The sequence below is a fragment of the Lampetra fluviatilis genome, chromosome 5 (assembly GCF_964198595.1).
Source record: "Lampetra fluviatilis chromosome 5, kcLamFluv1.1, whole genome shotgun sequence".
In the NCBI taxonomy this organism is placed as follows: domain Eukaryota; kingdom Metazoa; phylum Chordata; class Hyperoartia; order Petromyzontiformes; family Petromyzontidae; genus Lampetra; species Lampetra fluviatilis.
This window is the reverse complement of record NC_136279.1, coordinates 5,786,452-5,930,630: the sequence shown is the minus strand read 5'-3', so window position 1 is coordinate 5,930,630 and position 144,179 is coordinate 5,786,452. Positions and strand designations below refer to the sequence as shown.

The 144,179-nt window shown below is 46.6% G+C and overlaps 2 protein-coding genes across 7 annotated transcripts; one reads left to right on the top strand and one right to left on the bottom strand.

Annotated features, from left to right (window-relative positions):
• Positions 1–47,310: 47,310 nt before the first annotated feature.
• Positions 47,311–109,152, bottom strand: C2CD5 (C2 calcium dependent domain containing 5). 6 transcript variants are annotated; one of them, XM_078856546.1, is made up of 29 exons: positions 108,883–109,152; positions 105,163–105,265; positions 103,487–103,573; positions 100,589–100,760; positions 90,911–91,006; positions 90,480–90,635; positions 89,787–90,183; positions 82,625–82,779; positions 80,044–80,132; positions 79,227–79,335; positions 75,302–75,367; positions 68,014–68,128; positions 66,901–67,131; positions 65,908–66,090; positions 64,552–64,738; positions 63,933–64,094; positions 63,612–63,749; positions 63,061–63,124; positions 62,607–62,668; positions 61,839–61,937; positions 61,093–61,182; positions 60,887–60,959; positions 60,093–60,179; positions 59,084–59,128; positions 57,382–57,483; positions 53,296–53,480; positions 52,027–52,173; positions 50,877–51,009; positions 47,311–49,440 (listed from the first exon to the last, which is right to left on the bottom strand). In XM_078856546.1, exons 2-29 carry the CDS (start codon positions 105,250–105,252, stop codon positions 49,361–49,363), a joined length of 3,600 nt encoding a protein of 1,199 aa, XP_078712672.1. In that variant the 5' UTR covers positions 105,253–105,265; positions 108,883–109,152; the 3' UTR covers positions 47,311–49,360. The 6 variants fall into 6 exon arrangements, with proteins under 6 accessions (XP_078712672.1, XP_078712677.1, XP_078712673.1 ...); XM_078856551.1 differs by lacking the exon at positions 57,382–57,483; XM_078856547.1 differs by lacking the exon at positions 59,084–59,128.
• Positions 109,153–111,762: 2,610 nt separating this feature from the next.
• Positions 111,763–140,116, top strand: DDB1 (damage specific DNA binding protein 1). Its single transcript, XM_078856545.1, has 27 exons — positions 111,763–112,165; positions 113,499–113,647; positions 115,213–115,329; positions 115,689–115,910; positions 116,852–116,966; positions 117,311–117,408; positions 118,334–118,492; positions 119,053–119,136; positions 120,307–120,423; positions 121,514–121,616; positions 122,014–122,089; positions 122,471–122,579; positions 123,213–123,391; positions 124,064–124,227; positions 125,564–125,671; positions 126,123–126,330; positions 127,010–127,105; positions 127,274–127,385; positions 127,846–127,969; positions 129,201–129,365; positions 130,164–130,258; positions 130,970–131,140; positions 133,220–133,329; positions 134,063–134,232; positions 135,443–135,545; positions 136,460–136,583; positions 136,862–140,116. The coding sequence occupies exons 1-27, from the start codon at positions 112,105–112,107 to the stop codon at positions 136,943–136,945; spliced, it is 3,423 nt and encodes a 1,140-aa protein (XP_078712671.1). The 5' UTR covers positions 111,763–112,104; the 3' UTR covers positions 136,946–140,116.
• The last annotated feature ends 4,063 nt before the right edge of the window (positions 140,117–144,179 follow it).

Genomic DNA, 144,179 nt, shown 5'->3' with positions numbered 1-144,179 from the left:
ATTGGGGCGATTAGTGGCGCAATGCCATGGACTCAACATTATCGTAGCCTGCGAGTTCAAGTCCTGGCCACGGATACCAACATCAGTGGTGAGTGATGACTAACGCTTTCCCGTTCACAAACTGGCACTCATCAGCGTGGTGCAGTATGGTCCTCATGCCACGTCAATTTTAACCCCGATCACCACATCACACAGAATGTGCCCGATCGGATCTTGGCAGATAAGCGGGGGTTGAGGCCCCAGATTGTGCTTGGATGGGTGACCATCGTGTATAAAACAGGTTGCTAGGGGCTGTTGTGGGGCGATGCGGTGGACAGTGCAGTACAAATCCATTGCTATTCGCCAACGTCTCCGCTTACAGACTCCCACCAACGGCATGGCACAATAAGTCCTTTCTCCTGTAGTGGATTGACAAGGGGCTGTGAATCATTATTCTTAAACACAATCCATATTATATTTCCATGGATTAGGCCACTGCAGCAGTTTTATGCCAACATCCTTGGCATTAACCCTCCACCACTCGACAATGTTGTCACGGATATTATTTATCGCGCGGCCAATGTATCAATGAAATTATGACTAATAAAGCCACCGAAAGCGGTGGCTTGAACAATTTCTGTGACTCGAATACGGCAAGGAGTGTTCCAGTTTGTAGCGGCAACGTTATTCGTGCGCTCAAAATAGACGGAGCTCCGAATAACAACGCCGCCAACGAACGCCGGGACAGGCGTCGCGTCGTCGCGCCGCAAATGTCGACGATGTTGGTTTGCCACTTCGCCTTTCGCACCGATGGCCCCCGTCTCACGCGAAGGGCCGTCAGAGGGCAAGGAACGTGAACTGGACAACGTGCAGGCAGCCTCGGGTTTTTTTTAACACCGCGGGTGCGGAAAGGCACGGGTTAGTTCGAGAGTTTGAATCGTGTCTCGTCGATTCTTCGCCATCACTCGCCTGCCGGATGAAGGGCCCCCGACTGGACACCTGTGAAAAAGAGCTTCATGGCTTATCGGATTCCTCCAGTCTCAATTTTCAACCAAGCCGGCGGCATCTCTCAATCGGGTCGAGCTCCTGCACACGAGCGGATATCATCGCTCCCACCCTCGCGGTCGACGCACTTGCTCCGTCGTTAGTCTCGACCACTCGCTCGTCCACTGGCTCCCGTTGTATTCACACCGTCACGTGCACTGGCCCCTTCCTCGGGATGGGCCAACAGCCCTGCCGCGTTCCCAGCTACAAATTAATTATCCGATTCAACTAGACGTGATCGCACACTCATGCTTGTGAATGTATAACGTGCTGTAGATGTGTTTGGTGTCCACCGTATATTTTTAGTTTTTTTGTGCGAGCAGAGTGCGGTGTGTGTGCATGTTGAACTCATTTTGCACCGCACGTAGCCAGCCGTGCTCATCGGAGGTGCGGGGTAAGTACAACGAACTAACAAACATCACGGCATAACGGGTACCGTGTTGTCCGGTGGTGTTAAATAACGTAGTGATTTTTCCAGTAGTTTTTTTAATTCATGCCAAAAGATAATGTCACTGCCAAGGACACAGTAAGCCACTGTCGTCACCCCTCCGTGATGGATAAAATAAGTATCACATTGTTGAAAGTCAACAGTGGTCATTCCATGGAAATTTGACCACCATCACAGGAATGTGGAATATACACCGCACAATGGAGATGGGTGAAGGTGAGTGTTTGCTTATATCCCTTTGTTAATTCACTGCCGGATGAAGGCCTGCCCATGCCATACGAGTCACGGGAATTGTTTTCCCAATCCTCACAATGCCGGTTCGTGAAGGGGGGCACAGGACCAATACAGAGAGGCATATTGCTCGCCACTGGCGTTCGCGTGGCTGGGAATCGAATGCAGGTCACGGGTTCACGGTGCAGCGCGCTGACCACTCCCGCCACCACTCCCTGAGTTTCCTACACACGAGCTATCGAAATGCGTCCGTGCACACACGTGCGGTCATGCGCATGCTATGCGTACACGTGCGCACCATAGACAGACGCACGTTGGAGCGTTTAGTGGAGGCGTATGACGTACTTTAGCGAGCACCTGTTAAGTTTGGAATGGCACTCGAGGGTATTGGATGGCCAGCACCACCTTCGCCCAACCCCCTTCGTTTCCCACAGCCGTCACGATACTGGCTACACCGCCACCACGACCACCACGACCGCCACGACCGGGGGACATCCCCGGCGCAAAGGTTCACAAATCACCCAGGGACCTCCACGGCCCTGGGGTCGAACCCGTTCGAGGCCGACGAGGTGCGACAAGTTTGACTCGCGGCAGCCGAACGGAGGCCGCCGTGACACGGCCGCCCCCACCAACCCCCGCCACGTGGGTCGGGCACAAACGGCACGGCGCGCAAGAATAGGAATGCCGATTGCGCCATTCCTATTCTTGTGCCAAAGCGGCGGCGGTGTCGCGGTGTTTACCACCCCGACGACACCTTTGTAGATAAACGTCGCACGGGACGAGAGAGCGAGACGCGGACGCTGGCGGGATGTTCCACGTTTCCTAGACGCAGAAAGCCACGGAGGCGAACGTCGATGATGGAGAGGCCGCAGAACATTGGGGATGAAATCTGCGCGTCGTGAGAATGTATCTACGTGACTTTACCGAAAGAACCAACGAATAAGAGTCGTCGTCACGGAAATAAATTGTGCACGCAAACGTTAAATGTACAGATGTGGCTCTGGGATTATATAATCCAGGATGTTGCGGATAATAAGAGCAGCGCAGTATGGCAGGATGAGCGCTCAGTGCATTATCGTACAACGTGGCGTATCTGACCGTCACGCAGCCGCCCTGTCGAATTCAACGCCCGCATCGGGGTCAGTCGTGTATTCGTCTCCAGTTGCCACTGTCATTGCGAACACGAATGTTAAAACCTAAACACGGCATGTGTAATGTGAGAACTCACGTCGTCCTACAAATTTACACCTTTGAATGTTGCATTTATTTGGAAGATACTCTGGGTAAATTAAAAGTGGGATCTTTTTTTTCTCACGCAAATTACGGGGCGCAATCTTGACATGACATGGTGCGCAACTTGCTCACAGCGATCAACGCTCATCGTCATGTGAATACGTAACTCTAGAGAACACGTGCCAAGCACTTATTGAGCGGGTGACTTACGAGGAACGACACCGGCCTGCTGTCTGGGGCCGCTGTCGCGCGCAACGGATGCGCGCGCGAGTCGGAACCGTTGAACGCACTCAACCAAACGACGGGCAACTATTGCAAAAAACACTTGCCAATGCTCACCGGGGCTCGCAAACACTTCACAAATGACCGGCATTCACCCAACTCGCATCCCACCTTATGGACCGTGAGAAATGGCGATGGCTTGTGAGAGGTCTTGGGATAATCATGGCTGATGATGATGATGATAATAGGGGTTTTACCCTTTTTCCTGGCAACAAAACTGAAAAACCCTATTATGATATTTTGGTACTGCCAAAGGAGGTCCAATGATGTAGATGCTCACCCCGAGCCCTCATTACTTTGATAGTGCATTGTCTTTGAGCTGTACGCCTTTTGGCGTCCTCTGGTCGAGCACCAATTGGGTCGAGGCTCAAAAGAAAGCCGTCCCTTGGTGTGGACCAATCAGTTTCAAGGACAATGCATATATTATCATCGTGTGTGTTTTGTTTGCATTTGACTGCAGGTATTGTGGTTAATGCAGATGTGAATCCTCGTAAAAAAGGTTTCAGTTTTGATGCCAGGAAAAAGGGGAAAACCCCTATTATAATATTTTGGTACTGGCAAAGGAGGTCCAATGATGATGATGATGATATTTCACTCGTAGCAATTCGTTCACAAGAGAGTCTCAAGAGTGAATTCGGATTTTCTGGAAGAAAAAAAACCGGTTATAAAACATTCCAGCAATCCATTACAAACAAACCAGAACCCTCACCAGAACTCAAACTTATGAGCCCGCGTCCACGCCGTCGTCCATCATTTTGGCCCCGCCCCCCTCCCCCTCCCGATGCGTTGTACGTAGCACTCCGTGCCGTCTTTGAGCCCCGCCCCCCTCCCTCCCGATACGTTCCATTCATTGGCTACCACATTCTGATGAGCTCCCCCCCCCCTCTCCTCCCCCCCTCAACTTGCTTTTAAGGGATTACATCTTGAATCATTGCCTCACTTGATGCAGCTAATCCGGCTGTGACGGTCCCACCTGATGACGGAGACTTGTGTTGCCTCCGAAACGTCGTGATTTTTTATTTTATTTTATTTGTATTAATTTTGATGTTTTACCTACGTGACTTTACCGAAAAAACCTAAGAATATGAATCCTTGCAGTCACGAAAGCTTCAAATCTAGAATTATGAGCCCAGCCAGTGCACGATGGGGTTAACCCTCGACCTATTTAACTCCGCAGCCACGGATTTAACCCTCGCCGTAGAATCCATCGCATCACCTTCGTGGTGTTTCGCTCGTTGCTCCAACTTCACCGTCCCCTCGGAGATGCTCAGCAATTGTACACCGCTGCACGCGTTGCACGTACGTATGCAGAACTTCTTTCGCACCGTACGTAAACAACCGTGCTAATCGGAGGCGTCGTTTAACACAAAAATTCCGAGAATCATTGGAAGTGCGCATTTTTTTTTTTGGCCCTGAACTTTGACATGACCCTAACCTCCCGGGTTTTGCCAGGGATTATCACAACAGGGGTCAGATGGGGTCACCGTTGTGACTTGACGGCACGTCGCCCACAAGCTCCTGTCGCCGCGCCCGGTGCTCATCCATCTTGAAGTGAACGGTTCAATTCCAGTCGCAATCCACCCCGGGATTTATGTGGAGACGTTAAGAGCATCATGATTATTATGAACTGCTGAAGAGGCGCGAACAGACAAAATATGCTCAACTCATACACAGGGTAAGGCAATCCCTGTGTTCACGTATGTATGCACGTTCGACTTTTTTTTTCCCAACGTGCGTAGCCAACCGTGTTTATCGAAGGTGCGGACCTCTCCATGCCGCGCGTGTTATTTTAAACGCACTTCCCCAATGCTGGCGAGTGCGGGCTCGGAGGCCAATACCTACCGAGAGAATAGAGAAAACAGGATCTCGATTTAAAGCTTTCGTGACTGCAGGGATTCGTCTTCTTTGTTCTTTCGGTAAAGTCACGTAGAAGGGAGATAATAAAATATAATATTAAAATATTTTATTATGTATTATTTTTATTATGTTATTATCTCCCTTCTACGTGACTTTACCGAAAGAACCCAGAAGAAAAAAACAGGATCTATCATTACGGATACTTGTACCACCTTGGTAACGCGACGAACTTAGCGCTTCACGTGCCCGACCACTTTCAACGCCTACCTGCAACCAACGTTTGACGACGCCGGTGCATCGCAGAGATGTAGAGCATCGCCAAGGAATCGGTCCGGGTGGGTGGAGGTGGGGGGAGGTGGGGGAGCGAGGGATCTTCGGAATGGCCGTGCAGTGCGACGCAGCCCCGGACTACGAGGGCCTTACGAAGGGAACGCGGCGTACAAATCACCCACGGCATTATGCGTGACACTCCTCGCCCCACGGTGCATGCCTCTTTGACCCGTGGCTATGTTTGTTCCACGAAACTTGAACGATCCTTTACCCCGTGACTCCGCAACCGGGGAATCCGTGCGGTACTCAAATATCCGGCCATCAGTGGCCAAAAGCACACACAGAGGGTTTCCCCGCGAGCTTTTGCCGTCTGTTAGTGAGACGGGCAATAAGATCAGATCACCCGAGATGCGTGTCCAGTTTCGCTCGGTCTCGGAAGTAGCTAAGCAGAAATCGAGCCCGGTTAAGCGCTTGGATGGGTGGCCACCAATGCATAAACAAGGTGTTGTGATATCGGCTCTTGCGGGGCCACCACGTCAACGGAGGGGCAGGAGCAGCAACATCGATCGTGGCACGCAACTAAAGACTCCAACAATGCAGGCTGCCTGCATTTCACCACCCCCAGCGCTGACCTGCGCGGTGAATCATGGGACATCGAAGAATTCACGTGACCCACGCAAGGCATGGGGCGGCCCTCATCCGGCCAGCGGCGGACTTACGAAAGATCTGTTGTACTTCTTCTTATTGGTTCTTTAGGTAAAGTCACGTAGAAGGCTGCTGCAGCTCCTTACTATTAAAATTCCTTCCCTTTATTACTGCTAACCCTACTTCCTCCCTTTGTTGCTGCTAATCCTACATAATGCGCGGGCATAATATGACTTTGAGACCCGCCCCCCCACCTCCTACGCATTCCACAAGTAGTGACTAATCCCATATCTGCATTTTCAATAAATATGCTAAATTCATCTGTTGATATGCAAATTCATTTGTCAAGGCGCTCTCCTCCTCTAACCCAGCTTAAATATACGCTGCCAAGCTTGGTGGTGTTCGTTCAGACGCTGTCTTTCCAACAGACCTGTTCTTCACATGAGGACGGCTGCTTGCGTTGTGGCCGTAACGTCGTGAGAATTGTATTTTTTAAATGTTTTATTTTTATTATTTTATTATTTCCCTTCCACGTGACTTTACTGAAAGAACCAAGAAGATGAATCCCTGCAGTCACGAAAGCTTGAAATATAGAAATCTGTTGTACTTGTTAATTCGCACGAGGATCTGTGGTGAGGCAGGTGGCAACATGGATGCCGACAAGTCCCGGGATTCGACTCTCGGCTGTGCAAAATGTTCTCCAGCGACAAAATCGCCATCCGACCCGAGCTTAAAATTAGTACCTGCTGCGCCGTGGTAAACATTAACCCTTGAGAGACAAAGGCATTCGGACGTGCTGGGCTTCAGCACCCACACCGCCCCCTGCGCTCACACACGCGGTGGTGTGTGAGTGTGTGTGTTGCACAGGCAACACAAAGACAAAGATCCCCCCCCCCCGTGTAGCCTTCCCGGACTGTTGGGACAAGTGCTGCTCGCGAACACATGTGAAGGGTGGCCAAAACCACGCCCGGCCGCGTTTGTCTCTCTGGTGGCGATGCTTACACACTGCGTACTCATTTGAGGCTGAGTCCATCTTGGGGAGGCCCAGGACCGGTTTAGATAATCGTCACCTGGTGTTGGCCAACGAGCAGGAATCGAACTCGTGTCGCCGGGTTCGTAGCGCAGCGCGCTAACCGCTAGGCTACCACTTGCCAAGCAACACACACGCTCACTCGCACACACGTAAACACACACACACACGCGGGGCTTACATGTCAGGCTCCATTGCTATGTTTGGATGTGAAGGCTGTCTGAGCCACATCCTGGGGAGGGATGCGGGGGTGTACCCATCCCGCTGGCTTCGAGTGACGGGGAAATACCCATGCAGCCTATGTATAGTGCCACGTAGGGGGATACGTTCAATGTATGGGGACGTTATTTGACGGTCACTGCGGAGTGCAGTATGTGGAACTTCTTTCGCACCGTACGCAGCCAACCGTGATAATCGGAGGTGCGAAGTGCAGTAGCGCGAGTGACCAAATCACCCGGAACAAGCCCGATCTCGGACAGATCTCGGAAGCGAAGCTGAGTAGAGGCTGGACAGCGCTTGGATGGGTGACCGCCATGCACAGCAGGTTGCCAGGGGCTGCTGCGAGGCTACGCTGTGACGGGCAGAAGGGAGTGCAGCGAAATGCAATCCCGGCCAGGAATCAAACTCAGGTAGTTGGGCTCGTAGTGCAGTGCGTTGACCACCGTGCCACCGTTCCAATGTGGAGATGAGAAGATAAACGTCATCGAGCTCAAACTAAAACTAATTAAAGCATTTTTTTTTACCAGGGAAGGCCCACTGAGCTATGTAGCTCTTTTTCAGAAGCGACTTGGTTACAAATGATAGCTAAACGAAGTGGCTTGTCATCACGTGGACATTTTTCGCAGCAAAATACTCGCATGTTAATTCTAAATGTGGAGGGAAAAGCTGGTGGACCTGGGGAAAAGTCCACGCAAACACGGGGAGAGAGACACACCGCAAACTCCAAATATACAGGTGTCAGGGATCGAATCCACAACCTCATGTATAGCAGGCGAGGTAGTTAACATCTCCTAGGCACCGTGGCGAGATGTTAATCAAAGAGGTGCCGCAAAACGGGAGGAACGTAGAAGAAGAAAGGGAAACATGAAGCAGTTGACGCAGTGAGAGATGTTGGTGACGAGACCGAGGTCAACATAAACGATAAATGTAGTATACACTTGAATGGCGAGATAGCAGCTCGTGGAATAAAACGAGATAAATGTATTACAATAAATAGATTTGTTTTTTTGCTAAAGAAGCCTCACTCAGGATTGAAGACCGATTTTCAAGAAGGCCATGAATTTTGGAAGATTTGTCCAATTTCGATGGAGTACACGTGCCATGAAGAGGAAACCAAAGTAGCGACAGAAAATCCTGAGAATAAAAAGAAGCGTAAGATTCCAACCTGCTTGCAGTACCGCCTCGTGCAGGCAGCACAACATCGCCCTACGCGTGCACGTCTCGCGTTCATTACGATCGTCGCTGCCCTCTCTGCGTCAATCATCCAGTCACCGTTTCGCGCCGGGTCGCCGGATTACTGGCGAGCTCTAAGCCAACCACAAACCTACGGATACGTAGCGCCGCAGAATGAGAGATTTGACTCGACACGTGTTACCTACTGGGGGGTTGGTGGGCGGGGGATCAGTGGCGCAAGTGAACGGCGAAATGCGCTGTGAACTCATCAACCCGAGTTTGATTCTCGGCCACGGGCTAACACCAGCGGTGATGTTAACCCCCCCCCCCACTTAAATTTACCAACTCGGAGCTGACCATCACAAACAAGGCGTGGGCGGGCCTTCATCCAGCAGTGGATTGACAAATGCTGCAGGGTATTTTATTTTCAATCATTATTAGGAGTCCAAGAGGGAGCGAGACACTGATGAATCCTGGTGCCTACCCGAAGACAAAACACCATGAAAAAAATGCCAATTCTGCAAAATCCGACTGCTTTATCCGTAGTGTAACAGGCAATGATGGAGTGCGTGTTGGGCTTAAGTGTCTCCCCAGAGAGAGAGAGAGAAAAATAAAATAAATCGTGCGCACCATTTGAAATCGTTGCACCATCTGCCAAGGTCTATTCTGGAATACCGGGTGTAGATTTTTTCATTCAAATTGTTTTTTTTTTTACCAGGGACACTTCACCAGTCCCCAGTTCCCCTTTGCCATGCGTCTTTCTAGTTGGAGGGGAATACAAAATTAACTGGAACACATCGCAACAAATAATAAAACGTGTTCGAATCCCACAATTGAGACTGCTTTTCACATCTCCCCACCAGGGCCCAAGGTCGAAGGGGCTCTTACCCAAGAACCAACGACGCCAACGAACCATGCCCACCCAACCCAACCAAAGACAAAGATCCCCCCTAAAGCCTGAATAGACTCTTGGGGCAAGTGCTTTTGGCGAGCACCTTTGAAGGCCGGCACGGCACGCGAGGGTTTGGGTGGCCAGGACCACGCCCAGGCCGCCTTTGTGTCTCCTGTGCCAATGTTTACACGCCACAGCAGGAACTCATTTGGGACTGAGTCAACCTCGGAGAGGCCCAGAATTGAATTCAGATAATCGTCACTGATGTTGGCCATGAGCGAGAATCAAACTCGGGTCACCGGGTTCGAAGCGCAGTGCGCTAACCGCGATACCTCCGCGATCCGGTCCCCACTCAACCTGCGCACCATCGCACACCATCACACAACGCCATCCACCCTGCCTCCCCAAGGGCACCCACCACTATCCCATCGTTTCTTGTACACGCACAGCACTTCTGCCACTCCACTGATGTCAGTCCAGTGCTGTGCGGGTCTGTGGGGCTTATTTGACCGTATCGCACCACACCGGTCAGTGCGGCTTAACGATATAATAGTAAGTCTCGATGGAAAACGTGGGCTCGGTGAAGACGGGGAGCGTGGATGCAGCAGCATAGAAGTACAGAAGAACAATTTTAATTGCTGCCCCGACCTGTGCTGCCTATCGCGTAGCCCGATGGCTGCGGTGGCTCCCCGGGTCACCTCCCATCTCAGAATTTGGAAACGATTTACCAACGCGCATTCATCACTGACAAAAGACGGTCACTGCGTCGCGCGCTCTCAGATGCGCTCCTGCGGCCGTCCGGAACGCTTCTTCCTTCCGATATCAAGAGGCAACTGGAGCTATGCACTTTATAAAAAAAAATCATCAAGATTGAAAGCTCATTTCTTTCGAGCTACTTTTTTTGCGCTCAGTTTATTGTCCTTCCCCCGCACCTCCGATTAGCGCGGTTGGCTTACGTACGACGCGAAAGAAGTTCAACGTACACTGGGCCTGCCTGTTGTAAAAGCGAGGCCAGATGGATATAGGTGGTCAAATGGGAGGGGGGGGGGGGTTGGGGGGCGAGAAGCGGGGGGGGGGGGTTTCAGGGGCATCACCGTATCGCGTTACGTAGCCCAGTATGAACCGACGACGAGCAAGCGGTCGCAACTCAACAGCGAATTATTCATTACGCGCCACGTCATGGAAATGTAACCGACACCCCTCCCTGACAAAGTGAAATATCGGTCTGTGCCTCATCTAGCAGCGCGACAACAATGCCCCATGCGTCTGAGATAACTCGAGTTAACTTCGCTAGCCGCGGCACGACATTAACAAATTGCAATAATTACAATCACTCTTGCTTCTCCAGGAATGCCTCGTTGCCATCGGGTTTAAAGACGATTTTTGGTACGTGCATCTGTACGCCGAACTCCTTTCGCACCCGTACGTAGCCAACCGTGCCTATCGGAGGTGTCGGAGGGGAGAGAACAATGAACTAAAACACTAAAAGCAGTTCTAGAGGAAAGTCATTTTTCTGGATGGTCTTGCTCGTGACGTTCGAATGTTCGGTAAATAATTGCGAGTGTACGTGTGTGTACGTATGAACTGCTTTAGCTCCGTACGTAGCCAACCGTGCCACTCGGAGGTGCTGGAGGGAAAAAAACAACAAACTAAACACAACACGCTTGTTTAAAACAAATGAGTTTTTAAAATTTTATTTTTTAAAGCGCATAGCTCCATTGGCTTCCTAAGTTTCGCATCGCTTGCACATCATTTACTGTGGCGGCTCCAGCCTTGGACCACCAACTCCACCTCCAATGTGCTTTCGTTACAGGCAACAACGTATAAACGCCACTGCCACTTCCCGGCGGATACATTCGGGTTCAATACAACTCAGGGATGATAGCCGGTGGCCGAGACTAACGACAAAGTAGCAGCCAAAGGACGGAAGGAACGTGCCCCCCGAGAGAGAGAGAGGACGGCCACCTTGGAGATGGAACTACGAAATGAGGTCGTGTGCAAGTGGCGGATGGATTGTTGCATTGATGGACTGTGAGAGATGAAGATGACTTTGGTAGGCGTTCATCCAGCAGTGGACAGATCATGGCTCACGATCATGATGATGATGATGATTACACAAATATTGCGTGGTCGGTGTGGCTCAGAGTATTTAATGACCATCATTTCCATGGGAAAAAGGGCCTCACCGAGTTCCAATGATCTTTGACAGGGTGGTGGGGGGACCCTTTATCAACTATATTTGAGCCATTCCGCGACTTACATTGAAGTGCGGGGCACAGGGAGCAAGCTGAGCTGAAGTGCGTGGAACAAACCCATCCACACGAGGGGTTCAATAGATCTCGCGCAGACAGGCGAGAAATCATTAGCTCTCGGTGTAACTGGGCACCTCGCTTTTTTGTCCCCTCGCCCGGTTTGGAGTCTCACTCACGTTACGTCTCCCGTCTCTTGCACGGGTCTGGTCCGCGCAGACACGGGGCACACTTTTTGCCGCGTGTGCGACGTCTGTTCATTTGGAACCGGCGCACGACATGACATTCGCAACCGATGGCTGACTAATCGCCCAGATCGTGCACGAGATCGCTTGACACCTCAAAAGCCCAAATCAGGGGCCTGCACAGTCCTTGAGTGTTTGAACATCTGAACACCTATACTCTGCAGTCACGGAAGCTTCAAATCAAGATCTAAACACCTGTTTTATTACTCTTTTTCGGTAAAGTCACATAGGTAAAAAAGAAAATTAAAATGAATAAAAGTAATAATAGAAATAAAATAAAATAATAAATCACGACGTTTCGGAGGCAACACAAGTATCCGTCATCAGGTGGGACCGTCACAGCTAGATTTACTGTATCAAGTAAAAAAATATATTTTTATTTATTTATTCCCCTCACTTGATACAATAAATCTAGCTGTGACGGTCCCACCTGATGACGGATTTTTATTTTGTTTTATTTCTATTATTACTTTTATTAATTTTTATTTTATTTTTTACCTACGTGACTTTACCGAAAAAAACCTTAGAGTATGAATCCTTGCAGTCACGAAAGCTTCAAATCTACCTGTTTTATTGCCAGAAATGGTAACACATATTCTTATTTTTCATGATTTGGGATACTGGCAAAAAGGTCCCGAAGGCATCATCGCTACGAGTGTTCCGATTCTTGCATCGGCTTTGTGCTGTTCGCCTTTTGGCGTTCTCGGGTCTGACACTGGTGAGGCAAGGCCACAAAGAAGGCTGCTGTCTCTAGCGCAGGCCAAGCAGTTCCAAAGACAACGCATCCATCATTATCAGAGCACGTTTGTTTGCACGTTTGGCCACAGGCCCGTGTGGTTAATATTCGGTAAAGTCACGTAGGTAAAACATTTAAAATAAAATTCATAAAAGTAAAATAAAATAAAAATCACGACATTTCGGAGGCAACACAAGCTTCCATCTTCAGGTGGAACCGTCACAGCACGACAGCTGTATCAAGTAAGAGAAATTCTAAGAAAGCAGTCCTTGTATATATACTGGTTGAGGGTGGGAGGAGCCAAGGCAGGTCCTGAATATTATTATTGTGAGGTTCGGTGCGGCTGAAGCACGCTGTTAGGAAAGAGCCTTTGTTGTGTAAACTAGGTGCAGACTCGATGCCTTGCACAAGGCATCTATTTGGCATCTGAACATCCTAACACCCGCTGTTCCATTGCCAGAAAGGGTAAAACCTATTCTTATTGTTTCATCATAGCAGGGGCTGCAGACTGCCGCAGCCTAATGCTGTGAGCCGCAGAGGGGTGAGTGCAAGCGGGTTCCACGGTAGGCGATGTCCTATGCATCGTCAGCGCCCAGCACTGACCGCCATGGTATCGGAGTCGGGGGGGGGAGGGAAACCCTCATCCAGCAGTGCACTGACAAATGCCCCGTGCAATGTACACGCGCAGGATATGGCCTGGGTCGGTGTCCTAGCTGCACGCAGGGAGAAAGGGAGCGACCTGGGGTTGGGGGGGATATGGAGGGGTTGGTCTTTGGTAAAATACGAAGCTGCCTCACTGGAATGGAATTTTGGCGAGGTCACCCTCCCGCAGAACCCCACGGCGGGGTTGGGGGTGAGCTTGCTTACCACGTACGTTCAGTACTGTACGCACGCCCAATGTCTTACCTAAAGGGCACGAGTGCCGTGCAACGGGCTAATGCACCCGCGCACCCAATTATTGTTTTGTTGCACCCCCCCCCCCCCATTTATCCTTTGAAACGCACGTGGATATGCTGCACCCCCGGGACAGGGTCAGGATAGAGGGCCGAAAGGGGCGTGCGACGAAGCACGGGCGAGGGGGGGCACCCTCAGAACTACACAGAGACACGGGGACACGACGGACGCGGACCAGGGAACGGAATCGCAGCTCGGGAGACGTCGTGTTGGGTAGGAGGCGTTGCTCGAAGTAGCCGAGACCGACGGTGGAGCGGCGGCCTAAAGGGTGGGGGAACGTGCCCCGGGAGTAGAGGAGCGCGCACGTGCGCACGCGTGCTGAACTTCTTTCGCGCACCGTACGCAACCAACCGTTAATCGGAGGCGCGAAGTGCAAGTAGAGATCATGGCATTGCAATTCATTTATCGGAGGACCGCGAGGGATGGCAAAAGCTTCCAATCGACGTACCGGATGTGCATTATCCCACGTACAATGTTAGCGCGATCCGATGCACGTAACGCAACATTGCCCAAATGTATTTATACACAATATCGCGTTACTACGCACGCACGACGAAACGTTGAGCACGGTGTGAAGAATAGCGTCGGCACTGGGGCTGAGACACGGTTGGTTGGGGTGTTGCGTGCGTGTGTGTGCGCGTGTGTGTGTGTGTGCGCGTGTGTGTGTGTGCGTGCGTGTGTGTGTGTGGTCCTGGTTGTACCGCCTAACGGGAGCGGTGGTGCAGCGGTTAGCGCGCTGCGCTACGAACCTGGCGCCCCTACTTCAATTCCAGCTCACGGCCAACATCAGTGACGATTGTCTGAACCGGTCCAGGGGGCTCCCTTAGGTCGACTCAGCCTCAAATGAGTACCTGGGGCGATGTCTAAACACCGTCAGTAGGGAGACAAAGGCGGCCGGGCGTGTTGTTGGCCACGGACCCTCTCATGTGCCGTGCCGGCCTTCATAGGTGCTCGCCCCGACAGTATGAGAAGCGCACAACTGCGATTCTGGTTGTACCGCCGAACCTGTTACACGTGCTGTGGCCGGCCTTAATAGGTGCTCGCTAACAACACCCGCCGAACAGCCGAGGCTACCCATGCCAAAAAGGGTGATGGCGTGTTCGCGTGGCCTTGTGCGAGCCCAGTACCCTGACCTTCAATCTATTTGTAATGTTGTTGGTTTTTTTCGTCCGATGTGCGGAAGCGAAGGGCTTTGGGTTGTTGAGCTCGTGGCGCGGGATTTTAATGCGGATAAAACGGAGCGGGGATATTTTCCAGCGTCGCGGTGAGCGTGCGAACCTCGTTCCCGTTACGCCGGGCGCACTCCCCCTGCATTGATCCTTGCCCCCTGGCCATAGCAACTGACCGGAACGGTGAAGCCCACACTTCAACAAACTGTCGACGCCAGTTCTAACCGCGGTTAGAGACTTAACCCTGAATCTAACCACAATCCCAGTCGAGAGCGCACATTAACCTACTCGACAAATAACGCCGTTCAGAACTCCGACAACGGTATAGTGATAACTTTAACCCCGAAAGCTGGTCCTACACCGTATGTGTAGCTAAGATTGTTTGGGTTCGTGGCATCGTTAGGCCACGAACCGAAACATTGTTCCATTTTAGTCCTGACGATAACCTAATCCCAGGTGGAAAGTGTTAAAAGCAAGACCGAGCCATAACCACAACATTATGCCTAACCACAGCCACGTGGCCATAACCTTACAGTAATGTTTGTACATGCCCTCCTATTTTGTCACCAATATCTGGAATCATATCGAAAGCATTTCCCATGGCAATAGAATTGCTGAACAGCTATCACGGGCGGAACACGTGCACCACGTGACGCCTGTTTTTAGGCTTAAGTTGCCTTGTTTCACGGCACAAGGGATTAGGGAAAATAAGCAGATTTTGTTTCTAAAAAAAGACACTCGGCCATAAAATCACGGCACAGGGACCATGAATGAGTATCCCTAAAACATTGAGATCAGAGAAAAATGCCCCCTTTCTCTGGCTATACACTACCCACCGGTGGATAACTAAAGCAAACAGGGATAGCTTTGCCGTAATCAAGATCGCGCGTAATAATCATAACAATCTCACCGAATTGACGATTTTAAAAAAATGGTTAAAACTGGTACACGGCTGCTGTGTAGAGTAACCCGGTGTGACGAGATGTGGTGGTGAGGGGGTTCAACTTCTGCAAAACTGTGAACTGCCGTGGGTTCGCGTGGCCATAAAAAAATACGATTTTTTTCAAATAACAAAATAAAATAACCCACGACGTTTCGATCGCAACACAAGCGGTCTTGATCAGGCCCTGAGAAAATTACAATGAGAAACGGCTTGGGTGCCTCACTCCCCCGTGTGACCCCCCCCCCCGCCCCCCCCCCCCTCTGCGACACCACCCGGGGTTGACGGCACATCATTGTGACGGACCCTCCCCCAAAGGTGGCCTGGTGTCTGTCTCAGGGGGGGGGGGCTCATAACGCCGCGTCACGTGACCGAGCAAGCGTGCTTGCACAAAAGCAAAGTTGCTCGTCTGATTCGGCTTCTCCATAAAAAAATCATCAGCGCTGCTGCCTGCCACGGAAGGTAAATTGAGTTGTTGTTGCCCTGACTTCCCGATAATTGCTCGTCACATGGAGATGGGGGGGGGGGGTTGGTGGATCGTACAGAGATGGAATCCGCGTAAAACTTACGCGTGCAGCAGTCGGTGATTCGATGTACGACCAACTTCAAAATGACGTGACGATTTTTTTTTACCTATCTTCTAGGTTTATATTTAAAACTTGTCGCACATATCAATAGAACTTTGGACACGTTCAGCCCTTGTCGATGTGCTAATGGATGAAGTATAATAAGAATCATTTATTTAACTATCAAAGAGAGCCATACTGAGTCGTATGACTCTTTCTCAGGAGGGTCCTGTTACATTCGGGTTTTTATTTAAAGACCTTGTCAGCCAATTCACGACGAACGTTCATTATACACGTGGAAGGAAACCAGAGCACCTGGAGAGAGAAAAAACCCTCCCTCTCCCCACGCAGGTTTTGGGGGTTGACCATACTTCACCACACTGGTCCGTGCCCTCTGCTGCTCACCCAGCAGCCCCGCAGCAGCCTATAACACCTGCCACGCATGGTGTTCGCTCGCCCAGGAACTCTCCAGGCTCGAGCCTGCTTGGCATGTGAGGTGTGCTGACGACATCGAGTGCATGCATGCAAGAAGATTTGCTTATAGGCAGGGGGGCAATATCCCACTAAACATGGAATGTTTTGGCCACCGATGGCATGTTTTACTGGGATGTAGAAATCAGTAATACGATGTATAACTTTTTTGGAAAAGCGTTGAAAAAGGCGACCTACCTCCTATGATTTTTCAAATGCACCGAATATATGTGACGATGATTTTTTTTTCTACCTGTTGTGTATTATTTTTCCAGACTCATTGTCAGAATAGTCCCAACCCGTCTGCTCTACAGGGTCAACAGACACGGGAGCATTTTCAAGATGCTTTCTTTACAAATTGTCGTGGTACAGCCGGCACGCTATTGAACAATTATATCAATCGTGTCAGAGAGAGTTTGCTTTACAAACCAAATTTTAAAAAAATGTCTCCGCAAAGTCGGTGTGATTCTTTGTTGAGCAGCCTTGCTTAGATTCCATAAGCGACCGTGTGTGTGTGTGTTTTACAACTGCGCTGGTGATGATTGGATCAATTCGTTTTTTTTGCCGCACTCAAAAGTTGCGCGCTGTGCGGTAGACCTCTGCTGGCTGGGATGAGGATGGTGATGATGGTGATGATAAGGAGAAGCTGCTTCGTACGTGGCGTGGTGGATTGGCGTTAAGAATCCCAGGCGGGTGGGTGTCGAGCGATGGGCGCGTTAAGAAGCAGAGAGGGGAAGTGTTTTTGGCCCGCAAACATCCGCGCCCGTCGGCTTCAAAGTGGACGTCAAAGATGCCCCTGACGTCACTCGCGAGAATGGGCCGTAATTGGAACCATACATGGCATAATCGGCAGATTACACCCTATCTGAATTTAAATTAACGAGGCGCAGTGCTCGATATAAAGCATACATCATGATCATTATGAATGCTAGTATTGTCTGCAGTGTTGCTATTACCTGCAATGGCAAACAGATTCCTCGGCACGGGTTGAAGAATCAATGAATGAAGTTCGTGGGAATATTTACCATTGTCGCAGACGATAGAATCGTGATACGTACCGTATATGTCTGCCTCATCCAGTTTAAGGTCGTAATGATACAAAAGTGTGTACGCCGATTGTCACCTTGCTTGACACGTCCTGTTTTCCTCGCGGCAGCAGCGTAAAGTGCGATATTTAAATGCACACCAATCTCTCTACTTCCAAGAAAAGCAATTTTTGCGAAACTTCTTCAGTCGATAATATTTTTCTTCTCGTATAACCCCCGTGGTTGATGTTGTGAAGTTAGTTTTAAAAGATGTATACGATGTTGTACCACTGTCAATACGGTTTCTGAATTATCTTTTTTATTTGATTAGTTTTTCTGACGTATTTATTTTCAGGGCGCTAAAAATTTCCAACCAAAGCAGGTTACATTACTTGCAGTTATAAAGCTTTATCTAACTTCTATTGAATCAATGCTTGCGCAAAGTATGCACTTCCCGCAAGGCCGTGAGGTCGTTGTTTTGTAAAAAAAAACTTGCATTTTGCCGCAAAGAAACAGATTTAGATATGAAGGAGACGTATTGCCCGCTTATATCTGTTTAGTTATTTATATCCTCCGACAAGAACACCGAATGTTTATTTGATTTTGCCGTGCTGATTCGTCACCTTTCAATGGGCAGCAGCAGGGGGCGGTGATGTCCCTTCAAGGGGGCCTGGTGGCTCCGAATGATTGCTGCCCTCTGGCCGTAGCCACGTGCTTTGAGAGATGACGCTGCTGCGTCCTGGGGTCACAATTCTGGAATTCAGTCAGTGGTTGGCTAAAACCAGTTCGTTATTCGGGCGTAACAAAGGGTGTGTGGCCTTCGGCGAGACCATCAATGACTGCACTAACTCACAATTCGTGTGTTTGTTTTTAATCTTAAATTTTGTGAAGCCCCCAGCTTAGAGCTCGAACTATACTCACGCGACTGTCGAGAAGAGTAGAACCATGTAATACACCTCCTGACATTGTTGTGACCCACTGGAGCATGCGGGTCATGCATTGCCTTAAGGAAAACGTGTGCCTGGGTAGTAGATCAAGGGTCGGGCATTCACTCAGCCTTGTGCTCCCCCCCCCCCCCCCGTAAACATGCCAACGTTGACTCAACGTTGGCATGTGGTTGGAATCATTGCGCTGGCACCACGAAACCGACAGCAGCACTGAACAAATACAAAACAGCACAAAAGTAAAGGTACAGTCCGGCGATGTCTTGCCCATGCCACTGCTGGTGGAGTGACCTCCACTAGAGGGCATTTTGGCCTTCCCACCCACGCTGACCAGACGAGTCGGTAGCGGTGTGAGCACCCACACTCTACCCCACCGCCCGGGGCCAGCAAGATCCACTAACACACTACACATAGCGCGGAGCACATACGGTCCATAACATGTGTGTGCTGCATATACAGGGTGTCCATAGAGGTATCATCCATTATTAAAGAGTTATAATTAGACAGTCACAACAGAAACATGGACATTGACAAAGAACGTGGAACAAAAGCTTAAGAGTGCACAAAGAAGAATGGAGACACACGTGCTTAGAATTGCACTGGGATACAGCAAGTGCGACACATGGGTCTGAGAACATACATCTGTAAAGGTAACACTGCCAGGGTCAGGTGTGCATATTTAAGCCACGTTGTTGAATACAAATTGTCTTCGATAGAAGGTTTTGAATGTGTCTTTCTTTTTTTTTGGGGGGGGGGGTGGGATTGTCGCCTTGAACACTCTGAGACGAAGAGACTTGCACCCCGTCATGAGAATGTGGAATATCCACCGTGCCACCAAATAGGGGGTTTCTTTTCACTACAGCTCTGCTGTGGAAGTGAGAAATCTGAATATCTCAAGTAACCGATCAGCCTCCTGACTATTGGCTCGATTACCCAACAAAGTATCACCTTCTGGACACGCTCGGCTTGGCATTTATGGACGGGGGTTTCCCGCCTTCAGAAAGACCAGGATGTGGCTTGCGGCTGCCATTTTCGCCCGCCATGACACGGTGCGGTCGTTTCTAATTATATCATGGGCTAGAGTTCGGACTCAATCGTCCCCCCCCCCCCCCCGGCGTTGACTCCACAGCCAGGGGCGGCCTCAGCACGATCCGGTGCTGTATCGTATGGCAACCCACGGTTAGCGCCCCTAGTGGTTGACAGCCGCACCTCTCGTAGAAGCTGCTCGTCCTGTGCTGTGACACTGATAATTAATTATCGCCCAGCCCTGCATTCAGGGGGTTCACAAATAGTGCAGTCAAATGAGCCATTAGGTTTTTTTAAATATATATAATTGGATTTGGCCACGTGGTAGTTTTATGCCAATATTCTTGTCGCTCTATTGGTCAGAATTTGACCAATATATTGGCCACATATAAACAAGTTACAAGACTTGTTTTGTTAACGTGAAAATCTAGTCACGTGGTGGTGTTGTTAATTATTATTATTTTGGCATGAAACTGCAACCACGTGGCTTAACCCATAGGACAAATATGGATAATCGTACTGGCTATAAAATACCAAAGTTTAAAGGTGGTTGAGCCTATACTTAAAAATTGCCAAGTCGTTAAGTCCTCGAAAGTGCCAGTATATTTGACTTCGCTTTTGATAGGTATATCGAGTCACAATTCCACATTCTCACGACCAGAAGTAGCATCTCAACAACAGCCGCTGTTGCCTTACCCGCTTCGAGTGGGTACAGCCGTAACGAGTTTTTCTTTTTACACATACACGGTGTCCACAAATGTATCATCCGTCTTGAAATAATTATGAGTCGACGCAAGTTTGAACTGCGTCGTTGAAATGTTGGTGGAAGGCACCCATCATCATACGCGTCAGATCTCCAAAGCTAAGCAGGCTGAGCCTGGATGAGGATTGGATGGGTGACCGCTATGGACAAACGGGTGGTCAGAGAGATGGGGTTGGGGGGGGCTATGCGATGGGGGAGCAGAGAACAGTCCCACTTCTGCCCGTTGTTACTGGTCAGCGCGTGCTGGCGAAGATGTTCCCTATATCTTCACCCAACACGCATTGACCAGCGTGGTGAAGTACGGTGAAACAACCCCCTACGATCCGCACGGATTGGTGAAGGGGTCGTACAGTCGGTTATTCGAGAACGCTGCGTGTTGTTTTCATAACGCGGATTGTATATAACGCGACGAATGTCTTGGGGAACGCCTTTTGGTGAAAACGCGATTGAGTGAACAGAAGTACGTCGCGCGAGTAGTCTGCCTCGGCGTAGCATCGCACAAGGCGGGATGCTGCTGGATACTTCTGGATGCTACCCACGCGCCTCAAGTCTATGTTCAGCCTGCATGCGCATCCCACGTGTTATCGTGGACTGCGTTTTAGCCCTATATTATGTATTTTTTAATAACGCGATTTTTCCATAACGCGGTGTTCTTCAGGAACGCAACCACTACCGCGTTACAGGAGAACAGACTGTGCATGGGCACAACAACGCATGTCCAAACAGGACGCACAGCTGAGCGGATGATATTTGTCTCTGTGTGTGTGTGTGCTCTGAGCTTAGACCGCACACCACGTGACCTCTAAGGCAAACGCGTGCGTGTGTGCACTAAGGGCTGGGCCCGTGACACGCAATGCCCTCTATGAAAGAGACACACACAAAAACGCCACAAAACCCTTCCGTAGCGTCAGGTGCCCCCAATGGCTTTATTGACAACGGCTCTCTCTCTCTCTCTTCTTCCACAATAGTTGTTCCGGTTGAAATTTCCAACAGGAAAATAAATCAATGAACGTGTATTGTGATAGTATTGCTGTTGTTTTGTGTCGTCAACTCGTCAACTTGCCAGCGGCTCGCTCAGCTACTCCGATCCTTAGTTCGCATGCATTTGAGACCGCAGTTTAAGCCAGGGAAACAACTTCCTCGCGATGTCTGCCGCGTCATTATATTTTAATACCACCTATCCAGTCAACAGGTAACGCTGAGCCAACGTTGGCATGTGATTGGAACCGTCGGACCAAAGGTGGTCCAAAGGTTCCGCGTTTACTGGGAAAGTGCACGAGCCCGCTGTAAATAAGATGTCAGAAAACATCGCAAATCACAGTACAGTAAAGTGTGCGCCCCAATAAAAAAAACGTTGAATTGTAACGTAACTAATGCTATTGCAGCACAGTGGATCTGTGCTCTTATCTCTGTAACGTCTCTTGTCCACAGGCCCAGGTCAATCCATGGCTCTTCCGATTATAATAATTTAGATTATTTCGTTGCTATCAATGTTCAAATGATGGGCCACTTTGCAAGCTTTCCATTTGTGACCAGGTCGCTTCTGAAAAATAAGGAAATGCCTCAGTGGACTTTTCCTGGTCGGAAGAGATGTTTTATTTATGTTTGGGTGATTTGTTTACCTTTCTTGTACATTGCAGTACTATCATGTTTGTTTTGTACTGATTGTTGTTGTAACGTTCTTACCCGCCCGACTGGACATCTGTGAAAAAAGAGCTTTATAGCTCATCGGATTCCTCCAGTTTAAATATTCTGATCTGCAGGCCACTTCATATTATGCCGCTATAATTCACGGACAAGGTGGAGCTACTTCGGAAGACCAGAAGCTGATTACAATAAGCACACCGCTTTGGTGCAAGACCAGGTGTGCTTATATGCGAAGTGCGCTTGCACCACAAGTAGCCCTTTGCCTCCCTCCACCACCCCAGCAGTACAACGTGTTGCTTATATTGGAACTGTGCTTATAAATGCCGTGCTTATTTACATATCCTACCGTATCTATATTTTATTATGTAGAGCAGAATAACTGGTGGAGCTGTACTTCCAGCCAGCTTTGGAAGTTCCGTTCAACAGTTAAAAGACTCATAACACTGGTCAACACACTTTTTCTGGCATAAGGTATTCCAACGGTTATAAGGTAAGTTTGGGGTGCTGATTCCAAATCTGGAATCAGTTTTTGTCTATCACATCAGGTTTTTGAGATATCAAATATTGCATTTTCAATAAAAACTGCAGAAGAAAAATATTAAATAAATGTGGATATCTACATAAAATTATATTATAAACACACTATTCTAAAAATACAGCACCATATTTTAACACTAAAGCAGTCACTGACTCGCAACAACTTGCAATCATAAGTGACAGAGTTAATTTCGGGTAAAATCAATGAAAATGGGGTATGCCGATAGCATAAAAATGAGATGTGATAGAGCAAATCTGAGATCAGATTTGGAATCAGCACCCTGAAATTAGTCTAAAACAGCTGCAAAAGTCCAGGCCAAAATTTTTTTTTTTGACCAGTGTAATGAAGGCGGTCATCATCATGGCTATATTTAGTTCTCCAGCAGTCTCAAAAAGTCTAATGAGTTTCTATATCCGCCTCTGCGATGGAGAATAGTTCCATGTTGTTTGGCGCTTTCACGATAAAGGCTCTGACACAGACACCAGCCAGACGAGTTAGAAGAGGACTGACCCCCAGCGGGGGATGATAGTTCACTGATCGTCCTGCCTGCGAGAGGACCCGTGCGGGTTAACAAGTTCAATGAGATGCGCATGCCATGCCAACAGGTTGCCTTAAACACCACAGGGTGGCACGAGGTTTTCTTCATCGTTGACGCCTGTTTTTTTTTTTCAGTGGAAGTCAATAAAAGTATTCATATTCTTAGGTTTTTTCGGTAAAAAAGTAATAAAACTAAAATAATATTTTATTTTACTTTTATTAATTTTAATGTTTTACCTACGTGACTTTACCGAAAAAAACATAAGCATATGAATCCTTGCAGTCACGAAAGCTTCAAACATAGAATCAATAAAAGTATGTCACTGCCACCGTGACGCCCTCAAAATTTCTCCCTCGGCTCATTTCCCGAGCGGCTGTGTGGTACCAATCGGTTTGCAATTTGTGCAGGGATTGAGCTTTCGGGAGATACCCCCAGATCTACAATTGTGGCTATGCGATCGTCCAGACAGGATGCAACGAATGTGTACGCACACGTGAGCATATACTCGACGACCCCGTGTCTGCGAAGGTACGTAGATGAGAACACGCGGTGTTTACAGGTGCCACACGTGCGATTTCCAAGCGAGGGATTATCACCAAACATGGCTCACAACATACAGGCCTTGCATGTGCACTTTCCACGTGGCACGATTGGGACTCATCACAGTGAGGCTTTGGTGAAGCAAAGTTTATAGACAATTTAGTAGCAAACCTCCGATTAAACAGACTTCATTGCGCTTAAGGTGCAATTCATATATTTTTAAAAACACGAAATATTAAGAATACTGTGTGTTGCACGAGGGCAGCTCCGGGCCTAAGGGCTTTCTTTAGATCGGCGATAAATGAAGGTCAAATGCAATCGGTGACCTGGCCATTGAAAAACCCCGTTTTCATCGTGTCCCTCAATTTAATCACAAGCGCTTGGCGGTGTTGAGACTAAATTGCCCCACGCATGCCTAATTTATGCTTAGACTTAAGTGACAGACACACTCACGTATGCATGGTCAAGCAAAGGGCACTCGTGCAATATATAGCCGTTGGCAGATCCGACTTAATGTTTAATTTCATCATTTTTTTTCAGGAGGGAGACGAGTTGAGAAGACACCACTCCGCTTCATCCTCGTGAGCCCCTCCCCACCAACCCTTCTCATGACAGCAAAGCGAGTGAATAATGCATGGAGGAGGGAGATGATGTGGGGTGGGGAGCAGGGGAGTGGAGGGAGGGAGCCGTGGGTGGAGGGGGTCGAGGGGAGTCTCGGTGCATGGCTGCTCAGAAACCCGACAACTCATTGTACTTAGTTCATTAAAGTTCCCCGGCTGTTGACAGGCCGGGGACAGGAGTAAGGGTGGTGGTGCTGAGGGGTGGTAGAGTAAAGACATTGTGTTGCTGCAGTGCAAAAAGAAAAAGCCATTTTTGTCATCGTGGCTCAGTGGATCATTCAACGCCACCAGCAGCAGCAGCATCATCATGGTCACCACCATCACCACCAGCCATGTTCAGTCCACCGCTAGTTGAAGACTTCCCCAAGTCGCCGACGTCCTTCGCAGCCACGCGATGCAACTACCGACCCAGCAGCACCTTGCACGTCAGCTGATCGCATCGCTACACATGGGCAGTGGACGTCGTCTTAGACCAGTGGATCTTGACCTTTGTTGCAGCCCGTGGCACACACCACCTTTGGTTGTTAATCGTTAACAAAATTGAGTAATGTTAATACGTATGTTTGATGAAACAAAGTATTTGTACTTGGGTGCCCGTGTTTATATTCTTGGTCCTTTCGGTAAAGTCACGTAGAAGGGAAATAATTAAAAAAAATTATAAAACATTTCTTTTAAAAATTTCCCTTCTACGTGACTTTACCGAAAGAACCAAAAATATTAATCCCTGCAGTCACGAAAGCTTCAAATCGAAATTTGCCCGTGTTTAATTTGTGTTTTCAGTTAATTACCTTCTAAACAAGAACACTGGCATATCTCGCAACCGTCAGAGAGGGCATCTCGCACTCCCAGGGGGGTGCGTGCACTCCCAGGTTAAGAGGCCACTGTCTTAAAGACAATTTATTTCCCCTTCATTAGCTGCCACTTAAGGAGTTAATCTTTCCCATCGGGCCATCGCCATGGTCATCATACCACCCTTCAAGTGAGATTTCCTGCGCAAAGCCACTCGCTTCTTCTTAAAGTGAAAAAAAAATCAAGTCTTTAACCTGCATGGATCAAAATGCATGTTCATATGTTTTGTTGTTGAAGGAAATTCACTTTTCTGAAATAAATATTCCGTTGGGAAATTAAACATTTATTTGTTTCATTATATAATCACATCGATACATTGTCCGGTTCACTGATATCTAAATCACACTCAAAGAAACCTGCCGTGCTAACGCAATACGTACAATGACCTCCTCGATTAAGTGAGCACAAACACCGAATGAAGATGAGTTAACTGCCAAAAAAACCCTAGAAATACCTCAAACTATCCTGAGATCTCGATAATCACACAGACAGCAGCTATAGAATGCCATCAGGTAGAGGAGGTTACGATCCACGAGTGGGACACGTGTGGCAGATGGAGGAGAGCAGGTTACCCAGACCCGGCATTGCATGGAGTGGCACACAGAGGTTTGCGATCCACGGAGAGAGACCTCAATCCAGGTGATGGATTGCAGTGCAGTATTTACAAACTGTATCTTGATGTCAACTGTGCAACAGTTGATGGATATTGTAGCAGAAAACACGTGATGGCGATCAACTGTGGCCGCACCATCACATGTATCGCGCGCTTTCAGATGCACTTCTGCGGACGTCTGGAACGCCCCATCCTTCAGATATTAGGAAGCCATTGGAGCTATCCACTTATACATGTAGATTGAAAACTCATTTATTCATATCTGCTTTTTGGAGCATGGATGTGGGAGCGTAGAACTACAGTACAACAATGCGTTTTGTTGCACTGCCCTCTGCCGACCCCCACGTGACACAGCCCCTCAGCTGCCTATAGCATCTGTTGATTTATGCATGGGGATCACCTGCCCAAGGCCTATCCAGGCTCGCCCCTGCCAGGCTTCTGAGATCTGCCGAGATCGGGGTGCGCATTCCCGGTGATTTGGTCACAGGCGTGACAAATAAATCACACGCCAAAATACAACACTTCGAATCGGCTCACACACATTGGCCATGCACACAGCCTGACTAATTATTTGTAAACGAAAGATGAATCGGCAAAACTGCGGTGCCCACCAATCCTTAGCTCTCCCCCCCCACCTCTTCGCTTTTGCCATCTCTCCTGCCCCACGTCATCTCCACCGATCACTCTCCCACTCTCCCCACGCGTTTTCATCCCAACTTCTACTGCTGCTGCTGCTACTGCTGCTGCAAGCGTTTGTAGGAAATTGCGTCAAGTGACACACTGACGCGTTGCGCGGTGCAAGGTTAAAGTTTTCATGTCGGTGGGGAAAGACACCTTCTCGTAAAAAAATGCGCTCGGTGAAAAGTAAGCACTTTAAATAAATACAAAGTCTGGAAGGTCAATAGGGCTGACGGACTACAATGTTTTATATATGTACATAAATATATAATTTAGCAAAACAAATGTAAGTTTCATATTCTTGGTTCTTTCGGTAAAGTCACGTAGAAGGGACGGAAGCTTTAAATCAAAATGTAAGTTTGTTTTATTTGAATTCTTAAAAATATGACACAGCACTTAATTTTGTTTATTTTACACAATATGCTTTGGTTTGGCAATATCAATCATCCGCATTGTCTTTAAGAACCTTAGATATCGCTTTGATGTGCTTACACTCGTTGTATATCCGTGTCAGAGAAAAAACACTAAATAACTAGACTAATTCGGCAGCCCTGCAATGATGCATTGATGATGGTAAAAAAACTTCATGAACATCAAGCGGTCATCGTGGCCAATGCCAATGGATGGCATCGCACCTCAACTTTGCTTACATCTGCTCGAGCTGGTTCATTCTTGATAAAAAATAAAAATCATCATTTAACCTGGGCTATAGTATCGATTATAATATATCAAAAACGACGACGACGGCGACAATGATGGAGATGATAAGAACGTTTGATTGATGTCGACCTATCGAACTAAATTAATAATGACCAGAAATTGGAACTTGCTAACCTCTTTCGCCATAATAAGACCAGTGACTGTCTAATGACTGAGCTGCACCCACACAACTGGGGGGGGGGGCGGGGGGGGCATTCTCATATACATTACCTGGCGAGCGGGCAATTAAGGATGGTGGTGGTGCTATCGTTTCTTGGCTTCCATTATTTATAGCCAAGTGAAAGATGCCACTTGTTTTCTAAACGGATTTCAGTCGCAGGGACAGATTCCCTGCACTGTATATACATCTACCGGTTACAGACACTTGACTTCAAGCATCGCCGCTTGAGACCGTGACGCCGGGCAATCGTGCGAGCTGCCCGCGACGGTACCGTGACCTCGAAGTCGCGGAGACGAACGCGCGAGGGATTATTATCTCGGACTCTTGGCCGACGGGGTCGGGGATGGAGACGATGTGACGACTTTTTAGCGAGCTTGATTCGGAGCAGATTGCCGGGATAAGAATTAATACAGTGGCACATTTTTTTTTTAAATTATAAAACAACACACGCAATATATTGTATACAATGTAGTAATATAACATATCTACGTTGTGAAATTATGGCATTTAAGTGACATAAAAAGTCATAAACAATAATAATTACAATTATATCATGAATTATATTTGGGGGGGGGGGGGGGTGGAGTAACTCAAATCGTCGGCACCTTTCCAGATCCAGGATCGAACTCGGAAGAATCGTGGCAACGCAAACGAGCCCAGAGAGATTCCAACGGAGGCCCAGCAGCAGCTGCAGCTGCTGCTGTTGCCGGGAAGATTTCTCTTCTCCCGAAATTCGCCCTCCACCTATCGAATCTTTGCCGTCAAAAAATAAACAACAAACCTCCGCACACTTGCACGCTCGCAACACTGCGACCGCCACCACCGAGACGCCTCTCCACCCCTCCACGCGTTCCATCGACGCTCGCCTCGTGCACAAGATGCACGCGGAACACGGGAGAAAGTCGCGTGCCGGTCAGCACCTTGATCTTCACAATAACCAGCTCCAAGACAATCAGGACACCCAAAAAAAACGACAACCGCCACACTGCAGGCAAAGACAGTTCTCTTTCAGGCCTTTAGAAGACTGCCGTGCGGATGGAGCAGTGAGGATGAATCTTAATTTGGAGCTTTCGTGACTGCAGGAATTATTCTTTGGTTCTTTCGGTAAAGTCACGTATAAAGATAAAATAATAATAAATTAAATAATAGCATACTACTAATTTATTATTTTATCTTTATACGTGACTTTACCGAAAGAACCAAAGAACAGTAAGGATGAGTTCGCGTGCGCGGTGTGGATTGCGGCATCACAGGGCAACGAGGGATGGCTACGGGGTGTGGGAGGTCTTCAACCAGCAGTGGATAGAAAATGGAATTGCGACGGTGATAATTGTGTCACTCAAAAAAAGAGTGGCTGGCTCGCACGCTGATGTCCGACGTTCTGGTTATCTTCTCCATTATGTGGTAATCTCTCAATTCAGCTACACAGGAAACCACTTGCCTGGCCACATTGGCAGAAGGAAAAAGTGATAATAATAGTCACATAATCAGTGACCACGATGGATGCCTGTTGTCCTCACGTGAACTCCAAACTCAAATTTGGGCTTTCCTACCTCCCAATTTTCGACTTGAAGCCATCCTGACCAAAAACAGCTTTGCTATCGACCCTCATCCTCACACTATTATTCAGGAGCTACTCTGCCCATCCTTACATAACAAATCAACTGATAGTTATCAACAAAACTTGTTTTTGTGTTTAGTTTGTTGTCCTTTCCCCGCACCTCCGATTAGAACGGTTGGCTACGACGGGTCTGAAAGAAGTTCAACATACAAATAGACAACACCTATAGGGATCGAACGTTACCCCTCGGAAGAAGACATACAACACATGGTTCTGCTTTCTTAAGCATTATCCAGCAGATGAAAAGAGAGAAGAATGACCTTCATGCAGCTCTGTTGAGGGAGAACCATAACCAATTCTTCATGGATAGTATCTTAACGAACAGCGCACGGGATACATTCGATTTGTATCCAACATCAGTCCCAGATGTCCTCCCGACACATCGCAAACGCACAAACACGCATTCTGGGATTGTCCAGACATTCAACTTTTCTACCAAAACCTGCTATTTGAACCATACACAAGGCTCCAAACTGATTCCTAACCCTGCTGTTTCTTTATTCGGACTCATAACCCCCTGAACAACCCAAACATGCACATTTTAAAACATGTCAAATATTTCATGCAGCAGCCAAGAAAGCTGTCATCCAATCGGCTGTCCAAGCAGGCCGCCTTGGCGCATCGCCGCGCTAAACTTAGAGTGAAGGATTTTCTTGGTTCTTTCGGTAGTCACGTAGAATGGAAATAATAAAATAATAAAAATAAAACATAATAAAATAATTCTCACGACGTTTCGGCCACAACGCAAGCAGCCGTCCTCAGGTGAAGAACAGGTGTGTCATTCAGACGCTGTCTTTCTGACAGACCTGTTCTTCACCTGAGGACGGCTGCTTGCGTTGTGGCCGAAACGTCGTGAGAATTATTTTATTATGTTTTATTTTTATTATTTTATTATTTCCATTCTACGTGACTTTTACCGAAAGAACCAAGAAGATGAATCCCTGCAGTCACGAAAGCTTTAAATCGAAATTTAGAGGGAAGGATTTTGACATTTTTGTCCAAGTGTGGGCAGCCTTGCCCAAGATCCCCTCCTACCGGGATCGCAGATTAACTTCCCCGTATAGTTTGCTCGCACGTTCCTCAACCACGCATAATCCCATTCCTCCCCACCCCGCCTTCCCTTTACCCACTTAGGTAAGAATAGGTAGAACACTTAAATGTAATAAGAGGTAATACATGGTAAGACGGGTGATATCGATACATTTTAAGATGATGTTATTCGATCAACTCGCCTCATTTAATGAATACCTTTTAATACAAGTAGACAATTCCTACAATGGCCCTGTTCTCCTCACCACGCCAATACCAACAACAATAGCCGCCATTCGCCACTAAGCGGCGGCGACGTCACCACGGCGCTTGTGCCAGGCTAGGTGCACTTTGGTGTCGAACGCTCACTGGCAGGTCACGGAACAGACCCAGGTACCGTGGGTCGAATGACTGAAATGACCTGAAGATGAACCACCTGTGCTCCCCTACTGTGCCAATTTGCTGTGTTTAGCCGCCTGGCGCTCCGCTAGTTGTTGTGAGCATCGCTCCTTGGCCCACCACCGTTGCTGTTTCGTCCTCCAGAGGCCAAGCTTGACACCGATGGTACCGCTCATCGGCAAATCCACTCAGCTCCATATCCTCTCGTACCATATCATTCCGTCTCTTCTCTAACCGAGCCCGTTTCTCCTCCTCTATCTGGTCGAACAAAACATGTTTTGGCGTGCGGTGGCATGTCCCAAATCCACCGACTTATACACTCGCCATCTCCGTTCCTACCTTACATTTACACCAACAACACGATTATGTATTTGTTTTTAATATTTGCTTGCGGTCTTTCTGCGGGGTTGCCCTTGTGAGCGTTGCGGCGCATTTGAACGTTGAACACTGCACAATAGTTTTGCTTTAAAAAAGAAAACCATGAGTGGCTGGCATAAGTTTGGAGGCAAACTGCCGGATAAAAAAAATGGAAGGAAAGAAGATCGGAGTGGGGCTGACGACAACAATTTTAAAAAACACTCCACTTCAAATCGAACAAACACAGATCGCACTGTGTCATGCCCCCAGTGGACGCGAACACGTGTTACCCAATATAAAATGTCATCCCGTGACCGACGACACGCGCATGCGTTCACGTTTACCGACAACGGGGTAAAACAATAACAAATAAATATTTTCTGTTTCTGCGAGACGCAACTTGTGGGGTCCTGGGCGTTTAAAGAAACGGGGCTTTTTGTCCCGTGCGTAAATGGTCTACCGTCAGAATGTAGCGTGGGGTCGGCGGAGGGAGAGAGAGGTGTGGGGGGGGGGTACGAACTGTGTGTGTGTGGGGGGGGGGGAGGTTACGTAGGTAGCCGCTCGCTCATCGCTGCACCTGAGCCAGCTGCAGGCCGCGTGCGCGCGGGTCACCAAACCCTCGCCGCGCGATCGCTGCTCGACTGACGGATGCTGCCAGCGCGACGTGTAAGCACATCATCACCGCCCTGCCTGCGTGAGCCGCGCCTTTATTTAACCAGGTGAGACCCCCCCCCCCCGCCCGCCCCCCCACACACTTTTATTCGGATTTATTACACGTATGGTATTTTTTTTTTGGTAACGGTGACGGGCATTTTTTTTATTTATTGATATTTTTGTGTAATGGTTTGGTGAGCTCTTGTGAACGATGCCACACAGGGTCTTTAATGTCTGCTTTGCTAACACACATCACGTATCGTACACAAACGTATCGATATCTGCCATAAATTACCATGTAGACATTTGGGGCGAGCGCTGATAGTGTAGCAACTCGTGAAGGCCGCACGTTCGGGCTGGTGTGGCCAGCGCCACACCTGGCCACTTTTTGTTTTTAAATCTCCCAAGTACTGATGTTTACACACCGCACCAGGTACTCGTCTAAGGCCGAGTCTACCTCGGCGATGCCCAGCACCGGTTCACACGTACATTTGTACACGTAAAACGCACGCCTGTAACCGCATTAGGCAACACACTCATTTGTATGGTCATTTCAGTGTCTATTGCATGTCCGATGATTGGCTCGTAATGCAATGAAGATATACAGCAGGTAGAATAGTTATGTTCACAAAAGTAATAACTCTTCATTATTGTTCCTGTTTGTGAGCTGGATTTGGAACACCGTGCCAACATTATTCTCAAGGTCATATGCGTTTTCCGGCAAAGACTACAGTCCAAGCTTTCCAAATTTTGAACTAAAATTTAATAGAATTGATACAAATATAACATCCTGCAGCATTTATCTGTGATTTGAGCTGGAATCGAACCTCAAAAAAGGGATGCGGTGAATGTCCAAAAAAAAAATCTACGGATAAGAATTACAATTAAACTATGGGTTCATTAATCAGACAGACTGCAGCCCCAACGTCAATACATCTCAGCCATGCGGTATCCACTGCTGGATGAAAACCTACCCAAGTCATTACCATCGCTCATCTTTTAAAGGAAGCGACAATCCAATTAGCCGATGTCATTGCTTCATCTTCACGGTGGGAATCCTTTCGACCTTCATGCCTCCATTGGCTGCCATGTCTTTATTAGTCTCGACCACCCATCATCATAATCCCCACTAGCGATGTTCCTACCTATGACCTCTTACTTGACTTGACTCTCAATACGATGTCTCCAAGTTTGTATGTTCTCTGGTGCATGTGTTCCTCGCCGTGTCTCAGCGTATTTCCAGCCACGCATCTCTCCACGCTTCTTTGCGCGCTTATTGCAGATGTCTATGTAGTAGAGCAGTGGTTCTTCTTAACCTGGGGTGTACGCATCCCCTAGGGGTGAGAGATGCCCTTTCTGGGGGTGCGAGACGTGGTCGGATTTTTTTTAGAAGGTAAATCATCGAAACACAAATTAAGCACGGGCACCTAAGTACAACTACTTTGTGTCATCAAACCTATTAACATGATCATATATTTTTTTACGATTGAGAACCAAAGGGGTGCAAGGCTGCAGTAAAGGTTAAGCACCACTGTGTAAGATCAATGTTGTGGTCGGTCATGTCCACTGATTAAATACGTTCTTCCTTAGCCAGTGGTAAGTTGGGTTTTTCATCGCCAGTTCAGTAATATGAAATCACTCCAACTTTCTCTTACCCGTCTTTTCAGTTAACAGTTTTCATCCTTGTCCGCCTTCAGTAAGTGCCATGGGTATACGGTACATACTCTAAGGTGGGTTTTGTTTACAGTTGTGCCCCTCCAACAGACGTTGTCATTTATTTATTAAACCTGTTGCACGTCACTTTATTTTGGTCGAAATTACCTGCAAACTTTACAGCTTTCTTTATCACAATTGTAACACAATTTCCTCTGATTAAACAATTTCGTTACTATCACATTCATCAGAAAATCTGAGATGGTGTATATATTTTCTCTAGTTAATGTTCATGCCTTTATTTCTACAGACCATATTCGAAATTTGCTCATTTTTCCACCCCCTTTACCGAGTCCTGCTATGTATGTTTTGTTCCGTGAAGCTCTTCCATTGTTGTAAAAAATATAATAGTTTCTAAAACATTTATTTTATAGCCCTTGGTTTGTGAGTTTGGATGACTCCATCAGTAGCCACCGAATCAACCACAAAAACCCACGACAACGTAGAGGAGATATCAAAGTAAACAAATATGCAAGTTAGAATGAAAACACAGAGCGCTGTAAATTGACGAGGGAAATGGTGAGGAAGTTCGTCATAGAACACAACACGAAATATAAATGAGGACATCATAGAAATAGGAGCATTAAAGCAGCATAAAGTATCATTGGTAACTTACAAATGGTAGCTCTCAGGGAGAAAGATGTAACCATAACACACGCTAAAGTAATAATTTTTATGTCAGTGGAGGAATTTAACGCAGAACTCTATAAAATATAATTGCATATCCCAGGAACAAAACCACTTTTTAAATTAAGAATTTCCAAATATCACATTTGAAAAATGCCCTTCTCAGTGTAAAAAAAGGGAAAACTCCTGGACTGAAAGTAACAACTGTGGTTGTCACCAAGGCGGCAGGACCAGAACAAAATTACGAGACATTTACTGAACGTTTACGTAACGGGAATATGCCTCGATCATGTTTCTATTAAAAGAGGGAGGTGAAACGGACTTGGATTATTAGAACCATTCGTCTCTGAAGTTCCCTTTCGCAAATACCATTGGAAACAGATGAATAGATAATTTGAGGCCAACCAAAAATACAAGCGAGCTGGGTTTCGTAAAAGTTGCTCTATCACCAAAAAACATACATAGTCGTAATTAGATTCTGAAAGAGAAAAAATAATATCGAAAACCATTGCCTGGATGTTGTAGAATATTGACCTCAATGCAAGAGGCTAGAATTTTGGCATCCAATCCCACACACAATCACACGGCTTAATTCATTGGAACAGTGTCCCCACAAGTAAAATATTTCCTACACATCCATGTCCATCATCGAATCGAACCGCAATAGAAACTGAACTAACCAAAAGAGCCAATATGTACGTATTTGCGGTATTATCTTTGGTAAGACGGCTGGTTTAATTAAGCATGACAAGTTCGAGTACAATGTACCAACACAGACTCGAGTACACAGCCTCGTGGCTTGAGGCCAGGATCCCAGCTAAGAATGTCTTAGTCCAGACTGAGACCGCCAAAACTAACGACACATTTGGAATCTCGTTCACCGTACAAGGTGGCTAGGAGGCCAGAATTCAAACCCAGAATTTCAGCGTTAGCGGCTCATTGGCTCCGACATGCTCAGTGGCTACAACAGGCGACGTCAAACTTGGGGTATTATGAAATATTCAGTTTGATCGCTTGACACGTGTTTTTAAACACGAGCTACAGCGCATCATGCGAATAACTTTCTATTACACGTTGACAATAAAAACCCACCCCACAAAAAAACCAACACCACAAAAAAAGTGCCCCTCTCCCTACCTTTCGACATGGATACAATGTCCCCCACCCGTATCAATTATGCAATAGCTCATTCAAGAGCGATAGCGGGGGGAGCGTGGCTGGTGGGGGGGGGGGGGGGCGCGTGGAGGGGGGGGATCATCGGCGCAGTCAATTAGCTTGATGGGGAGCATGGGGGCCACGTGCGAGCCCTGCCGTGGCTACTTTATTCCTCGTTCCACCGGAGACTCCGGCGAAAGGGTCTTTATAAAAGCGTTCCCGTTGTGGCTCTTTTTCGCCGCGACGATCACGACGGACGACGATTGCCGCCGGGGGAATCGCGCGCGCGGGGCTTTTCGCAGTTAGGTCTCTACAATGCGCGTGCGCGCGCGTGCACGCGCTTGCACGCTCACGCGCGCCCTACCTGCGCGCACTTAAGGCTCACCTTGCTGACTATACTCGGCGGGGATGGGTGTTTTATTTTTAATTATATTTTCGGGCGGCTATATTCGCGAGCCGAGTGAATTCCAACGTGACAACGACGAGCCGCATTTTCAACATTTTCGCCGCGCAGCGACTCTTTTTTTCTACCCCCCCCCCCCCGCAATGTAACTAATATGGGATTGCTTACTCTCTTTTTTTGATTCATTAATTAAACAGATGTTCTCCCAACTGCGGCGCTGTGATGATCGGCTCCGTTCGACCTGCACCAGCAGCAAGTCGTCGACGTGACGAGATGCGAACCCGGCTCTTTCTCCTCGCTCTCCTCGTTCTCCCCGTTGGCTCCTCTTCCTCCTCCTCCTCATCCAAGGAAAGTGACAACATTAAACTTCAACTCTCCGGAGGCCGGGTGATCCCATTCGGAGACTCCAGGAGATCATCGGTGCAGACAGAGAAGCCCGGCTTGGCGCTCGTATTGGACCAAAGACACAAGTATCAGAAATGTTTGAGTCAACAATTCGATCAGCAGCAGCAGCAGCATCAGCATCATCAGCAGCAGCTGCCGATGCCACAGCAATCAGTGAAGCGACATCAGCAACAAGCGCCGGTTAACGGGCAGCGAGAGCACCAGCTGAAGCAGCAGCAGCAGCAGCAGCAACAATTAAAGCAACGGGGGGAGCGACAGCTGAAGCGGCAGCAGTGGCAGCTGCCACAGCCTCTTAGGAGCAGCGATCGAGGAGTCTCGCCCAGACCTCGCAGAGTCGTTCTGTCCACTCGGACCCCACGGGACTTGCGGCCGCAGTCCTCGCTGGAGGAGCACGAGGAGGGATATGACAACGGGGAGGAAGAAAAACACCGGCCGGAGGAGGAGACAGGAGGGGATGAAGACGTGGAGATGCGGGGCCTGATTGAGAAGGGCAACGATGAAGAGGATGATGATCGAGAAGATGACACCGAGGACGGTTACGACGAGGTCAAGGAGGTACAGAATAAGGCGATGGAGGAGGAGGAGCCGGTGGCAGTGCTGGATGAGGTGGACGGCCAGAAGACAACCATAACGGATTTGGTAGACGAGCCAGCGGTGGACAAGAAGGCGGTGACCAAGAAGGTGGACCAGGAAGAGGCTGACAAGGTGGTTGACACCGATGCGCTGGTGGAGCAGGAGGACGTGATGTTTGACAAGGGCGGCGAGGAGGCGGCAGTGGCCCCGGGAGCAGGCGGGGAAACGCACCACCACGGGGCGAGCGGCAAGGAGGCTGCGGACAGACCCGACGCTGCGGCCGATCACGAGGAACCTGCGAAGAACAGCGGTGAGCTGGAGACCGAGAAAGTGGTGGGGCCATTTGAACGCGAAGGCCTTTTGAGCGCGCCGAGTCACCGACGAGCGAGCGGCAGGAGCAAGGGCAAGGCCAGGAGGAGAAGTCGCAGCGCCGCACCGCAGCAGCAGCAGAAGCAGCAGCAGCAGAAGCAGCAGCAGCAGCAGAAGCAGCAGAAGCAGCAGCAGCCCTCACGGCGTCCCCACCGAGGAGAGTACCCTGCCTGTGACAGCGAGAGCCGCTGGGTGTCCGATCGCGACACGGCCTTCGACATCACCGGGATGCGAGTCCGTGTACTGGGAGAGCTGTCCTTAAGTTCTTCTTCTGCATCATCATCATCATCGTCGTCGTCGTCATCCCAACCGTCTTCGACGTCGGTCAAGCAGTATTTCTACGAGACGCGCTGCAAACCGGCGGCGGCGGCGGCGGGCACCGGGATTCGGAGCCGAGAGGCGCCCTCCAGGTTCGCCTCCGGAACGGGGACCGGCTCCGCGTGCCGGGGAGCCGACGAGCTCCGCTGGAGGTCGCAGTGCAAGACGACGCAGTCGTTCGTGCGCGCGCTCACCGAGGACGCGCGTGGTCGCCTGGCGTGGCGGTGGATCCGGCTGGACACGGCGTGCGTGTGCACGCTCACGCGGCGCTACGGAGGCGCGTGAGACGTACACGCGGAACACTCACACGCTCAACCCCCCACCAACCCCCCACCACCCCCCCCCTCCCAAAACGGTGTTGCCTTCGTGCGGATGAGGTATGCGCACTCGTGCACGGTGCACAGTTTTCAGATGCATTTATTAGGTGTAGCCCTGTGAGCCGTGCGGCTCTTGAATCGGGTGAGACCGCAACAAACAAAAAACATGAACAAGAAACATCTTAAAGTGACTACGCGCAAACAGAAAAATGCAGGGGGAAAAACAGCAAAATCTTCCAGAAAAAGCACCGTATATCAATGCTGCTGCGTGCTAAAAATCCCAGTGGGATGCAAGTCACAGAAACGTCTTCCTTCAACAGCAAAAAATGTGAATGGATGCTCTCCGGCATGTTTTGCGTTTCACGACGACGGGGACCGGTTCGTGCGTGCGTGCTGCACACAGCCCGCGGTCGTCACCAGCTCCACAGAGCCGACAAGGCAACACGTGTGGCCGGTTTTCAGCATTACTAGCACAGTATTTCCACCATCGTTGCCTGCTGCTGCCATGTATGCCCCAAGGTGCTTTATGTGGGTTCACTGGCTTTGTTCCCACACTGCCCAAGCCGTGAGATCGCGACTTGCTTTCAAATACCGAATCGTTACCCTCCACCACCGGCGTGCCTCTGCGCAACGAAGAGGGGCGTGGATCATCCTCCGTTGGCTCGAGGACATCGTCAGCGGTAACGGGTTCCGTCCGATGCTCGTGTGAGCAGGACACACTTTGACAAAGAGAGACCTGAAGGATTCCTTTATTTGCTCTCGTATTGGCGGCGTCAATGCTGGCGTCACTGGGCGTGTGAATGCACGCACGTGAACACAACTAAACAGGTGCGCGGTCACAAAGTACGGTCGTATTTTAAACGACGCCAGAAAAGTAAATGGCGAGCGTCAATTTTTAATGAGTTAAGATTAATAACGGGATCGCAGTCAGTTAGGATCGTGGGTTACAGTAGAGTTATAGGGTTATGTGTTGGGACTCCGATTAATTTAGGCAAATGGTTGGAGTTTTGGAAAAGAATACTGTATATGGTTATCGTGTTATGGCAAGGCTTAGGAGGTAAGCATGTAAGGATTTGTGCTTGACTATTGTAGTACCAGGAGCTATGCAAAGGAGTAGCGGGAATTAGGTATAGGTTGGTTCTAGTTAGGTTAGGGTTGCGTACTAAATTAGGTTTACGGAATGCAGCATGATGTGGCTGTGTTTGGATTCGTTATTGATCATTCGTGACTAAATACAGCTCACCTCCGTGCACTTCCACATCGGTTTGCAACGACATTCTAAGACGTTTTCACACTCGCCTATTGACTCCTCCACATGGTCGCATGACCCCACCGCCCCCCTATAAGCTTCCATATGTTACTACCGCCCCCGCCCAACACAACTTCTAAATCGTTCCCACACGATGTCACCTTCTTAAATATGAACGGACTTCCAAGCTCATTTAAATCGTCATCATCAGGTCGTGATTCTATCCACGGCTGGATGAAGGCATTCCACAACTTTTAAAAATAGCAAACTCATTTCTTTAGAACAGTTTTTTTTGCGTTTTAGTTTGCTGCACTACCCCCGCACCCTCCGGATTAGCACGGTTGGCTACGTACGGTGCGAAATAAGTTCAGCATTCATACGAACGTGAAAATTGAACTCAGGTGTTGGAGGGGTATCAAGTTTTACTCTTAGATGACCCGGTTCATCATCCCAATTCATCGAAGGGGTGGGGAATGACAGAGCGATACTTTTACAGCATGAGAAGCTGAGAGATTTTCGCAGCAAATAAAAAAGTGACATTCATCTAAACCCTCGAAAATTTCTCGTTAGAGATTATGGGGATGAAATAGTATTTTTTTCCCTTTACATCACAGCTGGATTCTCAGGAAATACGTTTTTTAATTCAAAAAAATTGTGGAATAATTGCCTTGGAAGCCAGTCACTTGTTTTGCCTCTAAGCTCTTTCACCAAACTAACACGAACTTAACCAACTTGAACACTAACATCGCTCAAACACTGAATGATCGAATCCTATTGCCAGCACTGCACTACTTACAACACTCACACTTACCACACTGGACTTTAACCCCATTTCTTACCTCAACAATATCCATAACTCTTTCTGTAACCTTAATTATAGCTCTTACATTACTGTATTCTCTTGGGACCTATAACCACAGCTTTACATGCAAGCCTATCCTAACAAGGTTAATAACATCCCTCTCATAGCTATTACACTTAGCAAAGCCCGAACGCTAACAGTTGCAGTATTGTTGATGTAAATATTGTATCGTTAATAGGTGGGTGAATGTTTAATATTTCATATAGAGTTTGGGACAAGTCTTGCACGAGGAGTCTAGGTAGGCACGTGTGTACATAAAATATTGGGGTTAGATATCTGACTGAGGACACATCAAATGTAATTATTACATCTATGAGGTTTTTACAGCAATAAGATATTGGATTAGGACCAATATTATGCACACGGAATCATTGTACTGTACTTTAATGTGCTGTCGTGGGATAATGTGCTTGTCAGAGTGTGTGCCTTGCACAAACTCAATGAACAACCGAGTATATGGTGTACATCATATTAAAAGGTAACCTATTTACGAGTTTATTTTCAATGAAAAGAAAACAAATGTCAGATTGTATATATATTTAAGAAGAAAAAAAAATCCCATGGCACAAGTGTGTTGTGTTGTTACATTTATACTACTCTCATAATGTGCACAAGGCAAGCAACGAGCACCACCTGAGTACTTGGCTTACATTTACAATGAAGCCCTGCGTAATGATGAACATGAGGGTACCAGCGGAGCGCATCGATGATTCCCCAATGGACCCCACCCACGAGTCTACGCGGTGACCCAACTGCGCAGCGAATTTGTGCGTGCAAGAGAACTCACTGGTGGTTCTCACCCCGTAAACAACACGGAGGTCGCCGGGAAGAACCTTGCGAATGTTTAAATATCAACATCTTCCTTTCGACCGAAATATTTTTCCTACTGCAAAGTTGCTGTTTTTTTTTTGTACATTTTGTAATGATTTGTGTAAAGCAATGCGTGATGTACAATTAAATAAATAAGTAGTATTGTCACGAATTGTGGTCGGATGTTGACTTATTGAAAATAGTGCGTGGGAAATGATCACACAATATATAGACAATGGATTTATTTTAATACTGCGGCAAGAGTGGACGTTCAAAATTGTTTCATTAAAAAAATCTATATGGATAATTAAGGCTTCCAAAAATTATGGTTTGGCCAGGGACAAGTCCCAGTTTCAGAATATCTGTCACGGTATCCCAAATCTACAGCAAGACTCTCGATTATCCGAGCTCATGACGGGGAGGACGGCCGCAGATCATTCAAAATCGTGGATAATCTGAAAACATAAATTTACTCTCGGATCTCTGTGACAAAAACACTAATATGGGTATAAATCACGTTTAAGTGAAGAGTCCTAAGTGGATCGCAAGGCCACTCCCAATAAAAATCAAACTCCGTCCACTTAAGTGAAGATATGCAACTCCTGTACTGTTGAGGCGATCACGTGGATTTCGGATTTACCGGAGGAACATATTTGTTTGGTTTATGCACGTGATTTATCATGAACATTCCCAAGATCAACAATGCTATAACTTTTTTTAGATGATTAATTTGGGCTTATGGGAAAATTCACGAGTTATTAATTGATGTCAAAATCTCAGGCGCGTGGTTAATCCGCCAATCAGATAAACCGTACGCGGATAATTGAGTCTCCTGGACAGTAGAACCCCGCTCAACAATGTTAATTGCTTCCAACGAAACCGATCGTTTAGTGATTTGGTCGTTAAGTGGGTATAGTAAATGTTAAAGTCTTAATGCGTTCTGATAGCATCGAAACTTACCCTTTTTCACCCAAAAAAACGTACTTACATTTTTTTTTACAATAGATATAAATACATAAAGTTACTAACAACATTGTAAAGACATGTTTAAAGAAACATGGTTAATCAATGCATTCATTAACATTTACTGTACCCACAACAACCCTTTGTTAACAAGGGAATGGTCGGTAAGCGAACACTTTGGGCTCTATGGAGTCCCGGTCGTTAAGCGATTAGTCGTCAAGAGGGGTTCTACTCTCCTAGCCATCTCGCTGATCAGACGTTTGGTGCGTTTACAGGCACGCGTTGACTACACGTTGTTTTATGTTGTTCATTCAAAATCAACACGTTTTAATATTGTGGTGGACACATTTCTAAATTATTTTTTTATTTTACCAGGTAAGGCCCACTGAGCTATAAGCTCTTTGTCAGAAGCAACCCTTGCCACAAATGATTGCTCAACGAAAGTGGGCTCATCATCATCATTATCACGTGCAAATTCATAAGCAGACAAAAATACTCGAAACGCGTGTTGTTGCCGATTCTAAAATGTCAAGGTAACAACCGAAGGACCCTGAGAAAAATCCACGCGACCACGGGAAGAGAGAGAAAGAGAAACACCGCAAACTCCAAATGTACAGCAGGGGCAGTCGAGGGGTCGGGATCGAACCCAGGGCCAACGTATGTATATGCCAACGGAACGTTGTGAAGAATGATTCTCGCAGCTGAGATAACATGAGCGATTACTTGTGACAAATACATATGCGAGCAGTCTTAAATGGCCAGAGTTCTCCAGCACAGAACTCGAGTACAGTATGTAGGTGTCCATAGCATGGTAGACCTCGAACTATCACTGAACCTCAAACGAAGTATTTGAATACATTGGATTAACAAAACAATAATAATAACCTTGGTTGAGCACGAAACATCCAGTATGAAATTGCTTGAGCGTAGTGTTGGAACTGACTGCAGGTGCAAGACACGTTACTATTGGAGGCCCAAGCAGCCAATGGATGCGAACAGAGTAGGCATCACAACAGGTGCCCTGTGTTGCTTGCCTGTTTTGAGGGCACTTTTAGGGCGGTTGGTGACTCTTCTTGCCATATACGTAACACAAGAGTTTAACTTTCTTATCTGTTGTTTTGTTGATTTATTATTTGAAACTTCAGTTCTCCCAGAGGACTCAAACCTACTCTCAAAACACTTTACAGCAGACTTGTTTTTATTATGGTTCGCTTTCAGTAATTGCCCCTTTGTATGAGATCCTGGGCCGAAAACTGATAAACAGCTCGTAATGAAATTGGGTTCTCAAGTGTAATGAGTGGATGGTCTCCACTGGGTCACCGTTGACTGCACTTTATTTGTATACATTCTAGGTTTTGAGAAATCGAAACGTTATGTTGATGCGTGCCACTAACACGTGTCTAAGTAGCAGGACGCGTGGGGAAGTGCTTCCCCTAGTGTGAACGAGGTGGCGTGAAGAGATCTCAAGAAGCCATGCTGTCACATCCGCCGTCTGTGGAAAATTCTCCAACGGCTCTACAACCCTAATCCGAACGGTTTCTTCATCTCATTCCATGATTCCCATCGCACCATCGGGATAACATTGGGGATACAAATACAAAAATAACAAATACAAATGTGAGCGTGTACCACTTTTTAAAATGTTTTTTTATTTACGATCTGTAGCTTTGCATCAAAATGTGAAAAACGTGAAGAAAATCAAGGTTATTAATCAACACTAAAGAGAGATGGTCAAACATTTGTAAAGCCCCAATTGAATTCGGAAGACCCTAATGGTTGTTCTTTTCTTAGCGCATATATACACATACATTGAAACATATTTACAGAATACAAAAAAATCAGTCCGACAGCTCTGCTTATTTCTAGAGTTGACAATATAAAGTTTACGATGAAAACTGCGTTCAACTTAGAAATACATTTTTTTTACACAAGCTTTGACGTATGCATGATGTACGTCATCTAATTCGATGCAAGCTCTTCAAACTTGATCACTCTTGAGAATGGACACACCAATGTTAGTGGCAAATTGGCAATTCACTAAATGGCTACAAATGTTATTTATTATATTACACATTCATTGCATCTCTATTACAATCACTGCGAATTGTAAATGTACGTACGTAAAGATGCATATGGAAATACTTTTAATATCTAGTTCACAAAACATTTTGACCGCCGCTGCCTTTCATGCAAGGCATTGTGCAATTATGTCAAACATGACGTTTTACATTTAAATGTACAGATTGTATTCAGCTATATTTTAGCAATGTTTCAAGAAACTCTAGTTTTGGAGGTTATTATTTCATTAAACAATGCCATTAAATTTGTATGCATTTCCCAATCCATATATCTCACAAAGGTCCAGATGTCTATTTTTAAAAATCTCTGTATCTGGTAACCCAGCTAGACTGCAAACGCCAAGCAATTGTGTTGCACTTCTGCTGTAGGTGGAGACCACAATCATCTGAAATTTGTACCATAATTACGCAATCAATAATCAATTTCCATTACTCTGCTACGTTGAATATTGACGCTTCGGGTGATACATGATGGCCAACATTGTCATACAAAGAAGCAATTACCTTTTGAGTTTCACATATACGTTTAGTGTCCACGTTACAGCAGACATTGCACTCTGATTAACAGAAATGCCGCCACAGATATTATTTTAACAGCCACAAGCAGGATCACCAACACCGATGAGCGGAAGAGTGTGACGCGCTGCTCTCTGCGCCAAAAGACAAATGTGCAATGATGTGCTGACAGATGGAAGCTTTTTTTTGCGAGCACTATCGCATGGCGTATTCGGGACTCAAGTGGCGAATGCAGCAAAGCTATTTAGAAAACAGAACCCCCCCCCCCACGACAATATAACACTTGACTATCAGCCCTGGCAATACGTTCACAACTCCACACTTCACTCTACCACCAATACCCACCAGCCCAGTTTACCATGCCTGGCCAACTGTGGATACACTCAGCGGTCAATGCAAAACAGACGAAGCCATGTACGTACAATTTTCCACTCAATGCAACATTTTAGTTTTACCGTTGACAACATAGTGAACCAAGGCGCTCTATAAATATAAAATAACATAGCCAGGGATAAACAACCAACAATGGAGATCATATTCTTAAGTCAACAATGGAGACTTGCTCCTTTGCAAGATTTCCGTGATTTGCTTTGGAATTACTTTACACGTGGTCCTTTGTGACCTCAAGTCCGTTTTGGTTTTGCATCTAGCATTTCCTTGTGACCAGTGTTATAGTTTTGATATCTCTGCTTGAAACTATTTAGTTCTTGAGCAAGGCCAACTGGTTTTGAACTCTTGAAATTATCATTACACGTCTAATCTCCCGAGGGTTAAAGAGGTCAACTTGACCTGGCAAGTACATGCCACTTGATGCCAGGAAGTAACCACTGGTTAAGAAGTTAATCGGTTCCATTTTGTACTTGGAATTGTATCCACTGGCTGAGAACCACAAATGGACATGGATGGTCAAGGGAGATGGTGACACTGAGTTTACATTTGCTTAAGTAACTTGTTGTTGAAAAGATTTTTTTGTTTGTTTGTTTCAGACATGCATTGTATTAACATTAAAACGGCATTAATACCAACATTGAAGTCCAGAGAAGACGACCATGTCAGCAGACAGATCACAGATTTAAAAAACCACAGCACGACAATAAATCCGTACAAACATCGACACTTCACACAATTCAGGGCAATGAGATGCTTCAACTTCCAGCCTTTATAAACGTTACTTTTAATCTTTTGTGTCGCAAGCCATACCGAGGCTGGCAACGTAATACATTTGGCTGCTGTGCATATGCAAGGCAATGTAAGTGCCACATGGTTTCATGAGCTTTTCCTATGATGTCTGATAGGCTTATTTATTTATTTATTTACACCAGTGTGTCATTTGACAACGAGACGTTAATGGTGAACAACACATTTTGGGTATACATTCAAAATACAACCAAAAGGCAGTCAGGAAACGTTGTGTTGAGACGTAAAAATATTGCATATTATGGGTCGTTGAACAAGGTTTTGAAGGTTGCCACGTTCAAAATTGCACTTTAAAAGCATGGAATCCCAAAAGTTTGCGAAAATTGCCATCTCAAGCTCGTAACGTCGCTTAAAATGTGAAGGAAAAAATTCTCGTAAAAAAACCGATACTCATAAGATCCATAAACAATATTACCGCACCTTTCTAACCTAGAGGACATCCTTGCAGCTGCAATAGGTACCCACGCTCATGTTGAAATTTTACGACAGATTTACTTAACGTGCAACTTCTAGCAGAACCTGTGCTACATTGATGTATTTGGTGCATCGCACAATAGATTGTCGTTGGGTTCAAAAGCGCCAGAGAATCTCATTCATTCATGCCAGGAGTTGAAATGAGTGTGAAATGCTGATTTCTTTTCCTTTTAAATTCTTTACAATACTAATATACACAGCAGTCACGATGGTGGTTACCGATACGACGCTACCCCGTCTCACAAGTACCAACTACGAATTAATATTTTTTTAATATCAAAAATACATTTACGTAACAAAACGCAAGTTGGAAATTGTGCAGTTTCGTACCGATTGGAAACAAAAATATACGATGGTGAACAACGGTGTGATTCAGTTTGAAAAGTGCCGGGAACAAAACATTCAACAATTGTCCACTTCTTAACATGGGCACGGATTCACACGAGGGATTGTTGCCAATAAATCAGGTTAACACAGCAAAAGGATCATCTTGTAGGGATAAAACAAAAATTTGATTGGGGTAGAACCTAGGGTTAAAGTATGGATCGTGGTTCGTACTAGAATCAGGGGTTGGTCTCGAATTAGTGTTTGAACAAGAACTAGAATTAAGTCTCTTATTAGCAATTGGGTTCAGGGTTAGGGATATTTAATGGTTTTGGATGAAGGAAAATGTTAGTTCAGGTTGTGGCACAGATTAGGATTGACACTAAGATCATGGTTTGTCAAGAGATAATGTGCAGACTGTAGACGGATAGGCCTAACTTAAAAATATTCCATGTGTCAGTGTTGGTCTTTACCGCATAACATGGGGGGTCATCGTTGGAATCTTCACTGCGAGATCACTTGTTCATAACAGAACCATTAATTTCAGTGGCAATCGCAGCTAAGTGCGTCATGGACATTCGTGATGCACCAGCTCCCTATAGCACGAGTAGTCTGCACATTTGCTCTATGCAAACTAACAACACATTGATGAGTGTGCTCACCACCAGGCCGCCCACCACTGGAAGCATATGCAAGATAATAAAACAAAATTCAGTCCATAACAAATTACTCTATACACAGTACAGTGTAAGTTTTTGAGGGTGTGCTGTATCGGGTTTATCGCGTGTTGTTCGGCATGAGGTTCGATGTTTCACCCACGTGATAGGAAGCCTCTTGATGAACTTCAGGAACGGAGGAAGCTCCCAGCACGTGGAGCAAAACATTGGACATCATGCCGAACAAAACACAATACAACCTGAAAGCATACCGAGTATGGTGGTCTCAGCTATTGACTATACTACCGAAAAAAATACATGAGTCGTTTGGGTTACATTTATTTCACTACACATGCATAGATTGCATATTGGACATGAAACACAACTCAAAAGCAACGTGGAGTGCTAAATCATAAAAACCTCTGCCAAAAAAATAAAATAAATGCATTTTAACACGTAGGCTTTCGCGACCAATATTGTTCATAATCAACGATTTTTGGGTTTAGATCGCGTTATTTATAAATGTGTCGTAACCCTCCACCACCCGACACGGCCAATCAGTAAAAAAAAAAAAGTGTCACGTTGACAAAAGACAAATAGTTCACTGCTTTAGCCCACCGGTGTGTTGAAGCGTGAAACCACAACATTTACAATTTGAGTACGACGTTTCGCTGGTAATTGCATCCAGCATCATCGGGCAATTCGCCAGAATGGTGAGGCTCTGCTGTGTCTCCCCTGCTGCTGCTCTATATAAGAACGGGAGACACAGCAGAGCCTCACCATTCTGGCGAATTGCCCGATGATGCTGGATGCAATTACCAGCGAAACGTCGTACTCAAATTGTAAATGTTGTGGTTTCACGCTTCAACACACCGGTGGGCTAAAGCAGTGAACTATTTGTCTTTTGTCAACGTGACACTTTTTTTTTAATGATTGGCCGTGTCGGGTGGTGGAGGGTTACGACACATTTATAAATAACGCGATCTAAACCCAAAAATCGTTGATTATGGATAAATGCATTTGCCTGCAGCTCAAGTCTGTTTTTGCATTGCTTCGTAGAACTGCATTTTTATTTGTTTGTGCTATTTACAACAAAGTACCTGTGTTCTGTGGGATGCAGAGACATTCCAGCTAAACCCACTTACATCAGGAATTGAGAAATTTGACTTTGCACCCAAAAATATAGAGTTCACCCGACAGAAAATGAGTATAAATACTGTGGATTAATGTCAGCCGGGTCTGTCCAGGTCTGTGACCCAGAAAATATTTCCACACCCGGCACTCCACATCCAAGTATACCTCTCAATATGGCTGTTGCTACTAGTCACCGTGGCTCACGCCGACTTCAGAAAATATTCAGCGTGTAATTAATCTCTGATCAATACACACATGACTGTATAACAGAACATAAAAATGGGTATAAATTAAATTAAAAAAGCATGGATATGGTAAACGAAATATAACGTCTTTATTTTTGTTTGGGAGCCTCAATAACTCCGTTTACACCTACATGTTACATTAGGTAAAACCAGCTGTGCTCTAAGTATTTCCAAATCAATGCAAATCAGGATCTCAATCTGTTTTTTCTGAAGAGGTGGCTCATGAATGATGTGCACCGGCAAAGAAAGGTTTGACGGAAATGGAGTAGATCACACTGGTGCGTTTCCGACTGTTTTTTTTTAATAATCTAACCTATGCCCAAGTTGATTGATTTTATTTTCCCTGCAGTCTTTGTGGTCTCGGGCAGGCCCAGCAACTACGGGTAATGTCATTGATTTTGATACATTTATAAATCTGTCATCATGTGGCTTATTGACATGGGCATAAGCAATGATGTGAAATTAAATCAGCCAAACAGGCAGTATGGGGTCAACTCATATCATCATCCCTCCAGGATTGATAAGGTGGTTGTCCTATAGGTATAGGTTATTTAGCCATAGGAATATGGAATTTGTATAAATGGCTCATGGCCACCCATGCTGATAGATGAGTGCTACCCCAATGCTTGTTTGGGTAGAAAGACCGTTTGATTTGGAAATTACAGAGCAGAATGGGAGGTTGCATTTGGAACATTTCCGAGTAAATCCAGTCCTCATGACGTTTCGGTAAAAGGGGACTGAAAAAAACTCACGATTTTACATCAATTAAATGTAATCAAATTTTACTGCAAATAACATCAATGCACCACTCTTTGGATAGCAACAGGTGCCTTGATGCAATGTCATGTGCTATTACTCGGACAGAAACGTGGCCGATGAGGTTGTTGGAGGACTCAACTCTGGAATGTCAAGTCAATAGCTTTATGCGTATTTTTTTGGCGGACGGGAGTAAGCTGGGGTGACCAGGGGAAACCCCCACACGTAAGTGCCGCACTCAAATTCTACTGCACAGACAGGATAACGAATTGTTTTGTGGTATTCTACGGGCTCCACCACATTGTCCCGCAGGTGGGTGGCATGATCCGCACCTCCGATTAACACGGTTGGCCATGTACGATGCTAAAGAAGTTCAACGTACAGTAAAGCCTTGGCTTGCGAGCATAATTCGTTCCGGAAACGTGTTTGCAATCCAAAGCACTCGTATATCAAAGCACTCGTATATCAGTTGTGATCATGTGACGCTCGGCAGACAAAGCGTATACACGTACTACTCGTATTGCAAGACCTCGCTCGTTTATCAAATTAATATTTATTTTAAATTTTTGCTCGTTTTGCAAAAACTCGCAGACCAAGTTACTCGCAATCCAAGGTTTTACTGTACATACGGACACGATCCACCCATCCCTAATTCAAGTGACTGTAATTACACACTGGTGTGCCATCACCACCACACAGCTCACAAAATAAGGCATCCAAGTAGTTTGGTGGGCTCATAATTCCCTTGGAGCAAAAGAAGAAGAAATCAAGTACCATTGACATGATGGTTTCAACACCCTATCCTCCTGTCACTTGTCTTTAAACAGGATCACCCAAATGTCTGATGCCACTGCGTGGGTTTTTACGGCTGTGCCGTTGAACTCTCCAGTGTGCTTTCGGGCCGTGCCACGTGTTGTTCAGCCAAGTTCTGCATTTCCGTTTCTGAAGACGCTCCCAGCATGTGGAGAAAAAACGTCGGACATCACGCCGCACAACACACGGGGAAAAAACCCCCCAAAAAACACATTGGTGAGCGGTCAAGATTGACGGTCCCAGCAACAAAAACAATCGGCTGTTTGCGTTACATTTATTTCAAGACACTTTGCATATATTGACTATCAAACGAATGAAAAATCCACACTCGGCGGCAACAACATGAAGGTGCAGCTGTTTTTGTGGCTGTGGCGAGCGAGGCAATGGAGAGACGCATGCTTCTGCCGTTTTCCTTTTCTGCCTTGGAAAAGTCCCCAAACGCATAATGATTACTTGTGTCAGGGTCAACACAGGCACTGGGGAGACAAGAGGAGGCTGGGCATGCATGAGGCTGGGCATGCAGGGAGCTGGCTGCACGGCTCCACCACCGGCTGATGTCAACCACTGCAAATTGATGCGCACCGACATCACTTGCCTTAGCTATTTATCCAGGTTAAAAGTTGGTATATTCGCACATGATGATGGCATACATAAGTGGTGACACTTTAAAACTGAACGAAGCTGTCCTGCGTCGCGATTTTTTTTATTGATAATGGGTGTGTGAGTACGTGCCGCGGGATTAATGTTGAACCCAACTCATCCAATACAGATTCATCTCATGAGGAAGCCACCTTGACGTGCAAGCAAAGTGAGTGTACAATGATTCCAAATAATAATAAAAAATTGCTATAAACCATAAAAATAACACCCGCTGAATATTGTATTCTTGTATATCTCACGATTATCCAGTAATCAATTATTTACAACTACAACCGAGCTTGAGCGGAATGCTCGATTAGCTGTTGGTTGCATTTCTTTTATGCACATCTATTAATTGGAATATCTCGCTGTGTGTCTGCAGTATAGTAATAGTGGCTATGCCTGAGCACCTAGTATCTGTGTACGCTTTGTGCGTGTGCACAAATGTTAACAATCACCTCTTAGCCGTGAGTGAATATGTTATGGTTAGCACTGTCCGTTACAAATCCAGTAAAGCCGGCTTGATTCCTGTTAATGCATGGGTCTCCCCTATGTCAATTCAGATTGAAAGAAATTACTACCATGAACATTAAGTACTGTGTTTGAGACAAATCCCCAGATGTGCATGGGATTTACCCCACCATCTCATGTGCCGTACAGTCCTTAATGTTCTAATTTAAAAGCCTTCGTCCGGACGTACATGTACGCACATTTGATTGCATGTGCATTCATGACCGACATCCGTGTATGTCACAAATAGCCACACGATCATGGTTTTGGTCACACCATCCCACCACAAACATGTGCTAATCTGGATTACATAGGTGCTTGCTGATATCACTTGTCCCAACCAGTCGATTGGGCTCAACAGGGCACCTTAGACAAAATGTGTGGGTGTGCTCGTCCGTGTTAGGTCTCCGTGTCACCAGCTTGTTGCTGCTGCTGCTGTTGGGAGGCCTCCGACTGGCTGAACAGCCACGGCGTCACGGGCTCGGGCACCGCTTCCGTATCCCGAATCACGTGCACGGCGTCGCCGCTCACGTTAATTAGACACTGGGCCTGCGAGGATGAGGAGGATGAGGAGGATGAGGATGAGATGGGCAGCAAGCTGACAGCCTCACGCCACTCAGGCACGTTCCGCTCACGAGGCAGGTGGCACGGAGACACATGACACTCGCACGCACTTCATGTAAAAGGTATTTCTCGGAGCAATTGTTGAGGATGACAACAAAAAACTTTTTGTACGCCGAAACAAAACATGAAGCCAAACGACCACTCTCTGCTGTATAATGTTGTTTTGTTTTATTTGCTCGATCGTGTTTGCTTTGTCTGGCCCGCATCTCTCCTAAAATTACCTCATTCGTGCTCTTTTGTTAACAAAATGTTGATGTTTGTTCTTTAAGCACTTATTTTGCCCTGCACCTCTGACACGTTGTTACATCGCTGCCTGTTCCTCCGTACTAATCACTCTGATGGAGCTGTTCTTGTTCTGTGCCGATGCGCCACCCCCATCTCCCTTGGAAGCTATCTGGGTAACACCGTCTAAACAGGACATTCTGTGTAACAAATAAATATTGATCGATTGCTTTTCAGGGCGTACCACAATACAATCCGTCCGTAAGACAGCTACAGAGCATCGTGTGCTTTCAGATAGGCTTCTGCGGCCGTCTGGAACGCTCTTCCTTCCAATATTAGGAAGCCACTGGAGCTATGTACTTTTAAAAACTCATTTCTTTAAGAGCTGCTTATTGCGTTTAGTTTGTTGCCCTTCCCCCACACCTCCAATTAGCACGGTTAGCTACGTACGGTGCGAAATAAGTTCTACACATGCATACATCCAGCACGACTGTGAAAAACCTCCATAGAAGCCTTTATTCAGACTAACAACTGGCTGGTGTGTATAAGTAGAGGTTTATCTCTATTTTATTAACAACCAACCAACCAACCCGCCCCCCCCGACCACCTGCCCACCATTCCGCAAGAATTGTCCTCTCGTATAGGTGCACTTTATTCTACGAGCCTGCCAGGTGGAACAAACAGTGGGCAGGTGGAGGGGGTCGCCCCGCCTGCACGCACCTGGTTCTTGTTGGGGTTCTCCGAGAAGACGCACTCGCGCATGCGGTACGAGACCACGGCGTTGCCGCCCAGCGAGGCCACGTGCGCGCGCACCATGGCGAACACCTCGGCGATGAACGTGTGCAGGAAGCCGCTCGCCCCTCCCTCCTGCGTCGGGACCGTCCGGGGTTATCCGGCGTGTCCAAGAGAGACGGACAAAGGAGACCGACGCAAGTGCTGACCGGTGGTTATCATCAGACACAGTGACAGACGTTTGCGTAACCGTGACAGTTACACATCGGAGAGTGACAAGGGGACGTGTCCCAAGTGAGCAAGTAAATCTCGACAGGAGCGGTGGCGGAGTGGTTAGCGCACTGCGCTATGAACCCAGCGAACCGATTTCGATGCCCAGCCGCGGCTCACTTCAGTGACATCCGAGCGCGATATCTGACCCAGTCCTTGACCCCTCCCCCTCCCTTCACCACGGTCAAAAACCCCCCTGACCAAAAAGACGAAGGGGAGGTCGTAATCCAGCAGCGGATTGACAAAAGGCTGCAAAACTTATTATTATTTTTTAATTATTGATAAGACAGTCACATGTGTATACACGACACTGGATGCTCAAGGCATAGAGGCTACTTAAACAGCCATTGTGTAGCCTGACATAGCAGGGTTCAAATTCCATGCCACCCCAGCTTTCCATCTCAGGAACACCTGGGGTGGCGTGTCCTTACTGAACGCAGCACCAAATGGGACATTTAGACCTCTGTCAAAAATGTCAAAATACGTAATTCCATGAGATGTGGTATTCCTTAAACCTTTAAGCCTATCTAACCTTACGACTTGACCAACTCATTATGAACTTGGTTTCATACTTAAATGCAGCTTGAATTATAATGAGTAATTTTTGCGCTTTTTTATGAATAGAAATAAAAAGTCTAAGTAGAACCAATCATGGAAAAGGCAAAAGATGTGGATTGGCACATTTTTGGAGGTGAGGTATTCAAAAAGGATGTTTTGGAAGGAAAGTTGTTGGAAAAGAGGCCTTCAGAGGCAGAAAAAGGAAAAATGCTGCTTAACAATTTGTAGGAATGGGGCCATAAAGTAACATTAAGAAGAAGGATTAACATCGGATATAACGGTGGAAGTTTGAGCCGAAGACATGCCATTTAGCAGATAGCTAAAGAAGATAATTTTTTTTATCGAGTTTCAAATCTCGAGCAAGGGCCTACAGCGAGTGAGGGAAACAGCAGGAGTCAAAGGGTCAGGGTTTAGAAATCCCCTGCCAACCTCGCGAAGCGATGTCGTCTCGCGGATGAAGAACACGTTGATGATGCCCAGGTACTTGGTGATGCGGCAGCCGGGCAGGAAGGAGAGTGGCGTCATCTCCACCAGCGGGTGGGCCAGGGCACGCGACCCCAAGCGATGGCGCGACGGCCCCTCGCCGTACGGACTCACCCTCTCGCCACCTGCCGCTGTTGGACAACGAGCACCGAGAAGTTGGGGGGGGGGGGCAGTGGGCAGCGCAGGTGTCCAGGAGGATACAGTGAGTGAAAGGATTTTAGGGTTAATCAGAAAGAAGTGGAAGCAGTGGGGGGGGGGGGGGGGGGGGTCAAATTGAGGATTTGGTGTGTCGGGGGGAGGAGATAGCAGTTGCGGAGAAGAGTGCATGTCGGGAATATAGTTGCGTGAATTGAGAAATGAAAAGACTGAGAACGGAATGAAAAGGAAATACAAGGCCAAAGGTGGTGTGGCACAGTGCAGGGGAGCAGGCTTACAGAAGAACTGGATCGTTGAGGGGGTTTGGTTGGTGGATATGGGAGGAGTAGTGGCATTCAAATTGAATGCAACACTCAAATGTGGAATTATTAGGATTCTGTTCCCATCTGAAATATATTGATACACGTGTCCACAGAGCTTGATGTTTCCCCCGGTTGCTTTGTTGTACCAGTTTCATCCTCATTTAGGATAATCAGCACTGTGTGGTGCATGCTTTTCCTGTGTCCATTAACAATAAACGCCATCAGTTCGTGGGCTTTTGCCTTGGGTTAAGGATTTCTCATTAGCATTGGTGTATTGAAGAACATTCTTACTAAATAGATCTCGGTGAGCACATGGACTACGCATCTATTTGCATTCAATTAGGTGGCTCCGTAAAGACGAGCACTCGGCACACTTGCTGCTGACAAAGTTTAAATATGCTTGGTGAGATAATCCCGATCAAGTCAACCCAGAATTTATTTTTTGAGGCATTAATATTGTGAAAGTGTGCGGTCTACTCTAAAGTGTATAGTTACGATCTTGAGACATTATTTACAAAAAGACGAGCGCTACCATATGCCAGATTGATCGGCCAAATCTCCAATGTTATCAATGACTAGTAACTAAATTGTGAGTAAAGATTTTGTTCCTAAAACAGTGAACCATAATGGGCTCTCACCTGCTTAACACAATACAATGTGGCCGCATCTGAAGGCACTGCATAGAAATAGTGGGCGTATCTATTTGTTGTAGAGAGGGAGTCAGTAGATAACAGAGGACAGCAGCAGGGGAGTCAACAGCATGGGAGGGCTGGGTAGAAGGGAGCTCGCGACCTCACAAGCGGGCAAGATGATGAAGATGACGACTCACTTTTCTGTCGAAACCACAACATACCAATCTCTAAAGTGAAGATCAATTGCAGCCGATGGGGGTAACAAGTAGCCACTTGTAAGGTTAAAACAGCTCCAGAGCTGTGAATTAACACGCACTCGGCGACGATCCTCACACATTTCACTCACAGCTGCTAGTTTAAAGGGCCAACATAGAACTACCCTACCACCATTGGTGTCTAACGGTGTGTTCACAGCTCTCCTGAAATGTTCAACAGCACAAACGCTCACCCTACCGTGCAGACAACCGCTCGCAAAGAAACCCCAAAATGCTTGCCCCCAATTAAGTGCAGCCTCTCTTACTCAAATAATGAAACAATGAAACAAAATATAAGCGTATATAAAAGCAACATGGAGAGAAAAAACCCCACAGAGCATGGGTAATGCCCCAGCCTACGGTGGTGGAATGGTAATGGAACAAATGGCCACCCTGCTTGGTGAGTGTAGGAAAAGGTGAGTGAACGAGTGTTGGAGTTGACAGCTGTAGAGGTCAACCTTAAAGAGAGCACACGTGCACAGGGTGGCAGCCAAGGCAAGGACAACCGAGAGAAGGGAGGGAAAAAGATGCATGCGTGCAATCGCATCCTGCCCATATATTCAAACACGTGCGCACAGAAACACACTTGCAACCACTCTTTAACAGACAACGCACACAAACTCGCGCACACATTCATGCACGCACGTGGACGTTAAAGATTCTCTGATGTTAGTTCCAAGAGTAGGACATTATGTATTTTTGGCGGATGGGTCCACATTTGCAAAATTAAAAAATTACCCACAAATATCAATTACTGTCATCTGTTTGCAGATTCGTTGGCCCAGGCCACTGTTGCAAATGAGATTGTCTTGATATCGAGTTCTCACGTGATTAAATAAAAAAATGAACTAGAACATTTACAAACACGTATGCAGGCACATTTTCATATGTACACATAGATACGTAACAAAAATACACGCTCGCAAACGCACGCACACATGTAAGTCTGAAGATGCCAAAAGCACCACGCACATGCAGACTCCACAGTGTGTGCACCGAGCCCTGTGGGAGAGAAAAAAAATAAAGAAAACAAAAAAACAATGTTTGGGCTTTTGAAGGCGACTGCTCCCCGAGAATTAAGGCTGGGTTGGAGAAAAGAGCATTGTGCACGTGCACTGTATATAAAGTAGCATTAACACCACACGTTTTGAGATTTTGTATGCAGGGAGAGGAGTAAAACGCAGAGGGAGATGCGAGGACGAAGGATGAGATTGTTTGGTGATATACTGTTGGGCAGCGAGATGGAAGGTTTCTGTCTGCGTGGGAGGAGGGATGAGTAGGGGATGGTTTCAGGCACACAAAATAGTGTGAAGGTTCCAAGTCTCACTTGAAAATCATGGCAGCTTACCACGGGTGTTTCACCACAAAGGTGTTTAGCTGTTAAACCACGTGTTCATCAAGGCAGTCAGACTGTTCAAATTGGTATTGCAGGGTAATGATCAATTCGTATTTATGTAAATTGTTTGTTCAGGGATGTTTCTATAAACAGTTATATTTCCAAATGGTCTTGGATTGTGCAAACCAGAGTACCTGGAGAAAACGAACGTGTATGAGGGGATGTATAGAATGGATAAATATAAACAAGTTCACAGAGATTATTTTACACTCATTCCATGTTACTGCCACCTTCATATCATCTCAAAGCCGGGGGGGGGGGGGGGTTTAGAAGTTTCACAAATTTGGATAATCCACCAAGCCTTGCCTCCAAACGCGCTGGATTAAAGTAACGTACCACCACGCCCGGCATGAACTTATTAATAAAAAATTGTTTTCTTTTATTATGAGAAAAATGGCTAAAAACTAAAAACCGATATTTTTACATGCAAATGTAAATTTTCATTAAATGGACGCGTTGTTGGTAAAACGATTCCTGCAATGCCAGAACAGAATCTAAGGAACTACTAAGGTGAATCACCGTGGAGACACGTCACCTCATATCTCACGTAGACATGCACATGAGATAAACAGAGTACACTTCATGCCCAAGCGATATAAACTACTGCCGAGAAAAGAAAGTAAATAATTATACCCACCCTCCATATAATTCGGCCTAAATATGATCAATAATCCACTATATCATTTGACTGACATGTGTACTATTTGCAGACCATGAAGGAGCAGTGTCTCTCCAGAGCAGTGGTTGCCAACCTGGGGCGTGCGGACCATTGGTATCCCACAAGACCGTGAAGAGCGCTCCGCATAAATGTTGTAACTACGACTGCCCGATTGTATGCTGGTCCGCCAAAATGCGGAGGGTTGACAATTGTCTAAAGGTGAAGAAATGTTGGGAACCATTGGTCTCGCGCGTAAGAAAGGCCTGTTGAAGTGACCCCAGAAGACATTTCTAGAGCTATTTGTTCATACGAGATTTGGGGAGGGGACATGTCTCTATCTTACGACGTGAAGATTGTTTTTTTCTATATATATCAGAAGTCCAACCACATGCAATAAAAACAAAGTCGAACAAGCGGAAAGGAAAAAAACCCAAGGAGAACCAATAAGAGGGAGGGTGAAGACGGTGGACGTGCGCAGGTGGGCTCCATCACCAGGAACTGAGCAGGGGATGCAACATTCACCGAAGACGGTGAGTTTTCAGAGGCAAGGGGTTATCGAGAGCTAGGCTGGCAGCAACATCCACTGCCCCGGCCAGGGGGAGACACGGACGCCAACACGCAAAGCGGTGCATACTTGTCCTCATGGATCCACGGCGAGCAGTCTGAGCCTTGCTCTTCAGGAGCTCAATCCAGCTGCTGCAGCGGTCTGCAAAGGAACTGTAATCGAGCGAGGCCACTGGGATGGAGACAAGAGACAGAGAGATGGGGGGGAGGGCAAGGAAAATAAAGCAGAAAAAATGAGTGATACTAATGATGGCAGTAACCTTACCAATTATTCAAACGCCAATAGGTGTAAGAGCATTGCCAGCAGTATTATCCAGGCGCTAAAACAAAATCGGTTAGACCATTGGAACCTCCTTTGCCAGTAGCAAAATATGATAATTGTTGTTTTACCCTTTTATCTGGCAACAAAACTGACACCTTTTTTTTTGTGCGCCTTTTGGTGTCATTTGGTCCAACACCATGTGAGACTGGGCTCTAAGAAAAGCTGTCTCTCGGGTGTGGACCAATCAATTTCAAGGACAGTGCATACATTATCAGAGTTGTGTTATTTGTTTGCATTCTGACAGCAGGTATTGTGGTCGGAATGCAAACATGACTCCTTGTAAAAAAGGTGTCAGTTTTGTTGCCAGATAAAAGGGTAAAAAAACAATTATCAAAATTGGTTAGCTCTTCAAAATGACTTGTGAAAAATGCAGGAATGAAAACGGTTTAATCCGTGTGAAATTGAGACGTGAACATCCGTTATTTTTAAATGGTTTGCGGGCAGATTTGTTCCTATTAAACTTGACAGTGAGATGCGTCTTGCTGTTAACGAGAAAGTACTGCAAATCCATTCACTCGTGAAACTTAAATATGAATGGTAAAACAAAATACCAGAAAGAAAAATAAATTTACATAATTACGGATTTTCTTTTTCTCAAAACAAAAAGAAAAAAAATCCTTGTTTTTTTGTCATTTAGATCCAAAATAGCAACTGAAGATTAAAGCGCAATTTCCTTGGGAGTGCGATTCGATCCCCACCAACCACCTCCTCCATACACAGACCCGTGGTCGCGTTCGACCAGGGTATAAAGAGAAGGGGAAACGTGGGGGATACCAGTTCCCCTCCACACATCTTCATTGTACACATCCGTGAAACCACACGGGCAGACGCACACGCGTCTCATCAAGTGGACTGGTTAACCGTTCGTATGGAAAAGCTCGGCTTACTCAACTCTGATTGCGAGAGGTTTTACTATATAATGGTATTGAAAAGTATAAACTCAATCGAACTGACAATTGACTTCATTTATTGACGTGAATCTAACTATAGGTTCAACGGTAAACTCACCATCTCGTGAACAACAATACCCCACCACTTCCCTGCAGCCTCTCCAATCAATCCAGCACATCGCTCACCAGTCCACCACAGCAGTTCACTTCATATATTGCATTGCAATGATTACTGTAACATAGCTTTTGCTGGTGCCATCACACACTCCGACGGCCCTGTAAGCACGGTATGGGATGGAAGATGCATCATACGGCATTACTCAACTCATACGGGTCTTGCAGTAGAGTACAAAGGACATAATCATGCTGACCTCTCTCATTTGGGGACACTGGTCAGGGTCAGGTTCGAGTCTGGATGGTTAGGAGAGGAGAGAGAGGAGGGAAAGGAAAGGTGGTGGTATGAGTGGTGTTGCAAGGGGGTAGCAGCGAAGGTTAAGGTCGTAAGATTAGGAGGTGAGGAGCCAGAGTGATGCGTGAAACAGGAGGGAGGTTGCCCTCACCTCTGTCGGGAGATGTGGGATGATTGCAGCGCTCCTCTCCATTGCCTGTTAGTTACAACAAATAAATAAAAGCCAAGGGAGCTCAGAACAAGGTTGCTAACAATCCAAAAACTTGCAGTCAGTTCAAGAGAATCAAACAAAGGTTACCCCTTATAGAGATCCGTGCACCTGCCAGAACGTGCAATTTTCACCAATGGATCAGGACTGACACCGGTTACGAACGAAAGATGCCCACTCGCTTTCTCTGTAAATCCGTGAAATGAAATAGGTATCCTTCATATTTAAATGTGAAACAGACTGCTATAGTATCGCAATGCCAGAAGAATGCAACCAAACGGGAATCCAGAAAAAGCAAGAGGGACACCAGTAGGAGGCAAGAGGGAGAGGATGATGCAACAAAAAAAAAGGATGGACCGATAGTGTAGAGGAGGAGGCACGAGAATGGAGAGGAAACACATGGAAACATCGGCAACAGATGGAAGATGAGAATTCTCGCCAAAGATGGAGGACTGCTGCTGGAAGTTCATGAAACCAGTGGGGCAAGATGGGAGAAAGAAAGAAAGATAAATCCATAGATAGATCAAAATCCATCACTGGAAGCTGGTGAATATGCACAGCTGTAAACCAGCACTTTGGAGGCAAGGGTTGGTGGCTCAAAGTCATGAAACTCGCTGTCCGTGGGTGTCAAAGCCGCCATCTCCTGGCTTGCCGGGGTATAGCAGCAAAGCAAGTGGATTCATTTCCATGTGTGCGGGGATTGAGTGTTACTTCCCCGCATGCGTGCGTTTCATCCGGGTCCTCAGGTTTTCTCCCACGTAGATATAAACACGAATTGATGGTGACCATCCCAATATAGAACCACAGAGCTTGGACAATTGCTGGCGCTGGTTGAGGCCACATTCCCATCTTGTCTGTGGTTTCCCACGTCTCTGACTCAAAAGTCTCTCCGAGTGAACGAAAGCTTTACAAATCCTCAACGATTGTTAGCGTAGTGTATTGTTCGTTGTACCTGTGGGGTTGGATGGGGTGACGAGGCGCTGCACGTCCGAGCTGAGATCCATAGAGAACTGCAGCTGTTCGTCCGCATCCAAAGAGCCTGCGGATCGCATTCCTCCTTTGTTAAAACTACACCGTGTTTAACTGGGAACAGCACAACAACGATCACCAAGTCCCACATAACGAGCATCGTGATATAGCGTCATTCATGCAAACTGCATCTCACAACGCTGCCTCAATCCGCAAAACACGAGAGATGCATTTGTATCAAGACGTTTTCAGCCAACTAATGAATGAGATTTTAACCCTGTGGGAGGTACCGGGAGCACCCCGAGTAAACCTGCACCTGCAAGGGGGCAACGGGAGCCGAGAGGACCGGGTGTGCAGGAAAGTAAGCAAGGTAGCGAGGTCACGTGGTTAAAATATACAAGCCCATTGTGCGGCTAACACGACACAGGCAGCCTGTGTCGCGCGCTGGCGTAATGACGCACGCTGGACGCCACTCCGGCACACGATGCTGTGTTGAAAAAGCGGTGGCGGTTGAAATGAAGGGGGTTTCTCAATGTCAGCATTTGAAATGGGCATTTATGTTATGTTGTTTTTTAAACAGAAATGTATCTCATAATCGTGACATTTTCCTGTAAAACGTAGCCGGTTGGCTGAACGTGTCTTGGAATTTTTGGATGAAAATAACACCACGCAGTTCGTAACTATTCCATGCTCGCTGCGCAGTTGGTAACAGTTTCATATATACGCCGCAAGCTTCACTCTGGCCTTCTCGCGCCACCAACCCTCGAATGCACCGACCTCTCTGAAGCATCCTCTCCAGTGGCCTGGGTGTGTCGGGCAGGAAGGAGACCGCAAGTGCCGTCACCGTAACCTGAGGAAGGGCGCGCAGAAAAAAAAGCGCCAGCAAGATGTCAAAACGCACGGTAACCGGCTGCCCTTGCAAAACGTAGTCACACCTGTACGAAGACACCCAAGTGAGCTTTCTACCTGCACAAGTCACCCACCTGTATGAGCTCGTCCTCAGGCAGAGACACGGAGAAGTTGACGTGGCATAGGCAGCATGGCATCATGGATCTGAGCTTGAAGTAAAGGCTCTGTAGGGGGCCACAACGTGAGAAATGGACGACTTATCCAAAATCACTGAATCCTTTGATTTAAACAGTAAAAATGTACGTTTTTGCGGTTGATTGGGTGCATTGGGATCTGCGGATGATATGTACCTTACAAATGTCAATTATTATTATTATTTGTATTATTATAGCAAAACATATTTCTGTGGATCATTATTATTACTACTAATAAAGTGCACAATTTGCTGTAATAGTGTACATCAATGACCCTGCAATGCCATCATTCACATAAAGCACTTCCACAAATGACAGGAAACTCAAAATAGCCAAGTCAGGAATTAAAACAATAAATTACACTGACAAGTCATATTACGAGCACAAGTGGATGGTGTGCTTACCAAGAACTAAGAGCAGTAAAGCCCACTGTACCCTGGGTTTGGCTAAGGCCAGACTCTGGCTCAAGTGAGCTGGATCAAAACCATGACTAACTAGAGCCGGCTGTGACCAGGGTCTCAGCCTTGCTCAAGATTTTGGTTGAGCTGAGCCTGACCCAAGCCTTGGCTGAGCCACTCATACAACTTTGAAAACTGAGTGGCTCAAACCTTAACCGAGCCGTGTTGGATCCAAGCCTAAGTTGACCCACGACTAAGAATTAGATTCGACGATTGTGGCAAGCGCACCTTGAGCATGCTCTCACACATGTCGTTGAAGGCTTTGTTGCGGTGCTGAGAGGTCATGGCACCCTCCTGCATGCGGTAGACTCGCACCGCCGAAAACATCTGTGCACAAGAGAAGAATTATTCATGTGTGCAGGCACACACGTACGCAAGTACCGGTAGACACACCGCATGCATATACGCCGGCACTAATCCAGGGATGCATAGTTACCTACAGCCACATTCCCACAAAGAGGTGGAGTCGTGGTGCATTGGGGTAGCACAGTGGTGTGCTATGAACCCAGAGAATCGAGTTAAATTCTTGGCCACGGCTACCATCAGTGGCAAGGGATATCTGTACCGATCCTGAGCACCCCAACAAGCATGGGCCTGCATGGTGAAGTATAGTCAAACAACTCCCATGACTGACACAGAGTGGAGGAGGCCTTCATCAAGCAGCATTGGACTGACAAAGAGCTGTGAATTATCATGAATTTTCATGCTCACATGAAGAGGTATGCAAACAAGCACACAGGCACGTATCGATGTAGCTGTTAAAAGGCTGCTTTCGTTGCCTAACTTGGTAGCAGAGCCTCTACACTCGGGCGATGTCTGCTCCAGTTTATGTCCCTCTGGACGATGGCACTGACAAACAAATATGAATGCTTATTTATTGTTATAAAAAGGAATGTGAAAAAACGAGAGCACGCATTTGCACGTCACACATGCACGCAAAATTACACACACATATGAATGGAAATTAATTTGCAACGTGATCCCTGTACCACTCACCTGCAGGTCAGATGTGAGAGAAATAACACCTGGAACGGTCTCCGTATTACAGATGTAAAAACCTGAAGCACAGGCAGTTGATAAAATATTCATCATATAGAACACTGGAAACATTTTGATATTATACAAAACAATGAGCCATGATAATAGCTGTACAATTTTCAGGATTATTTCAGGATTAAAGGCTGACAAGCCATGAAGGTAAATTTAATTTATGCAACCAGATCCCGTAACAATTTCAGAGTGGATATCCGATATCCATGGTCTGCCCTTTTGGTGTTCCTATGATCTGACTTTAGGCCTTTGCCTTGGTCACAAACCTCCTGGTGTCACTCAAAAGCCCGTCTTGGTGACCTCTTCTACCTCAAACATGCACACGTGTCCCAAAATCTCAATGTTATTGTCACCCCTGCCAATTTAAGATGCCATGCTCCCACCGCCCAGCAAGCTGTACCAGGCGGCGTGGGGGTGTCGGTGAGCAGTGCCTGTATGTCCTCTTCCGCATCTGCGTCGTCGATCTGCGGCACATGGACGTGGGGACACACAAGAATGTGAGGCTCGTGAGATAAACCTGCTGGCATGAAACAAAGCTAATTGCAAGCTATTTGGCCAGGGAATACTGTGCTACTGACATGAATGACACGAGTGTCTTGGTTTTTGATATCAGGGTTACTCTGTATATTGCCTGCTATGACGCATGGAACAAAAACATGGGCATTGAAGAATGGAACAAAAAACGATCGGTGTGCAAAGAAGCATGGAGTGATGTATGCTTGGAATTACATTGAGAAACGAAAAGAGAAACATATTGAATACATGGCATATACGCAGGTTAAAGACATCATTTTGACTGTCGAGATAAGTAGGCAGACCACGTCACTTGCAGAGATGAGTGCCGACGGATGATACCAATGTTAGTGCTAGCAGCAAATGGAGCGAGCAAGCCAGAGAGGATGTCTGCCAACACCGCGTTGGTGGCGTTTGCTGTGAGGATGGCGCTATCACCTCGAGCACGAAGGCATCCTTCTTGCCATGGGACAGGTCGAGGTCCAATGTTTCATCCGAGCTCTCCGACTGCGAGCGGAAGACGCGATACCTTCGAACCTCCAGCATCGGCCAGTCAGGGGGATCCTCCATCTCCACCTATGACCAGAGAGAGCCAGACCATGACGATGCTTCACCGATAGCACAATCATTATGTAAGTTTGGGAATAAGACACAACAAATAGCTAAATGACAATCACGAGGCTGATGCATAGACGCAATCGTCACTTCTCATACAGGCGCGGCGGGTGGGAGGGGACGTGCACGGGGAGTCACTCTCACAGGTGTTTTGATCTCGTAGAGCTCCTTGTTTCGGGCGATGACCTCGTTGATCCTTTTCTGCACGCCACTCACGTAGCCGTCGAGCCCGGGCTCTGGGCTCTTCCCTGCCACATGGAGGCCACCAGGGGGCGGCAGCGCTGCCACAAACACAGCCGTGGCCGACTGCACGCGCGCGCACACACAGCGAGTCGGATGTGCACATGGCGAAAACTCGACAACCATACAGTAAAGCTTTCACATAACAACTTATCGTGGCTTTTGTAAACACCATATATATGCTGAAGTGCTTTAAAAAGGTACCGAAAAAAATTCTAATTTACAGCCCTTTGTCAATTAAATGCTGGATGAAGGCCTCTCCATGGCATCCGTCATGATGTTTTTTTAAAAATCAAACTTCATCACCTCGGTCAGTGTGGGTTGGTAAAGAGTGAAGGCAGGACAGGTTCAGATATAGCTCACCGCTGATGTTAGCCGGGACTGGAACTCGGATCGTCGGGTTCATAAAGCAGCGTGCTAGCCACTGAGAACCTGCTCCACTGCCAATCAATTTGATGAAGGTAAAATACCCATTTAAAACGACAACTGTTCATTCAAGAGGATTGAGGGGTAATCGACTTACGGCAATGCCGACCAGCATGGTCTCCCCGATGGAGACGCTCACACACAGGCCGAACAGAGCGTTCATGCCGCGCAGCTTCAGCTTGTTCATGAGCTGCGTGTGCAGCTCGTACTCCATGAAGGGCAGCAGGTTGCTGATGCTCGTTGCATTCACCTCGCCTTGCGCCTTCTTTTTCTGACGGCACAGCCTGGCCGGGTAACACCATCAACATCACTGTCATCATCGGTAGCTTTACCAGAATTTCCATCATCATCATCATCATCACCACGAGCAGTCGCGATCAAATAACAGCTGGATGGAGGCCTCCCTGAGTTGCCGCAAACTCTCACAGTCCTGCGATGTCGCAATCTATCCAGCACCTGCAGACAAGATTAATTCATCGCTCCATCTCCAAGGTGAATATACTCTCGGTTGTGTGTTTTTCCGTTATTCTTGATCTTCGACCATCATACCTTCTTAGCGATGTGTCCTGCCCAAGCGCACTTACTTTCTGAACAGTAAAAATGTCCACAACTCATCATTGTTTTCTACCCATGTTGCAGAATATGAATTAAATAATGAAATAAAGAAAGCGGGTCAAATTGCTCTGAGAATCGTCATACGTGTTGATCATCAAAAGAATCATGACCATCGTAACCATTATCAATATCAAACTCACGATTTCTTCTAGCAACAGTAAATGCATCTAATCATTATCATCAAGATATATAAAAGGGAAATTTGTAAATATGTGTGTCTGTTCGAAATGTTTAGCATACTTCCCAACATGCAACAAACTTGATATTTGGCATATGGGTAGCTTCCAGACTGTACACAATGCAAAAATTATAAAAATAGACGCTTGTATTTTGGGGGGGGGGGGGGGGGCGCAATAATGGATATATTTTGCACGGCAAGTGAGCGGCGACGTCACATCTGCGATGTCACCCACATGCGGAAGCGTCACGCAGTGTGCCTGCTGACGTCACGCATCCCCCCACCACCCTCCGCGTAGGCCGTGTATTAATCCAAGACAAGAATCCAAGTCTCGGGCGAAGCCGGGTAAGTAAAGCTAGTCAAGATATAAAATAACCATCAATAACAATACAAGCCCTCACCAATGGTCCTGTTTGAAGCCGCAGTGGAAGCAATGGAACAACATTTATAATTCCCCCAGACTGTGTCCATCTGGCAGTAAAAATAGGCACACCGCAGCTAGTCGATCGGTGGGTCGGTGTGGAAAAGTTGGCCAAAAACCCTGTCGGGGGGCTTCTCTAGAGTTTCCTTTAGTGGAGGCTCTTCCACCAGCAGTGCAGCAAGTAATTGTAGGACTCCACCTTCACACCTCCACTACCGGCAGTCGCGGTCAGTGCTCACCTGGCCTGCACAAGACAGCCCTTGCCAATTATGGGCAGCTCAGAGGGGGGGTCCACAGTGGTGAAGAGGAAGTCGGGCACTTTGTGGCGCTTGCAGCAGCCACACGGCCCCAGCTGCGTTGGGAACGGCAGGTTCAGCTCGTCGTACGGCACGTGGCAGAAGCTGCAGCTCGACTCGTCCGGGCTGCGAAAGGAGGACACGGCATACAAATAAGATCCCCCGTGTAGCCTTAACAAACTGTTGGGGAAAGTGCTGTTAGCGAGCACCTATAAAGGACGGCACAACACACCAGGGGGTGGGTGGCCAACACCAAGCCCGGCCGCAATTGTCTCCCTAGTGGCGATGCTCACACATCACACCAGGTACTCATTTGAGGGGGTGTCGATCTAGGGGAGGCCCAGGACCGGTTCAGATAATCGTCACCGGTGTTGGCCGTGAGCAGGAATCACACCCGGGTTGCCAGGTTCGTAGCGCAGCACGCGTAACGCTACACTACCGCTCCCCACGGCATACACACACGGTCGCACGTGCAGACATGAAATCACAAAAAATACTCAAACGAAGGTTGTTTTTCCACTGCAGAAGCAGACCCCGTGCCGCACTGAATGAGTCGCTTAAACTCGCTCCCGGCCCTGCCTTCATGTCTCATGAGGGCCAGAGTTGAATGGTCTACTTTCGACTTGGCTCGGCAATTGCCAATGTAAAACCATCCGTACAATGGCGCGGCTCGGACAAGTAAACATGCACGCATGTACGTGCATAGGCAAAATAGGCACTGGCGCTTGAATGCTGATGTCGACCACTGCTGACATCCGATAAAGTGCTACTCAATTTACTAACGGAGTGTTGAGTCGACCCAAAACGCAACAATACTGAATACAAGTCCATTCACTCCAACCACTGCACCAACCAGTTGGGTATTTCACTTTGGCCCGACCTACTCCTCTGCCGAACCCGCCCACTACCCGTGTAGCAGCTAAGATTCTCCATTACCCATGCAGGGTGGCGGCGCCATCGCGGCTGGTTTGCCGAGAGTGGTGCTCCACCTCCCTCCGCCCCTCGTTGGCGCCCATGCCAGCCTGCCACGAGAGGCGCGCCGCCTCTGCGGGGGGCACGGCGGTGGCGGCCCCCAGTGCCGGCGGCGCGCGGCCCCCGTTGTCCTGTACCAGCCGGGGGCTGAGTACGGCTGCAGTGCCGCACGCTGACAGGATGCACACCTCCTCGCTGCACGGGAACGCGCACGCACACACACACACACGCAGTGTTACGTGGAAGACTGCTGCTGTGACACATTGCCTCATTTACAACAGACCATGGTTACGCAGGTATTTAGTTGGGTTAGTAAATCCGTCAAGTGAGTTTCCTCTCTGTAATATAACGGCACTGGGATTCCGCTTTGCCTCATTTACAACAGACCATGGTTACGCAGGTATTTAGTTGGGTTAGTTAATCCGTTAAGTGGGTTTCCTCTCAATACTGTATTATAACGGCACTGGGATTCCGCTGGGAGCGGAGCGGTGGCCCAGTGGTTCGCGCGCTGCGGGAACCACTGCGCTATGAACCCATCGACCTGAGACCGCTTTCGATATCACACGAGTGGCGAGTGATATCGAAAGCGGTCTCAGTTGCCCACGATTTCAGCAACTAACAATGGTAAAGTATTATCAGCAAATCCCAACGACCGACACTGTAGCGGATTGACAACATTTCTGCGAAAAGTAATGAATGAATTCATTCATTATGTCCATTACTCAATAAGTTCTAGCAGACCCTGGAGGTAGGGTGTTGCAAGATCCACCATAATGAATACAACAATATTGACATTTGGTGGCATAAACAATATTTATTGACTCTGATGACCTTTCAAAAACCAAATGCATATTATGACAAACTAGTGACCTTTCTTAAACCATCAACTCCACGACTTGCCAGAACCTGGTTTGACATTTTCTACAATACAAAGCTCAACTGTTTGAAACCTATATTTTCCGAATGTTGCAGGCTCTAATCCACCATCGAAGAGACACGAACACAGAAGCACACACAGCATATTTGGGCACAAGTTTGTCTGTCATGGTTGGTGACAATCAGCTCATAAACACTCACCATATGCTGGTACATTCGCTGTACCCCACTACAGCGTGACAGCCTAGGGCCTTGGCGTGAGACTTAATCTCTTGCCGGATCTCGGCCCACCAGGCGTCCCGTGTCTCAGGTTCCTCTACCGGGTGGGTGGGTGGGCGAGCAGGTACACACACACACATTAACGTAAGCAACAGTACGCGCCTAAAAACAAGCGTATAAACAATCAAGTGCGCATACACGAGCACAGAAACACATGAGCACAATGCAAACTGTGAAGAAGCATGCGCTTCCACATGAGCGTGCACACACATACAAGGGCACACGTGCATCCAAACATGCATCCACACTTATACGCGCACACACAACCAAGCACGCGCACACACACACAAGTGTATGCACACGAGCAGATGTGAAGATGCAGCACATCGGACAAACACGCGCAGAGGTAAACAGATGTGCAATAATTTACGAATGCATCAACTCACAAAAGCACAGAGGCAGTATGTGTGCATGAGCGTGCCACACATATGCATGGACAAGCACGTACAACAATAGCTGGCGTATGCAGGTGTGAAAAAAACAAGTGGGCGCAGGCCTATGATCACATACATCGCATTGGGCTAAATTCAAATGCTCACAGTGTGAAGTCAAATCAGTGCCCGTTAAGTAGTTGACAGTCCCATTAAATTTGAAACCACTTTTGCATGAGAGGCCCTGTTAACTACAGGTACGTAAGAACGTTTAATGTACCATCAATTTAAGTGCAATTGCTATACCAAACGTTGCATCGTACTGTGACATCCTAGCATACAATAATGATCTAGTTTTGAGAAGAGCAAAAGTTACCGTAGATAGCACACTTTGTGTTTTCAAGTGCACGAAGTGCGGAAAAAGTATAAAATTGCCTGCAAAAGGTTTCATCTGCTTGATATCCTTACTAGTGAATGTAGCCCAAATTGTTATATCAAGGAGTTTACTGGAATGCATTATGAATATAAAGCTTGATAAGTTAGATTTGACGTTTATGGCAATTCCACAAACATGTTATGTCAGTTACAGCAAAGTGACGGTACACATAGCTTCATTTCATTATATAGATAAAACAATTACGATTGAGTCGATACAGCTTTGTTGAACATAAAAAACACAAATACTTTGACAAGATAACAGTATGTGCAGCAAGTGTTTCTGCCATAACTGACCTAACATGTTTGTGGGAAATGTCCATTAATGTGGTTATTACTAATGTGTGAATTCTAACAAAATTTGTTGTTTGTTAAATGTATAAACGTATATGAGCTAGCTTGAAAATTGTGCAATTTCGAAAATGTGAAAATCCATAGATTGTAAACAACCGACACATTTAAAGAAATATGCAAATCAGTTTTTAGACAATTGTGGCACATGATTTAGTGTGACAAACTGTGTCCTGCACACATCAACACCTGTTCAATTTCACCTATTACAAAATCAGAAAGTATTACTGCTAAATATTTGAAGATCTTTTTATTTTCATTTTAGCCACCACCCCCTCCCACCCTCCACCATTGAAATACAGCTGAGCACGATTTTGCTATCTAATATGTTGAAGGTCTTTGACAGATATCTCTGAAAGGTCTGCCCTTCGGAGGCATACTTCTCTCGAGATATGTCAACGAGTTCCCGGTTCACTCAGCACACGTTTGTCAAGTAACCCCTCAGAGCTGGGCTGTATCTCATCAAAACGCAACAAAAGCTAATGATTGGTCTACGATCATAAACACTGGGAACGTGATTTTATCAGGGATGAATGCGAGTCTGGGATTCTAAGTCATGAGATCTCAGTGGTGGCAGCTCAGTGCTGTGAGTTTTGGCATTCGCATATCAGCATCAGTAAGGTGAGCCACTCCGTCCGCCTGGGGTTAAATTTAAGAACAGAAAGCAAACGAGCATAACGGACGTGGTGAATGCGCACGCAACTGGACCATCGAAAGTGTCACGACTCCAAGGTCGCAACAATGCAGACACAATGCGTTTCTGCTGCGGAGGCCAAGGTATTAACGGTTGTCAGCATCGATAAATATTTCCAAAAATACCAAAGAAGACAAAATACATTGCAATAAAAAAGTATTAAACAAAGCATTCAGCCAGTACAGCATGCATTTAGATAGGGGTGAGAGGCAGAGTCTCTAGGGCAGGTTGGCCTAATCGCATGCAAAATAGATAATACAAATAAACTACGAGAGGGCCAAAACGTGATGCGCTTATACGTGGAGGCGTTCGGGTGTTGAGAGGTCTGTCGTGTTCGTGGGTGGTGTGTGGTGTTTATGGGAGGTGTGGTGTATATGGGATGAGGCTTAGGGTGGAGATGAGTGTGACGAACTTGTGTGGGCGAGTTGGATGGGCAAGTTGATTGGGTTGTCTGCTTTTCGTATCACACACGCACACAATGTAATTCGAGCAACAACAACCTATTCATATATATACATATACTGTACTCATTTTAGGTTAATATTTGAAAAGAATTTATTTAATTTCATGCCAAAACTGACTTAACCACCATACCCAGAAGTGTTTGTTTATGGATGAAATAATGGACTTCTATTCAAGGGTTTCTAACTTGTCTTTGAATTGCTTGCCAACACTGTGGGCGAAGCCCAAATGTTAAACCATCGTTTAAAGTGTGTATTGTGCTTGCTGCCATCCAGCTTAAAACACAAAGACTTTAATCTGAACACCATACAATTTCCGTCCATAGACCTGTAGGTCACACTATGACCATTAACTAACCTGATCAATTGTTATTTTGAAACATACTGATGATACATTTACATGGATAGCTACATCCAATAACAAAAAACATCTACACTTTTTATCAATCCACTGCTGGATGTAGGCTTCCCCAAGCTGTATCGGCCATGGGGGGTGTTTGACCATACTTCACCATACTGTTCAGTTCAGATATTGTTCACAAGTAAGGTTAGCCATGTCCAGGAATTTAACTGCGGTTGTCATGTTCACAACGTGGTGCACCAACCACTGTGCCACTGCTCCACCCATCACTTGTACAGGAATGTAACAGCCCACCTCCTCTCAAGTCGTTTCAATGCAGTTTCAGTGCAATGAACACAATTACTCAACCTTCTATTGCGGTTGTTGCTGCCCTATGCAATTTAACTGTCGTGTTGAGGCAGCAACGTGTGTATAGAACCTCAAAGAGGTGAAGTGCATGCACTGGCTTACAAAGACAATCTTGTGGTTCAAAGGTCAAGGGGCAACAGGCATGGAATAGACATGGAATGATCCTACGGCTAAGAGTAAATGTCTGCACGGTTGAACGACCAGCTACTTCCCAATTAGCATGTTCACAAGTTTATATTATAAGTTGTCCTAGTGTCTCAGAAGGGTTGATGCTACTGCCTGTCGTAAAAAAGAATCCTGCCAGAAATGCTAAGACCCTGAGTTCAAAATCTAGTTTCCAGCCACCCAAGAAAAAATTGAGATCTCAATCGGTGAGTTTGATGGCTTCAGCCCGGTCAAGAAATACGTTTTGTTTTGTACTTCTTCAAGCCTTGGCAATCTGTGATGGCTTATTCAGCTAAAAAATGGTAAGTGAACCACCTGTTGTGGAGATGGTGAGACACTAGTCGGTTGGGGAGATGGTTGTGTTTGTAAGAATTGTGGTGAGAGGCTGTCCGTGGTGAAAATGAACACGTGCCCTAATGTAACTTTGGCATTTACAAGGAGTGATTAATTAATTATACTGGTAGGAACCCACTGGTTCCACCAGCCCACAGGGGATTATTGTGTCCGCCCGTCGTGCAAGGAGGGGCTGGGAGGGGAGGGGTGGGTGGGTGGGGAGGGGCTGGTCACCCCGTGGTGCCCTTATAAAACTCAACGTTTAACCTACTCACGCCGGCTTGTGCCCGCCCTCACAGTCGGGCATATTTGCGGAATACACCACGCCGCCGTTGACCCTGGCCATTGACCGAGCAACCCAACGTTCCTACCAGCTCCCTCCGCAGGAATGTGTTAATGTCAGGTGTGGAGGGTATGTGTGCCTATAATTCGTAGCTATGGAAGTGTGGCTGATGCATTGCACAGAGGGGGTTGCCTGCATTATATACCTACTTGCAGGCAAGTAAATGAGCAACCATCACAACATAGGTACCCCCCCACCATCAAAGCATAAAGCAGTTAAATCACCTAGAGGAACAGCTTCATCATATTGATGAACGAATCGAGGCACTGCCCAGAACGACATTATTTCACATCTCTTCAAAAGGCATTTTACAGCAGCCACAAGACAATGCCTTTCATAATTTTTTCTATTGTTTAATTATGTGTCAGCGCATGTCAATCATCAACTATTTCAGGTAATAAAGAAGAAGAATTAACATCCCTTCTTGTCATAATATTTTTCCGATGAGCTATGAAGGCCACCCTCCACACACCACGTCGGAGATGGGGGTTGTACGACCATGCTTCATCACAGTGGTCACTGCAGGTTGGTGAAACGAGTGGAACAGGAACCGCTTCAAATATTACTTCCAAGCAATGTCAACCGTGGTTGGGAATAAAATTTAGTTCATAGTGCACACAGCATTGCGCCAACTCTCCACCCCGAAACACTCACCACAGTACATATCTGTGTGTGCGTGTATATATAGGTGCGTACAGTGCCGATTATCTGAACTGGTCCTGGGCCTCCCCTAGGTCCACTCAGCCTAAAAATGAGTACCTGGTGTGGTGCGTAAACATCACCGCTGGGGAGACAAAGGTGGCCGGGCGTGGTGTTGGCCACCTACCCCCTCGGGTGTCGTGCCAGCCTTCATGAGGTGCTCGCTAACAGCACTTTCCCCAGCAGTCTATCTTTATGCTGTGTATATGTAATATCTTCAATAATGGCGGGAGACGAGTTGACGGGGCAGCACTCTTTATTCACAACGGTTGCACACGAACCAGTCCCAACCGAGATAACACGTATGTCACACGTGCCTGACTCGGCCACGTACTCCGTCTTCCCCGTGGGGTACGTGCACCTATCTCTGCCTTGACTCAGGCTCTCCGGCTACGCTCTCCCTACGGGGAGCTATCAGACCCCTCTTGTCAGACTACGGGTCTCGACCACTGGGCTACACAGCCCGAGCCCTTACGAGGGCGTCGGACCGTGAATCCCAAGGCCTCGCCTCTGAGCCTCTCAGAACCCCGGCCCTTACAAGGGCAGCGGGGCTAGGGGTCCCAGGGCCTATCTCTTTCTCCGTCTTCTGTCTTCACCGGTTACGAACTCCCCGAGTGCCCGCGCGCATCGCCTTACATAGCCCTCCGCTCCCGAGGGGGCGGAGCCTATGCGGACCGCGATGTGAGCACCCACTCGATGTAACCAATCACCACGCGCTGCCTCACGATCCCTCCTGCCAGCGCGTATCACCACTACATATACACAAATGTACCCTGAAATAATAGGCGATGTCAAACTGAGGGAAAACTACATTTCATTGATGACTGGGCTGAGATAATCAAACTCTACGAACTTATTGCATTTAAATCAGGAGTAGCTGGTTGTATATGTAAAAAATAAAAACCTTAATTTGAATATGTTAATTTTGACTTAAATGACAAACTATAGAAAAATGTGGCTTCACTTGCGTTATACAGCCAGTCATGAGGCTCAAACTAGAATGTTAACAATGTTGGGCAAAGTGCTTTGACAGGAACTTCAGCCCATAATCACCAGGTCAATAAACTTCACTAAATTTCATCAGGAAAATGTGTTCAGTGTCTCAGGTACTTTGATATTTTTAGTTTTTATAAAAAAGTGAAGACGGTTACCAAACCCATTCCGTAACCATCCGGGCTATACAATCCTTCCTTCATTACACCCCCTTCCTCCGCTAATTCCATAATCTTACACAAATGAGGTTTATGATGGCTTTGGTTCTGTATACCAACTACAGCACTAATAACTACTTGGAGGTGGGGTTTGTGGATTACATATGAGAGCCATGATATGCTCAAAGCCCATCTCCTGAGAGAGGTGTTCAACATAACTGGAAGTTTCTGCCTGACGTATGGCAGTATTTGATTGATGTTCTCTTACATGTGTAATGACAATAGAGCCTGCATGAGGTGTGAGGGGACTAGTAGCCACGGGAGGTATTGACAGAGAGGTCAACCTACAGCACGAATGCACCAGTTGCCACGGGAGGTAATGACAGCAGGGGTATCAGTTGTGAGTGCAAAGGGACTAGTGGCCACGGGAATGTTCGAGAAGGGGGGCGTGGTCAGGTGACGGAAGAGGACGGCGGAGTCTGCTGGTGGAACGAGCATCCAGAGTCAGCGAGAATGTTCGAGAAGGGGGGCGTGGTCAGGTGACGGCGGAGTGTGCTGGTGGAGCGAGCGTCCAGAGTCAGCGAGAATGATCGAGGAGGGGGGCGTGGTCAGGTGACGGAAGAGGACGGCGGAGCCTGCTGATGGAGCGAGCGTCCAGAGTCAGCGAGAATGTTCGAGAAGGGGGGCGTGGTCAGGTGACGGCGGAGTGTGCTGGTGGAGCGAGCGTCCAGAGTCAGCGAGAATGATCGAGGAGGGGGGCGTGGTCAGGTGACGGAAGAGGACGGCGGAGCCTGCTGATGGAGCGAGCGTCCAGAGTCAGCGAGAATGTTCGAGAAGGGGGGCGTAGTCAGGTGACGGCGGAGTGTGCTGGTGGAGCGAGCGTCAAGAGTCAGCGAGAATGATCGAGAAGGGGGGCGTGGTCTCGTGTTGAGAAATAAGGGAGATGCGCGGGAGACTCTGGGCTGTTGACGTGGGATTTCCGCCTGATGTCAAGTGAACGTGTCTTCAATGAAGTGCCATCTCTCAAGAGAAGTGTGTCAAGTCGTCATTACACATGTAAAGTATCTCTACTTATCCATGATTTGTCAATTCCAAAGAAAAATACGTCAAAAAGGAATTTGCCAAATATAAAAATTGTGGCTTCTCCTAAAATGTGTCCTGTGTTCACAGTGGAGTTTCTCTGGGTAAAAATTTCAAACTGTAATAACCACTTTCATCGGTGTTACATATTGGCAGTTAAAACACGAGACAGTTACGGGACTATTGACTCGAAATAGCCAAAGTGGGCGATGATCATAAGGATATGGATAACAATGATGATAATGCCGTCTATCACTGGAGTGCCATGAACGGGAAGGTGATAAGGCGACACATCCATGCAGGGGAATGGCAGACAGGTGAGCGGGCAAGCGAGCAAGCAGCCGGGTATAATGGCAGACAGATGTACAAGAGGCATTTATGGATGTGAAGGGTGAGGTTTTGATAGCCAACACGATACCTGACGCGAAACTATTCCATTCAAGCAGTTTGTGAGAGCGGGTGTTACCCATAATCCCGACAAAGGCTGAGTTTGGAAGAGCAACCAGCAAAGGCGTTAGAAACCATCAACGTGTAAGAGCGAGAACACGCATACACAAACACATACACACACGCATTAAACACATGCATGCACACGTGAAAGCCCAACAAATGAAATTAATGTACAGTCTTGGTTTCAGTGTTACGTTTTCTTGGGCTTTTTAAAAATTCAGCAATAACAATGATCTTTAGTCAGGTGGTAGATCACTCGACTCACAATCTTTGTCAGAGGTCAACACCTCATGGCCCTCAGAGTTCACTAAAAGAGCACTAACTTGCGAGACTTTAACAGTGGCTGTACTTGGGAGACTGGACCTTACCACAATAACGTGGAATTTCCACCAAATCACCCTCAGCATGCCCAATCTTAGATGTGAGAAGCTAAACAGATTAAGTCTGCTTAGTACTTGGCAGAGGTGTGGACTCGAGTCATGTGACTTGGACTCGAGTCAGACTCGAGTCATGAATTTGATGACTTGCGACTCGACTTGGACTTGCATAACAATGACTTTGTCCCACCTATGAGATGTGGACTCGAGTCATGTGACTTGGACTCGAGTCAGACTCGAGTCATGAATTTGATGACTTGCGACTCGACTTGGACTTGCATAACAATGACTTTGTCCCACCTCTGGTACTTGGATTAAGACACTGCCTGGGAATCCCAGGTATTATAAGCTTGGGCTGTACAATGACCATGTGATGGCAATAAAGCTTTATACAATGTTAAATATATCTATGCAGAGACTTAATCCCCTTGTATCTATGGATTCTACCATGTTATTTGGTTTCCTCCCACATGCCAATGGAATTGCCTAACCATCCCCAATGCAGGACACTCTTGAAAAAGCTGTATCCAGATTCGGTGAGACTTTTATGGTTATATAGAGGGACATTATTACAGCATATCATGGCATCATTATTTTAAGAGCCCAGGAGGATGACCAATTCTTCTGAAGTCACAGGCGGCTTCTACAAACTAATCTCACAAGACTCCTTACTGCTCCACAAATAGAGGCTCACCACATGTGAATAGTCCAATGTGCCTACGCTCTCTCTCTCTGAAATAGTTGTGATTGGCCACCTTACGTGACAAAGCAAACAATCTATACGATAGTTTTTTTTCTGTACATTATTTATCAACCAAGCTCAAACCATTTGACTGGCTACACTTGAGGAGTTTGGGTACTAAAAACAGAGCCATATGACTCCCAAAGCATCAACTGGATTTTCATTATTTGAATGGCATTTGCTCAGTGAGAAACTAAACTTAGTGAGGGCTATATCTACGATACTATTTGTTTAGTTTTAGACTTAAAATTCCGGTACCAATTTTTGTTTCAAATATTATATTCCATTGCTCATGTGTGCACAGACACACTATTACAAATAAGCATTGAGTATGCAGTCTCACCATCATGCACTAAACACACACACACACATATATCTCATGCATGCACACATACAAAATTATAACAGGCACTCATAATTTTAAAACCAAAGATCGTATTATATATATTGAAACCCTTTGAAAATCCACAGCTGGATGAAGATCTTACCACGCTCTGTCAGCCATGGTGGTTGAGTCCAAGCCACAACGAGCATCAGTGACGAGTAATACCTGACCTGGCCCTGGCTACCCCATTCCCCCTTCACTAACACACACTGACCGTCATTGTGAAGCATGATCAAACGACCCCTAGGGCTGAAAGTGTGCGGGGGGCCTGCATCCAGCGGTGTGTATTCCCAAAGAGATGTTAATTATTGATTATTTTGTATTTCACGAGCTCTGATTTTGACCTTTAGGAGACCACGTGCATACTGTCTGTCATATAATGCCACTTTCAGAGTCTGCCAAGGCCGCCTAGACACTATACATGAGACTTCTCATCGCAATAGGACACGCATGGATATGCCACCACCCACACGTTTAGATTTGCATGTGTAACAACAAAAAAAATGTGCGTGAAAAGCATCTCGGTGCACGGCAAGATATTTTAAATACATCCCTGATAAGTATACACTCTCAAGCCGGGTGACAGTAATTATATGCTACAGCCCTCTTCCAATGCACTGCTGGATGAAGGCCTCCCCATACTCTCTCTGTTGGAAGGGTTGTTTAACCATTCTTCATCATGCTGGTTCAGTGCGGGTTAGTGAAGGAGGAACCAGGACCAGTTCAGATATCACCCGCCACTGATGTCAGCTGTTGCCGGCAATTAAATTCAGGTCAATGCAGTAAGCTTACCACTGTGCCATTGCTCCACCCATAAAACTGTTTAAGGACCCAACAATAGATTCATAGGTCTCCCATTGCATTCACCAAGGATCCATCTTACCCGTGTAGCCTGCTTTTATCATCTGGAAAACATTGCATTCACCAAGGGTCCATCTTACCCGTGTAGCCTGCTTTTATCATCTGGAAAACAAGTGAGCAGTTTGCACCCGCAGCTGCCTCAATGATTAGAGATGTAGGTTTAAAGGCTGGAATATATCAATTAATTTGCAAAATCAGATGGGTTTTTTTGTGCAATCACAGGTGACTGGGCTGAGACCATCAGGGTTGCTACAGGTTGACATCTCTAATAATCTTGGGTGGGAGTACAATAATTAAAGCCAAGATCTCAGCAGCTAATTGCTTGAGCCAAAGAACCACTTCAAAGTCTACGACATTTTCATTCATATTCAAGCCTAGTTTGGATTGAGGTAATGGAGAATGATATAATTAGTTCACAACACACATTTTCAACTCCAGTTCTCACAGCACCTATAACGTTATCCACAGATTGACCCATTGACAACAACCACATCAAGGCTTGTGCCAATTGTTGAAGATTTTTGCATTCGATAAAAAAACATGATGAAGAGTTTTACTGCCAAAAAACTCACTGATACTTACCAATTCATGATGGATTTAATTGCCAATGACTTCATCAGACATTGGGTATTTATCAAATGGTACAGATTTTCAGTGCTACAGATGGAAGTATTGTGATTCCATTTAATAAATACTTTTTATTTATTTATATAGTCTCATTTGTATTGGTTTTGTATGTCATTTGCAAAGTTGTGTTTGCAGCATCAGAGAACTAGAACACACAATTTGAACAAATTGTGTGTAAATAATACTTTCTCCTGCATATTATTCGATGCATGTACCCAATATATTTTGATCGAAACAATAAGAAAATTTTACTCCAATTGCGCAAGTGGAGTCATCAGTCAAACACAAGTTATTCTGGAATTTCGTCAGTCAGAAGATGATCGCATCATGTTTCCGAAGAGCCGTAAAAGGTTACGCCACGGGAACACCATTAGAAAGATTTAAAATCGTCTTTTCTGACCCCAAAAAAACGGAAGGTTGTCCTTGATGCCCAGTAAAGAGTGGTTCGCTGGATGTGATCTATCCAACATATCTGAAGTGTTTAAGTTTCATAGATATATAAACCAAACTAAGTGAACAACACATTTCTTGCAAACATTTTTTTACAGTCATAAGCCATGAGGCTGAGACTATGCATGAGGAACTGGTTTAAACGTGGATGGATTGGCGCCCAAAATAAAACCCTGGCTCAATATTCTGACATTGCCATTACAACCCCAGGGTAGACCCTCAGCCAGCTTTAAAAATATATATTTATCTAAAAAGACATTTTGAAAATGTCTGCACAAAAACAAATACACATATTTTCAGCCCGGGTGGAAAACTGAAAACTGGAGTGAACACAATTTTACACAACTATGAGACAGAGCCATGCAGAGCACTTCCACTGCAGTGGCAATGGTTTAGACAGGAGAGGTGGGTGTGAGTACAGAAATGTTTGGATGGAATCCACAGCACTCACCAGGGTTGTGAATTCGGTCGAGCAGTTTGACTGAGCGGGCGCTCACTACGCCGGCAACGTGGATGAGGAACCCGGGTGGGAAGGAGGTCAGGGTGAAGAAGGGGAACTCCTAGACGGGACATGGGGAGGAGGGGGGGGGGGTGAGTAGAAAAATATGATTGGTGGCGAGGGATAACTTAAAGTGTCAAGGTGACTAGAGAATGTTAGAAAATAAGATTAAGGAGAGTATGTAAAGTGAGAAGATTAGAATTGAAAGGAGACAGTTTTTGGGAGAGAAGAGATGATCATGGTAATAGAGGGAAGAGAGCTTGGAAAGAGAGAGTGAGCAGTCTAAGCGCGCAAGGATCTTAAGACATGAACAAATCAAGAGTGGCAGCGCACGCCTATAATCCAGTGCTTTGGAGGCAGGGTTGAGAAATCATGGGTAACTTATCACTTGCATAGACCTCCAACCTGAGGCGTTGCGAGGCGGACAAGCAACGGCAGTACAGGAAAAATGTTCCGGACCTGGCTGCGTGGATTATAATTTCACAATTTCAACGCGCATAGTAATCACGCGCACAGGATGAAAAATTGCTCATTTGGGAGGAAAACGGAGAACGCAGGAAAAACCCCCCACACACACACACGGGTAACACTCCGCATTGCCGTATTCTGGCCACCTCACAGCCACTCAACTACTGTACAATACCAGGCTTCCGAGGTCTGACACGATCAGGCACATTTTTGGTGATTGGGACATCGACAAAATCAGGGCACCATAGTGGTGTCTCTCTCAGAAAGGAGCCAGCAGGGAAGAAGGATGGTGCTCTCTCACCAGTTGGTCCATGGTAGCGGTCGTGTGCTGCCGACTCAGCATCTTCATGGAGTTTCCATCCCGGCCACCGCTGCCACTGCCGACACCCGCTGGGTGGAGGGGGGGAGATGGGGACAAGGGGTACGCGGAGGCACTGGCGGACGGGAAAGAGCAGGCGTGCTACGTTGTGGGTGGCAGAGGGCAGTGCAGCTTGCACCGTGCTATGCCACCCACGTCTATGCCCGCCACCTTCACTAACCCGCACTGACCAGCGTGGTAAAGTATCGCTAAATAACCCCCATGACTCGCACAGTCTCGGGATGCCCTCATCCAGCGGTGGATTGACAAAAGGGCTGATGAGCAGTTCCGGTTTCGCTTCGCATGCAGTTGCATGGTTCAGCGTTTAGATTGTCTCGCCGGAATCGTTATATTTGTAAGCCGTTCTCTTTTACTGATTTTTCCAACAAAACAACATCCGTATTGACCATGGACGGATAACGGGTTGAGTCAAACCCCCCATCCTGAAAATGCACTTCAAACCTTACAATTGACAATTCAATGCTATTGCCAAGTTGCTACCCAGCATAATATTATTTTAATAAATAATTTAGTAATTTATTAGATATTAATTTCACCATTTAACAACTACCCTACCCTGGGAATTATTCTCAATTAAGACAGCAGCAACTGGTGTTTCATCTCAGTTTGGACCGTTATTTGCCTGAAAACCATGGTAACAAAGTGCAACGATTTCCTCAGGCAAATACGAGCCGAGATTATAATTACCCAGCCTGAGCAACAGAAAGTAAATCGAATTTAACTTTAAAAAATAGTTTAACTCGTACTTTATTGTCTAAAAGCGCAGCTGGTGTAACAGCAAGACAGTTCTGTAACAAATTGATGGCTGAAGCCAAATTTGGTGCAACTGATATTTATCCTTTTAACTCTTCCTCACTTTAAACTGCATTCTCAACCACAAGGATGTGTCACCTAAGTTTTAATGTCAACTTCAACTAATTGTGATTATGGTGGTCGTAACTTCTGTTCATGGAAACATTCCTACTACTGGGCCTCAGACGAAGGCTTCATGTTTTATTTACAGTATATCGTGAGGTGGCCGGGTAGGTAGTTAAGTTTCATATTATGACGAGCTCAGAGCCAGCACTTCATATAAATAATGGGCTTAAGACCTGGGACACCAATCGAGGCAAAAGAAAACTTCTCATGTATAGCAAGTTTTACAATATCAATAAATCACCAATTAATGCATAACACTCCCTAATTGCAAAGAAACGAGAAGAGGAAGAACAGTTAAGTTCACCATAAATTGACCAAAAAACCGGTGCATTATCATCTGGATAATTCAAATAGGTGAATTTAATAAGAAACGATAGAAGTTGTGCAATATCGATCTCTGGTGCATTTTCAGGTTGTACTGCGCGTTGTTCAGCACGATGTCTGACGTTTCACTTCACATTCTGAGAGCTTCTTCAGGAACCGAATTGAGCAGCACACTTTCTCCATCGAGCACACAGCCTGTGATGAAATGGCACTCCCAGTACGTGGCACGAAATTTTGGAAACAATGCCGAACAAGACGGCAGTATAACCTTAAAAAAATACACATCGGAGAGTGTTTACATTTGTTGGTCTCTAATTTACACGAAGCCTCTGGATAGATTAGTCCTGTCCCTGTCTAACCGATCTCCAGGTGGTCCGGCTTTCCCCTCCACATTTAGCGACATGTGTTTAAAAGTATTTGGATGATTTAAATTCCACGAAAAGCCACTTCGTTGAGCCATCATTTGTGGCCAGGTTGCTTCTGAAAAAGAGTTAAATAGCTCAGTGGGCCTTACCTGGTAAAATAAAAATCTGTAAAAATGCTCTTTAATTATTTAAGACCATACATGTTTGATCATTTGAAAAATGTATATCTGCAACCATAGTTCTATAGGAATAGATATGAATTTAAGACTGAAGCCAGAGTCATTATTTTCAATTAAAATTGTGGCCGATAATAAACTGTTAATCTTAGAACAAAAGAGGACTTATCCAATCACAAAACTAATGCTCCATCGAAATGCATGGTGAGGTGGATGCAGGAGAAATAAAACTGCTGAATCTGCACAACTTTGACTGTCAGGCATAATTATCACTTTGCTATACATGAGGAGTGTACGAATGCACTGATTCATTGATACTAATTCTTCGAGCTTAAAATATGCACATTTACTGGGTGTGTAAGAATCAATGTTTTTTTCAATTCACATACGTTGTATGTCGTGGGTTTACACAACCGTTTTACACACTAAAAGCCACTACGCTCACGACAGTGTTACAAAAATAATCGATTCTTGATTCGCAACCATTAATCGTCACAATTCATTGTTGGTGGCTACGTATACAGTAGGGACGAATCGTGACACCCCTACTAAATACATAGCCACCGTTATCACAATGTAGAACATGGGGAGACAAATAGGGCAGGGTAACACAACTAAAATGATAAGACAGACAAGGGGAGCGAGTCACACGCAAGATTAGTGGTATGGTGACAAAAAGGGCTGGACAAGACATGCCATTGGCAGTGAACGGGGTCTTACCCATCTTGGGGGTCAGACTCAGCTCAGTGTCGGAGGAGGAGGACTGTCGGCTGAAGGACTTGATAGGAGAAAACGAGTTGGTGGTTTGTGCTTTTTGAGGACTCGATAATGGCGGTGACTGACTCAGGAGCGCTGCCTCATCCAGAAATGGGGCCCTGTTAGCAGAGGCAGCACAGAGATTTTGGGCTTATAGGAAAATCTTCAACCCCACTCCCCCCCCCACCCATATCTAAAGAAACAAGTTTAAATAAAAATATATCTCAAGAACTGTCCCTCAGTTAGCTATTGGGGTTAAACAATTATGGTTGTAATGTAACTTCAATATAAACTTAGCTAAATAACAAATGTTCTTTTAGGTTTCATTTAAAAAAAACACACAACCATCTTTTCACACGCCAATAATTGGGTGACACAAGGTGTACATTTAAATTTCATGTGACCAGTTGTGGGCAGGAATTTTAGCGTCAAGGTCAGTGTCTGCCTTTGCTAACATTGTGACCCTCCTTGTCAAACATCAAGCTTCGTAAAGGGGTGACCTTTTGTCTGTCTGCCCTGCAGACACATGCAGGGGCTGCATCCGTGCATGCTAGGGAATGGGATTAAACTTAAAAAAAAACAATCTTTTAAAAATAACTTGTCATCACAGCATCCAGCAGTTCAGGGGTCAGTTGGTGTTAAACGAGCAGACACTTTTCCGTCTAAGGTTATAAAAAAGAAAAACAATCGAGATAAAATACTGAAGGCCAGCTAGTCAGTCGATCAACAGTGGGCACATGCTCACAAAGTCAATCGTTACCAAAAAAAAATGCACCGAGCAGTCGATTTACCATGTGCTAGTGTTAGCACCTTTTTTTGGTAATTAACGTGACCTCTGGGTCAACAGTTTTTTGTCATGGAGCAGGTGAGCACCAACTGAAAACCACCACGCAAGGTACACTTGAGAAACTTCGTATGGCAAACAGAGATGTAATTCTTTACGAATTAGTCGTGGTTAAGGACACAGGCTCGCATGCAAACAAATTCGTGTCGGGGGTTTTGCTCCACGCGGTGCCATACACACGCAACATGCAGCGAGCGGTGTGGTTCCACTGTATGAGTCGAGTGCTGGCCAAATACCAGATCAGCTTCTTTAAAGCAATTTAACAGCACAGTAAAACAAAAGTCCTGCAAAGGCAACGGCAAGCTGTACCAAAGGGTGGGCTTTCACAAACCGGTGGCCTCTAGAAAAAAAGCAAAAGGGAGAGAGCAACCCATTCACAAGGGAAAAGTCTTGACCACAAACTAATCACCAATATAACATTTACACCAGCCAATCAATCATTGAATTTGACCTTATCTACAGATACAATAATTGGTTTAGCATGTCAGGACTTCTCATTGTGCTGTTACTTTGCATTAGAGTGCCACCTCTGATAAATCTCACACAATTCTGGCCGATACATAGCAAGGTCCAGAATGGCAACAGAAGTTGATTTTTGATATTCAAACGCGCATACGCAACACATTTTCATTTGGCTACACACAGCTGATTTCTAAATGCCTTTGTTACACAGACAGAAAGAGGACATTAAAATGTGATAGTAATAAACTCCCGTTTCAGAGATATGCAAGCAAGGACCAATCTATCCATAATAATAATGAAAATGGTATTACGTATTTCATAATCCCTATTAAAGAGATATTCACGTGAAATGTGGCACTTAAACTGTTATTTTTAATCTATAAAAAGCTATGCTTGATACCAAACACAAGCCGAAAAGAACAGCATGTCGCCGCATATTTGATAAAAAATTTTCCCTAAACATTTTTACAAAACGAGGGTCAGTTTACAGGGCTGATGATGATTGCACTAGCGGCCCAGCAAGGCTTCTATTCAGGCCAGGTCCGCTGTTTTACACCTTTCTCTGGAAGAAGTGCAAAGAACAATCCTCTTTATTCCGCATGGCTGAAAAGAGCGCAGTCTAGCCGGGTCGAGCATCACAGGCCTTTGACAGGTATAGCGACAATAATCATTCCAAGAGATGACACATTCTTACTGTCTATTGAGAAGATCTGGAAAGGATAAAAAATACTCTTTATTCTCTGCACTTAAACATGCCAATATGATAGACGAGACAACGCAGTTATCATGGCAATGTGCAATGACATCTGCTGTCTCCCTCAATTTCTCTAACCCAGCCACCAGACCGTGCTCTTTTTGTGCTGTTTTCCAAGGGAGTTATTGGCATGCGACCATCAACCAATTCATGCCTTCAGAGCTGATTTAAGTTTGATTATGGAAAGCTAGGCAAAGAAGCTGTTCATTTGTGCACTCATTGGTGACCGGGCTGAAACCGTAACACTCACTACATTGAAGAACCGTTTCATAACTGACGGCTGGATCTGAGGTTTGACACCCGGGATATATCAGTGGTGTCAGCTCAGTGCTCCGACACATGCATAACCCCCACGAGCCACAGAGTCACCGCAACGACTGCCATTTAGAGAAACCGCTCCCTCGCCAACGGGGAGGCTTGTGTGTGGGAGGTGGTTGGCAGTGGTGGCTCGAACGAAGGGGGGGGGGGGTTATAGGAGGGGAAACGTTAAGAGGGCATTAGGATCGGGTGCTTGCCGTACCGAAAGACAGGAGGGTGGGAACAGAAAGAGAGAGAGAATGTCCCAGGGCAGCGCTGCGAGCAGTTTGCACAGGGCTGCTCAGGGTGGAGTGGAAACCTTTCTGCATCAGCGTGCGCTTAGGCAGAAACCTACGGAGGAGAAAGGGGGGAGCGGACGAAGTGAAACGTTAAAGGGGACATGAAAAACACTGGACGGTAAGGGGAGGACGGTGGGGACCCTGTTGGAGGATCGCAAAGTAGGACACGCTGATGAGCTGCAATACTCTCCACAGCCAACGCAAGGAGAAGAAACTGGAAAAAGAAGTTAGTAGGCCTAGACCAAAACACACGACTTCACAAGAAGGGCACTTCAGTTCATCTAACGCCTGGGAATTTATTTAATATACAGATAGTCCCCGAGTTACGATGGTCCGACTTGCGATATTTCGATGTACGCATCTCTCGCCTTGTGTGATGCAGATAGGATTGTTTCCTGAAACAACTTTCTATTAAATTGCAGTTCATATAGGTAAGCTATAGAATATACCTTGTTTTTTTACTTTACATTTTACTGTGCAATACAGTATTGTAATGAATAAATACATACAGTATATAGTTTATACAGTACGGTACTGTAAATTGCTCTGTTTTGCTAAATTATCACCATTCTTTAAGACTCCTGGGTAGGCGAGGCCATCTTCGACTTATGATATTTTTGACTTACGATGGGGTCGTCGTAACACATCTCCATCGTAAGCAGAGGACTACCTGTATAGTGCGATCCATTTATAGCTATCCCACTAAAATAATGAGGGATAATATAGAAAAAACACATTTTAATTCAAAGCCTACCACAAATCTCAATTAACTTATAGAATTTCAACACGCTCTCCTCTGTAAGGTATGGAGCCATCGCTTTCACAAAATTAATTCACCTATTGAGAAGATAGTCACTAGAAATTAATGGTGTATCTATAAAGGATCGCCCTGTATATTGGATTTTTCTTCTGAGCGGATGTGGTCAAGTTACATAACAATCTTAGCATTTTCATATTCGGTAACATTCGAGACTCCCTTGCTTGGTCTATAGAACGTTATCTCACTGTATGCCATCATCACACAGCAAGAAGTCTGAACAAGACAATCAACCTTTAATAGTTTCAGAACAGGAGCCTGTGAAATTCAATTTACTACGATCAAGGCTCCAAGATAACTGTGGCTCATGTCACAAGTGGTTTTACTTCGGTCATTTTCAGTCAGTCGACCGGTGGCACCTGGGTCTGCCCCGTGACCTCCTGCCAGCGGGCGTTCGACACTTCACGTGGCCTCAAGGTGCACATGGCCTGGCACAAGCGTCGTGGTGACGTCACCACCACTTAGTGGCGAATGGCGGTTGTTGTTGTTACTTCGTCGGCCAATGGACTACTAAAGTCACTAATCGGATCTCTATGTTCCAATGTGATTCGTGAATACCGCTTTTTGTGCGTCCCAATGCATTTGATGAAGATCGCAGATAATCGTAGATAAGGGTATGTAGAGCACTCGGCTTTTATCTGGGATAGCTATGGATAACAAAGATGAATGTATGTCATGTAGACTCTTGTGTAATGTACTGGAGTGTGCTGCATCTGCGGGCTGCAGAGGTGATTGGATGCCACAGAAATGAACAATGTTCTCTTCGAAATTGTTAAAACCCACATATCGTGACCATCGGCTTCATCATCACAATCCATCCCCTTCATCTGTATAGCATTGTTGTCCTCACCCTCATCATACATTGCCACGGGTAATGGGATGGATTTACCACATGATACACGATGCACAGCCTATGCTGCCAGCAGAGGGCAGTAAGGCAAAAATCGATCGTTTTACAGTCCTGTTCCAACGTCTATGCTCGCTGCCTCCACCAACCTACACTGACCAGCATGGTGAAGTATGGTGAAATAATCCCCATTACCCACACACCGTGGGGAGGCTCTCATCCAGCAGTGTCTGGCAATGGAGATGTACATGTGAACGTGCACGTGAATACATAAACATGTTTACAGGTACACACAAACCACGACTGACTCCAAGGCAAATGGGATGCCAAGATTCAAAACTCAAGATCTGATGTAAAAAGGTGTTATTGAGTGGAACATGACTTCTCAATTTGTACCCGCAGCTACCTTCAATGTATGGTTGCCATAACAAGAGAGAAGAGGAGGCTTAGGAAAAGGAGTTGTGAGCAAGCATAATCACAAACCTGAGCTTGTGGCTTCTAATAACCATGAGGTCCTTAACATTCCTTCCTTATTAAATAAATAATCCAGCAGTTAATGTGTTTAAAGTCTTGCTGTGGAATGCTTGTAATTAACATTGAAGGCCAGTGGCTCTCATTGGAAAAGTTTTAAGTTCAAATACAGGCCGGGGTTGACACAGTCCATCATCCATCCGGGGGTTGATAATATAAATACCACTTTGTAGGCAAGTCAATATTGGTTGTTCTATGGATATGAATGTGGAATTTCAATCAGTCTCAGGACTGTAAATAGGAGATTAGAACTTGAGCAAGAAATCACTTTGACTCCACATTATTGAAAATGTAATACCCGACAACGTGATGGTGGTATCTACTCAGAGAGTGCAGTAGAAAATGAAATGAAAACTGAAAAAAAGAGGACCCAGGTGAAGTTGTCAAAACAAAGGTAAGAAATTTCAGACTGGTTCAGCAGAGGACAGAGTATTGGTAAAAGTGGGTGTAGGTTATGAAAGATGTTAATAAAACAGAGGGCAGCAAAACACTATTCTCTATAATGAACAGATTTCTGAAGCCCTTGTAAAGATATAGTAACAATATCTGATGAGATCGAGCACATTCTGGATGATTTGGTCACCATAATGATGGTAACCACAATACTTGTGGTCAGAATGCAAACAAAAAACATTCTCTGATAATATATGCATTGTCTTTGAAACGGATTGGTCCACACCAGAGACAGCTTTCTTTGGAGCCAGTATGTTTTTTGTTTGCATTCTGACCACAAGTAGTGTAGTTAATATAGACATTGTTCCTTGTAAAAGGTTTCAGTTTGGTGTTTTAACATCTTAACACCTGTTTTGTTGCCAGAAAAAAGGGGAAACTCTATTCTCATAGGGAGGCAATAGATAACTATGTATTTCAGAAATAATTTGTACAAAATAAACAACTGTCAAAAGGCGGCTAAGAGACAGTTTGCAATGTCAGAAAAAGTTGTTTATGGGTTATACAATCACTTTGAAAGGGTAGAGTGGTCCAATATGGTGTTAAAGGGACTGGTGTTTTAAGCAGGAGTAATGCATGTTACTGTGTAGAACAGTGTGGGCCAGGAAAAAAAAAACTATATATAAAAAAAACATTCAATCTATAAATACAGCTGCTTGTGGAGTGCACGAGGAATTTTATAATGGGACGGGGTCGGTAACTTTGCAAGCTCAGAATAGAACACGGCATGAAAGCATTATAATCAGGAAAAGGAGGGTCTGATGGGTGAAACATGTTCAGGATGGGGAAGGGCAGGTCACGAAGACAGGCGGGGGGGGTCGCAATCAGAGAGAAAGCGTTGCAATGTGCCTGGGATACAACACTTGCTGGGCAACAATTGACCAAAAATACCATGCACACAACCCCTCCAGAAATGTATATTTTAAACATTCAGTGTGACTTTCCTCGTTAAAAGTAAAACCATATGTTCGCTTTTGTTTCCATGACTAGGAGTGGAAGATTCTGTGTTGGAATTGAATACAATTTTCACCATTTTACTGTGGGCGATTCCTGCAGGTATCGTGATTCTCCCATGGGAGATTCCAAAATTTCAATCTCCATTCACTTGGACATGTGTGAAAAAGAGCCTCATAACTCATCGGATTTCTCCAGGAAAAACATTATTCTGATCTATTGATGACTCAATGTCATCATTGAAATCACCAGTATCTTCTGAAACTACCAAAGCCTGAAATTTAGTGACGATCCATGTAATTGTCACTAGAATGAAGATCCAAGGACTTTCATGATAATGCACAAATATTATATGGACGTTTCCTATGCTGTCAATCCCATTCAATTAAATGTGGATTCTTGCAGCTTCATCATTCACAGAATCCCCATTCATTTCAATGAACACTCCAAAACCGTCATTTACATGAACAGCATTCCATTGGAAAATTCATAGGCTCTCAAAGATAACCATTAGTTTTAAATGGATATTCCCCATCACTCCATTTAAGAAAATGGGATTCTCCGACAGCCTATGCATTCCCATTCATTTCAATATGAATTCGTGGAACTTAATGAACATATACAATTCTAGCAATTCCACAATACTATATTCCCATTTGGAATCACAATTCCAGACTAGAGAAAGTGTCTTAAAGGTTAAGTCTGTAAGTCTGAAAGGATCTCACATCGTGTGGTTAAATTAGGAACACAAATCACAGGCAAGTCACTATTCCAACACACCTTGGCACTCATCATTATCTCATCAAACTACTTCAATATTTTGATTTGTCCTTTGATTATTAGTGGTCCTCTGTGCACGCGAGCTACTCACTCCTTTGTGTCGCGAGGAATGGGGGTCGGCTGGCTCTGCTGCTGCTGCTGCTGGTGGTGCTGGTGCTGCTGCGGCCCAGGGCTGGATTCACCAACCAGAAACTGGACGCCGGTGCCAGGAGCGTTGCTGTTGTTGGTGGTGCCAGCTGACAGGGGCGGAAATGGCGTTTGAAGTTGGCTGACCCGTCGTTGGCCGAGCAGAGCAAGGACAGGCGGGCTGGGCTGTCCAGGAGCGGCGGTGGTTGTGGCGATTGCCAACTTCTCAAGGGTGCAGGCTGTGCCGATGGCTCGGACCACCAGGCCAGACTCGCCCTCCAAATCGAAGCATTGCAGGTAGCCCACAACAGCATTGCCAAACATCTCCAGCACCTTCAAGCCAATCTTACGCTGAAGCTCACCTGCTCACCCACACACGGAAGCACGCACACAGAACAGCACTGGTCTTTTCCAACGGCTTTACAGGTGCAACTGAGTGGCACTGCCTATGGCTGCGTGTGTTGAGAAAAGATGAAATTAGAAGGGTTATGGAGATGCCAGTGCAGGGCAGAAGTCCAGAGCAGATCTGGGGTCAATCATAATGAGTCACTGCTGCCAATGTTCTCTGAAAAGTAAAAGCGAGCAGCGGACTTTCTTTCTCTAGAATAATAATGGTTTTTTTGCACTACTAAGGCGTCAACTGCGAGATTCTACACACCAGACATTTGCGAGATGAGGCGCTGGCGAGCCTCGTTGGAGGCGCGGGGGGTTCTGATGCGGTCGATCCACTGGTACTCGGGGTCCTCGTTCACCACCAGCTCCTCCACAAAGCCGTGCACGGCCAGCGCACGGTAGCACCGTGGTATGCACGTTGCTATGAGCGAGCACGCACATGCGCACAGAATCATTAAATTGACACGCGCACCCAAATGCATAGTACGTAACAGTACAAGGAAAAAGTGACTTATCGACAAAAAAAGCGCAAATGTGATCACTGCATCGGTCTTCCCATCATGCCCTGTATGTCAAGTGACATCACCAAAACTACGCGTTTAATGCACATAGCAAAAATATTATGCATCCAGTTAAAGTGGGAAACTAAAGCGATAAATATTAAAGTCATGAAAAAAATCACAAGCCAACACTCACAGCTGAAAAACTTGACTCCGCACGATGACTGGCGGAAGCGATTTATGTCGTTAAAAAGATCCACCTTGATGGTGACATTGATTTCGCCACGGATTCCTGAAAAACAAGAACAAAAACATCAATTACAAAATGTTCTAGTAATGACAGCATCAAATAGGGGCAGAATCGATTTTGCCAGCTGTCCCCCAAGTTCAGCTCTCTGACCTATAAAGTAAAAAGACATCTCCTTGACTCCAATGAGGAGTAACCTTGTCAAGTGTCCACGCCCTTCAATATCCGACTTCATATATAACTAGGCACATAATGCTTGATTAACACTGATTGATACACGCATTTATTCGTGATGACGATCATTACCATCTCCTTGCTGGAGGTAAAAGGGCTTAGTTGTTAAATAAGGTGGTTTCCCAAATGTATTATGGTGAGTATTAATGTTCCCAGCCACTCTACTCCTCTACACATGTAATCATGAGTTCAGTCAACTAAAGAATGAGCATTTTATCTTACAGACAAGCAAATGGTAACTTAAAAAAACAATGTTACATGCAAATTGCAGGTTACTTTGTATTTATTTTGGATGAGTCACATTACATACTGTAGACTACTCTGCATATCCGATTGTTAAACAATTCTTAACAGTCGAATACACAAATCGTTGATAATGCAAATGTACAGCCTCTGCATGCGTTTGCACATATTTACATCGTTTGACTGATAAAGTAAAATATAACATCTCAGTCGATGTATACTTTATTAATATATTTTACTTGCTCTGACTTGGTTGTACCTAAATGTACAAATGCACATTCTGAATTCTTCTGCGTCAGATTATGTTGTCCCAAATTGCATTCATCGTACTACACGTGAATATGTAAACCTCGACAATAGTGGATCACAAGTGTAATAAACGACTGGACCACGATGTCTGGCTCAGTGTCCTTTATTATTCGGTTCGTGCTATACACCCACACGGCTGTCTTTACTCTGTAGCTTCTCCACGGTGCGGACTCCAATGTCGGCCCGATCCACAACAGCAGCTCCGCTGCTGTTTCTCTCACACAGCCCCCTTGGCTGTACTCTCTGCTGCTCTTCTCCCTCCGCAGCTCTCACAGCTTCTTGCTCTCTCTCTCTCTCTCCGCAGCTCCTCCTGGCAGCCACACCGCTGCCTCTAACACGCAGCCCTCCTGGCTGTCTCCTCCCCAGCTGCACACCACTCCGCAGCTTCCTCTTATCTTCGGGGTTGGCTCCCGATGGCCGTCGGCGCCCCCCCCTCTCCACACTTGCCCGCGTGGCCTCACTCTTTTCCGCTCACACCCCGACTGCCTTCCCCTTCCGGTTTACCCGCTTAAAGCCCCGAACCTTCCCCCCACGTCACATGACTCCACCCCCCGTGACGTCACCTCCGGAAGGTCGCTTACGCCCGCATTACACCACCCTCCCCCGTAGAAAAATCCCAGCCGACCTCGGCTGACTAATAGCAAATCGTAATGCGGCGAACCGAGCTTCCCCCCCTAAAGGACACTAAGCATATAATGTAACAACAAGAACAACAACAACGCAATTAACATCCACGAACGTACAAAAGCATGCAATAAATACAACTGTAAGAAAAAATAACAAGACAGCAACAATCAACGAAACGTAAGCGATTTGGAACGTGTGCGGGTCGCCGGCCCGTCCCGGACGGTCGGCGGCCCACTCGCAGAACGGGAACGCGATGAAAGTCGAGGAATGACAGGGGGTAATCCCCCTGTCGTAGCCGGAAGTCCACCGACGTCCCGTGTCCCTAAAGAGTTAGTCTTGGGCTTGTCCTGTGACCGTGCCCGCAGCTGGGTCGGAAGAGCTGCAGGGCTCGAAGGTCCCGCAGACCTGGCAGGCGTCCTCCGAGCAGGGCCCCTCGTCCCCCGCAATGTCACGGCCGGCCTGTCTGGAACAGGTACGACAGGCGCTCTAGCGAGATCAATGGACGCAGGCAGGGGAGAGTCAGCAGCAACAGACCCCGGCAAGGCAACATTGGGGGATGACGCATCATGTAAGGGAGCAACATATGGTTTCAAGCGCGACGTATGCACAACCCAGCGACGAGACCCAATCTGGACGCGTGCTGACTGTGGGTTGGGAACCGCAATGAGGCGTACGGGACCATGCCAGGGTTTGTGCAATTTCGGCGAGGTCCCCGGACGTACCTGTGGACAATGAAGCCAGGCTAGGTCCCCAACCTTCCAAGGGCACTCCCCCTCAGACCGTCGCGCATATCGCTCGTTCCGGGCCTGGGCTTTGGCCGTAGCCACGCGGGCATTCTCCCGCGCCTCCGTGACTCGGCGAACCGTGTCCTGAATGTATTCAGGAAGTGGTTTACGAGGTCCCTTCACCCCAGTTCCCAATTGCACATCCACCGGCGGCACGTTTTCCCGACCATACATAAGGTAAAACGGCGAATATCCTGTAGCCGCATGAGGCGTCATCCTGTATGCCGAAAGCACCCCGGGGATGTGCAGATCCCAATCTGATTGTTGTTCACTCACGGTATGGCAAAGCATGGCAGACAACGTCCTGTTCAGCCGTTCAACCATACCATCCGTCTGCGGATGGTATGGGGATGTCCGTACTTTCTTAGTACCAAGGCCCGCGCACACTTCCGCCAATAATTTAGAAGAGAAATTCCTGCCCTGGTCCGTGAGGAGTCTCTCAGGCGCCCCCTTATCCATAATATACCCAAACAAAAAGGCGTCGGTAATGGCCGCGGCCGACTGATCGGGCAACGGCCAGGCCATCGGCCAACGGGAGAGGTACTCAACCCCTACCAGCAAATATTTATTACCCCTCGCCGATGGTGGAAAAGGTCCCAATATGTCCAGCGCCACCAATTCATTGACTCGAGACACCTGAATCGACTGGAGAGGCGGCACGTAAGGATGTTTCGGCGGCTTACGTTGTGCACACGCAGGGCACGCGCGCACGTGCCCTACGACATCTGTCGCCATGCCGTGCCAAAAATAATGACGTTGCAACGTCAACAAGGTCTTCTGCACCCCTAAATGTAAGAGAGTGTCACAATGGAGGGTTCTAATCAACTCGAACCGCAAGGACGTTGGTACCACCAGGCGCCAACGTTCCTGGAACCCCTCCCGCCACATAAGCAGACCATCTCGGAGAGCGGTTTGCGGCCCCACAGCCGTACTCGGACACCCATTGTCCTTAGCAGACCGCTTCCGCAAGGACACCAATGACTCATCCATCATCTGTTCCCGGATCCAGACAGACCGCGGCAGATTCAAAACCCCGTCAGCCGGTCCCGGTTCCATCGGAGTGTCCGACTTCTCGACGGCCAACGTGAGCGGCTGAGGGGGGTTTGGAATCGGCGAACACCTATGCGTCCCCGACTCACATTTACAAGGGGCGCGCCGCGGTAATCTGGAAAGTGCGTCAGCGTTCGCATGGCGCACTCCCTTCCGATGTTGAATTTGGAAGGAAAATTCCTGTAGCGTGTCCAACCAACGTGCCAACTGTCCGGATGGCTGGTCAATTTTAAGGGCATATTGCAAGGCCGCATGATCCGTACGCACAATAAAAGAACGACCGTAGAGGTATGGTCGAAATTGCCGTAGGAAAAAAACAACCGCCAATAGTTCTCTGCGAGTGACACAGTAGCGGGTTTCCGCAGGAGACAAGACTCGGCTACCATACGCCACGACACGCTCTACACCCCCTTTAGACTGTGATAACACCGCCCCAATACCTGTGTCACTCGCGTCCGTATCAAGAATGAATGGGTGATCGAAATCGGGATAATCCAATGTTGGGGCCGTGGCCAATAGATCACGCAGACTCCGAAAGGCCGCCTCCTCCGGCTGTCCCCAAACAAACTTCCGTCCTTTACCCGTAAGGAGATGCAAAGGCCTCGCAATCGTCGCAAAACCCGGCACGAATCTTCGGTAATACGAGGCAAATCCCAAAAACCGCCGAACATCCCCCACGGTGGCCGGAGTCGGCCAATCCCGGACGCACGCCGTCTTTTCCGGATCCGTGGACACTCCCTCAGCGCTCACGATGTGCCCCAAATAGCGGACGGACCGTTGCAGTAGGTGACATTTCTTTGGTTTGAATTTCAATTTGGCAGAACGCATCCTCGTGAACACTGTCTCCAGCCGCGTCAAATGTTCATCGAATGTGCGGCTGAAGACAATGATATCGTCCAAATATATAAGACATGTCTCCCACTGCAACCCCGTCAAAACGAGCTCCATCAATCTTTGAAATGTAGCAGGGGCCGCATTCAATCCCATCGGGAGACAGTTGAATTGAAATAACCCCTGCGGCGTACGGAATGCGGTTTTCTCCCGTGAGGACTCGTCAAGGGGAAGCTGCCAAAATCCCGAAGAGAGGTCCAGTGTGGAAAAGAACTTAGCCCCCGACAATGCGTCGAGGGAGTCATCCATACGCGGCAGGGGGTACGCATCTGCCACCGATATCTTATTCAATTTGCGGAAATCAACACAAAATCGCAATTTGCCATCCTTCTTCTTAACCAAAATGACTGGAGCGCCCCATGGGCTGTTAGATGGCGATATAATGTCCGCAGCCAACATGTCTTCCACTGCCCCCCGCACGTGTTCTCGCTCCGCAGGACTCATCCGATGCGAATTTAATCGAATAGGGGCAGCATCGCCCGTCTCAATGTGATGGTAAAGCAAGGAAGTGCGGCCCAAATCCAAATCATCGGAGCTGAACACATCGGAATATGTCAACAACAATTTACGCAGCGCACCACGTTGCTCCATGGACAGGGAAGAATTTTCGTCACATAAATGAGCAACCCAACGATCATCCGAACTCCTTGGCTCGGAAACCCCAGCAACAACTCCCCGGCTATGTGGACAATCATGGGTCGCAAACGCCGTAGTGGCATGTGCCACAACCGTACCGGCCGGGATACGGACGTTTTCTCCCCCCGCATTAAGCACCTGTAAAAACGGTAATTGATCCGGCCGGACGATGGTCTGTGCCCCCACTAACGCCAACCCGGTTGATATCGTGGCGGACGGTGACAACAAGACCCCTACTGCTCCTAGCCGATCAGGCAGGGGCTTCCGATACCGCAAGGGTATAAGCATCTGTGTACCAGGTGGGATGTCCACAGATGCGACGGACAGCGCCTGCACTTGTACGGCCGAAGCAGGTCGCCCCCAGGGCGACGGCAGGAACGAGATTTGACGGCCCCCCGGCAGTTCAATACAATTCTCATTGATTTTGATCAAAATGGGCATCTTAGCCAAAAAATCGGTGCCTAACAAACAAGGAACCGCCAAAGATCTCGATATCAACACAACACCCGAGGCCGACACATCCCCAATAGATATCTTAGCATCCACCTGACCCACGATACCCATGCTACCCCCGTTCGCAGCGACGCACGACCCATAAACCGGACGCACAGCCCCCGACGGAATGCCCAACAGATGGAAAATGACATCCGATATAATAGTCGCAGACGCCCCCGAGTCAACCAAAATGCGCACGTCCACACCTTGTATGGACCCCGGTACAGTGGACGAACCCGTAGCGGCCGCGACAACTCTCCGTGCCAATTTGCGCCACTGCGTAACTGAATGAAAAGGCCCCGTCGATGGCCTTTCTTTAACAACAACAATAGGATCGCGCAACACAGGTGGTGGGTGAGGTGGAAAGCCTTGCCGAGTGTCTGGTGCGTGCCGACATGCCTGTTTCGGAGGATCTTTAGGCGACTTGACCGGTGCCGAGGCCTCCTGCTGCGGCGGAGCCGGGAAGCGGGCCCAGCAGTCTCTGGCGTAGTGGCCCCTACGCCCGCAGCGGAAACATTCGGCCTCGTTGCGCCGAAGCGCAGGCCTCGCCTCCTGACGGCCCCGTTCTGGTAGCACCGCGCGCGGTCTCGGCCCGCCGCGTCCCGTCCATGGAGCGGAGGCGGCCGTCAGTTGTTGAGGGCCCCGGTCATCCGGAACATAGACGGCCTGCGCAGGGTTCCACCCCAACGCTTCCCCTTCTTTGACGGGCCCCCCCGTCCACGCCGTCACTTGTTTCCAGCGACGGAGGTTGAATTGCGCATCGAGACACTTAGCAGCCATCCGGGAAGTTAGCTTCTCATGCCCACACACAGGCATGGGGATCCCTAGATCCCGAGACAGCTCCAACATTTTCCCTAATATGAGAGGCTCAAGCAGGTCCTGTGGCGTCTCAGGATAAGCTGCCATGGCCAGCTCCAGCACCGCACCCCTGAACGCCACGGGCGACTCCTCTGGTGCTCGTTGTCGTTGAGCGAATCGCCGATGCGCATCATCTGGTGGCTCATAAGCATCGGCCATTTCTTGAAAAACACCACATAAAGTTGCCTTCTTATCGGTCGCTATGGAACGGAAGAATCGGACAGATTCGTCGTCCAGGAGAGTCGGCAACACCTCCAAAGCCTCCGCATCGGTCCATCTTGCTGTGCGTACCGCCGCCAAGAAGCGGCAGGCGAACGCGCTCCAGTCCCCACCGACGGAAAATTCTTTAACTGTTGTAAGGTGGCGACTCCGACTCCTCTTCCCGCCGTCTTCCAATGGTGGTGGTTGTGATGGCAAATTCAAAATGGCGTCGGCCCGCGGCGTGGCCAAGATGGCGGTTTGGCGCCACGGAGCGCGCAAAATGGCGGCCTCTTGCCGCGTGGGCAATGGCGGCGGCAGGACAGGCAACGTGGCGGCCCGCGGAGCACCACTTGCATCATCCATCGTCCCTGGCGCGACGAGATGGCATAGATGCGCCAGGACGTCCTTAAGTGCCTCCAGTTGTACCGCCATCGCTTGCCATCGTTGATCCGCGTCTGATGATGTCGACGGACCCGCCACCGCGCCAACATCCTCCACTCCCGTTCCCGTGGTCTCCTCAGCCGGGCTCTCCTCCACCACCCCAACAGGATCCGCGGTTGGAGGGAGTTCGTCGTCGTCGGACGAAGAAGCCGATGCAGGCGCCGGATTAACTTTCTTCCTCACTTGTTTCGACATGCCGTTGCACTTCCGACACCAGTGTAATAAACGACTGGACCACGATGTCTGGCTCAGTGTCCTTTATTATTCGGTTCGTGCTATACACCCACACGGCTGTCTTTACTCTGTAGCTTCTCCACGGTGCGGACTCCAATGTCGGCCCGATCCACAACAGCAGCTCCGCTGCTGTTTCTCTCACACAGCCCCCTTGGCTGTACTCTCTGCTGCTCTTCTCCCTCCGCAGCTCTCACAGCTTCTTGCTCTCTCTCTCTCTCTCCGCAGCTCCTCCTGGCAGCCACACCGCTGCCTCTAACACGCAGCCCTCCTGGCTGTCTCCTCCCCAGCTGCACACCACTCCGCAGCTTCCTCTTATCTTCGGGGTTGGCTCCCGATGGCCGTCGGCGCCCCCCCCTCTCCACACTTGCCCGCGTGGCCTCACTCTTTTCCGCTCACACCCCGACTGCCTTCCCCTTCCGGTTTACCCGCTTAAAGCCCCGAACCTTCCCCCCACGTCACATGACTCCACCCCCCGTGACGTCACCTCCGGAAGGTCGCTTACGCCCGCATTACACAAGCACCGAAGTTTGGTAAGCGTTAGACATTATTAACATTTGGCGGGGGGGGGGGTGATGTGTAATGTTACTTCACTGTTGGTGAGTGTGGGTTGGTAAAGACAAACTTACCGAATGAAAAACACCGAATTCTTACAAACAAATGACGCTTAAGAATTAACATTCATTGATGAATCAATGCATCACAATAACGCATAGAAACAAAGGAACAAATACATGTGACAGACATCATATTAACCGTTCAGCAAAGCAAGTGGTCTTAGTCAGGACACGTTGCAACAAGGGTAGAGGGCCGATGGCGAAAGGAGGGAACATGCCCAAGATAATGACCACCACGGAGATGGAGCAGGAGTGAGTTGAACTGTTGCATCACGAGACTGAGGGGGATAGCGACAACTTGGGGAGTCTTTCACCAAGAAGTAAATAATGGCAGATTGTGATACAGTATTAAAACACATTAATCACTCATGTGCATGACTTTCAAGTACCCTTTGTTCCATTTACTGAACTAAGCACAAGCTTTATGCAAGGGCTGGCATTAAGCCCTCATTTCGGCATAGCATTAACTATTCTGTGACCCTTGCACAAACAACAGGAATAACAGCTGCATCACACGCACTGTAATGGTGCTGCAGGGTTGCTCTGTTAAGCAAAGAGTTAGTTCACTTGTGATCAGGGAGTGGTTACATATCTACTATAGTTGTGTGACACACTGAAAGTTTCCAGCCATAGCCGTTATGGAAACTTAGGGCTTGAGAAACTGTTGTGATACCTTTGATTACTGCTATGTTCAAGTCTCGTTGACTTGTGAGTTGATTGTTTTGGTTCGTGGATATGTATGTGTTAAGATGTCTCTGCAACCACCCATAGTCAAATCAGCAAAACCATATTTCAAATATTCATTCCGAGTGTGACAGTACAAATACAGTCGGTCGCACTAAATAATTGCCAGGCGTGGTTCCCAATGAATTCTACAAGTTTCCAGAGTAAAGAAATATTATGAGCGAGGAAAGCAATTTACTTGTGACAGTGAAATAGTGGTTTAGGGAGCAAAGCAAATAAATCTTGAAAGCAGGAATCAGAACCTTGTAACATTGACGGACAACATATTTACTACTATAACGAGCCAAGAACGTCACTCCACGTCGACCAGCCCCCCTCATTAATAATCATAAACAGGTGAAGTCCTCCAAATGGATACCCCCCCCATTAACAATAATTAGCGGGTGACGTCACTCCACATGGGGGGGGGCGAGGCGCCTCCTCCCCTCTCCTCAGCATAAACTTATAATCCTCACGACAAAGGCAAAACCCTCACGTCACGCCATCTGCGTAACGCTGTTGAGACAAAGAAGTAAAAAGGACGTCAGAAATAAGTCTGTGTCACCGCCTTACAAATTGCACACGAATGGAGGCAATGCATATCACGTCGCGGTCTGCTTTTCGCTTTCAAGTTTCAGATTTACTGCAATACACCCGTCCTTGGACGGGAAAAAGGATAGTTTTGCATAGTAATGGAAAATGTAGAAAAATAACCGATTCATAAACAACACTAAGTGCGTTTTACGTCAGGATATGGAACGTTGATCCCCCTTAAAACCTCACCTACAATGCAAAATGTCATGCTTAAGGTAAGCGAACTAGGTATAAAAACCATCACGAGGCCCCTTGAGTAGCATACCCATCATGTCACATTGCCAAACAAAGCCAGAGGACAAACCTGCAGATAAGAAGTGTTTACATCCTATAACATGTGAAAATTACTCCATCAATCCGTGATAAAATCACACATCACAAATGAGTGGTGGTGCAACGGCACGGTGGCACAGTGGTTTGTTGCACTGTGCTATGAATCCGATGACTTGAAATTTATTTCAGGCCATGGCAAGTGAGATCTGACCTAAAGATCACCCAAAAATGGCCTTCCTCCCCACCATCTCTCACCTTCTATGAACAATCTGTCATGTAACGATTTGTGTAGTGTGCATTTCTGTATTAATACATTCCCTCTCTTCATACCCGAAAAATGTACAACTATCGCTCGAAGCAATTCAAAGAATGCTACGCTTTTCTGTTGGAAACCTTAGAAAAATCATCACAATACAGACCGTGTATGGTGTCGTAGATGGGGAACCATCCCGAGATGAGGGAGGCAGCCTCGGTGGACAGGAGGGGGTCAATGTCGATGTAAACCTTTCCAATGGCATCGTTGGCGCTGTACGTGTCGTGGTCGAGTACTGTTATTTGCAGAGGCTCGTCCTGCAGCTCCTCATCGTCAACCTAATTCACACGCACGTATGCATCTGTATACATCTATATATATACAGCACGTATCCACTCACGGACATGAAAGCACATACGCAAAAATAAAGACAAGGATCCCCCGTATTGCTGATAGCGGGCACTTATGAAGGCCGGCATGGCACACGAGGGGGTGGGTGGCTAGCAACCACGCCCGGCCACCTTTCTCCCGAGTGGTGATGTTTACACACCGCATCAGGTACTCATTTGAGCCTGAGTCAACCAAGGAACGGTTCAGATAATTGTCACCTGTGTTGCCCATGAGTGGGAATCGAACTTGGAACGTCGGGTTCAAAGCGCAGCATGCTAACCGCGACACTACCTCGGGCACACACACGTGTACCTGCATATACACAAATACGCACCCTTCAGGGCAGTCATGACCATCGTCATTCTCATCCATAATCTATCCACTGCTGGATGAAGGCGTCTCCAAGCCACCCCCAGTCCCACAATTCAGCAATCCATCTAGCTGCCGTAAGTGAGCTGATCTCATTGCTCCATCTCTGCGGTGGACACACTCTTGCGCATCTTCTCTCCTTTGGCTGCTACTTCGTCATGAGTCCCAACCACCGGCCATCATTCCTCCTAGTAGCGCGTCCTGTCCAAGCCAATTTCTCTAAACAGTCAATGTGTCTAACTTGCATTTGTTCACCGATCCGTGTTGCTCATTTTGTTTCTCAATGCACATCTGAAGTATACACCTCTGAATGCTTATTTCAGTTTTTGCTCGATTTTCTTTATAAATGTCCATGCTTCTGAACATTGTCGTACCAGGTAATATATTCAATGATTAAAAGTTCTTTTTAAGACATGTCGATGTGATGATTTTAATTAAGTTAAGTTTTACAAAAGCAATCGAATCTGCTCTTAGCTGCCTCTTTATTTGATCACTTTGATCCCAGTCTGCCTTAAAAGCTAACCTACATATACATGCTCTGAACACTGAGAACATAGGTATACTTACTATGTTGAAATAGACTACAATAAATGGTGGAAAAATCGAATAAAGAATGCTGCAATGCTGGGCTCATGATAAATAGGAGAAAAAAAGTCACGTATAACAAGTCTGCTAAACAATTGGAAATATCTGTTGGTGGCACATAACGTAAAAACACACCGTGGTATACCATGCCCATTTCAGAAAGTTATTGGTGGGGTAGCAGTACTAGTTGTGTCTTAATGGGCATGCCCTTGATCTGTTGTGATTAATCAACTTAGCAGCATATTATTAATAACTAGCTTCACTACCCGGCGTCGCCCGGGACTTGGATTCTTGTCTTGGATTAATCCACGGCCTTCGCGGAGGGTGGGGGGGGGGGATGCGTGACGTCAGCAGGCACACTGCGTGACGCTGCCGCATGCGGGTGACATCACAGATGTGACGTCACCGCTCACTTGCCGTGCAAAATATATCCATTATTGCGCTCCCCCCCCGCCCCCCAAAATACAGAAGTCTATGTTTATACTTTTTGCATTGTGTACAGTCTGGAAGCTACCCACGTGCCAAATTTCAAGTTTGTTGCATGTCGGGAAGTACGCTAAACATTTCGAACAGACGCACATATTAACAAATTTCCCTTTTATATATATATTACAGCTGTCAATACATTGCTGGATTGAGAAAGGGCAACTTCACCAGACCGGTCAGTGCAGTTTGGTAAGGAGGGATTAGGCCCGATATCATTGATGTGAGCAGCTGTGGCTGGGAATCAACCTCAGGTAACCCGGGTTGACAGTGCGGTGAACGAAGCACTGTACCACCACTCCAGTATAGAAATAATAAATTCTATACATTTCCCAGTCCAAGACTATCAGGGTCAATAAACACAATGGGAAACTATAAACATGTAAAACATATGCTGAGTTATTGCTGTTTGGAAAATTAAATATACAAAAATGCCACGCACATAAACCCATATTATACAACACTTCCAACACATCATACAGCAACTATGTAAACATACTTTGCTTGTGTGCTTTAAACACAAAAACATATACGCAGTAAATACGTATTAAATCGTATGTGGAAGAATCGATTATTTACAAGACAATATATGCAAAGGTTACGTTTAGTATGATTGGAAAAAACGAGACTGGACAACTTAAACTGAAATTAGATGGTGTGGACCTTCCTGCACATAACTTTCTTACATTTCTGAAATGTTGAGCAACATCCTATGGTGAAAACAGTAACACATTGTTGGGCCATTAAACGCAATTAAAGTACAGCTTGGAAGGCCGGGCAACTTGTGCCCTGCGATCATCTGGGTAGCATGGCCAAAGTAAACCTGGAAAAGGGTCTAGGGCAAAGGCACCTGCTTGGCTAATATAATACAAAAAAAATATCCATTAATTTTAGACAAGCTGAAAATAGATGGAGTGGTGGCACAGTGGTTAGTATACTGACAAAGATATGTGCATTGCTAAAGATTTACTTTTGGGTTCCCAGGATTATAACTTGACACACAAACGACGATGTGGCTGCTTCAAACAGCACACCCACAAATGCACAATATAAAAAAGCAAATATAGCAGTGCTGATGGAAATACAAATATCATGATCTGTCTTGGAAATAAATTGTGTATTTCAGTGGCTCCTCAACTAATGGAAAAAACATACAGTACCTCAACAAAGTTGTGTTTTTCATGTTCTGTCTGAAAGACATCTGTTTCTAAGACATAACCAAAACAAAACAACTCACCTCAAACTTGAACCACTCAGAGTTCCACTGCGGGTTCAGGGACTTGGGGTATACGTCCGTCTTAAAAGTGATGTTGCTAAATTTGACCTGTGAGAAAGTCAACACAAATACATAAAAAAGCAAGTGAACAACTACACACAAGATTGCCGAAAATATTAACGGATTACCAACTAAACAACGGAGCACGAATTTGCTGGGATCAGCACAGACTTGCTGATGCACAGCCTTATAAAGGACACCTGTGATGACAGTAAACTAAAACCTTTCCTTGCAGTTGGAGTTAATGCAGCACTTGTAATTTCATAATCCTGTGTGCAGTTCTTCAGTTATGTGTCCTCACTTTCCCTTAAATTTTAACCAGTGTGCATATATAAGTTTGACCTAAAATGGTGTGTGTACTACTCAATGTCTGCTAACAGAAAATCCATTCATGACAATTCAAAACTTAATTTGTCAACTTTCTTCAAATGTATCAATTTTCCCAAGACACCACAGTGATAAGTGCAATCTCTAACTATAAGTCAGCTAATCTGCTGAGAAGGGATATTTCCCAAAACATCCACCTGTTATCTACTTAAAGTTAAAATGCAATTCATTAATTTGGTGTACCTAACTAAATGCTTACATTTCTCAAGACACTGTAAAAATAGCGGGACATGTGCACAGACATTTTTTTTAGGAAAAGAGGCAGTACGGCCAGCCATAGGCATACAAGAATAGACTATCTTAAGCATTAGATTGAACAGAGGGAGTCAACAAAAGTACAATTTGACAGGGGGAGGGAGTTCCAGAATAAGGGGAGCAGCAGTAGAATGCGTGACCTTCCACCGAGTGAAGGTTGCCTAGGAGCGTCAAAAAGAGGCCTTGGTTACTGGAACGGAAGAGCCCATGAAGGAGCATACAACGTTATTAGAGGGGAGACTCAGCAGAAGCAAGTTCATATGGGATCTCAGAAAGGGTCAGATCCATTTTGCAGTCATTTCCCAGGACTGGTTTGAGAACCAGTGAAGGGTTGGAGTAGTGGGTTGACTCACGATGGTTTATCACTGCAGGTTAAGGAAGCTGTCAGCGGAAGTATTAATGACAGCGGTAATGACGAATGTGGTGCGATTCTTTGATTTGTGCTCCGTGTTGTGTGCTCCAATACAACTGCAGCATTTCTATAAATAGAGCTCGTGGCAGAGCCGTAAAGTTTATTTGAAAGGATTTTTTGGTTTAAGATCTCTATTAACTGCTGTCAAGTGTCAACTCTGAAATGAGCCTCCTGATGGGCAGAGGCAGCTGTATAAGCAAGGGCTTTAGTTTCACCTCGGTGTAAGGATTGGATGGAACCAGAAAGGCACGTTTTTTTTTGCCTCGTAAAATCTATCTGGGGAGGGTAGAAGCAGCAGTGATGTGGCGTGTACTACGTTATGGGCCGGACCACATGCATTTGATCCTGGGCACAGCTAACACAAGTTATCTGAGCCGGTCCTGGACACTCCCATTTACACCATCCAGCACTGAACAGTATGGTGTCGTGTACTGCCGCTACAACATGAGGAGGCCATTTCTCGACTGCACCTTGAGATGTGGTTCACTTTCAGAGGCACCACAAATTCAAATATGTATCGTATCGAACTCCTTCCGTGCACAGCACAGCCACACGCAGAGACAACTGATGATGGGAAGCACACCTCCACAAAAGCATCTGTTAGGTCGCTGGCGCGGTCCATGACGGGCAGATGGCGCCCCGCCAAGATCTTAACCTTCAATTTCCCGGGCATGGCCGCGGGCACCCTGCAATGACACAGACACGCCCAATCAAAAACCTGGGCTGTGTTGTACCTAGTTATGTTTCTTCATTGCCGAGATAGCAGAGCAATGGCAAAGGCGACACGGAACACGTGGCCACAGCAGACCAGAAGATGGGCTCTGCAGAGCATAAATATGCATGACATTGATACAATACATTTTTACTGTGACGGTCCCACCTGAAGACGGAGACTTGTGTTGCCTCCGAAACGTCGTGATTTAATTGAGTTATTTTCATTTATTATTATTTTATTTTATTATTGTTATTTTTTTACCTACGTAACTTTACCGAAAAAACTTAAAGAGTATAATATGCATGACACACAAACCGATCAGACTGGGTGGTGCACAGCATAGGAAATTGGGACCCCAGCAAACAAATGCAGCCTCAAAATAAAGAGTGAACTTGCAGCAAGAACCCAACTGCCTGGAACAGAATCTTGAGGTTGTTTATTTCGGTAGGCACGTGTAAAAGTAAATCCATAATATTATAAGTTAATGTCCTTTTAATTATTAATTATATAAAAATGGCCTCAGCAGGGTAGCACTGCTGTAATGCAAGCACATCAACATCCATGTTTTGTCCATATACTGCTGGACGAGGGCTTCCCCACGCCGTACATGACCACAGATGTGAGAGCAAGGTGTAGTATATCAACTGATTTTGCCGCACTGCACACCGCTTCCCACAACCGAGTCACAAGGGAGTTCAACATGGCACACTCGAAAAGCAATTGGCCAGATATTTCCATCAGAAATCACTTGACACTCCTCTTGAAACTCAAGCATTGCTGTGTAAACAATTCATCAAACCCCCAGCCATCATCCTTCAATCATATCGTCATTCAGACAGACTCCACACTGTGCACGTGTTGCAATCCAATATCCCTTGCATAAGGCATTGTTAAAAAATATATTATGCTAAATTATCGTTTGTTTTCGATGCACCGTCTGTATAGCCACACTACAGGGCAGTCCGTTCTACGGACATGGTTACAAGACCCCCATCTAATCACTTAGCCAACCAGACACATACTAGCAGAGGTGGGACAAAGTCATTGTTATGCAAGTCCAAGTCGAGTCGCAAGTCATCAAATTCATGACTCGAGTCTGACTCGAGTCCAAGTCACATGACTCGAGTCCACATCTCATAGGTGGGACAAAGTCATTGTTATGCAAGTCCAAGTCGAGTCGCAAGTCATCAAATTCATGACTCGAGTCTGACTCGAGTCCAAGTCACATGACTCGAGTCCACACCTCTGCATACTAGACACTCACTCCTTTGCAAACGAATAGTATTCTACGAGCCGAATAAGTGACAATGCATATGGCCAGTTTCGAGTTTGGATATTGCTTGTACGAGTGACCACCATGTATTTATGTACGTTGAACTTCTTTCGCACAATACCTAGCCAAACATACTAATCGTAGGTGCTATTGGCTGCTACGGTGCCAGTGAAGCAAAATCAATTGCTGTACTTTGCAGTACAGTACCGTGCTCCAATTGCCCTATACTGCTTCGTCTCCAGCGTAGTGAAGTATGTTAAAACACATTCCTGCGGAGGGAGCTGGTAGGAACGTTGGGTTGCTCGGTCAATGGCCAGGGTCAACGGCGGCGTGGTGTATTCCGCAAATATGCCCGACTGTGAGGGCGGGCACAAGCAGGCGTGAGTAGGTTAAACGTTGAGTTTAATAAGGGCACCACGGGGTGACCAGCCCCACCCTCCACCCTCCCCACCCAGCGCCTCCCTACACTCCCCTCCCCACCCAGCCCCTACCTGCACGACGGACGGACACAATAACCCCCTGTGGGCTGGTGTAACCAGGTTCCTACCAGTATAACCCTCCTACCAACCACGACCCACACAGCATGCAAACGCGCCGTACAAATGTTACACTCCGGTACATGGAGAGTCAATTTACATCATTGAGGCCACGCGTGATCACCGTCAACCAGGCCCTCTGAGCAGCGCCCCGCCTTATTAAAACACAAACACAGCGCGTACACCTTCACAATCACGACCCTTTAACATCAAGGTAGCCAGGTCAATTCTGACGTTACGGCGACAGACATCCGCCTGTATATAACCACAACTGTGCTGTTAACGATTGTACCACACACACACACGTGTGTGCGTACACTCGCAACGCGAGTCAGGCCTGCCCCTGCCGCACTCGTTTAACCGCACTACCGGAATGTTACTTTAACGTGGCCAGTCACACGTACCCTTGGTCGATTAAAGGTTAAAAACACACACAATCACACACGCGCAATTTAATCAACACAGTCGCGATATCGCACGGGCGGCCACGTGTTTGCGTGTGACAAAAACATCGCCACCTGGGCCTATGAACTGTACTGGATGAAGGCTCCACGTCAACACACAGTTAACTAACACGCTGTGTGTACACACAAGTCCACACAAACTGAAGGCTGTAGTAGTCGTAGCTTTAACCGGTGCTCGTTTGAGGCTGAGTCGACCTAGGGGAGGATGTCCATGACCGGTTCAGATAATCGTCACTGGTGTTGGTCACCGTGAGCGGGAATCGAACTCGGGTCGCCGGGTTCGTGGTGTAGCGCGCGGACCGCTACACTACTGCTCCCCACACACACACAGCCTGTACCACACACACACAGCATGTACCACACACACACAGCCTGTACCACACACACCCACACAGCCTGTACCACACACACCCACACAGCCTGTACCACACACACCCACACAGCCTGTACCACACACACCCACACAGCCTGTACCACACACACCCACACAGCCTGTACTACACACACCCACACAGCCTGTACCACACACACCCACACAGCCTGTACCACACACACCCACACAGCCTGTACCACACACACCCACACAGCCTGTACCACACACACCCACACAGCCTGTACCACACACACCCACACAGCCTGTACCACACACACCCACACAGCCTGTACCACACACACCCACACAGCCTGTACCACACACACCCACACAGCCTGTACCACACACACCCACACAGCCTGTACCACACACCCACACAGCCTGTACCACACACACCCACACAGCCTGTACCACACACACCCACACAGCCTGTACCACACACACCCACACAGCCTGTACCACACACACCCACACAGCCTGTACCACACACACCCACACAGCCTGTACCACACACACCCACACAGCCTGTACCACACACACCCACACAGCCTGTACCACACACACACACACACCCTGTACCATACACACACACACACACCCTGTACCATACACACACACACCCTGTACCATACACACACACAGCCTGTACCACACACACACAGCCTGTACCACACACACAGCCTGTTTGCAATGCAAGTGAGGCAGGCCTCTGCCGTGAAGCAATCTCCTCCCTCGTTAATCAGCACTCACAGTACCGGAATCTTTGCATACAGAATGTTCACAAGCTCACCCGTCGTCACGTACAGCTCGTTGATGTTTGATTTGACCAACGCGTACAGAAAAACATAGAAAACAGCGAGCAGCATTAGCTGCAGATGTCCATGTGCGCGTAACTTGTCATTAAACAGCAATAAACACACGCTCACACTCACTCATACAGACCTGTGGGTACACGCTTGGCTTGTCGATGTGCCTCGCCTGCTTCAAAGCAGCAGCAGCAAATGCTGCCTCCGCTGCTGCTGCTGCTGCAACATCGTTTGGCCTCCAAACGTAGCAACACACACACACGATGTGTTTTGTTGATGAATAACTAGTAGAAGAGAGAGAAAACAACCTCACTCGACCATCGGCACGGCTTTGGCTGCACGAGCACAGGGCGAGATTGAGGCGATACAATCCCCAGCGCGGATAAGAAGGCGGAGAGGAGAGCCGCGCCAGAGTGACGCGGGATCATTGGGCCGGGCCGGGCACTCCCCCCAACCCCCACCCTTGCGCCCCTCCACCCTTGCTCCCCCCCCCCTTTCTCCCCCCCCCCCCCTTTCTCCCCCCCCCCCCCTTTCTCCCCCCCCCTTTCTCCCCCCCCCCCCTTTCTCCCCCCCCCCCTTTCTCCCCCCCCCTTTCTCCCCCCTCCCTTTCTCCCCCCCCTTTCTCCCCCCCCCCCTTTCTCCCCCCCCCTTTCACCCCCCCCTTTATCCCCCCTACTCTCCCCCCCCCCTTTCTCCCCCCTTTCTCCCCCCCCCTACTCTCTCCCCCCCTTGCTCTCTCCCCCCCTTGCCCCCCCCCCTTGCTCTACCCCCCCTTGCTCTACCCCCCCCCCCTTGCTCCCCCCCCTTGCTATACCCCCCCCTTGTTCTACCCCCCCCTTGCTCTACCCCCCCCCCTTGCTCTACCCCCCCCCCCTTGCTCCCCCCCCTTGCTCTACCCCCCCCTTGCTATACCCCCCTTGCTCTACCCCCCCTTGCTCTACCTCCTCCTTGCTCTATGCCCCCCCCCCCCCTTTGGTCCCCGCCTTGCTCCTCCACCTGCTCCCCCCCTATTGCTCTCCCCACCCCACCCCCTTGCTCCACACGGCCCCTCCTTAATGGTAGCCGCCAATTGGCGGTGGGTGGCTGATGAGGATTTGAAACGCCGCAGCATCCCCCCCTCCCCACGACTATTTAAAGCAACTCACTCACCGTGTCAACCCATACGGTACAAGGGAAATTGAGTTTTCTGGTCCATACGGCGTACAGCCGTTTCAATAGGCAGACCAATGTGTGTCTATTTGTTTGTGTTTCTCCCTTGTGATGGCACTTTGTGGGATGAACGTTGAGATTTGTAAGGGCACGGGGTGATCAATGAGAGTCTGCATTTGGTCTGTAATCAGGTAGGCACTGATAAGGGGTTTACAGGTATGCACTCATCAATTAATAATTATAATTCTGTACTGTATTGACGACGTTGCTCGCTACAGCGGGGGTGGAATGAACACAGTCACAAATCCTGTAGCACCTTTTACTGGTAGGAACCACCTGGTTCCACCAGCCCACAGGGGATTATTGTGTCCGTCCGTCCCTCAGTCGTGCATCCAAAAATGGAAGGGGTGGGGCTGGGTGGAGAGGGGAGGGTGGGGAGGGGCTGGGTGGGGAGGGTGGGGCTGGGTGGAGTGGGAGGGGTGGGGCTGGGTGGGGAGGGGCAGGTCACCCCGCGGTGCCCTTATAAAACTCAACGTTTAACCTACTCACGCCGGCTTGTGCCCGCCCTCACAGTCGGGCATATTTGCGGAATGCACCACGCCGCCGTTGACCCTGGCCATTGACCGAGCAACCCAACGTTTCTACCAGCTCCCTCCGCAGGAATGTGTTGTTGGGACGAGGTAATCCCCCCAGTAAATAACGAACGTCGGGTCAACGTTGTAACCCTTTCCATAAGGTGGCGGAGGCATCGTCAAGAGGATCGCAGGTTCAAATCCAACCGCCGTTATAATATAAAAAAAAGTTTACTCAATAAACAATCATTATATTTAGTTAGTCGTGTTTTGCAATGTTTATCAGCATGGTAACATACAATAAAAAAAATTTTCGAAAAGTATTTTAACTATTAGTGTTATTATATAAACAAGTGTTTCAATGCATCGAGGGTATTGCGGACCGGTTTGAGCAGTTCTATAATAGCCCAACAAGCGGTTTTTGTTAACAACTGACGCCGAAGCTGACCTGTCACGAGAGCCACGAGGGATCAATTCCAAGTTAATGGGAGAGTTGGTGGGAGAGGTGGGAGGGTTGGTGGGAGGAGTGGGTGGAAGTGTGGGAGGGTTGGTGGGAGAGGTGGGAGGGTTGGTGGGAGGGTTGGTGGGAGGGTTGGAGGGGGGTTGGTGGGAGGGGTGGGAGGGTTGGTGGGAAGGTTGGTGGGAGGGTTGGTGGGAAGGTTGGTGGGAGGGTTGGTGGGATGGTGGGAGGGTTGGTGGGAGGGTTGGTGGGAGGGTTGGTGGGAGGGTTGGAGGGGGGGTGGGAGGGTTGGAGGGGGGGTGGGAGGGTTGGAGGGGGGGTGGGAGGGTTGGTGGGAGGGTTGGTGGGAGAGGTGGGAGGGTTGGTGGGAGGGTTGGAGGGGGGGTGGGGGGGTGGGAGGGTTGGTGGGAGGGTTGGTGGGAGAGGTGGGAGGGTTGGAGGGGGAGTAGGAGGGTTGGTGGGAAGGTTGGTGGGAGGGTTGGTGGGATGGTGGGAAGGTTGGTGGGAGGGTGGGAGGGTTGGTGGAAGTGTGGGAGGGGTGGGAGGGTGGGAGGCTTGGTGGGAGGGTTGGTGGGAGGGTTGGTGGGAGGGGTGGGAGGGTTGGTGGGAGGGTGGGAGGGTGGGAGGGTGGGAGGGTTGGTGGGAGGGTGGGAAGGTTGGTGGAAGTGTGGGAGGGTTGGTGGGAGGGTTGGAGGGGGGGGTTGGTGGGAGGATGGGAAGGTTGGTGGGAGGGTTGGTGAGAGGGAGGGGGCGGTCTTACGGCCATCAATCACCAAGCCCATCACCAATGGCCGTCTACCTTACACACGCGTGACCCTCGCCCCGTTGCAGCCAATGGCACTGGGCGTCTCGGGCACCTCCACACTGACTGGCTTGGCCTCTCAGCGGTGGCGGCAAGTGGCGTGCGAGCGAGCCAAGCAAGCCCAGCGAGTACACGCAGACAACACAGACACCACACGCTCAGTGAACACCACGCACAGTGCACACCACGCACGCGACATCCCAGCGGCGCGCGGTTGTTGTCGTTGTGGTGGTTACATCGCTGCGGTCGGCATCCGAAGCGTGGGTTGGGAGAGGGGGGTGTGGGATTGCGGGCGCCGTCGTTGAAACTGTTTCGAACGATCGTCCAGGATAACAACAACAACAACAAGAAGAAGCAGCAGCAGCAGAAAACAAAATGTCGTACAATTACGTGGTGACGGCGCACAAGCCGACGGCTGTGAACGCGTGCGTCACGGGTAAGCGGGAAGGCGGCCACCACCAACACCACCACCAACACCACCACCTCCATCCTCATCTACGAAGGCCGCGATGGGGCCCCATCTAGACACGTGGGGGGGGGGGGGTGTCGTGGTTATCGATGTCATCGACTGCTGCTTGGTGAATGTCTGCCTCCGTCTCCCGACAAGAGCCACTGGCCGCTGTTTAACTGCACGTGGTCAATCCGCATGAAGCCTCTGGTGGTGGAGATGGCTTCTCTCGGAGACATCCATCCACCTCGTGGCATTCATCATCACCTCGTGTGTGTTCCAACGTTGCTCTCCAAACAGACAAACTCAACGTTCGTTAATTGACATTGCCACCCTCCCCACCGTACAGTTTTATCGACCATTGCAACTAAATTGTGAGCCAGACATCTCGATTGTTGCCTCCAATGCTCGAAGTTTACAATTGCAATACATCACGGTCACCCTTTGCTGCTAGCAAAGTGTCTGGATAGAGGATGGGGCCCACGCACCCGTTTGCTTTGGCCTGTGAAATGCATCGTGTGTGGTTAAATATTCAGCGAGTTCATGAAACAGGCCCTCTCGGAATCATTCAAATCGTATATTGATCGGTAGGATTTGTGCTTTACGCCGTCTTATTAACCACGATTGTCTCCTGAATTGAACTGTATTGTCATTGCTGTGGGAGGTTAGCCAGCAGCTTTGGGAAGTGTTCTGTATATGCGGTGGCGAAATTGGCTGTGTAAATGTGGGGTTTAATGGGGATACCAAATGCAGAACAACACGCAGAGATATGTTGTCCTCCATGAGACCCCAATGGCATTTATAACCGTGCAGTGAGTGGTGAGGCCATTGGTCGTCCTAGCATGCATATCCAAAGACTGAGATGGGCATTTCGTGGCTTCCAATGGGACAATTTACAATTGTTGTGGAGTGCTGGGGTAAGCACGGCATTACTCAATCGCAGATTAGTAACCATTAGGCCACTAGCATACCACAAACTGTACAGGACTTAAATAAAACACAAAACACCGCACTTGTATCCTTTATTTAACCAGGAGATGAAATCGACACGGTATATTGTGCATCGTTTACAAGGGCGACCGAGGTAAATTCACAATATTAACATCTCTCTGGCTCATTGCTCCAAAACAACCCCCATCAGTTGGCATTGAACCACATAATTCAATCTAAAAACATGCTTTTTGAATCGTGCACTTTTCCCTGATCTTCGCTGTAGGGAATTACTTTCTTCTGCGGATCTCTGCCAAAGCAGGGTTCCCGATTAAGAGGTTACCCGGACATAACGTGGGTTGTTATTTGTAACTGATGCCACGGTGTGCAGGTCACTTCACCTCCGCAGAGGACCTGAACCTCCTCATTGCCAAGAACACCCGGTTAGAGATCTACGTGGTGACTCCCGAAGGCCTGCGGGCCGTCAAGGAGGTCGGCATGTACGGGAAGATTTCCGTCATGGAGCTCTTCCGGCCACAAGTGAGAAATCCTTTTGATTTAAAGCTTTCGTGACTGCAGCGATTCATTTTCTTGGTTCTTTCGGTAAATTCACGTAGAAGGGAAACAATAAAAGAATAAAAATATCAAAAATACTATTCTCATGACGTTTCGACTGCAACACAAGCAATCGTCATCAGGTGTGAAATTGTCTTGCTGTGGATTTCACACCTGATGATGATTGCTTGTGTTGCAGTCGAAACGTCGTGAGAATTGTATTGTTTTATATATTTTTTATTTTATTGTTTCCCTTATACGTGACTTTACCGAAAGAACCAAGAATATGAGAAATCCTTGATGCATAATAGGTTGGACATCTGGGTTATGAGGTTCAATCGCTATGCCAACGAATGTGTTCTGATACAGTGCCGTATCATATCCATTATAGTTGCATGGAGGAGCTGCGGTAGAGTCGTTGTAAATAAGATGAAGCAGATGTGTTCTTGTGGTGAAAAGTTGCGATTAAAATTTTAGTGAAAGATGTTCAAACTATAGGGATTTATGGAAGATTTTTTTCACGATTTGTATGGGGACACCTGAATTCGTGCATTGCCAGACAGCGGATGGAGTCAATCAAGAACTGTAAAAAACTGACATTACTCGTAAGCATGTGAGCTATGGTTCTTTCAATGCGCTGAACCAGATATGTACAATGATATTATTTTCATGTTGGCGTCACAATGACGAAAGCGTGTTGCTCACGCTTGGGAGTACTTGAAGAAGTGACAGTGCTGTGGTTGAATGTTTCTTTTAGGTGCATGTCTACTGTCTACATGTAAAAAAAACATACTGATGCACACTTATGATGCATTACTCGTGAAGCTACATTTCGGCATTATTGCAGTTGGCTCTTATTTTTATACGCTTGGGAGTACCTGAAGAAGTGACAGTGCTGTGGTTGAATGTTTCTTTTAGGTGCATGTCTACTGTCTACATGTAAAAAAAACATACTGATGCACACTTATGATGCATTACTCGTGAAGCTACATTTCGGCATTATTGCAGTTGGCTCTTATTTTTATACGCTTGGGAGTACCTGAAGAAGTGACAGTGCTGTGGTTGAATGTTTCTTTTAGGTGCATGTCTACTGTCTACATGTAAAAAAAACATACTGATGCACACTTATGATGCATTACTCGTGAAGCTACATTTCGGCATTATTGCTATTGGCTGTTATTTTTTGAGATGTACAAACCACTTTCCCCTTATTTTGCATCAACCTCAAATCATGAGGGTAAAGTGTATATGGTATCATGGTCACCCTGTAAATTTGGGAAACTTCGACCTTGGAGAATTTTCACCCACACGTTCCTTTTGAGTGTAATTTCTTTCATAGTATTAAAAAATACTTTTATTCATATTGCACCCATAATCTACTGAAACGTCTCAGACCTCAATTTTCTCGCCTAGAGGACTGCCTAATGGTGGCTTGTGCTACACAAGGTGACCACAGCACTGGCCTGCATTTGTCTCCCAGTAGGGGGCGATGTTGCTATTGGTTATGAAGGAATTTTACATAACGATGAAGCATGTTGTGTGGTCTCCAGGGAGAAAAAAAAGACCTTCTCTTCATCTTGACTGCCAAGTACAACGCATGCATCCTGGAGTACAAACAGGATGGGGATAATGTGGATATCATCACGAGGGCACATGGTAATGTGCAGGTAATAGCACCGCTCCATTACATAAATGCTTGGGAAATCACCATGGAACAGACTAGTTCAGATAAACCACAATGTCACCAATATATACTTTTTAAACACTTGTGGATATACAGGCATCTACTTAAGTTTATACATGCAACAGTCAAAGCTTTCAAAATGGCTTATTTTTACGGTGAAGTATGATGCCAATTCGGAATCTACGAATTACAATGACATTTTATACAGAATGTGTAATGGGAATGATATTGATCATGGCGATGGTGACGATTTGCGATGGCATCAATTACATTGACAAGAATGATGATCGTAATACGATGTGAAGGCAAAGATGGTGTTAATGGTAATGTTTGTCTCTGCAGGACCGTATTGGACGTCCATCAGAAACGGGCATCATTGGCATTGTAGACCCTGAGAGCCGCATGATTGGTCTGCGCCTCTATGATGGCCTATTCAAGGTCATCCCGCTTGACCGGGACAACAAGGAGCTAAAGGCCTTCAACATTCGCTTGGAGGAGCTCATGGTCATCGATGTCAAGTTCCTGTTTGGCTGTGCCGTGCCAACCATTTGCTTCGTCTACCAGGCACGTGGGGCAGCAGGGATCACCTCTTAGCCCTGATCTACCAATTTTTTATTTTATGCGGTGGCTAGGTGGTTAAGAAGCAGCAGAATTTGAGGCAAGCTGCCTGTGATTAACCATATTATCATGTGATGTGAGTTAATGGGCTCAGCCCGGTCACAAATCAACATGATTCTGTGCTTAATTTGACTTAATTCCAGCTCTGAGAATGAAGTACAAGTTTGTATTCATTTTAACTTTCATGCAATGGACATTACTGCCGGTGGCCAAGTGGTAAGGGAATTTTTCCTTGTAACTTGAATCGTACAACAGTCAGATATCATGCTGATGTCTCTGCAAACTCACAAGAATACCTCAGCAACTGCACAAAATCGGATCATCTTTAAACGTTTTAAAATGGATTTGTGTTTGGACACATTCACAGAGTTTTACCCGGTTTAACAAACTAAAACATGATTCTGTCATTGCGCGTTCTGGGAGGAGCAGTCATATAGGATCAGAGAATAATACATTTATAATAAAACTATGTTTAAGCATATGGTTATGATTGTCCCATTATTCCCAAGTGTCCCTTTAGGGTAGAGCCATGTTATAGGCTACCACAAATGCTGCAAGGCCAAATGGCTTTCATCCAAGAGTGAGCAGGCATTGCCTGTGCCAGACCCTGTCCCAGTGGGGTGGGGGAAGGGGATAGGTGAATAACGATCATCAAAATCCTTAATTCCTTAAAGTAATTTCACTTTAACATTACACCCGTGAGTGTTTATGATCCAACAACTTGGTCATGTTATTGCCAGATCATGGAGCCAACTCCCAGTTTTATCCATAAAATTCCAAGTATTGATGGTGATTAGGCATGCTTATGATATTTTCTTGTTGATGGTAGTGAGTGTCGTGTTTTTAGTGATGATCATTATTGTGGTGGTTGTGGTGTCATGATAAAGGACCCCCAAGGTCGGCATGTGAAGACCTATGAGGTGTCTCTTCGAGATAAGGAGTTTAATAAGGGGCCTTGGAAACAGGACAATGTGGATGCTGAAGCTGGGATCGTCATTGCAGGTGAGCTTTGAGTTCCCTTCATCGCATCATTTATGAGCATGAACAAAAGTGACATCATATGTAACATGGCATCATTTTCATTATGAATGGTTGAAACTGGGATATAAACCCAGTACCTCATCTTCATTGGCTCATTACGCCGTCACAGCCATTACGAGCTCACGAAAGCCGACTTTTTGGGTTTTTAATTTCTGACATGTACAGCAATATTTTTTTACAACTTTCTGCACTGATGTTAATTTCTTATTAATTATACATTAACTGGGGTAAAACATACTTATAGGCACATTCGTCACACTTTTTTTTTGTTATGCAACTAACCAAGAGTGTGTTGTATGTGACAGTGCCCCAGCCAATGGGAGGAGCTCTCATTATTGGACAGGAAGCTATCACATACCACAATGGTGACCAGTATCTACCCATCGCTCCTCCTGCCATCAAGGTAAATGTGAATTGTTATAATCAGCTTATCTTAGTCTCAAGGCTTCCTCAGGAGGGTCCTGCATTGGGCTGTTTGACGAATTGCCATTCATATTCTTGGTTCTTTCGGTATTGTTTTATATTTTTATTATTTTATTGTTTCCCTTCTACATGACTTTACCGAAAGAACCAAGAATACGAATTGCCATTAATTAGTTTTCGGAATTTTGGAGGAAACCAGGAGTATTGGGAGAAAACCCACGTGTATGAGGAGGTGACACTCAGCACTGCCACCCCTTGGCTACAACACCTGGCAAGCCTGGTTTGAGACACTTAAGATGTTGAAAGACCCGATTTGACAAATGCATTCAAACATTCAGAGGCCTTCTTCCAACCTGACAATGTTTAGCCTTCATATGAGCCTGAAAGCAATGGAGCCCATGGCACATTTTGGATAAACGGCGCTGCTATAAGCACCATACAGCAACATGGTTACACGACCCCCTTGATGAATTGGTTTTGGTTTACCGTGATGGACTGCTGGTGCTGGTTCCAACCTGGGTTTCTGGCAGGCTGTTTGATTGGTGGAGATTGAAAGTTTATATGTCATGTGTCTTGAGTTTTCATCTGGTGGTCTGGGCTCCACAAACCATAATCTCACAAAAAGTAATCTACCTTCGATGGAATGTTAGTGGGGCTTCCTTCTCTGAAGTCTTCTGAAATGGTTGTTGATGTGATAATACCTCCACTTTGTTGCCCCTAATTTCATAAAAACGAGGGAAATAAGCAAAAATAAATCACTATCACCCTCCTGATAATCTGTTGCATTACTCACCCATGGTGTAGTTCTGTATTTCTGCTTGTGTTATCCTAAGAAGCAATTATGCTTTTCCATCTCCACACCAATTTTTCTCACCATTGCCTTGTCTGGTTCACTCCACCACCAGCAAAGCACTATCGTGTGCCAAAATCGCGTGGACGCCAACGGCTCCCGCTACCTCCTGGGCGACATGGAGGGGCGGCTGTTCATGCTGCTGCTGGAGAGGGATGAGCTCATGGACGGCACGGCCACCGTGCGGGATCTGCGAGTTGAGATGCTCGGGGAGGTGAGCCGGAGACCTCATGTCAAAACTTTGTACTGCTGGTTTTAAGAATTCTGGAGCCCGATTCGGGACAAAGGAGAGCATAGCCTTAACAAAATATGTTTCTATGTGCAATGTTATCGTGTTGCTTTTATTTTATCTGCATACCAGTTCCTCCATACTACACTCGACCTCTCAAAAAATCTCTGACCCATGTATGGTAAGGTGGATAATTGTTAGTGAGTAGGTAAAGGCTACGTTTACAAATTATTGTAAATGAATGTTCATGTAAGGAATGGTTACATAAAAAAACAGTGTTCATCCTTTGGCAGCCCCTGAGGTCGTTGTGAAAATTCCACATTGTTATGGCAGGGCCCAGTCTTTCCACGGAACACTCATTAATTGTTCACGCCCTTTGAAGTAGGATGAGTAGATGGGTTTATCCTTGACAGGGTTTTGAACTCTCAACTCTGAACTACTTCAGAAGTAAACGTGACAAATAAAATACCACAAAAAACATAAAAGTACAGTTGATGGTTACAATTGTGTTAAGGTTGGCATCATTGCGTCTTCTCCCTCAACAGACATCTATTGCCGAATGCCTGACTTACTTGGACAATGGTGTGGTTTACATCGGTTCAAGGCTCGGAGACTCCCAACTGGTTAAGGTAATTGATAAACATTCACATAGTAATGGAGAATGATAGAAGTTTGAGTGCTTGAAAGAGTGATGTGATGCTAATACTTATGCAGCATGAGAATGTGATTGTAGGGATGTCCTAATCTTAAATGTAGCTCTAGTTATGTCGTTTATTTGTGACCATTGCCCTAATTTTCCATAGCCCCTGACCCATTGCATAACTAATCCTAATCCTGACTACAACCATAACTTGAGCCACACATTTAACTGTTCAGAAAATGAATAACGATATATTAAAGTAAACATGATGACGGACGCTTGTGTTGCGCCTGAAACGTCGTGATTTATTTCATTCTATACCTACGTGACTTTACCGAAAGAACCAAAGAGTATGTTATGTTTAGCAATGGGCATTTTGCATGTTCGGGATGAGTTTTTACATTCTTAATATATAAAAAGCCAGAACTCTGATGTCACGCTAACTCTGTAACGCTATCATTAATAATCATCAGTGGGTGACGTCACTCCACATGGAGGACTCCCCCCCCCCCTCTCATTAAAAATCATGAGCAGAACATTTTTTTCGTTTGAATATTTAATATTTACTGCAATACACCCATCCTTGGATGGGCTCTAGGCTATTTCCGATTTACTGCAATACACCCGTCATCGGGACGGGCTATAGGCTGGTTATATAATAATTTGTCTTCCTACTAACTAAAGTGGCGTCACCTGATGCCACGTGACACTACTTTAGCGGGAAAAGCACGGAAGTTACCGATTATGCGACATTGTTTTCTGTGACGTCATACTTTAAGATCAATCTGAAACAAATCTCTTTGGGATCATAAAAAATTTCGAATCTGAAAATCGGGAACACATCCCCTAGTGATCTACATTGAAAGTCCCGAGCAGCCATTGGTGTGACTTGAATATTTTGCACAGCAACAACTTTTGATATGCCAAAATGTGGTGCGAACATTTTACTGAAATAATTTTGCAAAAGCTAGAGGGATGACACGCTAAGCTGACCCTAATCTGGATTTGAACTTGTAGGGTTTGTTGGAGGAGAAAACCACTTCTCCAATGATTTGCATACGATTGAATGTGAGTATTATGAGCATAGGAATCAATTTCAATCAACGAATGAATGCCTAGTTACATGTTTACTGTGTTGTCTGGCTACTGTGTGTTTTAGTTGAATGTTGACAGCAATGAGCAGGGCTCATACGTCACAACCATGGAGACTTTCACCAACCTGGGCCCCATTGTGGACATGTGCGTTGTGGACCTGGAGCGGCAGGGGCAGGGCCAGGTGAGTGCTCAACCATGGCTCGTGTTCTTGCATATGGCATGCACATGTTGCAGCCCCTTTGTCGATGCTCTCCTGGAAGAGAGCCTCTCCCCATGTCATGCTGGTTGTGGTGGTTATTTGACCATGAGTCGCCATGCTTGTTAGTGTGGTTGTTGAAGGCGTAGAGTGAGACATTGTACAGTACAATTCTGGATTTTGCTGCACCGCCATCTGTTGCCCACTACATAGACCGTACAACCCCGTTGACAAACGTGTGCATGATGATCACCATCATGCTGTATTTTCTGTCAATTTCGGCTAAATGTTTTGGTCAGAACACCTTCAATAATGTTAGTAAGCAGTTCACAGCAAAGAGCACATTTCATACTCAGAGCCACTGCATCTCTAAACACTTACCTAGTAGGGGCCACATGCCAGAGGAATGTGGTATATCTCCGCATGTCTATGCATGTCAATGTGAATCAATGTGCATTTGCACATGGATCTTTTTTTCTGGCGCCACGGTGGCCAGGTGTTAACTACCTCGCCTGATATACGGGAGGTTGTGGGTTTGATCCCAACCCAGACGCCTGCTGTGTATTGGGAGTTTGCATGTTCTGCCCGTGGTTTCGTGGATTTTGCTCTGGATCCTCCGGATTTCCCTCCCCATTTAGAACATGTCTTTAGAGTATTTGGTTGCTAACACATTCCTGCGGAGGGAGCTGGTAGGAACGTTGGGTTGCTCGGTCAATGGCCAGGGTCAACGGCGGCGTGGTGTATTCCGCAAATATGGCCGACTGTGAGGGCGGGCACAAGCCGGCGTGAGTAGGTTCAACGTTGAGTATTATAAGGGCACCACGGGGTGACCAGCCCCTCCCCACCCAGCCCCATCCCTCCCACCCCCCACCCAGCCCCACCCTCCCCACCCAGCCCCTCCCCACCTTCCCCATCCAGCCTACCAGTAAAATTTCCACCTGATAAGCTACTTCGTTAAGCTATCATTTGTGGCAAGGTCGCTTCTTACCTGCTAAAATATTTGTTTTATTTAGTATAGTATGTTTGCATGTGTGTGTGATCGTGTGCGTGTGTGTGTTTCGTGTGTGCGGAGCAGTTGGTGACATGCTCAGGTGCCTTCAAGGAGGGCTCATTGCGAATAATCCGTAATGGCATTGGAATTCACGAGCATGCCAGCATTGACCTGCCGGGCATTAAGGGTACCGATCCACACCCACAAACTCGTACATGGCATGCTCACACTCCACTTAACCAGACACGCATCTTGGCACACTTGTCCCAATTCAGGATGCTGCTCCACTCGATAGAGCATCTGTGATCTCAATGTAAATGTTCATATTCCGATCAGGATCAGCTATTGTCGTTGTTGCCAATGTCATCATCTCATTGGTGAAAGAGCGACCTCCTATTCAGCAGAGATTAAAGAATTTTAAGGGGAGAACTCCGTAGCCGGTTATCCGATTAGCACGGTTGGCTATGTACGTTGCAAAAGAAGATCAACATACATACAGAGAGTAATAACAAGATCAGATCTGAGAAGTAAATGACGATGTCCTTTTATTTTCTCTCTCCATCTCTAATCCTTGGCCATGGCAGGCTTGTGGCCTCTCCGCTCGGACCCCACACGTGACTTGGATGACATGCTCGTTCTCTCCTTTGTCGGCCAGACACGGTATGACAATTATTTTAAGCAACGAAGGTCATTGTTTTATAGTCGCTTTATTTAGTTACCTTGATCCGCATCCCATAAAGTAGCGAAGGCTCGATCAAGGATTATGGAACAAGACTCAAATTGCTCGCTGTAAAAGCTTAAATAGTTATATAATAACGTCATGACTTGATGCAGATGGCACATGTGGAACAGAATCTGAAGGAAAAAGATTAAGAAAAAATGATCACAAAAAACAACCCTTTGGAGATATGCGTTGTGTTTGACATAAGTTAGTGTGTAATTTAATTTAATGGAAGCTAGTGCGAACACCGAATCAAAAACAGCTTTGATACAAGTTAAAGAACTCTGCTTGGGTACGTGTGTTTTGACGTGCGTTTGCAGAGTGCTCATGTTGAACGGTGAGGAGGTGGAGGAGACCGAGTTGCCCGGTTTCTGTGATGAGCAGCAGACCTTCTACTGCGGAAACGTGGCCAATGAACAGCTCATCCAGGTTTGAGGTTCCCCCACACACTCCTTACCGACTCTGCTACACTTCCATTACCCACACACTGGCAAACATTTTTCCCAAATTAAAAAATACCTTTCCATACATTTCCTCATGCTTAACCGCTTGCGGATTTTTTCATTTATTCCTGGAGGATTTGAAAGGGAACTTGAGAAAATGTATTTGAATGCTTGAACAGTATGAAACACTTCTGTTCAATACCATACCAGCTACACACCCCACACACCATCCACGTACTCACATAAAACATCTACCAACACACTTTCTGATGTCATCACAGGATTTGAACTGGTGCACTTGACATTTGTTCAATGTTGAGGTGAATCTTGTTCCAGCATTTTGTCCATTGTACGTGTGTGCTGCTTCCTTTGGCTGTCACTGTTGTCCGTCTCGACCAGGGCCATCGCCCTTTCAAGCAGTGTACCCTGCCCAAGACCGCTTGCGTTTCTTAACCATCAATCTGGTGTCTTACTACTGATGTAATGTATTCTGCGGAGGTGCAGTGATTAAATAATCACATGTGCTAGATGGATCGACATCTTGGTGAGACCTTCAACCATGAATAGATAATGAGTGATGACATGTGCATGCTTGCTTTCCCCGCCTACACTTTGCTAGATAACCTGTGGATCCGTGAGACTGGTGGACCACAAGTCAAAGGCGCTGGTGAGCGAGTGGAAGGAGCCCAGTGGCAAGAACATCAGTGTGGCCTCCTGCAACTCGGCGCAGGTGGTGTGCGCCGTGGGCCGTATGCTCTTTTACCTGGACATCTCGGCAGGGCAACTCAAGCAAGTCAGGTGATCACAAACCTTGAACGGCAGTGGCCTTGCTCCCCTTTTCTCACTTCGCTATTCACCCTGGCCCCTGACCGGCCCCGCTGGACCAGGCGCCGGCAAACCTGCAGCTCCGGAGTTGAATGCGGCTCTTTAAAGACTCCTTCGTGACGTCGTTTATTCAGTACCGCCATCTCGTATTCACGTGCATTGTGGCTCTTGAAATGTTGATTTTTTTTTTTTACCGAATTCGAACAAAAAAATGGCTCTCTTTAATATTTTTGTTGCCGACTCCCCGCACAGGACGCTCCGGATGCTAATTGCTAATGCTAATGTCAGATCATTAAAGCCCACGTTCGCAATGTGATGACGTTGGCACCTTTGCGTCATGCTTCTATTTAGCCACTTAGCCTTTGACCAAATCACCCACAATGTGCCCGATCTCATTATTTCTTGGAAGCTAAGCCCAGCTGAGCCTTAATGGTGCTTGGATGATGCAGGCATCTATATGAGATCACACCATGAGCATGTAGACCCTTTTTCCAAGTGGATTAACTTTTAGACAAGGTTCTTTATGTATGAGGATAACAAAAAGTGGAAACACTTGCGAGCTTTTAGGTAACTTCCTTCGAAATAATGGAGAGGTTTGATAGATTGTTTCAAAATTTAATGGAGTATTTTCTTCCCTCGCCACAGTTCCACCGAGATGGAGCATGAGGTGGCATGTCTCGACATCTCGCCGCTGGGCGATGGGGCCGGCAACTCGACCCTGTGTGCCGTGGGCCTGTGGACGGATATCTCTGCGCGCATCCTGCGTCTGCCCTCGTTCGACACACTGCACAAGGAGATGCTGGGCGGAGGTGGGGCACAGTTAGGCCTCCTCGTTCGTTGTTGGACGTATTCTTGAGTGTACACCAGACTATCCCTGAAAGGCGTGGGTGTCGGACATGCAACCCGCAGCTTTGTACGGCAATACAGTGACTTGGTTTTCGGGATGCTCCCATGCTGTCGGTGCACTTGCAATCCAGAGGTCGCCACTTTGAACTCTTTCGGTGCTGCAGTTGAAACAACGGGCAAGTTTCATAATTCCCTCCCACCTCTGTCCACCAGCAGTATAGATAAGCACACCACCGCCAATTACAGATCGTGTGTGGGTTAAAGTGCAGGTACCTCTTCCAAGGCGTCAGGCCAGCGTTGGAACAGTAGGCCGTATATCTTCTAGAGGGGGCTCTCCAGGGCTGCCCCTAGTGGAGGCACTTCCACCAGCAGTGGTGTAAATAAGAAATTACAGAGCTGCACCTTTACTGTTTGAAATGACCTCTGTAGACTGTTGTTATACTGGTAGGAACCTTCTGGTTACGCCAGCCCACAGGGGATTATTGTATCCGTTGTGCAGGGAGGGGCTGGATAGAGAGGGAGGGGCTGGGTGGGGAGGGGAGGGAGGGGCTGGGTGGGGCTGGGTGGTGAGAGGCTGGGTGGGGCTGGGTTGTGGCTGGGTGGGGGGTGGGAGGGGTGGGGCTGGGTGAGGAGGGGCTGGTCACCCCGTGGTGCCCTTATAAAACTCAACGTTTAACCTACTCACACCCGCTTGTGCCCGCCCTCACAGTCGGGCATATTTGCGGAAAACACCACGCCGCCGTTGACCCTGGCCTTTGACCGAGCAACCCAACGTTCCTACCAGCTCCCTCCGCAGGAATGTGTTAATGTTCTGACCCCCCCCTGCTGGACATCTGTGACCAAGAGTTTTACAGCTCATCAGATTCCTCCAGTGTCCATAAATATTCTGATTTTGAACATGGACAGTTGTCTGGACTGTGCCATGTTTTGTTTACTCGACCATCTACCTTGAATTACTGTGTTGCACAATTGTTGATAATTATAAACATGCCATTATCATTCTTTAAACTGTGCCACAGTTTTGTTATGTAATTGGCTGTAGTCCCCTGTGGTTCACGTTTCTTTTACGCTGCTGCCTCTTAAGGTCAACAGAATATAGTGACGCTCTGGCCCCAAGATAAGCAATGTGTTTTCTAAACGATGCGCACTTGCTATGTGGGTTTTCCCGTCGTGATTAATTCACTGCCAAAGCAAGCGGTTTCATCCTTGTGTCATGAGTTGCGTCGGCGTGCTGTGGGTGACTGATTTGTGCGAGGTTTGTTTTGCCGTTCAATTCACTGTGTTGTGCCATCCCATCAGAGATAATCCCTCGCTCGATCCTGATGACAACGTTCGAGGGAGCCCATTACCTGTTGTGTGCACTTGGAGACGGAGCCCTCTTCTACTTCAATCTCAGTGTGGACAGCGGTGAGTGAAGGTCGACGGCTCTGGATCGGTTAGATTAAAGGGGGCCTTTAACTCGCTATCTTTCCTCCCCCTTGATGTCCTTTATTCACTGGCATTCTTATGATGCTCTTCTATTCCTTTGCCCCCTTCCCTACCTACTCATTTGTTAGCACTCTCCAAACGTCTTTGCCCTTCTTGCCACCCTTTGCTATTTATGGACCAGGTCGCCAGGTTCACAGCAAACCACTGTGGCGCATATGTATGTTGAACTTCTTTTGCACAGTACGTAGCCAACCACGTCTAATTGGAGGTGCGGTTAGTGCCGTATCCCTTTTAATTCCCATCTTGCCCTTCCACTCTCTCATCTCTCTTCTTCCTAAACCGTTTCTAATCAGCACCCTTGCCTTTATTCCTGCTGACTTGTTCCTACTTGACCTTTGACCCCTGCCCCCCATTCCCCCGTGTCGTCCAGGCTACCTGAGCGACAAGAAGAAGGTGACACTGGGCACACAGCCGACGGTGCTGCGCACGTTTAAGTCTCTTTCCACAACCAACGTGTTTGCCTGCTCGGACCGCCCTACCGTCATCTACAGTAGCAACCACAAGCTGGTCTTCTCCAACGTGAACCTTAAGGAGGTCAACTACATGTGCCCCCTCAACTCACAAGGCTACCCTGACAGGTACATCCTTACCAGCGGGAGTTTTCCGTTTGATTTATTTTCTAATCACGAACCACCAAGCAAGTTAGAATTGTTTAGTGATGCTGCCTTGGCAGGGGTGTACAAGCACAAAAAATAAACTCAACTCATTCATCAATAACACTGCCTTCAAATAATAAGTGTATAATAGTTTATGTTTTTTGCAATGGCCCTTTAACACAGTGCATAGAGAGGCCAGAAAGGTAAAAACCCTACCTCTCTGGTAACTACTTTACCTATGACAAAATGTTATTGACAGCATGTGTTGAGTTTTGTTTTTAACAAGTTATACTGGTCAATTTATTAATTTGGGAAATTAATTTTGTTAGGTCGATTGCTTACGTTTCATAAGGTATTATGCAATTATAACAGATTATTTTCTGGTCACTTTCTTGGAATTGCACATCAGAAAAAGATCCTTAGCTGTGCTGATATTTTTCACCTGGAATGATTTGTCCACCTGCTCCAGATTTAAGGGCGCACACTTAAAAACAAACCTTGTATAGCTTGGAAGCGAACAGTTGGACTTGATACAAATGCCATCTTTATACGGGGAGGGGCGAGATATTTCTTCCTCGGACATATTTTGTTGGATCAAAGGTAGCGCTGTGCGTGCATGTGTGTTTGACACTTGTGACATGCGGTTGTGTTTCACTGACAGCTTGGCGCTGGCGAACAACAGCACTCTTACCATTGGCACCATCGATGAGATTCAGAAACTGCACATCCGAACAGTACCACTCAACGAATCTCCCAAGTGAGTCCGTAACCACAGGCTATTAACTCTTGTAACTTGAAAGCTCACTGAGTCTACAAACACACCTCCATCAATGGGATTGCGCGCACGCATACATTGTCTGTGTTTGCACCGATGGGTCTCTGTCGAAACTGAAAACTGTGCACCTTGTCTTCTGTTCGAACACAGGCGCATTTGCTATCAGGAGTCATCGCAATGCTTTGGCATTCTCAGCAGCCGCGTGGAGTTACTCGACCAAAATGGGGGCACCAGCCTCGTGCGACCGAGTGCCAGCACGCAGGTGAGGGCCTCTCCTAGCTCCCTTCCCCAATGTCCGGAACTCGCCGCTACAAGCTGGACATGCATACAAGATGAAGAGGTCATCAAGGCCAATTGCTGATGGTATTGCATCTATGGTTAGCACGGTTGGCTACGTATGGTGGGAAAGAAGTTCAACATACATATAAATACATAAATGCTTCTTTCTCCCACCCGGATTCAACATTGCAGACTATGGTTCCTTGGAAACATTCTAGAACAAAGAAAACTATTGAAATGTCTAAGATTTAGTTTAGCTTTTCATTGCAATTTTATTTTCAGATTTTGTTCCATTACCTGTTCCTTTTTTTCTTACAATTTCAATTATTTTTCTTTCAGTCCTGACTTTGTCTGTCAACAGAGAGACCGTGTTTTAAGTATGTAAAACAAGTTAGAATAAATCAACGGTGATTCTTAACGGTAATGTATACGATCTTCCCCAGGCGTTGTCCAACAGCGTAAGCAACAGCAAGCTGTTCTCAAGCAACAGCGCGCAGCACGAGAGTTCGTACGGCGAAGAGACGGAGGTGCACAGCCTGCTCGTCATCGACCAACACACCTTTGAAGGTACCCTGAAGTTTACCTCTCGGTCCATCCTCACCTCCTTTCTCTGCCCCATTATATGTTAACACACCTTTGAAGGTACCCTGAAGTTTACCTCTCGGTCCATCCTCACCTCCTTTCTCTGTCCCACTATACGTTAACACACCTTTGAAGGTACCCTGAAGTTTACCCCTCGGTCCATCCTCACCTCCTTTCTCTGTCCCACTTTTTGTTAACACACCTTTGAAGGTATCCTGAAGTTTACCTCTTGGTCCATCCCCACCTCCTTTCTCTGTCCCACTATATGTTAACACACCTTTGAAGGTATCCTGAAGTTTACCTCTCGATCCATCCTCACCTCCTTTCTCTGTCCCACTATATGTTAACACACCTTTGAAGGTATCCTGAAGTTTACCCCTCGGTCCATCCCCACCTCCTTTCTCTGTCCCACTATATGTTAACACACCTTTGAAGGTATCCTGAAGTTTACCTCTCGATCCATCCTCACCTCCTTTCTCTGTCCCACTATATGTTAACACACCTTTGAAGGTATCCTGAAGTTTACCTCTTGGTCCATCCCCACCTCCTTTCTCTGTCCCACTATATGTTAACACACCTTTGAAGGTATCCTGAAGTTTACCCCTCGGTCCATCCCCACCTCCTTTCTCTGTCCCACTATATGTTAACACACCTTTGAAGGTATCCTGAAGTTTACCTCTCGGTCCATCCTCACCTCCTTTCTCTGCCCCACTATACGTTGAAACCCCTCTTGTTGTTTGCATTGGGGTGCCATGAGTGTATCCTTATTATTTGAAACCACTCTGAGAAAAATAGCTATCCTATTTGGCAAATTAAGTTGGGATTACTCTTAATGGGATTAATTTTCCACTTGGCTGCTTTTTTTTTAAACACCTAATTGGTTAAGTCATTAATGTATAAATGAGTGAGTATAATCGTTGAGTTTTTTTTATTGGGTACAGTAAGAAATTTGAACCATAAGTCAGATCGATATCAACATATTTGAGAAATGGTCATAAAATGTCATGCTGTCGGATGCACTCGGACTCACTTTTTCATCCATGCTCGGATAGTGGTGGGGCATTCATTTTTGTGAATGCATTTGACCATTCACTAACTTCGTAAATATACCATGTTTGCAAAAACAATAGGTAAAATTACACCCTGCTATATGTTGACCTTGCTTGAGTGTTGGCACTGCCCACCTGTAATGCATTTGCCCTTGGCGCTTGTGCAGTGCTGCATGCGCACCAGTTCCTCCCGAGCGAGTACGCTCTGAGCATCGTGTCGTGCCGTCTGGGGAAGGACCCCACGACGTACTTCGTGGTGGGCACGGCCATGGTGTACCCCGAGGAGGCGGAACCCAAGCAGGGCCGCATCGCCATATTCCACTACACGGACGGTGAGCGTGCGAGCGGTCGTGCGAGTGAGCGCTCCCGGCCACTCGTTGTCAGCTGTGCACAAGTGTGAAGATGTTCAGTGTTGTCACCTTGAAAATGTTTCCACATGCTCAAAATGGTCTTGAGTTGCCCGCAATGGTCTTGAGCAAGATTTGTGCCGGCACCGTTTAATTTTTTTTTTTTTTAAACGAGAGCCCGGAACAGAGCACGAGTGGCAAGGGGGGGGGGGGTACAGATGTTCCGCGGGCAACAAGCCTGATGCCAGGTGCTCATGGGGCAGGAGAAAGGGAAGCGGTGGCGGCTGGGGGGTGACTGTTCTACTCACCTAGGGGCAGCGATCGGGTCCCACCGCGTCCAGATGAATCCAGTTTCTAAAGTGCATTCATAGCATCTGTCCAGTCGGCAATTACTGCAAAAGTTAAACTCATTTTCAAAAGTACGTGTTGCCTTGTGACCATACGTTGTACAATGCTGGCGTGCGTGTGACGCACATCCGCCTTTTGTATGTTTCAAATACGTATCATGTTTATTTCCATTTTGTGTGGTATGTGATTTGAATGGTCGAATCGTGCGTGTTCATGTGCCGTACGTGTTTACATGTTGCGAGGTGCAATTAGATTTTCCGTGTTGTGTCGATATGTTGCGTGCCGTTTTCTTCTCATGTTGTGTGGCATGTGTTTTTCCTGTGTCGCGTGCGGTGCTTTTTCTTGTGGTGCGTTTATGGGGGGCACCACCGTATGCTTGAGCACGCCACGAGTGCCTGCTGCATGTTGATGCGTTGCTTTTGTGTCGCTGTGCAGGGAAACTGCAGACGGTGGCAGAGAAGGAGGTGAAGGGTGCAGTGTACTCAATGGTTGAGTTCAACGGCAAACTCTTGGCCAGCATCAACAGCACAGTGAGGCCACATCCATGCATAAACATTATCCAAAGAGTATTGACGATGATTTCAAGGACATAGCTCTTATTCGTTGAGTCGTAGCCATGAAGCATGTTTATATTAAACTGTTCTTCAGATTGCTTTGGTTTTTGCCTACATATGGGTTAGGTTTATACACGCGTTGTGATGGTTGCACTCGTTGGGATTGTTAAACCTGTGTTTGTTGGGATTGACACGTGTGTAGTTATGGATACACGTGTCTAGCTAGGGGGTCAGGTTTGCCCTTCGTCTTGATGCTCACGTTCGCCGCTGTGCCCGTGTGTGCGTGTTCGAGCGTGCGTGCTTCCCATGCGCCTGATTGCATCTCACGTTTATTCACTGTTAAGGTGTCATTTTATTAAGGACTTGCGTCTTATCTTGGTGTGGTCTGGGACTGTTTTATTGTTTTTCCGGCCTTGCCCAAGCTTCATAAATCGATCTTATGCAATGAAATAATTTATTACGTATTTGTATTTAGTGACTTGCTTACCTTTTTCTCTATTTTGCACTCCTTTCGTTTTTTTATTGTTTGCTGTTGGAACTTGCTGACATCCGCTCAAAATGTACATCTGTGAAAAAGAGCTTCATATATTTAATCGGATTCCTCCTCCTCCAGTCTAAATAAAGATTCTGATGATTCACGTTGGTGCGCGATGGACATGCCCTCGCTCTCGTGTGCCACTTGCCCAGGTGCGCCTTTACGAGTGGACGGCGGAGAAGGAGCTGCGCACCGAATGCAACCACTACAACAACATCATGGCCCTGTACCTCAAGACCAAGGGCGACTTCATCCTCGTGGGCGACCTCATGCGCTCCATGCTGCTGCTTGCCTACAAGCCCATGGAGGGTAGCTTCGAGGAAGTGCGTCATCCTACCGGTTCCCCTCCTCCGCACGCATCCACAACACGATTCGTGAATCACCTTGATAACCACTGGTCTACAATTTTTTAGACATCGTCTGCTTCAGAGATGAAATGTGCTGTTTATTATGGATTTTGATGTGCTGAATTCAAATATGACACTTAAAACAACTGATTGGCTACTATTCCCAAGATGTTTAACTTTTTACATTTTACGTCTATGTACATTGTAAACCTAGGTCTTTTCATTTGTTGATGGTTGCTTTACATGATAACTTGTCACTTGTCCTGTTCATGTAACACTTGCAAAATCAGCAAAAGGGTTATATATATATTCAATTGATTATGAAACAAAAGGCAAACAACTATTATGTATATATAAGTACATAGTTTAGTCCTTATTCAGTGTCGACTCGGCGCTTCTTGGCTTGTCTCTTGTATTCATTAAATTGAGCATCTCTCGTCACTGTCCAGCAATAGTCGGCAAGCATTGATGGGCTCCATTTGCCTGGATCGCGTTTCTCCATTGTCGCAATGTCCTGGTGAAATCACTCGCCATTCTCTCACTCACTGCTGCTCAGTTCGGTGGGAAAAAAATCTCGAGGAGAGTGCAAAAAATGTATCTTTAGTGACATTGCAGCCAAGGCTTTTGTATACCTTGAGGTTTTCCACCACCACCAACTCCCTGTAGTTGTCTGCCTTGTTGTTTCTGAGAAATGTGTTGCCACTAACTTGGAAGGCTTTCCATGCCGTATTTTCTTTGCCACGAAGTGAACTGTGTCAAATGCATCATCTCGAAGAAGTTCATGAATCTGAGGACCAACAAAGACACCTTCCTTTATCTTAGCTTCACAGAAGTACACAAATGCTGATATGATCTGTTGGCTCTCTCCAAATCATTGGCACTGCAAAAGGCATAGATTTCCTTTTCCTGTTCAACCAGTGGCGAAGATTTGTTGCACAAGTGTTGCAGCATATGTGTGGGGCCCACATCTTGTCCTGATCTCTAATTTTGCAGCCAAAATAATTGTGATAGGCTTTCTTAACCATAGTGGTTATACTGCACTTGTGTGATGCAAAGGTCACTTCACCACAAACATAGCAGAAGTTATCTGTTTTGTTCACACAAATACGAGGCATCTCTGCTCACTTTGGCTAAACAGAAATGTCCCTTTGCAAAATCAAACACTGACAAATAAGTGAGCACGACACTGTATTATTTCTCGAGCTGATATTGTGCAATTTGTTCAGTAGAGGGATATAAGCCTCATTATGATTGCATCATCCATGACTTCTGGGAATAACATGATGCAATTCATATCATGTATGATGCAATACCATGTTCAGATTGCATCATTCATTGTTTTGCTCAAAAAAACCCAGTCATAGATTTTTTTATAGATCCAGTCAAAAATGTATTTTAGTGATTTCTGGTTTAAATTGAGATCTCTTCCCTTTATAACTCGCTTACCCTCCACCATTCCCAAGCAAAGGGTCGTATCTACTGACCCAGTAGCATATCTTGAAGACTAGAGCCAATTAACAATTTTTAGCATCATTTTCATTCTCAGTGACCCAGAATAAGTAAAGTTGGACTACATTTATTTCAGAATCATTTTGGCTGTAGACCAGTGTCATTATTATTTGAGTACACTGATTACTTGAATTCTCGTTATGTGCTGTGAAGAAGGGACATTGCCAGAAAAATTGCCAAAAATATTTTTCCTTTTAATGCTGTGTTAAGGACGAATGTGTTGGGTTTTTTTTCGATTTTAAATAGATCATGTCATTCTAGGAATTACACTGTGAAACAGGAACATACGGATTGGAACACATACCAAAGTTAAATACGTATTTTGTTTAGCAGTATTTTCACAGGAAACTTTATAAACTTTTGTAGCCCGAGTCAAACCATTGTTTAATATAAGCAGGCAGGGGATTTGACCCCCTTGATACTTTAGTTTTTTGACACGAATGGACAAGTGGATGAGTGCTGATCGGAGAGGTGCAGTGCATAGAATGTCGTTTACAAAAACGTGTCAAACTGTGGGGGAAAATGTTGTCTTTTGCTTTTTCACAGATTGCCCGCGACTTCAACCCCAATTGGATGAGTGCGATAGAGGTGCTTGACGATGACAATTTCCTGGGCGCAGAGAATTCCTACAACCTGTTCGTTTGCCAGAAGGACAGGTAAGCCCTCTACCAACTCTCTGATTTTTTTATGTCATTATTCCTGGGAGAACCTAATGAGGTTGATTCAACAGGATTGAGCACAATATTTATATTTTCATCACAGAGTTTCCAGGCCAGAATTTCACATCCAATAATCAGTGAAACTGCACAATGTTTTGTGTGGGCATTGGACTAAATACGTGTGCAATGTAACCACCTGCTGTCATGGTCGACTTGGAAATATTTGGTGTTACGTAGCATCAAAGTTCTGATTTGTAATCCTTTTTTGATGTGTAAGTTAGAGCTGCTTGTCAATACACTGCTTAATGAAGGCCTCTACACGCTGTGTCAGTAATGGGGGTTGTGTTTGATCACGCTTCACAATTCACTACCCAATGGGCTCTAAGACAGCTGTAAACTAACCGTGATGTTACTACATGTAATCACATAAATGTGGTTACTAGAATTCAAATGCTGGCTTCCATTCATTCACATCCGTATCTCGGTGTGCGCGTGTGCATTTATGTGTCGCGTGCGTGCATTTACCTATGCGCACGTGTGCTTTGCGTACGCCTGCGGATTTGTTTGTGCCTCTACGCATGCACGCGTTGCTATGCGCGCGTGCACGCGTTGCTATGCGCGCGTGCACGCGTTGCTATGCGCGCGTGCACGTGCTCCTGTGCGCGCGTGCACGCGTTCCTGTGCGCGCGTATACCTGTGCGTTTTCGCCTGTGCGCGTGCGTGCGTTCAGTGCGGCCACGTCCGACGAGGAGAGGCAGCACCTGCAGGAGGTTGGGCAGCTGCACCTCGGCGAGTTCGTCAACGTGTTTTGCCACGGCTCGCTCGTCATGCAGAACCTCGGCGAGAGCTCCACGCCAACGCAGGGCTCCGTGCTCTTCGGCACCGTCAACGGCATGATCGGTGAGCAGAGGTCGCAATCGGGTACCCGATACCCGTACCCTACCCGATACCCGGCTACCCGTACCCGGCCGGGTACGGGTACCCGTTTGCGACCCTGGTGCGGCCGGGTACGGGTAGGCCGTGAGTCACTGGTGAGTAACCGTTTGTCACTCATTTCGGGTAGGGTACGGGTACGGGTAGGGAACGGGTTTCCTTACCCGGGTCGGGTACGGGTACCCATTTGCGACCCTGGTGCGGCCGGGTACGGGTAAGGAATCAAAACCCGTTTGCGACCTCTGTCGGTGAGGTGCCCCCTTCGCCTCTTCCCTCCCTCGCTCGCTCGCTCGCCCGTCCTCTCATCACAGTCTAGGGTAGTGTGTGATAACTTTGTAATGTAAGTGACCTTTACCGAGTTAAGCGTCAACGGTCTGCGGCTTGTTTGTACTGATCTTGAGTCCTTTTTTTTTACATAAAACATAACACAAATGCCCCTTTGTCAGTGCACTACTAGATGAAGGCCAACCGACGCCATGTTGGCCTTGGTGGCTGTTTGGCCATACTTCACTACACCGGTCAGTGCAGGTTGGTGAACGGAGGGAGCTGGATCCCATTCACCGGGTTCAGAGCGCGTTGTGCGAACTGCTGCGCCATCATTTAAACTGTCACGTGACACCAGAATCAGCTGTGAATAAGTCATTGTTATTCAAACGAGGGTATTTTTACTGAAAAGTTTAACTTTTTTTCTCTTCATATTTCTCTTTTAAAAAGCAGTTGACCAGTAAATCCTACATATTAAAAAAAGTTACTTGGTGTAGGTGTTATATAACCACATACAGCATTGATGACTGTTGCACTGTTTGCTACCCGATCAGCGGGAGTCGAAGGTGGAAGTTTACATTGCTCCGACCTACCAAAGAGCCCTGCATTTTGCAGTTCTGCTAATTCTCAAATGTGTATTGATCCCTACATTTTTCCAAGCACTTTCCAGTATATTGGTGTTGCCCTTAAACGAATTTCCTAACTCTGCTCAAAACCTCTGCCATAAGAAACGTCTGGGCATACTCTAAATTTCAAGTGCAGTGTCATGTGGAACACCCGAGTGAGCGAACAGGCACGCTTGTGTGTGTGTGTGCGTGTGCATGTCTGCCTGCGTGGCTGGTGGCTGTTTGTTTAAATGCTGTGTGTGTAGCAAGTTGTGGAAATGTTTGCCAACCTGCACTTGTTTGCACAGGGCTGGTGACGTCACTGTCGGAGGGCTTGTTCACGTTGCTGCAGGACATGCAGGGCCGCCTCACCAAGGTCATCAAGAGCGTGGGCAAAATCGAGCACTCCTTATATCCTTGAGAGGTTGACGTATTCGCAGCCACTGTGCACTTTACTATACAACTTGGAAGTTTTTTTTTAATCACTTTCCAAAAAAGGTTGAATGCATTACCTCTCTCTGTCTGGCTGTCTGTAGCGAGGGGTCACAAGATAACTCTTGTAACGATGATCCAATATAAATTTAACTTTGGTATAACTTTCTGTTGCTAATGTAGACTTACCCGATTGAAAACTGACTAAGTTGATCAAAGGGTTGTCCAGAACGTGTAGATGCAAACCAGAGCCACATGGACTTTACAAATATGTAAAGTCCATGTGGCTTTTCAGTTTTTATCTTTTTTTTTCCTTGTATCAATATTACATTGACCTGGTCAGGTAGTGGACATGGATTGTTACCATAATTGTTTAAAGAAGCCGGCTGACAGATACTGGAGAACTCCATGAGAAGTCAGGCATGCATTGCAAGACATTTTTTTATATTATGACATTCTTAGGCAAAAAAAGCCAACCAACTAATTTTGAAACTGTCATGGCTATCATCAACTTAATAATGTACAATTAACAACATACAGTGGTTCTTAACCTGGGTTCGATCGAACCCCAGGGGTTCGGTGAGTCAGTCTCAGGGGTTCGGCGGAGGTTAAGACACACACCCGACTCATATGATTGTGCACCAGTAAAACATATACCTATGTTTTGAATTTGAAAAAATCATATTTAATTTTTCCAATTAAGAAGGGTTCGGTGAATGCGCATATGAAACAGGTGGGGTTCAGTACCTCCAAAAAGGTTAAGAACCACTGCACCAAGAGAAGGGAGGGAGTTGCGTCATTGGCACTGCGAAGTCTAACATGCCGAGGCTCGGGAAGACGCCTGAATGCCGGTTGCCTCGGATTTGTTCTCGTCCTTAATGCCGGCCCTGCACCTGGAGATCGTTCCACAATGAGCGAAAGACAGAAGCAGCGACGGGTTTCGTGGATGGGGACCTCATCGAGAGTTTCCTGGACCTTAGCCGCCCCAAGATGCAAGAAGTGGTGGCCGGGCTGCAGGTGAGAGGAGAGGGCCGGTGGCACTGGAGATGTATTTAGAGCCTGTGTTGGGCCAGAGCCAGAAATACCGCGACCACCGATGATGATATTTTAATTCGTAAGCACAAGTGAGAGAAAAGTGTTAGGTTGGTGAGCGAGTTGGCGTAAGGAACCGCGAGTGGTGTGCGCGATGTTTCGGCGTTTGTGTTTCAGATGCGGGAATCTTAGTAGTTGGTGGGGGGGGGGGGGAGTGTGAGAGAGCGAGTTGGCGAGCTATTTTCATTTCCGTGCGTTGTCAGATTGACGACGGGAGCGGCATGAAGAGGGAAGCGACGGTGGACGACCTGATCAAGACTGTGGAGGAGCTCACGCGAATCCACTGAGCAGCGGGCATCTTCCACTGCACATGCTGTCCCAAACATCAGTAGCCCTTCATTGACCCCCCCTCCCCCCCGAAGACAGGATTTACCCTATTTTGCCTGAAATAGTTTTTCCTTTGTTAATTTTACCCACAGCTACCCTGCATTGTTTCTCTTTACCTTCCCTTTCCCCAACTTGTGTTCCGTTGTCGACAATTTGCTTTCACTCACCACACACACGTAATGCTCTTTCAACCACTTCCCTTTTCTGAATGATTCCTGTTATCGAGACGGCGATGAACACTGTCGTGCTTGTACTGTGCCACACCCCCGCCTCGCTCATCTGTACATTTGGACAACAGGAAGCATGGCCCTTGTTTCAGAGGAAGTGGTTTCTTTGTTATTTAACTGCTCAGGAGGGGCTGCCCTTCTGCATGGGCACCCACTTATAATAAAATATTCAGTTATGCCTCTTGCTGCCCAACTGTCTAGTTAACCCAAACTTAACAATGTTTGTTGCCCAGCTCTGCCTCGTTTTATCAAAAGCCCAGCTACACCACGACCCAATCATGTCTACATTTATTCAAAACTCCAGCCACCAATTTAGCCAATTAATCAGTTGTATCAATCGCGCAGCTTTCCGCTTACTCGAATGTCTCATCCTGTCGCTCAAACATCCAACTATCCAGTTTAACAGCTTTTCAATCACCAAAACATCCAGCGACCCATTTATCTTAACAGGCAGATATTCGGTTATAAAGCTGCATCGTACCCAAGACTTATATTTCTCAGCAAGCAATCCTGTTACCTGATATCCAGCTGCCCAAACTGTAAAAAGTAAAATTCATGACCATCTTCCAAAGGCCTCTTGGGCCACTGTTTCCCCAGCAGCTCTTGTTCGCAAAAAAATAGAACTACAAATGTCGATTTTTATTTGCTAATGACACACAGTTGATATTGATGCAGCTGCTGCAGAAACAGATGGATCCAGAAATATGTTTGGATGATGGATCTGATGTTATTTTGTTGTGATGGGTGTATACATTTTACGCTAACTTGTTACTGAAATACAACCCACCTTAGCATATAATGTACAGTTTTGCTATACTGCCCTGAATACCCCAATGTTGCTGAGTTGCCTTTACCTTTTACAAGAGCAATTTTATCAGAATTTAAGAGGCCATTCCATGCTGATGAGACACAAAAAGTCAAAACTTGTCTAGTTGACTGCGTGAAAAAAAATCCTGATGGATATCATCAGTCCTGCGATCCTAAAGTTGATTTCACTTCATTGGCAATTAAATAACCCCTCGTTTGTATATTTTCCACAATCTGCCAATATGGTTAACCAACCTACCCGTTCTTCCAATAAATAGCCTGCTACCAGTTGCTGCCTGAGAAAAATACACCTTGCCACCGTTAAGCCGTGCTTTATGACGGTGAAACGTTGAAAGTGCGATACGGGTTTTCCAGTTACCCTTCAGGACACGGCGCAGCCACTAACCATCTCCCTGGTCTATATACTAGTTGCAAAACTTTAAAGAGCCAGCAAGCCATCATATACGTTTTCACTTTTATAAATATGACGTGCGGCCTGCTTGTCTGATCAGACGGCTTTGCCTGTACGCTCACTGGCACAAGCCAAGGCTGCTGAGATTGGGGGCAGGTTCTGAGCACTTGGCGAATCTACTCTGCGCGCTCACCTCCACACACGCCCTTTTGCTCATTGGCATAGTACAACACAGGACACTGTATTCTCCCAACACAAGAGGCCAGTCTTTTCTCCCATGTCGCAAGAATTAATGCTGCACACAAACAAGTGGCGAGTGACGTTTGTTTTTGACCAAGGAGTTGTATTAGAATGACGCTACCTTGGTCTGCAGTCTGCTTGTCTGAAATCGTGTACCTCAGATGTTTTCCAACACTATTGTGGGTTTTGCTGACTACGGGGGTTCTTTAAGGATCGTTTATTTGCTTCGTCGCATGAATTGCAGCACAATTGGGAAATTGACATTTTAAGAAAATTACTCCTCCCTTTGCTCATAACCTGTAAATATTTAGAACAGTAAACTACTTGTTTGGTTATTGCTAGCATTGACCCAGATCATCGCCACCACGCCGGATCTTTAAAATGTGCGCACCACCTTTTTGGTCATTTGTGTTTAATGAACTCGCCGGTCTTCACCATCGGAATGTGGAATTGCAACCACTGACTCAGGATCATTCATGGGGATGAGTTCCAAGACAGTCCTATGTTAGATGTAGCTGTGTTAACTCATTGCACACTGCATACCATTCATGAAAGTAACATGTACGAAACGTTCACGAATGATATGTGCAAATATTTGAGTTGATGACAAAACAGTTTTTTTGGAAAGGGACTTCACAGTGCATCTAAAACTCATTTCTAGTGTCAATAAAGTTATGTAAATCTGGTTAAACGCGAGCGCGTACCTACAAGATTATAAGACGCGTCCCCCAATGCTTGCTTTAAAATACAGGGAAGTCAAATGTCCTCAAATCCCAAGTATGATACATCCCAACACTAACTGTCACGCACACAGGAACCACAATTTAAGACTGAATCCCACACCTGTTCGGGGCCCAATCTTCTATTGTGTATACTCTGGTTCTTTCGGTAAAGTCACGAAGGTAGAAAAAAATAATAGATGACGACGTTTCGATCGCCTGATGACGGTTGCTTGCGTTACGATCGAAACGTCGTGTTCTATTATTTTTTCTATCTTCGTGACTTTACCGAAAGAACCAAAGAGTATGGATTCCTGCAGTCACGAAAGCTTCAAATCAAGATGCAATTGTGCAGTTATGCAATCTTAATGTCAAGTTAATTCTAGTCTCGTGTCCACCCGAAACTTACGATAGTTCCCGTACGAGATTGAAACACCCTTACTCCAAATCTCAATATTCAGCACACACCCTCGTCCAAGTCCAAAATATCTCGTCACTAGTCAAAATCCTATAATATTAAGTCGGTCTTATCTTCGTCAGTTTTTTTTCTATCATAGGACAACTTTAAGCTTTACCCGTAAAGTTTTTAAGGTCCTAATACCCTCCCACTGCCATTTACACAACATAAAAAACACGATCAATGTAAATATGAAAACAAAAATACCCAGTGTTTTATAGTTTTTGCTTGCATTAATCTTGAATAAATTGCAGTTTATCTTTACTGTCTATGCTGTGGTGTGTTGGTGTCATGCATTGTACACCCCGGTGGTGTCGCACAATCGCACATCAAACTCGCAGTGCCGCGCTATAGGCGGGATATGAGAAATGGTTGGACACGTAAACATCTTGGTTCTTTCGGTAAAGTCACGTATAATGGAAATAATAAAATAAAACATAATAAAATAATTCTCACGACGTTTCGGCCACAACGCAAGCAGCCGTCCTCTGGTGGAGAACAGGTCTGTCGAGAAGACAGAGTCTGAATGACACACCCCAGGCTTGGAGCGTCTATTTAAGCTGGGATGGATGGCACTGATTTGCGTTGGAGGCAGGAGTCGCCGCAGAATCGAAGCCTCGGGACTCCTCCAGGATCAAGCCATGGGTGTTGGTTAAACGTGTCGAAACGTCCTCGTCTGTAGAAAGTCTTTTCGTGGGGGAAAAAACTGACTCAACGTTCGCGGAAAAGTTGATTCCCTTTTCTTGCTTTGTCTGGTCTTGGACGTGTACATGGTGTTCGTGCGTCATAAGGCCGTTGCACTTTTTGAGCAGGGGTGTTAAGGGAATTGCACTACAGGGATCTGGAATAGCGTTGAAGTCACGGAGCAATCCTCTCGGCTCATTCTCATCAGCTTCCTCCATCGTTGGACACCCCCCTCCCCCCCTGTCCCTGCTCCTTCCAAGTTCAGCCTCAACTTTTTTTACTCACTTTTATTTAACTTGCCCTGTTTATAGCCTTTCAAATCTTTGACGCGTAATATCTTCGGATGTACGAAGCCTAACGAGCTGATTGTTTTGTACACGGGCTCGCCTCTCGTGGCAATCGAAGATCCCGCCGATCATGGGCATCTTCGTGTTTTTTACTAAAAATTTTTGTTGCACTATTTCAAACAGAATTATCCGGACAATAATGCACTATTGTCATTTTCTGGATTGAGATCTTAGAATGAATATGTACATATACAAATAATGTTTACAAGAGTAACGTAAAAAAATAGGCCAAAAACAAGTTTATCAATGCACACACTTTTACTTGCACTCAAAAGTACAAAATACATTGTTTTGACCCCAGAATGAATAAAATTTGATATGCTTAATAAAAGTAGGTGGTATCCTTTCGACATGTTTAATTTTTTTGGGTCTTTCGGTAAAGTCACGTAGATAGGTTCAAAGAAAAAAAACTACGACTTTTCGATCGTAACACAAGCGTTCCGAATGAACGCTTGTGTTGCGATCGAAATGTGTTTTTTTGTTATTTTTTGTTATTTTCTTTGAACCTATCTACGTGACTTTACCGAAAGACCCAAAAAATATGAATTCCTGCAGTCACGAAAACTTTAAGTCAAGATGTTAAATTTTCTTCATGCAAGCCACCCACTTTTATTCAGCACATCAAATTTGGTTAATTCTGGGGTCAAAATTATTCATTTTGTACTTTTGAGTGCAAATAAAAGTGTGTGCATTGAAAAGCGAGTGTTTTTTTACCTATTCTTTTTTGCTTATGCATTAGCCCGACTGCCTTGCCTTTCTCTATAAAATGCACCCATTGTTTCCAGCGTCTTGGGATGTGGCCGCAATTGGACGCTGCACACCCATTCACATTTGTGTTTGCAGATGGCATGTGTGTGAAGGGTTGCACAAGGGAGGCATTTTATGTCGATGGCAGTGCCTATCGATGAGTGGATTTCTGCCCACTTGACAGGCTTCAAATCCATGTCTTGCGATAATGCTCCTCTGCACATAATAATGTACAGGTCAGCACTTTTAGAGTGCCACCTCTTTTCAGGTTCAACCAAAAACGAGGACACATTATGGGAAGAAGAATGTCTAAATACTTCAAGAGAGGAGAACTACATGTGTAAATGCATTGTCTACAGTGGTGTCATTTGTATGAAACTCACCAAAAAACACCCGGGTCTTTTTAACGTTACAAATTGGTTCCGATGACCTTTTTGTGACATGTTCACATTTGCCCTCGGTCGGGGGAAGTCCTCTAACGCTCCACCAACGCTTGATGCTGCGCAAGCAAGACAACACTCGCACCAGCAGCAGGCAGCCTCTGCACCACCACCTCCACCACAGTATTTACATGAAGTGTTGTCTCATAACGGCTCCAATTTATTTCGTACCCACTTTTATTTTTTTAAACAATTCAGCACAACACATTACCGATCGCCTCCCACATCCGTCTCCACATGCAAATATATAACAGCAATTTTTTTTACACATTCCATCGCCAACAGTTGACCTTTCGCGATGACCAAAGCATGGCTCGCAGTCGGTCTCATCTCAGCTGAAGCCGCTCACAACAAGTACAGCTGGACCCGCGGACTCGTCAGGGTCTGGGGTCGGGGTTCAAACCTCCGCATTTCCGAGGCAATTCGAGCCGCTCCTGCGATGTGGTGCTTCGAGAGCTCTCGGACGTTTCGTGGCTTGAATTTGGAAATAACTGTACGTACTGCCGCTTCAACGAACGATGTTGGGCAGCAAATTGCGAAGTGTTTCGCAGGCCATTTTTGTGAAACCACTGCTGGATGAGGGTCGCCTCATGCCATGCCATTGTTGCAGTTTCTCGGCCATGCTTAACCCACACGCTGGTCAGTGTTGGGGTCAAGGACCGGCTCAGATATCACTCGCCACTGTCGTTAGCCAGAGTTGGAGATTTAAAATGAAACTCAGGTCATTGGGTTCGCAGCACAGCGCACTAATCACTACGATGATGCCACCGCTCTATCGCATCGATCATCACCGTCGTCGTCGGCGGCGGCCATATAATCACTGATCGTGTAGTTAAAGATAATAATTAGCGTAGTTGTGGAAAATGTAATGAACAACGTAAATAAACAATGTCTCCAACATGTCTCTCCACAGTATTACGTGGAGAGACTGGTATAATATAGGGGTCTTTAAATACGCCTGTTTTGGCAATCATGCACAGGTGCAATGCCACGCAATTATTTGCTTATTTTGTCATGAATTATCACCACAACCCATAAAAATGAAAAGACCTTCTTTTGACAAATAGCATAACTTCTAATTTATGCGTTTGCTTTTGTAAGCTTTCTAAATGTAATTGTATACGTTTAAGCCGAATGTTTGTGAAGGGATATGGCATTTCAAAATTAAACATTTGTTTTGTCACTGGAAACCGCGTGCTGCAATAAAATATTTTTTCCCCTGAAATTTCATCCGCATTTATTATAATAAACACTATTGCGGTTTGGTGACAGATTTGTGGGGAGGGGGGGGTGTAAAACCTCCATTGGAAATACAGTACGATGTCCAAAGCAGTGGCTCATAACTTCATCAGCGAGTATCTAAGAACATCAGCGGTTGTGCCGTCCCTAGGGTACGGCAAATCGGGGCGACCGCCCCGGGCCCCGCGCTTGGGGGGGGGGGCTTAGACTTCACGGTGTCAGATGTAAAACTTGATTTGCCCCGTGCCCTGCACTCCCCTAGAGACGACCCCGATAATCGGTGTTAGATTATAAATCCATACAATGTGTCGCTTGGAACCCTGGTTAAGACGACCCGATCAATTGCCTCATTTCAAGATGGGCAATGTTCACTGTGCAGTGGTGAAAGAATGTCTCTCATTGGCCTAAAATACATGAATATAAACTTCTTTTGTAAAACTACTCATTCATATGTACGAACATAGATCATGGCTGCATTGTGACCGTACAACCTCCAAATTTTTGCCAAATTCCAAAATTCTGCACAAATTACTCAATTGGAATTATACATAGCATCCACCCCCCCCTGCTGGCAGACGGATGCCCCAGGTCACTCTTACTACCAATGAGACTTAACCTGGTCGCAAACGGCGAGTCACAACACCCACTTGAAAATTTACCTTATTACATGACCCGAAACAATCTCGCATATTATGGCTGTGCAACTCTGTGAAATTACAGAATCGTTGCACAGTAAATAAAGACCGATGTTTTCAAACTATATATATACACACGAATAGGTGGCATGCATGCATGCCTGCACGTGTCACTGTTTTTCGTTACACTTTTCCAAAACGACCTGTATTCGGATGTTGTATTCTTTAGAATCTGGGAGG

What these genes read in the sequence shown, in the direction of transcription:
- C2CD5 (XM_078856546.1), bottom strand. Translation starts at nt 105,252, where the DNA reads ATGCCCGGGAAATTGAAGGTTAAGATCTTGGCGGGGCGCCATCTGCCC. An exon ending in AGCGAATGTACCAGCATATG is followed by an intron (nt 67,132 to 68,013) that starts GTGAGTGTTTAT and finishes GTTCCCGTGCAG; the next exon opens with CGAGGAGGTGTGCATCCTGT. An exon ending in TCCCACATCTCCCGACAGAG is followed by an intron (nt 57,484 to 59,083) that starts GTGAGGGCAACC and finishes TCTCCATCCCAG; the next exon opens with TGGCCTCGCTCGATTACAGT.
- DDB1 (XM_078856545.1), top strand. Translation starts at nt 112,105, where the DNA reads ATGTCGTACAATTACGTGGTGACGGCGCACAAGCCGACGGCTGTGAAC. An exon ending in AGCTGGGATCGTCATTGCAG is followed by an intron (nt 116,967 to 117,310) that starts GTGAGCTTTGAG and finishes TGTATGTGACAG; the next exon opens with TGCCCCAGCCAATGGGAGGA. An exon ending in CCACTCAACGAATCTCCCAA is followed by an intron (nt 127,106 to 127,273) that starts GTGAGTCCGTAA and finishes GTTCGAACACAG; the next exon opens with GCGCATTTGCTATCAGGAGT.